The following is a 144,179-nucleotide window of genomic DNA, read 5'->3' as shown; positions in this document are numbered from 1 at the left end:
AAAACTGCTTGATCCAAATACTGCTTTGTCTAATAAGGTTCAGGATTTAGACTGCATGCTTACTTTTTATTTTCGTTGGTAGCGATCTCTGACCTTTTGTGCCTACCACTTAAAATCTATCTTTCTGTAGTTAATGAATGTATTTTATATTTTACCTAAAACACTGTGTTTTGGTTGAGGCAAGATCTCCTCCTCCGCTGTCAGAGCCCAAGGAGGGGGATACATGTCTGGGGACCAGGATAGTGCCAAAGCCACCTATCTACCCCGATCCCGTCGGCTCTGGCCCCGAACCTCTGCTGAGGATCTATACAAGGGCGATGGCTCTTGGTGCCGTTATCTTGGCAACCGGCGGTGGCATTCGGCAGATCAGTGATGGTATCCTGGTGATCAACATCTTACACTTAGCGAATGATGCCATTCTGTTGAGCAGTAATGTGAGAGAGTAGACTGATGTGTTGGGGACCATCAACATATTCACGGTGAACTGTACTGGTGGTCTGGTGACCGGGCTCCAGGGACCAGCGTCTCGACCCTCTGGAGGGGTGCCAGGAACTTGGAGAGCGGCTTGGGTGCTCCCAGCAGCGAGGCTCTGGAGACTGCTGTCATGCCTCTGCGGGTCTGCGCCAGCCCACTGTTGATCGTCGCTTCGAATCTGAGAAATGCTGCCTGGAATCCGGGGACCGATGCCAGGAACTCTGGCAGGCAAGCCAACCCACGTCCATGGGCTGGTGATGCTGCTCAGGTGAGCACTGATGGGACACCCCCTATGGCAAAGAGTGGTGCCACACTGATGGGGACTGTTGGAAGGCTCCCAAAGCAGGTTTACCCCTCGAACAGGGAACGTCCATAACTAGCATGGGAGGCACTGGCAGGGACAGAAGGCCTCCGGCGTGGACGGCACTGATAGGTGTCGAGTGCCTCTGCCACTTCCCAGGGTGATGGGTGGGTCTTGGAGTGGGCTCAACCACTCAGTGGGAGTTGGAACCTGACCTCCGTCCGGAGGGGAGGAGCTGCCCCTCGCGGGTCTTTGCTCTCCTCCGGCCCTCTCCTTCTCTTTATGGGACGTACGTCCCCTCCCGGCATTTCTTTGCTTTTTAGCCGGTACCAGGGCATGCTCTGCACCAAAGCCGCGGCGCTAGGAGCAGAGTCTGATGTGGTCGGCTCTGGGGCCGGTGTAAGTACCGACTCCATAAGGAGCGCTCGGAGATGAACGTCCCGCTCCTTTTTGGTCCATGGTCTGAAGCTCTTGCAAATGTGACACTTGTCGCTAATGTGGGTTTCCCCTAAGCACTTCAAACAGCTTATATGGAGATCTCTGACTGGCATGGGTTTCTTGCAACAGTCACAAGGTTTGAAGCCCGGGGACTGGGGCATGCCCGGTCCCTAGGCTAAGTCCCATTTGGGACTAACAAACACTAAGGGAACTATAAAACTAACAAATTTCTAACAACTATATACAGCAAGTTCTCAACTGTGCCTAGTTGTGAGGAGTAAGCTTCCCGAGGCAAGGAGACGTTTCAGCACCGTCACTGGTGGTAAGAAGGAACTGAGGGTGCAGGGAAGCCGACGGCAGCCCTTATATCAGTGCATATGCGCACCATTCCAGAGGGCACCAGAGCTGGTCCTTTACGGATACCACTGAGAGAAAAACTTCCAGCACTGGTGCATGTGGCGAGCATACACACGTACAACGGAATGGATATGAGCAAGCAGTCGAAGATGATGATTTTTTTTTTTTTTTTCATAGAGAAGTGGAATTCTCAGTATGGTTTGCATTGAATAACTTCTCATTGTGATCATGGTTTCCAATAAAATGGAGGTTTACTAAGTTTCCAAATTATTATAAAGGAAAACAAAGAAGCAGTCTTGCAGGATGAATTCAAAAAGAAATTCACATGTTAGAAAGTGAGCTGGCAAAATATGCAAGTTGCTATTTGATACTGTCAGACAGATATCACATCATCCATTTTAAAAAGACAAGCTTGTCCCCAAAAATACTGTCAATGTCACTCTTAATAGATATTAAGGGCTTTTCAAAGGAGATTTATAATAGACCTAAATTTTCAGAAGTGCCTATTGATTTTGCATGTTTCAATTTTTGGGTGCTTATCTTCAGAGACTTGAAAGAAGCCTGATTTTTCAGAGGGTGACTGCTCAGCACTTGTGAAATCTAGAGTGCTTCAAGTTAGACATAAAAAAAATGGAGGCACCCAAACCATTAGTCACTTTTGGAAGTTCAGGCCTACAGAATTTTTGGACTGGAGAAGTTCCAGCAAGGCAAAGAAAGCTTGCATTCTGAAATAACATGCAGGGTTGGTAAAGTTATAAAACAAAGAAATGGAAGAGCTAGGAAATCTCTTATGAAGACATCTCATTGAGGAAAGACTGCACAGACAGAACATAACTCGCAGTTTCAATTCTGAAACAGTCCAAGTTTGAGTCCTCTAAACACAGTTGTCAAGACAAGCAAAGGATAGAAATAAATTCTGAAGTAATAGTAAGATGTGTGATTGGACCCCACTTCTGGGATGCCACCCGATGTATTGGGATTTCACGGAGCCCACCTGCTCCACTAGTCTGGTCTCCCTTTCCCCCTGTCTTGCTGAATCAGGCTCTCTGGCCTCTTGCAGCACACACACAGAGGCAGGGAGCACCAGCTGTAGAATCACACAGAGTCTTCAAACAGCTCTGTATGGGAAATTGCCCAGCACGCAAGTGCAGCTTCCCTCTGGAAAGTACACCCAAGATAATATTGTCTTGCACTGTATAGAAAGTTCTGAACAGTGCAAGCTCATTAAAATTCGCCCTATCCCTCAATGTGAAGGCAGAAATGCACAGCTTCTTCCCCCTCTCCCTGATATGGATTGCACAAACTGGTTATGTTATAAACAAGAAATAAGTTTATTAACTACAAAAGACAGATTTTAAGTGATTATAAGGAATAGCAAACAGAACAAAGCAGATTACTAAGCAAATAAAACAAAACATGCAAAACAAGCTTGATTCACTAAAGAAACAGGTTACAAAATGTAATTTCTCACTCTAAATGTTGAATTAGGCAGGATGCAGTTTCTGTAGCTCAGAGTTCCAGTTATTTCTCTTTACAGACTAGACTCCTCTGTCTCAGTCTGGACTCAGCCCTTGCTTTTCCCACTGCTCGGTTCCTTTTTCTCTTCAGGTACTTTCAGCAGTCTTTCTTCTTGGGCAGGAAGGCAATGGAGAAGAGTCCTGTTTGCCTTACTTTCCAGCCTTAAATAAGATTTAAATAAGGCAGGATTCTTTTGTTTCCAAGTCTTGACCTCCCCCTCCTTTTAGTGGGAAAATTACTAGAAGTCCAAGATAGTATTTAGTACCAGGTGACAGGACCACCTGACCTAGTAGTGTCACAGCTACATCTCAGGAAGGAGATTAGTATCTTTAAAGTCTTATTGTTTCTTCTGAATGGCCCATAAAAGCTGATGACCTGTTGTCTGGTGGGGGTCTCCCAAATACATACACAGTTGTAATTGTTACATAGTCAATATTCCTAACTTTGGATACAGAAATTATACATGCATACAAATTGGATAATCACATTCAGTAAATCATAACCTTTCCAATGATACCTTACAAGACCCATCTTGCGTAAAATATATCTTAGGCCATATTCATATCATAACCATATTTCTATGAAGAATCTGGGGTGTAACATCACAAGATGTATACAGTACATTTCTTTTCGCCATTCTGTAAAGATTTATTGCAGTCACAAAAGTTTGGAAAAGTCTTAATGGCATATTTTGACACATCGGGTTTCCAAAGCACCCCAAAGGTTAAATTGTGATGAGTGGAAAAATAGCTTATGAGTTTAAAAAAGTAATTTCTTAGCTCTAGTCTACACTACAAATATCGGTATAACTCCGTCATTCAGGGGTGTGGATTTTCCCGCTCCCAGTATAAACAGCGCTATGTCAGCCAAAAAATATGCGCCATTGGGTTAGAGAGGCCTACAGTAGGGGATAGTTCAGTTTGGGGTGTGTGCTGGCGCTCCCAAAAGTGGTTGCCTCTGCCTGTTTGGAAGGATGGGGTCTTTGCATAATCCCACAGGAAATCAAACTGCTATTGGAAGAAAACAGCAAAAGTAGAGAAGGTAAGGATTGGGGCCTGTGGACTAACAGCTCATCTACACTGTAATTCATACCGTGTTGGGTAAGCTATTTACAACATGGTTACCCTGCCCTAAGGCAGATAAAGCATAGTTGTGCCTTGCAGTGTATATTACACCAAATTATACTTTAATCATGTCCCTGAACTATGCAACAGCCTTGGATTCTTACAGGTTACAGCAGAGTTCTCGAACACCATTAAAACAGTGCAGTCTTGTCAGCACTGCAACTCTAACCTATGTGGTAAGAAAACAAACATATTGCCATAGTGTTTACCATGTTGTAATTATGTTCATTTCATAGAGTAACTGGATCACACAACACTGCAAGAATTACAGTGTAGATGGACATAAGAGTACCTTTGAGCAACATGAAGATACAAAGTAGTTCTCCTACAGCACTGAAGTCTGGGTTTGGATTGTCATGCCTGCTTAAGAGATACTGGATGCATTTTTAAATACCTTTTGTTTAATTAAAGGATTCAGATTGTAGATGCAGAAAGGAGGAACACAAGTTACATAACAGTAACAGAAAAAGTTTTTGTTTCATGAAATAAAAAATAAGGATCATTAATTTTTAAATCAACATGGAAAGCAATGCCTCTCAGGGTGAAAACAACAATAAGATCACTAGTGATTAACTGAGGCACACACACATTCACACAATAATATCAGTTCTTATATAGTCCTTTTCATTCATATCTATTCTTTTCTATCTAGGTATTTGTACAGCTCTGGTCACTGTCGTATATGAGGACCTCACCATTATTAATGGATTTCATCCTCACAACAACTCTGAGATAAGGAAGTATTGTCCCCATTCTAAAGATGGGAAACTGAGGCACAGGTCAGATTAAGGCCCTGATCCTCTAAGGCTGTGGTTGGCAACCTGTGGCCCGTCACGGTAATCCGCTGGCAGGTCACGAGACAGTTTGTTTACATTGGCCTCCGCTTCCCGCAACTCCCATTGACCGGGAACAGCGAACTGCAGCCACTGGGAGCTGCGGACAGCCGTGCCTGCGGACGGTCAATGTAAACAAACTGTCTCATGGCCCGCCAGCAGGTCGCAGGTTGCCCACCACTGCTCTAAGGTATTTAGTTGCCTAATTCCCACTGGAGGATCTGGGCCTAAGTGATTTGTCCAAAGTCATGCAGAAAGTCTGTGGCAAAGCTAAAGAATGAACCCAAGTCTCCTGAGTCCAGTTCTAGACACTAAACCAGTATTTCTCAACTGGTGGGTTGTGACCCTCCCACCCCGGGCAACAACAATTTTATGACAGTCTAAAGCAAAGAAAATCTCTCTCCCCCACTCCCTGTTATGTGAACCTTATCCCTCAAGGTCATGTATTCTCGGACACTCTCTTGAAACACACATACAAATAAATTACATAGGCTTATCATGGGTAGGATTATGATCCCTATGGATAGAATTATGATTCTCAAAGCACTTCACTAACGAAGGCAAAATTCATTATCCTAATTTTGCAGCTGGGGAAACTGAGGTGTGGTGAACTGAAGTGAGTTACCCAAAATCACAGAGCATGTAGTGACACAAAGGGTAAGGCTGTTGCTTGGCAATCCTATGGTCCTGGATTTGACACACATTGTACCTGATTTAGATAAGCTCATAGAGGATAGGTCCATCAGTGGCTATTAGCCAAGATGGTCAGGAACACAACCCCATCCTCTGGGTGTCCCTAAGCCTATGACTGACTGATGCTGGGACTGGACAACAGGGGATGGATTACTTAATGATTGTCCTCTTCAGTTAATTCTCTTTGAAGCTTCTGGCACTGGCCACTGTTGGAAGACAGGATATTGGGCTAGATGGACCATTGGTCTGACCCAGTATGGCCGTTCTTATGTGAGTGGCACTACCAAAAACAGAACTTGGATCTCCTGACTCCCAGTCAAGTGCCCTAACCAGTGGGGCCGCTCTATCTTCTTGACTCAAAGGACAGCAGTAGCCACAGATGTGATCAATTGGTGAGATGTTGGTCAGAGGCTCCGACATACAAAAGTAAAGTCTGAATTTGTGCTGTCTAACTAAGGGGTACATCTGAAATTGTAGAGAAGGCTGTTGGTGACAAGGGGTACATAAAGTTCAGCCCCAATGGGATCAACTAATCATAAAATATGGCCTCAGCTGCACTTTACTCTGCCTCAAGAACAAAAACAGAGCAGATGACAGGAAGGTTTTATTGCTAGATTTTTTTTGGGGGGGAGGGGCAAAGTGACAGATTATTTTAACATTAACTCCAGGGTAATGAAGTTTTCTGCCAGGAAATATTGAAGTTAGTAATCAATCCTGATTTATGCTGGCTGAAGGTATGATCCACCGTCTTCAGTTTTGGTCACCCCATCTCAAAAGGATATAGAAGAAATACAAAAGATCCTGAGAAGGGTATTGAAAATGATTAGAGGCATAAAAAGATTTCACTGTGGGAAAGATTAAAAAGACTAGAACTATTTAGTTTAGTTGGGGAATGAATTAGGAGGTAACAAGGTAAAGGAATATAAAATAACAAATTGTACAGAGAAGGTAAATTGGCTGATTCTATATATCCTCCTACAGAATACAAGTACAAGAGGAAGCTCAGTGTGATTAGGAGGCAATATATTAAAATTTGATAAAGTGTATAATTAACCTCTAGAACTCACCATCACCATTAATGAGTCAAAGAGCTTAGCATGATTTTTTGAAGTTGTTATTTATATGACTAGCAAAAATATCACATGCTTACACTAGCTAGGTTAAACATTTATAAGAGCTATTAACCCTCTTGCTTCAAGACCTTAGTCAATTACTCAATGCTCTGGCTTGGAAAGAAATTTCACCCACAGGCATGGTATTACGTAATTGCTCACATTGATGGTTTTACACCTTCCTCTGAAGATTCTGATGCTGGCCACTGTGGTAAAGAGGATACTGCATTAGATGGACTGGAGGGCAATCACTGTTCCCTGTTCAGGAGCTTTAAGAAACAAACCAAGGAGATTTGAGTTCCATAATAAACTTAATTTAAGAAACAAAATATCACTTCCCTCCTTTTGTCTGTCACATTCAGTTGCTGTAGCTTTTCTTAAATTAGGATTGTAGATTCAGAGCAGGGATTGCTTCTTCCTATGTGTTTGCACAATGCCCTAGCACAATGGGACCCAACACTGACTGAGGCCGTTAGATACTACCACAATACAAATGATAAATAAATGAAAATATTAGACCTGATTCTGAGGGGGAGTTAAGGAGGTGGGGCAGTGCAAGTGATTGGAGAAGGCTTCCGGGAACACTGCAGTCTCCATCTCTTATAATGGTCCCATTAGAGGCCATCATAATTTAGAACAGCCTTCAGGCTTCTATGATGAATGCAGGGGAAGTGGCTCAATACACAGACAGCCCCAAATTGCAGAGTACATAGGTGTCTCATATCCGTGTTACATGAAGAGCTCACTCCCTGCAGCCAAGGAACAAGGGCAATGTTCTCTGACTGATACATTAACTTAAATAAACTCTTTGGATAAACTTCCAGTTAGAATTCATTGTGGGTGATTCTTATACCAAGCGCGGTTCACAAACACACGCTCTCATCTCACATGAGCTGTCCCCTATCTAAGTGTAACCAATACTGTGACACAAGCTGGAAGGACCGATGTATCCCACAAATTTTAAATTTATGCTTTTTTTTTTTAAAAAAAAATGGGATGGATATTTCTTTTGAATGAGTTTGTGTAATAACTAGTTGTTCTCTTCTTTTACCGAATAAGGAAGATCACCTAAGAAAAGCACATTGGCTTCATTTCCTGGAAGCAGGAAAGGATTTTTGCTTTCAATTACTCTGATTCAACAACCATAGAGACAAACTGATTCCCAGGAATTTCAGTTATTTACTTTAAACCATGTTCTATTTCTTCTACTGATTAGTATTAAATTTGCCTGAATAACACTTGATTGATTAGATGCAAGTCATATATTAGAGAGTAGGTATAAATTGCTTGATTTACAATGTTAAGAACTCACTCTTCTCTCAAGCTGCAGCCAGTTCCCTTCAAGTGTGTTGCTCAGAATAGCACCAGTAAAGATGGTAACTGTTTTGGGCATCAGTATTCTTCCAACAACCCTTTCAGATGTTTCAAGAGTTAGTGCTGAAATTAGGGAGAAAAGTGGAAGGTATGTATTTCACCTTTTCTCTGCTGTCTTTTCTCTGTTTGTTTCCCCCTATCTGACAAGGGTGAAGAGCATGGGTCAACTTTCCCACTTCTAATCCACTCCAAATTTTAGCACTGATTATACCCATTGGCTTTGGATTTGGTGGGTCTAATGATCACTATGAAAGAGGCAGTGAGGAGCTGATGTGGTTGGGGACTCACGTTATGAAGGAGGATGGGGTTGGTTATTTAGGAGTAGAGAAGGGTAGGGTTATGCTGTCCATCACTGAGGAGGAAGTACAATAGCTAATCAATATGGTATAATGGAAAATAGATCTCCTCAAATAAACATTTGATATTGTTTCTTGGTGAGATCACAAGTTAGGCTGATAAAGGTAACTAACTGGGTTGCCATAATATACGTAAAGTTTTGTAAGGCATTTTGTGACAGATATAGCCATTTCCTGCAATATCCTTGAAAAACTATGATTTCAGGGTGGTCAGTTGAGACATAAAACCTGAGGGGGATTGGGGAAGGGAACACACCTCACCTCTCCCTAAGAGGGTGTGAGCACAGGGACTGACCTGAAATGTTCTCATTAAACTGTATTTTGGTATAATCACTGGAATTGTTTACCAGCTGAACAAATGTATGATATTTGAATTAATAAGTAGTAACAGCAGATGTTCTGTCTAGCAGTGGGGTGCCAGGAGGTCCTTGCGGTATTTGTCATATACCCCTGCTTTGTTCTTTTATGAAAGGGGGAGCAATGTGACAGATTGAAAATTTCCTGTAATATCCTTGAAAAGCTTTAATGAATTGAGTTGAAGTAACTTTGGGGTCCATTATACTAAATGCAACATTTATGTATTATTGTGGGCTGGTATTGTATGCAACATCTCTAGGGAGGAGATGTGACGTAAGGCCTGGATGACCAAAGGACTACATTGAACAATATGCCAGAAAAGAATGGACTATTGGGACAATATGTGTGAAATGGATTTCATGGGAAATACCCAGGGAGAGATTAATGCAAATTCTCCACCTCTGGTTATGCAACAACCCAGCCTTTTACACTCTGAGAAGTGAGTCTTTGTCTGCTGATCACCTGTTACTCGAGGCCAAGATCAAAGGCCCAAGCTATATAAAGATAAAATTGAACTATTTATGGTGGTTCTGGTTCTAAATCTGAGACAGTCATGAACTTGAAACCATGGGGAAAACTCAGTTGAGGGTTTTGAAGGACTGACATCGACCAAAGCCCAGGGTTGCAGTTGGGGTGACCCCTGGTAAACTTTTTAGCATGTGTGTAGGTTCTTTTATTTTTTTTTAATAGGTTTTCTCTATAATGCTTTCACCTTAAGAATACATGCACTTGCTTATAGAGAGTTGTCTCATAACTAAAAACTTCATGCCATCATGCTGTCCATGGCCTTCGAAGAGAAAGAAAAGCGCAGATGCTGGCCTGGTTAGGCAGTCTGGCTTGCTGGGAATATTATAGTGTTGGCAGGGAATTTGTGCAGCCTGAAGAAGCTGGTCAGGAGGGAAAGAGATGCGGGTTTCTACTTAAGAGAGAAGACGCACTATACAAAATCATTGTGGCCCATGCTAACTGATAGACTGCCAAAAAGTAATTGTAAATGGGGAATCATCATCCTATGGGGATGTTTCTAGAGGGTCTCACAGGGAGCTGCTCTTGCCCCAATGTTATTCTATAGCTTTGTCAATAATCTGGAGAAAAATCTTTGATGGTAAAATTTGCAGATGACACAAAAATTGCAGAAGTGGTAAATAATGATGGTGACTGGTCAGTTAGACACCAACCTGGATTGCTTGCTAAGGTGGGCTCATTTGAACAACCTGCTTTTTAATTCAGCCATATGCAAGGTCATACGTTGAGGAACAAAGAATTGGGTCACACTTACGAGATGGGAGATAGTATCCTGGAATGCAGTGACAATGAAAAGGACTTGTGGGTAATTGCAGACAATCAATTGAACAGGAGCTCCCCTTGCAATTCTATAGTTGAGGGCTAATGTGATCTTTGGTTATATAAGCAGGGGAATATCAAGTACGAGTAGGCAGGTGGTGTTACCACTGTATACCACCTTAATGAGACCATTAATGGAATACTGTGTGCAGTTTGGTGCACACATTTCAAAAAGAATGTTGAAATACTCGAAAGGGTTCAGAAAAAGAGTTACAAGAATGGTTCCAGGTCTGGAAAATGCATTACACTGAAAGACTAAAGAAGTTCAGTCTATTTAGTTTATCCAAAAGAAAACTAAGAGCTGACTTGATCACAATCTACAAGTATCTCCAGGGGGGAAGAGATTTCTTTTTTTGTGATTCATTTTCATAAAGAAACAGACAATGAAAGGCACAAAATGGTAAATGACTTACAGCTCGTTTGTTTCCAAATACATGTGCTTCACAGGAGCTCCAACAGAATTATGCAATTTTACAACCTGTCAAAACTGCAGGACCACACAGTACTATTACATAGACAATGCTAGGATGGGGGTAACAGTAATAAAAGAGAAGACATATCTAGGTAGGGAGAGGAGGAAAAAAGAGAAGGGATTAAGAGAAATGGAGGTCTAGCATTTTTTCAGCCATCTCAACTTTTTTTATCCAAATATATCTCAAAATGGGTCCAAATTTCTTCAAATTCATTTAATTGCACTCTACGGTTAAAAGCTATTATTTCCCTGGCTTCTCCCTCAGTCAGGTCCAAGTACCACGCTACTCTAGGCATAAGCCTACTCTTCCATTTTTGTAAAATCATGTGTTGATAGTGGATGGCTATTTAATCTACAGCAGATGACCTAACAAGAGGTCATGTTTGGAAGCTGGAACTAGAGAAATTCAATCTAGAAATAAGGTGCAAATTTTTAACAGTCAGCGTAATTAACCATTGGAACAACTTACCTAGGGATGTGGTGGAGTCTCTGTCACTTGAAGTCTTTGCATCCAGTCTTGATTTTTTTCTAAAAACATGCAATAGCTCAAACAGGAGTTACGGGCCTGCTGCAAAAATTTATGGGTGAGGTTCTGTGGCTTGCAAATAAAAGACAAACTAGATGATTATAATGATCCCTTCTGGCCTTAAAAATCTATGAATCTGTTTAGGAGGAGTGAATGGCCTGACTGTGATATAGGAGGAGGGAAGGATCAGGGTGCTCTGGCTCTGACAGAGGAGGCAGTGGGGTAGTTATTTGCTAGGAGGGAAGGGGTGTCCTGACTGTTAGAGAGGAGGGAGGGGTAGGAGTACTGGTACAGAGGAGGGAGCAGTGCATTGCCCACAGAGGAGGTAATGGACTGTGCTATCTGTACCCTTGCCCAACGGGGGAGCCCCCTCTGCCAAGTCCTGGTGCTGTGGGCTGGGAGGGGAGGCCCTAGGACTTCCCCCAGCCCCAAGCAGGGGATCAGCGGGGAGAGGGGCTGCAGTCCAGATGCAGGGTCTCTCCACGGGGAGTGGGGCCGCAGGGGTCCACAGGAATGTACAGCACCTCCCCCTGTGCTCTCTAGGCTAGGCCCTGCCTTGGCACGGGGGGTGGGGGGGGGGAGTTGGGGGGAACAGGAGGGCAGATGCTTCCTATGCTGGCTACAGCCCCACAAACCTGCCTGCAGCTGGCTCTGCCCTCTGCAAGCTATGCCTGAGGGTCACCCTGAGCCCTTCATTCTTCTCTGTCTCAGGACATGTGCCCTACTGGAGAGGGATCCTTTCCCTGAGCCCCCTATCTGGTTGCACCCTGGTGGAGTAGGGTGTTCTAACTGTTTAGATGGGGGTGGGGTTCTCTGGTTGTTACAGAGATGGGAGGCTGAGTGGGGGGTGGGGTAGGATTCTTTGGTTAGTATAGGGGGTGTGTGGGTGGGATGGTTGTGGGGAGGGGTGGAGTGTTCTGGTTGTAACAGAGGAGGGAGTGGGTAGGTTGGTTGGGGAGAGGGTGCTCTGGTTGTAACAGGAGGGGTTGTGGGGGTAGAGTGCTCTGGCTGTTACCAAGGAAGGGGGTGGGTTGGTGGGGAGTAGGGTGCTCTGGCTGTTACAGAGGGGATGAGTTGGTTGGGGTGGGCGGTGCTCTGGCTGTTATGGGGGGGATGAGTTGGTTGAGAGAGGAGGGGACAGGTGGGATGGTTGGAGGAGGGGTGAGTGCCCTGACTGTTACAGAGGAGGGGATATGAGGATAGGGTGCTCTGGCTGTTAGAGGAGAGGGGTTGGTTGGTTGGTTGTGGTAGGGTGCTCTGGCTGCAACAAAGGGGTGGGGGTGCTCTGGTTGCTACAGGAGAGGGGTGGGTTGGTTGGTTGTGGTAGGGTGCTCCGGCTGCTACAGAAGGGTGGGGGTGCTCTGGCTGTTATAGGAGGGGGTGGCTGGGTTGGTTGTGGTAGGGTGCTCTGGCTGTTAGAGGAGAGGGGTGGGTTGGTTGGTTGGTTGGTTGGGGTAGGGAGCTCTGGCTGTTAGAGGAGAGGGGTGGGTTGGTTGGTTGGTTGGTTGGGGTAGGGAGCTCTGGCTGTTAGAGGAGAGGGGTGGGTTGGTTGGTTGGTTGGTTGGGGTAGGGAGCTCTGGCTGTTAGAGGAGAGGGGTGGGTTGGTTGGGGTAGGGAGCTCTGATTGTTACAGACAGGCGTGGGGAGGGGGGGGGGGTCATTCCTGAGAGCCCTGGGTTTGGCGCTCGTTGTGTCTCGCGGGTACCTGCCTGCGGGGAGAGGGGGCAGGACAAGGGGTGACAAAGGCTTTTCTCCAGTCCCGCCGCCGGCCGGTTGCCGCCCGCAGAAGCGCCGCCGGCTCCGCCCAGCGCCCGAAGCCCCCCAGCAGGCGGACCCCAGCGAGCTTCTCTTTCCCTTCGCCCTTTCCCGCAGCGGGAGCCTGTGCCACGGACCGGGGGCGAGCGGGGAGCCGGTGCCGCCTGGCCGGTGTAACACAGCACACCGGCACAGCGCCCCCCTCCCTGCCAGGGAGGCAGACGGGAGCACATGGCAACGGCAGGGAGCAGCCGCTGAAGTGAGGCAGCCCTAGCGTGGCTCTTGCCTAGACTCACTTTGCTTCCCAGCGCCCGGACTGCACGCGGCGGCCAGCCCGGGCTCCGCGCTCGGCCGCGGGGCATTTAGCGGGGAGCCAGGGGCAGGCTCCGGAGATCCCGGGAGCGCGTCTCTCCGGCGGAGCCGGCGGTTTGCACCCCGCGCCGGGAAGAACAGACCCGCGCTGGCTTCCCCCTGGACACGCAAACGGAGCGCGCAACCCGCCTAGCCCAGCGCTGCTCCCCGCCCGCTGCTGGGGGATGGCCCAGAGCCCAGCTCCATGGGCATCCAGACTCCCCGGCCAGCCAGCCATGGACATCAACGCGTCGTCCGCCCCGGCGGGGGGCAACGCCACCTCGGAGCTGGGGGGCGGCGCCTGGAGGAGCCGGGAGCCCTTCTCCATCTTCAGCATCCTCATCCTCACCCTGCTGGTCCTCCTGACCATCGCCACCTTCCTCTGGAACCTGCTGGTGCTGGTGACCATCCTGCGGGTCAAGACCTTCCACCGGGTGCCCCACAACTTGGTGGCCTCCACCGCCGTGTCCGACGTGCTGGTGGCGGCGCTGGTCATGCCCCTGAGCCTGGTGAAGGAGCTGTCGGCCGGGCGGCGCTGGCGGCTGGGCCGGGCGCTGTGCCACGTGTGGATCTCCTTCGACGTGCTGTGCTGCACGGCCAGCATCTGGAACGTGACGGCCATCGCCCTGGACCGCTACTGGTCCATCACCCGCCACCTGGAGTACACCCTGCGCGCCCGCCGCCGCATCTCCAACGTCATGATCGGCCTCACCTGGGCGCTCTCCGCCGTCATCTCCCTGGCGCCCCTCTCCGGCTGGGGCGAGACCTACAGCCCGGCGCAGCAGCGCTGCCAGGTCAGCCAGGAGCCCTCCTACACCGTCTTCTCCACCTGCGGCGCCTTCTACCTGCCGCTCTGCGTCGTGCTCTTCGTCTACTGGAAGATCTACAAGGCGGCCCGGTTCCGGATCGGCGGGCGCCGGAGGAACGCGGTCCTGCCGCTGCCGGAGAGGGGCCAGGTAAAGAGCCGCGGCGGGCGGGCACTGCGCCGCTGGGCTGCACGGGGAGGGGTGCGAGGAAGGGGGGGTAGGCACAGTTGGGCTGCACGGGCAGCAGGCAGGCACAGCTGGGCTGTATGGGGAGGGGTGCGAGGAAGGGGGGCAGGCACAGCTGGGTTGCATGGGGAGCGGGGGTAGGCACAGCTGGGCTGCACGGGGACGGGCGGGGGGAAGGGGACAGGCGGGCACAGCTGGGCTGCTGGGGAGGGGCGGAAGGAAGGGGGGCAGGGAGGCACAGCTGAGCTGCACGATGAAGAGGGGCAGGTGGGCACAGTTGGGCTGCACGAGGAGGGGGGCAGGGAAGCATAACTGGACTGACAGTCTGCAATGACTATCTAAACTAAAGTCATCTATCTATCTAAACAAACTCCTCTTCCATTCCCCTTGTGCTTCTGATCTGAAATGCAACACCCTTTAACTGAATTCTGCCTTCATGCCCAAGTATAGAGGAATAATCTAGTCACGCACATGTGTTTCTCTTAGACTTAGAGTGTATATAAATATAAACAGATCCTAAAGTGAAGATGGTAACCTTTTAAACAGTGGCTAATAATCGACCAGCAATGGACCATTTACCACTATTAAGGGATAAAAGTTATTCCCATTTTTCTCATTTGCTTTTGTTTCAGTGTTCTTAAATGTGTGTGTATATGTGTGTGTGTATATGAAATGAAAGTAATATATATGTAGATTAGATAATAATTGCAATATCATGCATGGCCCATTTAAAAAGTCCTAAATATGAATCCAGTGTTCCTGGGTTTCTCTTTCAAGAAAATTGTTCAGATAAAGATAGAAATAGAGCTGTACAGTATGTGCTGTTAGGGTATGTGTTTAATCTGTACACACTCTGTTGTATGTCTCTCACCGTCCACATACATAATTTGTTCACTCCTTTCATTTTATTTTATTTTAAAAAAGTATATACTTAAAATTATGGAATCAAGCAGAACACAAAAGAGAAAAATGGGAATATAATACTTATTCCACAATACTAGTAAATGATCCATTTATCATGTAATTACTGCCAGCTGTTTAAAAAGTTCATATTCTCTCCTTTAAGTTATCCCAAACGTTGATCCTGGTCCTGAAAACACCTACTTGGTTAGTATTGATTTCAATACTACTCATGTAAGTAAGAACTATTCTCCTGAGGAAGAGTTTGCAGGATTAGGAGCCTTGAGGTCCATTAAAACATGGGCCTCTAAGAGCCCAGTTCTGTCCCCTTACTCACAGTAATACCATACTGCACCAATAAGCCCAAATAATTTCAGTGGGGCTGCCTGTGCAGTGAGGTACTGCTCAACATGACAGAGACAAAGGGAAGTGGACTGAGTTCTAAATTAATTCATCTATGTTCATATCTACTTTCCTCTCTTTCTACAATCACTCAGTTTCCTGATACACACACGTACGTCCTCCTCCCTACTCTGTTCTGAAACTACAGAATAATTCCTGATGGTTTGTTTTCCCCCTTCCTGACCAAGTATTTTCACAATATATATATATATATATTTTTAAAAGTTGATCTAACCAAATGCGGACTGACTGAATGTTACAAAATAAGTATGGTGAGGTGCTCAGCACTGTCTCCTCCACTGGGCCTGGCCCTGTCAAACCTCACTCATATACAAGCAGTAGAGCCAGTGGAAAGACTTAAACAAAACTTTTTTCCATTTGTCAAAACCAAAATCTTTGGATGGAAATTTCTTTTGAAGATTTCTTGGGTCCCAGTGGGGAGAGAGCAGCCTACCCGGAACAGCCAGTAAGCTGGTGGTTAGGGCACTCCTCTGGGATGTGAGAGACCATCCTGGATCCACCCTATCCCAGGTGAGTACTCTAATCACAGGGCTACTGGCTATTCTGGGGTGGGTGGGTTGATAGTTCTCTTGTGAAAATTTTTGAAAGGTCTCGTTTTCATTCGGCATCAAAACAAAAACAAATTTCAAAACCTTGAATGTTTGGTGGAATGGAATTGTTTTCTGGCCTGTCCTAGAAATAGTTGCATTGACTTCAACTTCAGATTGAAGTCAGTGGTACATATCATGTTACAATGGACACGTGTGAAGGTTTGCATTCACTCTAGTGAGTAGTGACAGCATCAGCAGCTTGTAAGAGGCACTTGGCACCTCACAGGACTGGGACCTTATGTCTTAAAATAAAGAGATGCATATGGTTTAAATTGGCTTATAGACGAAACAATCATTCCAGAGCTATCGCCCGCACTAAGTCAGAAAATGTGTTAGAAAAGATGAGTGCCTCAAGCCTTTGGAAATGCATTCCTCCCCTCCCACCCTTTTGCACCAGATTTCCTGCCAAGTTTACTTCTCTAATTACAAATATGACAAATACGTTGCTTGGGATTTATCTACAACCTTCCCAAAGACAAAAACCAAACTGAATACGTACAATGCATTTGCTCTCCCACAGACACTCATGCAGTAGAAAACTTTATGGGCTATTGTTTTGGAAAACTAATTTAATTGAGACAATACTGCTAAGATTCTGCAACTCTCTCATCTTTTTCAGTAATTTAAACAAAATTAATTCCTGGGTTTTTGTTTGTTTGTTTTTAAATATACGTTGAATCCGTGATAGTATGGTAGATAGTGAGGACTTTACACTGTGGCTGAAAAAAATTAAGCTTCATTTGCAGGTTTAAAAAGCACCATCCTAATCCCCAGGGAAATCTTTACCACCTGGTGGAAGAGCTAAACGCCTGAGGCAATGCTCTGAGCACTTATTGCTCTAGAGACTTGGTAGGCAAAGAAGACTGCTCAGGAAAAAGGAAGAAAAATCATGGGGGTTTGGGGTTTTTTTTTTTTTTTTTTTTGCATAGTTTATTCCTGATGTAAGAGATCGTGATGCACTCATAAAAAGCTTGGTCCTGGTCACACTGAAGTCAATGGGAGTTTTTCCATTGGCTTCAGTAGGAGCAGGATCAAGTCCAAAATACCACTGGAAAAATACCAGATTGTGGAGAGTTTAGGGAAAAACAAAGGGGATGTAGATCTGAGCCTTCTTCCCAAAACATCACTGTCATTCCACAGGAAGAGCTGAAATGCCTAGATTTTTTTTTTTTAAGTTTGCATAAAATTGGGATATAGCAGAGAATTTGTCAAAGTGGAACACAAGAAAATAGGGATCAGCATTTCTGGAATAAGGGGCGTGTCTCTTTCCCCCCCTTTAGTCAGGTGATCCAGCTATTCCTTCTTGCTCTTTCCATGTCCAGGTCCAATTGATGGTAGTTTTGTGGTTGAAGCATGTCTTGACTCTGTCTCCCTTTTCTTGCGTCCACTAACGCTCCTGTTTTCTGTCTTTTCTCCATTTCTCTTTTCACTTCTATCCCTCATTTCATGTTCTTCTTCCCCTTCCCAGTCTCCTCTTACCCCCACCCTGCGACATCCAGCCTCACTCATTAACTCCTTCTGTACACCCCTGGCCGCTCTGTCCCCCAGCATTTCTAACATTCAGTGCTGTAATGCAGCAGTTCTAATGACTAACACTAGAAATGCTATCAGCAATAGACGTCAAAGGCGGGTAGTGCTTCTCAAACTGAAGATGAGTAGTGATAGTGATGCCTGTGGAGAGAGCGTGCCATGTTGTGCCAGGAGGATTACATATTGTGACACTGGATTAGAACTGCCTGCCACGGGTGCAACCCACACCTTGAATCCCTGGTAGCCTAGTTGGCATTTTTCTAGCAACTGAGATTAAGGAGGAACAGATTTGAAGCCACAGGAGTTAAATGCCATCAAAATTGCCTGAAGAAACTGATGCTCCAGATGGAAGAATTATTATAATTATACCTTCCTTCTGTATAGTGCCTTTCAGCCACCAGAACCAGACCCCAAGGTGCTTTACAAACTGTCAGTGTGCATATAATTATATATAGGATAAGGATAATTGTCTCCAGGCTGAGACTTGGCATATCTAGGGCCAATTCCTATGCTTAGTTACAATGGTGTAAATCCAGAATAACTCATCTGATCTGAGTGTAGTTAATCCAGTGTAATTGTGAGCAGAATTTTGACTAAAATCTGAACCAAGGAGTTTTAAAAAACACTATTAAATGGTTTTGTGGGTTTTTAAGAGGAAGGAAAATGAAATGTCTGAGACCCTTCTGTTATGTAATGAAGAATATGCAAAAATTCAGGGTTTTCTTTTTCTTTTTTTAAACACACAGATACTTATTTCTTATTTCCCACTGAAACCAATGGGAGTTTTGCCTGTGCAAGGACTGCAGAATCAGTCCCTGAAATTATGCTGGTCCTTTTAGATATAATTTCTTTTATAACAACCAAAGACTTGATTCTCTAACCCTTACTCATATGACTGGTCCTTTATTTACATGATTAGTCTTATGGTTCTTGTCACACAGAGCCACACTCTGACGCTCGCTTTTTCACAGTGAGCAATACCTTATCTTTGGGAAGAGGCCTGTTGAAATAAATGAGATTACTCTCAGAGCCAGATACTATTAAGAGTGCCATTGAAATCAGTGGGACTTCTTGTAAAGTAACGTATTGCTCAGGGTGAGCAAGAATGGCAGAATCTGGCCCATAAGGATTAGTTACTTGCATGAGAAAATGTTGCAGGATCAGGCCCCAAGTTAAGCATGAAGAGCTAGACACAAGGGCCCAGATCTTCAAAGGCATTTAGGAGTCTAACTTTATTGATTTTAATGGGAGTTGGGTGACTATCTTTCAGGATCTCGGCCAGCTTCTGTTAATACTATTTTTTATAATGTACATATAAAGCTTACATCTTTGTACACTGATCCAAAGCTCAAAAGGTTAATGAGTGTCTTTCCATTGACATCAATGGGCTTTGGATCAGGCCTTGCATTCTTGCATTCAGAGCTCTCGACTTTACTGAGTTATGCAGCATATTCCGCTTTGTAGCTGGTTCAGCCTCCCTGTATGACATAATCCGGCAGGGCGGTGCGGGTCTTCCTCTTGGAGCTGCTCTGGGTCCTCTCCCCTCTCTTCTCCTCCCCACTCTGAGCTTGAATAATCCTTTTGCAAGTAGTTCCATTGACTGCAATCATTTTGGGCTCCACTAATTCTACTTTTTGCCAGTGTCCCCAGCAATTTAAACCTGGGGGAGGATTCCTTTAGTGTAAGGTAGCTCTGAAGCTGCTCTGGGAACTGGGATGGCACAGAATCCGCTCCAGAATTGGAGATGGGGTTGCAAACGGGATGTAGGGTTTTATCTACTTTCCATTGACATCACTTCAATGGGAGTTGGATCAGACCCTTAAGAAGGAATATAACAATTGTTAGGGCTGAAAGGAACTAAAACATTGTTTTGGCCTGCACCCCCACCCAGGCATTGCAGAAACTGTGGGAGATATAACATCTCCCTGATCTGTTTGCAGAGGCGATGCTCCATGTCTGGATCTTCTCCCTTCAGCCATCTGTGACACCCAGGATCTCCTTACACTGCAATAATCACCTTGTGGCAATTTACTTTGGCTTTAAAACCTCTGTGCTCATGAGGTAGCATAGAGGAGCCTCAACACAGCCAAGGCTCAGGGCCAACATTTTGTTGTATCAAGCGTAAGAATGGAGCTGCCTAGGAAAATGCCCCAGGCCAGCTAGAAATCAGCTGGAAGGTATCAAGTATGTAAGGTGATAAGAGTTAGAATGATGGAAATCATTCTGGGAAGTTATCTTCCACTTTTCATGCAACTCCGTTAGGCCCCAGTTGAGAAAAGCACTTGCTTAACTTCCATGTTCAAGCACTTTGCTGAATCAGGGCCTTAATTTTCTTTTTGAGAGAATGTTAAATATTCATAGAAGGCCTATAAGTGCAAATTGCATGTGAGAGATCTCTGATTCTTAAAGAACCTTTTGGTGATTTGATGATATTATGGAGCAATATATTCCTCTCTGCTCACCTCAGGCTCATTTGAAGATGAATCTGTTGAAAAGCTGTTGAGCTAAACTGGGGCAAATCACATTTAAATACCTCCAGTCTGCTGGAGTTCATGCAACAGTACAGAACATTCCTCAGAAACGTGGACCTTTCAGACACATCGCAGCCACTGAATAAGACACAATGTCATTGTTTGCAGAAGCAATAGGCTGCAATTTGTACTTTTGTTATTTAATATTCATATTGGAAGAACAGTGCTCAGAGACCCCAAAGCAGCATTGGCGCCCAAAAAAATTCATTGGTGAACCATGAACAGTAGCCATGGGAAGTATAAATTATTTAAATCCAAAGAAATATTAGAATAATTAAGCCTAAATCAATGGGATCTGGATCAGGCTCCAGATGCATACTGCATTAGCAGCAAAGCATCTGAAGTATTTAAACAGTGGGTGAAAGCATCCTTTCTCCCTCCACAGAATCTTGGGGAAGCAGGGAAATAATCAATTTTGGATGTGTTTCACCAGCTGTGTGCTTCCCAGAGAAAGAGATGATTCATGCGAAGTGTGAAGAGTGCATTTATTCCCATATAGACAAACATTTAAAACCTTGATTTGTGGAATGAAATTGATTACGGCAAACTATTTTAAAAAGTGCCCCAGCCTGTGGCTGTGTCTCGAACTGGATGGATGTTCTAGCAGGTAATCAAAAATGATGGAAACTACTAACTGTGCTTAAAACTGAGCAAACCAACCTGGAAAAAAAACACTGATCTACTAGCCTTAATGTGACTTGTGACACAGACCAAAACAGCCAGGGAATTCAGTGTGAACACTTGGTTCTTCCTTAGTACTCGGGCCTCTTTTATTTATGCTGACAAATATTTCTGCTGCTCTCAATGCTTTATCTCTGCTGCATTACTCCAGCAGGTTATACTGCCCTCCTCCCCAGTCGTACGACAGTGAACTGGCTTCTGCCTCTGGCATACACACAAGGGCCTGATTCTTTTTTGCCCTACATCTTGTGTAATGAAGTATGCCTGTGCAAAGTGGGTGTAAAAGGCCACCTGTCATGCAGTGGCTGGCCCCTTTAAGAGAAAGGGGGGAGGGATAGCTCAGTGGTTTGAGCATTGGCCTGCTAAACCCAGGGTTGTGAGTTCAATCCTTGAGGGGGCCATTTGGGGATTTAGTTGGGGATTGATCCTGCTTTGAGCAGGGGATTGGACTAGATGATCTCCTGAGGTCCCTTCCAACCCTAATGATTCTATGATCCTTCTATGAAATTGGGCATAGCCCCAGCTGATGTGGTGAGTCCAGGGATCAAGTGATAGCTTGAAGATTGCCTGAGGCTAGACCCACAAAGGTGACTGTAGGCATTACAGTGTCTTATGCTGAGGCAAAGCAAAATCCATAGCCCTGAGTTAGGTGCCTAAGAAAGGGATTCCCAGAAACCAGCAAGCTGAGAGGGGCAAACCTTGGGCTGCCCCTCAAAGGTAGTAAGGACCCCAATTCTACTCAGGATTCATCACTGTGACCCCTCTCCTGGATTTAGGCACCTAAACTAGGTCGATCATGTCTCAGGGAGGGCGAGGGTCCATCCTACCCAATTCTATCCAACAGCAGTTAGGCCAATCTCCTGAAACATGGGAGACCTGTTTGCAAATCCCTATTCCGACTGATCTGGAGTGGGGCCTTGAACCCAGATCTCCCATAGCCTAGGTGAGTGCCCTCACTGTCAGGGTATTGGGTATTCTGTGGTTGGTGTGTCTCCATCTCTGCTGTGGCAGTGTGTATAAATAACTTTTTCATTGGGCTAGAGCGAGAGAACGTGAGCAACTCGCTGTAGCCCAGTTATTAGGACACCCCTGGGATGTGGTAGCATGAGGTTCAAATCCCTGCTCGAAGCAATGTAAATGACCACACAAGGTGGTGGAGTATCAGTGCCAGAGTTTCTGCATGCCTCATCCTATCCACAGTTTCTACACTCCACATACAAAGCTTCCAGAAACCTTAACTGTAGTCTGGGAAAGAAAATGCCATGAACTGATGGACAGCTGATCTCTGGCTCTACCTCACAAGGAAAGTTTAAGTATAGTAAACAAGCAATAGATTCCCTCATCCATCTCTTCCTAACAAGCATGCGGAAGTAGTAATTGTCCAATGTCTGTCACTAATTTGCATTCGCATAATGTGTTTTGAGCCCTTTTTTGCAGACCATGATTAAAGATATGCAGAGCTAGCCCTCCTGCAGGCAAATTATGTGACCCCTGCTACAGGAGTGCCATCCTATTTACATTTTTGGAACAAATGTGATGCATTTCATTTTCCTCTACTCCTTCCCCAGCAGCCCTAATCACCTGGCTCTTACATTCTGCAGTCATGTCTCACGTCTCTGGGTGAAGATAGGGATATCCATCTTGATGAGTGATAGTTTAGCATTTGCCAACATTTCAGTCTCTTGGCTGCTACTGTCCTCATATTAAACAGAGGGTCAATCGCTATTATAAAGTTTACACACACAGGAGGAATATGTATGTAGAACACATAGCTAATTTCTGAACGAGGGGCCATCTCCTGAGAGAGGTGACAAGTCCTCACAACTCCTATTAAATTTTCACTTCTATGGGAGTTTTTTAGGGGCTCAGGCCCTAAACTGTGTGTGTTTTATTGTGCTGTCCTCAATCGTATTGCCTAGCAGAGCCGAAAACGTACTGACGCTTTAATTGTGACAGAAAAGTCACAGAGGTGTATTTTCTATGGGTAAAAGCTGGACCCATGCTGCATGATAGTAAGGCACGCATTAATTCTCACTGTCACACAAACCAATCTGCATTCCCTCTGCAAGTGAAACCATTCCTCACCCTTCCAAACAGCTCTTGGTGTTTCTTTTGTCTCTCTTTTTCACCTGCTCTAGAACCGCTGAAGTTTCTACACACCTTGTGGAACTGCTGAGGGGTAGAGGGCATGGATTGAAGGGGTCTTGAATTGGTGTCTCCCACTAAACAAAATTGATATAGTTTGTGAGGTTGGGAGTAGAGCTGGTTGGAAAATAGTTCTTTTCCCCCTGGGTGAAGTCAACTTTGAAAACCGAAATGCTTTAATTCAAAATTGTGGTGCTTCATGGGAGTTGTAGTTGGGGTGCATTATGCTCCCATTCTCCTCTATGGGCTGGGCTCTCTGGCCAGACTACTTGTCCCATGACGCACCATTTCCTCCCCTCTTGGTGTGGGGAGAGGGTGCATGATAGGAGTCCCTGGACGTGATGCACAATGGGAAATGTAGTCCCACCTGAGAGCCCATAGAGGAGAATTGAAGCATAAGACACTTTAACAACAATTCAGATGAGGCACCACAATGACATCTTGAATAAAAATATTTCAGTTTTGTGTTGAAAATCAAACCCCCTCCAGTTTTTAGGCATTTGGGTTTTTGATAAAATATTGAAATTTTCCACAGAAAGCAGACATTTTTCTTGTAAAAATCAAAACCCCAAATTTCCAACAAAAAAGAAGTTTGATGGAAAATTTTTCCACTGGCTGTAATGGGGAGTATTGTCTTCTCCCCTTTCCCACCTGTGCCCAACCGACCATTGGGTGGTCTGGCAAGAATGCAGTCTAAGGGGCTCATGGTCTCTGAAAGTCCCTCCCCTTGCTTGACGGATAACCAAGAGAAGATGGCTCCCTCCCAGATCTGAGGGACACAATAATCATTGGCAGTATTATCTTCCACTCTGCCTCTGAGTAGCTGGGCTGATTTGAGTGGCCCTAGTTGTAGAAGCCATAGGTCCCCCTCACCAGTGGGTTACAATAACACTTGTGCAACTACCTCAAAAGCATTGATTGGCCCATCAGATATACACAGCAGCTTCATGGCATGAAATCCAGCAGGGATCCATTCCACAGATACTCCAAAGACAGGCTTTTCTCTTTGTTACACTGAGAGAGTCCCGTTTTGTGACCGTACATCCAAGTGTCTACTGTATCTTTGTAACCCATGGTTACAGCACTCTCCCTCATATCAATACACTGATGAAAAGAAACAGAAAAAAAACAAACAGCTTCCAGAATTCTTGGTCCATTGTTATTTATTTATTTATTTATTATTAAACTACTTCAATCTTCTTTTCTTATAACAAACCAAACAAATTCTAGGTGCCAACCTATCCACAGAACAAGTGCCAAAGTACTATGCATCAAAAGAGAGGAAAGACCAGTATACCCGTGCTCCTCCGTAGCACTTACCTTTCCAACATGATTAGAAGCCCAGTAATTTTAGCACTTCATGGCATTTTCTTTTAGCATGCAAGGACTGGTGCCTGGGACATTTGTTGTAAGTGCACAGATGTTATGCTGTCATTTAAGAAATAATAATAATTTGACTCAAACAAACTGTTTTGGTAAGAATCCATGTTTGCTTTTGTTTTTAGGTGAAAGAAGCTTCCCATGAACCACAGATGGTGTTTACAGCTCGCCACGCGACTATCACTTTCCAGACAGATGGAGAAACATGGAGGGAACAGAAAGAGAAAAAAGCAGCTCTGATGGTTGGCATTTTAATTGGAGTTTTTGTACTTTGCTGGATACCTTTCTTTATCACAGAATTAATAAGCCCCCTCTGTTCCTGCAACATTCCACCGGTCTGGAAAAGCATCTTTCTCTGGCTTGGCTACTCCAATTCTTTCTTTAATCCTCTTATTTATACAGCATTTAACAAAAATTACAACAATGCCTTCAAAACCCTTTTTGTAAGGCAGAGATAAAAGAGGGATGGTTACATTACCATGTACTACACTGACTTAGTAGAGGAAATATGTGCCTGTGAAATGTCTGATTGTAAAGAGCAGCCCCTATCTTAAGAGATTTTGCAGCAGTGGAGAACTACACTGAACACCTGTTTGTTGGGTCATAAACCTACTTACCTTGTACAGTCTCCCATTGAAATGCATGTACACTGAGCTGTACTGAAGAAAGACGATGCTAGAAGACTGAAGGGGTGAATGTTTCCCTTCTCTAGGATTTGAATCGATTTGTGCTAAATTCTGGAAGAAGTTAATTAAAAACATCTAGCATCACACTAATCCAATCTAACCAGACTAACCCTATCCAGCCAACTATTGCTGCCAGGTAGTAGAATCTTCTTAATGGGCACAGGCATCAATGGAAACTCTGCCACTTAAGCAATAGCTCTGAGTGATTGGTGCACGGCCCTGCTGCTAGTTTAATTTTAGGAATGTCGGGGGGGGGGAAGACAAATGCACTTTGATATCATTTTTGGTAATATTTGAATAAAATAAATTGGACTAAGTTAAGCAGCCCTACTAGAGCAAGAATGCAGCCTGAGGTGAACCAAGGGCACAGCACTCGTGCTAGCAAGCATTGGTCCACTTCTATAAATTATAATTAAAGGTGAACCCTGAGTTAACTGAAACTGAAGGTCAATTATGTCCCTTTAGGTTACAGGAGTGGAGTTTTAGGGCCAGATCCCCAATTGGTGTAAATCTGCACCATTCTCATTGAAGACTTAACTTTCATAGAATTAAAACTGGAATGGGGTGCTCTGCTTTTCAGGGAATGTACAGAACTAGAGATTTGACCTCTCTTTTATACACCACTCTTTGGGAAGGTCAGAGGAAACATTGCCCAAGCTCACAGCTCAACACTGGGCGAGTTCAGCCAGAGTGGTTATAGGGGTATTGTAGTCATCTCAACCCCATGCAGGCCATGGGCAGCTAGGATACCACTGTACTCCACCCTAGTCCAGCACAGAACTTCAGAGGGACTTATATACGCCCCTCTTGAACGTGACGGAAGCACACACTCCTCAGTGGAAGACTGGTGTTTCATGAAGTTCTGGGATAGCGGCTCTGGCTTGCAACACCAAACTCAGAGCATACTAGGCAGGTCCAGGGAGAGACCTCAGGACGCTAACTAGAATCCAAGTATAAACAAACCTCCAGCCGAATGCTTTCCTTGTTCTCTGTAGTACTTTTAAAATCTCTTTGCTGCCATAACCACTTAGGAGTTAACTTTAAGCATTAGAAGAGAAAGGAAGACACGTCTCTTGTGGCCTTTCTGCTCTAGCTGATATTTAGATCTAAAGTAGGTGGGAAGAGAAGCAGAAGAATTATGCACAAGGACCACGGATGGGAGTTGAAGAGCATAAGTCCACCAACATTCTTCCCTTTCCTCTTGTGATGCCTTGGGTTAGTTATGGTCTGCTGGCCCATCAATTTAAATGCGAGGAGCTATTAATAGAACATTTTCAGGCCACACTGCGGCTCTAAGTCTGCTGACTTTCAAGGCATACTGGAAAGTTTCTCTTTTTTTACAGATTTTCTCCCCAAAGAGTGTGGGAATTTTTGGTAAGAAATTGAGATTCCGCTTTCTGCCAAGAGTGGGGGGAAAAGGGAGCTAGATCCTCAATTCTTCAGTTGGTGTTGTGCCACTACACAGAGCCATGTAACTGATGTATTTTTTTAATTGTACATGCACTGATAGTTTTCTGATCAACACATTTTGTAAATTAAAAAAACCAACAATAATGAAACTCTCTCTTTGTGATCATTTGCACTCTGACAGCTCCTACGAAAGGGAATTACTGGATTCTCTAATTAAAAGTCAAATATTTACACAAGGCATGTTGTTTAAAGAAAGAGCCTAATAAGTGATAGTTCACATGAGTATTTCCTTCCCTCCTTCATTTAAAGGTGACAATCTTTAGGCTCCATTATCTACTTTTCCTCATGAGCTGTAGTTGGTATCTACAAGGAAGAAAGGATTGGAGACAGTTTTTAAGTGTTAGAGCAAAGGGCCAGGAGCCTGTCATGTAGGTTCTATTCCTTGCTCTGAAAGCAACTTTCTTATGACCTGAGACAGCCACCTAACTTTTCTGTGCCTCAGTTTTCCAGCTTATTGAACTGATATAATTATATCAGGAGTATTGGGAGGCTTGAAAGGGCTGCACTGTACTATACAAATCCAGAGTTGTTTTTATATAATGGTAGTGGCCTAGGGACCTTATCTGAGACTGGGACCCCATTTTGATGGGTGCTGTACATATACAGAAGAGACAGTCCCTGCCCAGAAGAGCTTGCAATCTATATAGATAAAATTGACAAAGTCGGAGAAAGGGATTATTAATCCCATTTTACAGATGGCAATTGAGGCACAGATGGACTAAGGGCCAGATTTTAAAAGATATCTAGGCACTCAAGGATGCAGATAGGTGCCTAATAGGTGCTTTTGAAAATCTTATCTCCATCTTTAGATGCCAAAATACCTTTTAAAAATCTAGCCCTAAGCAATTTGCCCAGACTCACACAGGAAGTCTGTGGTGGTGCAGGGACTTGACGCTTCTGCTCTCACTTGCACCAGATTTACATTGGTGTATAACTCAGTGTAGTTCTTTTTGCTTTGTACTGTTGCGAGATCAGAATCATGTACTATAGATAGAGGAATTGTCTTAGTGCTGTGCTACCATTTAAAAAAAAGCTCTATTATAAAAAAAGTCTGGTACTAGCGTTATATGCCTGTGTTTAGAAGGACAACAGCACATGTCCGGATTTGGAGAACAGATGTTAAAACTTTTTAATTCATTTATTAAATCAGCCATCCAATAGAATCTGAGCTGAGAGCAAAGGGGATGTGTTATATGGGGCTTATGTTAACATATATGTTATATATGACATAGCCCTGCTTCTCACCATCAGTTTTATAGATTTTTAAAGCCCTCATCTTCAGTTGACTTCCTGCAGAATACAGGCCACAGAGTTTCACCCAGTAATTCAGGCACTGAGCCCATAACATGGTAGAATAGAGTATCATTAGAGAACCCTTTAGTCTTGATTTAAAGATTCCAACTGGTGGCTAATTTACCCCATCTCTTGGTGATCTGTTCCAGTTATTAGTTACCCAAATTTGCATTTTTATTTCAATTGAAAGAAAAGGGAGAAGACGATGATGAAGCATGCAATGGGTTCTCCTCTCCTCCACTTCAAGTGTTGCATAGAATTCACATAAATTACTACTGTGTTGTTACCCTTAGCTCCAGGATGGATTAACGAATGTTTAGCAGCACAGCTCCCAGCATGTACATCTAAAGAGGTTAAAACAGCTACTCTAAAGCAGTGGTTCCCAAACTTTAACAACCTGTGAACCCCTTTTACTAAAATGTCAAGTCTCACAAACCCCCTCCTAAAAATGAGTATTTCCAGGGATTTTCTCCTTTACCTGAATATAAATTATAAAAGCATTGATCTTGGAAATATAAAATTTGTTATGTCTTGCTTATTACACATGCTATTATTTATCATTACAGTATTTTCATTACATTATGAAAATGGCAACACTCTTCCAAGATTTCACTTTCGTAGCTTGTATCACTTTGAATAAGCCTGTTATAAGACAAATCAGGCAAACTGTTCTCCTACAGCAACGCATATATTAGTGGGCCAAACTAATTAGATTTACTGAATTGTGAATTAAACCCCTAGAGGAATCTACTAGTATACAATAGATTTGCTAGAAATCTTTTAAGTCTTACTTCACAATCCAGAGGCAGGTTTTTATTTTTTAAACTGTTGAATTAATCTTCAGCATGAATGATGGGGCAAAGTGTTAAGAAATTGGCTCCACAATTCCCAGCAGCTAGTTTAAGATTTCTCTCTCTCTCCCTCCCCCCCCCCCATGGGCTTGTACTTTTGAGAATGGAATTTTTAATTGACTTTTCCTGATGACAAAATGTGGACCCAAAGTTTAGATAGGAAATATTTTACAAAGTAGAAATTGATTCTCATTGTGTGTTCATTACAATTCTCGTTTGTATTTCTATATACATTTCCCTTGCCATCATCCATTTTGGATGTACAAAAAAATCAAACAACATAGGGGAACAGGCATACTGGTCCAAAGGTCCATTTAGCCCAGCATCCTGCCTCTGACATAGCCAGAAAAAGATCTAGGAGCTCAGCAGATGTGAGATAATCTACCTCCACATAGGGGCAGATTTTACTCATCAGGGTTAACCACTTGGAAGATCTAATTCAGACTTGCATTTTGCAGAACTGCTTCTTGTAGCTTGCAACAGTCTTATGTAATCTGATTTTGAGTTTTGAAGTAATGGTTCCATTTCCCATGGGAGTCTGCTTGACTGTTCAATTGATCTTTCGGTTCAGACCTTTTCAAACTTTGCCTTCCTTAGCTTCAAACCATTGCTCCTTTTCCTACAGTTTCCAGAGACTAAAAATATTTCATTCCTTCATTTATTTTGTAACCTCTGAGGTATTTATAGACTGATCACATCTCCCCAGATCTTCTCTTTTAAAGCCTATAATTTACCTCCCTTACTCTCACCACTCCTCTTATCAGTTTCGTTGTCCTTTGTACATTGTCTGACTTCCCTATTATCTTCCTCAACCCTGGATCCAATACTGCTGCTGTTTAGTCCACCATCTTGCCATGACAGTCCAAAGAGGATTTCCCTTACATAAGTAAAGGACACACACTATGTATGTAGTAATAAAACAACAGAGGGTCATGTGGCACCTTTAAGACTAACAGAAGTATTGGGGCATAAGCTTTCGTGGGTGAATGCCCACTTCATCAGACGCAAGCCCTTGTCTTGCATCTGATGAAGTGGGCATTCACCCACGAAAGCTTATGCTCCAATACTTCTGTTAGTCTTAAAGGTGCCACAGGACCCTCTGTTGCTTTTTACAGATTCAGACTAACACGGCTACCCCTCGAATAATAAAACAGTAACTTTTGAGATTAGATTGGGACAAAAATGTCTTTAATTAACCTAGACAAACAGGGGAATGTACATCTGATACCTTACCACTACAATTCCACCACTGGACAGTAGATGGAGTATGTAACCCTGCACCTGGCCTCCCCACTACACTGGTGACATTTAGTCACAGGTGTATGCCCTTACTGAACTGGTTATTCCCACCTGATGTAATAATTATGGGCCTGATCTCCGCCACTGAAGTCAGAATTTTTCAATTAGATTGTGTGCCCATTCCAGAAAGGTGAGGATCAACTCAATTTCTATGAAATCATTGGGAGCAAAGGGCACTCAGCCCTATGGCCATGCTCATCCTGGCATGCACTGAAACAGTTCATTCTTCTCATTGAGTAGAAAATGCAAACATGCAATGAGAGCCTCTGCAATTACAGATTGCTGTCATGGGAATTTAAGCTGGGGGTAACAAAATTTCAAGTACTCCCCAAATCGTTGCACACACACAAAACTGAAGAGTTCTATATGTCAGCACTTCATTAGCTTAAGCAGGTCCCAATACCCAGCCTACTGCCCAGTGCTTTCTTGATTTACTTTTCCTTATTCCATCGATGAAATAGTAATACATCATTGTGTAAAGTGATTTTAACATTTTAATTTCTAGCGCAGGCAAGGTCTAAATTGAAATTCATTGTTTCAAAGGAAACTGTCAACCATTTATTTATGACCCTTTCTTGTTTGAAGAAACCACTTAGAAGACTATTTCATTACTGACTTTGCCCTTCAGTTTGGCAAATGAGCTGTTGCTTTCAAGGAAGGTGAAAATAATGTGGCTGTTTTTAAACATTCTCTCCAATTTATATAACACCGCATAATACCACAGCATCTTCAGTCACAAATCTTTACGCACCTGCGTAGCTCCAGGGTGTAAGAGTTGGCAGGATCAAGGCCTTAGGTTACACGTTTGCATCGTTCGGCAGCACAGCATTTAGAAGTGTGTGTTCCTTCAGAACCAGCGAGTGAGCACACAGTGGCCTGACCCTTATTAGTCTGTCCTATGCTGAATGCAAGAAGAAACCAAGGCTGGCAACCAAAAGTGCTTTCAAGTGCTCATGTTCTGGTCCCTTTATGGGTCCATCATGGCCCCCAGCATCAGAGAAGCCTCAGGATTTCTCTAACAAATGCTCTACTTTGCCCATTGGGAAGCAAAGAATAGTTGGAACCACACCTCCCTTCCCTTCCCCACCCTCCAACATCAGGGGCTGAGAGCAGGGCTAGCGTATGGCAGCTCTGGCATCTCTACTTTAGAGAAAGCTGCTCAACATCGAGGTTATTCCCAAGGGTCCGTTTCTGCTCTCTTGAATGGCTCTTTTTGCAATGGGACTGTTCAGTTCAACAAAAACAACACTTTACTCACAGGTCTACAGGCTGGGAACTTGTTGCTTTGTTCAACTGGATCCCACAGAAAGCATGTGTGTGTGTGTTGGGGCGAGGGGGATGGGAACTCCCACTTACAAAACAAGAAGGGAGGAGCATGGCTTCATCCCATAATACTCAGGGTAACCCAGTTAACCTTATCATGACCACTTTACTACACCTTTACACTGCTAGATCAGAGTCTTTTCCAATATGTTTATACGTTCTTCAAAAAGAGGCCCTTGCCAGAATAATGGATTCCATTTTTTATTTTTTTTACAAAAAGCTCATGATTTATTTAGGAAGTTTTAACAGATTTTTCAAATCTTTGTCTGAAAACTGGTTCTGCTGCTGAGCTTTCTGATTGATCAGATCTTTAATGTTCATCTGTTAAGATTCTTATGCCATTAAGAATAACGTAGAAGACATTGATTTACTGTGTATACACTTTCAAGATGGACTGATAGACCCATTCAGGAGCCTGTTGATGGGCCAATATGTGGTATTGAACATAGTATCCTATGGTTTGAAAGAGCTTAAAACAATTTACCAGACAGAATTTCCATGACCTTGGTACACATAAGCTTCCACTTCTCACCCCAAGTTACAGAGATTTCTCACTTTAAATGCAGTGCAGCGGCCATAGGTTCCAAGGTCAAATCCTGCTACTGACTTCAGTGGGAGTTGGATCAGGCCTTCTATGGTGATGCCTTTATAAGTATTCCTTTCAGTGATACAGATACACAATTCTGCATCTGATGATCACGAAAGGCAATCTACCCTGATATGGGCCTTTTTTACATATACTGTGGAGTTTTATTGTTTTTACAAATTCCATAGAGAGGAAAAAAACTCAAAACAAAACACAAAGATGGCAGCTCAGGTGGTTAATGTGCAGAAGTGGCACATTGGAATAATATATACCCATCAGTATGTGAGATATTAAGAATAAACATTTATACAAGTCAGTGAATGCTGTTATGCATTCTTAATCAAAAATCTATTAAGGCTTCTAAAGAAGAGACACTTAAAATATAACAGCTGCAGATCATTGAGTTCCAAACATTTTTATTTCACATTCACCTGCCATAGACAGTAATTTAATAGCACTGTTGTCCATGTTACTGAACACAATGAAGAACTTGGGTTTTTTAGCAAAAGAGGATGTGTTGTACATTAGCAAGTCTAGTCCAAACAACTTGCTGTTGTGTACAAGCTGTCCGAACTATAAAATACTGTATGCAGATGTTCTATAAAAATTCACAAGGGGGTTCAACAAGTTTTCTAAATTTTCAGGGCCAAATCCTTCTGATGTAAATTAGCAGAGCTTCATTGACTGCAAAGGAGCTACACCCGTTTACACCAGCAGAAGATCTGGGGCTTAACTTTCCAAATTGCAGCTGACAGAGAATTTGTGTTGACAGATGTATTTTTCAACCCAACCAGTGATACTTGAAGATCTTAGTGATTAAAATCTAATTTGTCTGGAACTAGTTAATAGCAATCCCCCTCTAGACAATGCTGAAGTTTCAAAAGAAAGTGGTATACAACAGCTACACTTGCTGTAATAAAAATATAGAAGTCTATAATCTTACACTAGAGAATTATGCAAGTTAAGATTCCATTTGCTTGAGTCTTAACCACCAGGCTTCACATTTCTTATTGTCTGAAATCTTATCTATGGCTAAAATGTAAAACTGAAGTAAAATCTGGCTTCTTAGCAGGTGAAAAAAAGTGAAAACAAATTTTATCTGTTTCACTTTTGGCTAAATTTATCAAATCACTGCTTATTTACTACACTCTCTCTTCATGGTGTCTGGATTTATTTTTTCGAGTATGTTACAAAATTACAATACATATATATATTGTCCTGAAGTTAGAACTAGTGCAGTATTAAATCCGAAGTACAAAATAATCCTATCTTCTTCATTGTGAAAAACAAATAAATAAAATTAGACAACATTCCTAATTTACTATAATGCATTAACTCTTTACTGTGTAATGGAGGGGATCAAGAATAAACAGCCACTGGACAAAGTAATGTAGAACAGACTACAGATTGAAAAATAAAGACTTATATAGCAATATACATGTATCTAGGCATTGCAGTTATCACTGTTACCACAGAAAGTATTCAATTTATGGACCGAACAATCAATTCTAAAATTCACTGGCTAGAGGAGTTCCTCAGGAAGAACTGGCTTTCAGCTTGGATAGCAGCATTTCATTCTTACGGCACTCCTGTTGATAAAAGTAAATAGATTTTTAAAGGTTAACTATAATAGTTATGGTACCTATATTCACATCATCAAGACAAAGCCTTCTATGTTGTGAGAGCTGACGAGAAGGAATGCAAAAGGAATCTCCATTTGTCTCTTTAGGGCAACTTTATGGCTCTTTTGTGCTCCTTTGATGACAAAAAAAGGTGATAACATGGGTCAGGGTGGAACCCAACGTATGGTTGTGAAGTGACTAAGTGACAGTGACATCATCTAACTAGTGATTTAAGCCTTCTTACTTTAGTGACAAAAATGATTTTACTAGTTTTCGTGCCTACTCTGCAATCCATGGCAACGCAGAGTGAGCTGGAGTTTTTTTGATTCATGAAATCATCAACGGAATTGTTATCTTGGTTCCAATGGCAGGATCATTATTACAGGCGATGATGCACAAGGCAGAAAGAATCTAGCTTTATGGTCAGTCCCAAATTGGGTTTATGTTGCTGGTAGTTATGAAATCCATCTTCTTCCTTATAAACTGAACTAATTTGAAATGAAGGTCATTGATTCCTGATCTGGAATCCTGCAATGCTATTTGGCACAGTCTATTTTCAGAGAACTACTACAGCAAGGTCAAGAATTATGAACATGTTTTCTGTTCCCAATAAGGTTACCATCATCTTCCAGGAGACAAAACAGGAGACATGCCATGGTGTGGAAATTCCCTCAGAAGACAACTGATAAGGAGGGATTTTTTCACTCTCCACCGAAGCTTAATTGCTAGAGAGGATGGGAACTCCTACCATAGTCATAAAGTGGCTAAGCAGCTTGTCAGTCTCCCAAAGATATGTGATGCAAGGCAGGGGAAAATAACCCAGCAAACCACGACAGATTAGAGAAAGCAGCCTTTTCTAACATGCAAACCCCAAAGATCTTTTGCACGGCAGTGCTATTTTGGCATTCGCTCTCAAAGAGACAATTAACAGAAGCACTGGGAAGGCTAAATCAATGAAATATTAACAGTACTTTTGCAATGTTTAGATGACAAGACTGTGCATTTCCTCTATTATTTTACTAGAGAAAAAATATACACAGTGCAGACAGTATCACACAATTTAAGAACCTCTACATAAATTGCAGTATCAGAACCTCTACAAAAACCTACTACTCTTCCCCTCTTTTCTTCAAAAGACTGATTCTCCTGCCACAAAAGGCTATATGTTAACAATATCCCTATTCTATTAATTTAATAACTGCCACCAGGAAACACGGAACAGACTTGTGCCCTTCATACAAAGCCAGCTCCTTGTACACACCTTCATCACCTCCATGCTGCACTAATTAGAGTCCCTTTCATGGGTTTCCAAAAAAGATTCCATTAGACAACTGCAATCTATTCAAAAGCTTTGATATCAGTCCATAATTAAAATGTCTTGTACTGTTACCTGAATGGTTAAAGAATTGCTTAGTATTTGAAATACACCCCAACCCATCCACTGTATTATAGATAATCCTTATCAACTATGAAAGAAATCCCCAAGTCCAAGAACATTTAGGTCAGGATGCCCTATCTTTGTCAACTATGAAACACTGAACATATCTGGTACAGATGATCCTGGCATGTCCCACTGCCAAAACGTTATGTAAACTGAGAAATCATAAATTATGACATGCAAGAGAATGCAAATTTAAATGCTGAATTGCCTCACCTTCAGTTTTCATAAATTACAATTTCCACGTTAATTCCATTATAGAGAAATCACATTCACTGGTCTACAGTAGCTTCCATGCAAGGATCTCAAAGTACAACAGCTCAGTGGATTAGCTAAATAGTATACCCCTTTTACAGAAGGGTTAAGTGCTGGAGTAAACCTATACTTTAGTCCACTGTCAGCGCTACATGGAAGACTCACTAATCTTCTTCCTCAAACGTGCCATGCCTGCCAGCATCCATTCCTGTGTATCTGCCAAGTATTTCCAGCATATCATCCAGGATCAGCACCCAAAGAATTTACAATCAATACATAGGATGAGACAACAATCTACACATAGAATGATACAATAATAGATGGATAAAAGAAATATCTTTTTCTATGGATGAAGACAAGACAAATAGTGAAGCAATCCTCATTATTTTAAGGAACAGGTGTTGTTACTGTATGTTAAAAACAAACCCTTAACTGAGCCACTATGACATGCACATGTCTAAAAAAAAAAAGTAGACCATTAAAACTTAACTCTTCATGATGGGATTTTCAAAAAGTAAGTTGTCCTAATTCTGCTCCCATTGAAGTCAATGGTAAAAACACCACTGACTTCAAGGGGAGCAGATTAGGCCAACGAGTGCTTCTGAAAATCTCACTACCTCCAACTAATGAGGAAGACTGCCTTTAATTTACAAGCAAATCAGGCCTGATCTAATAACTAATCAAAATATTTTAAATTGGAAACCAATTTGCATCCCTGTACCAGGGTTCTTCTCAATGAGATTTTAATGAGCTGAATAATAAACTTTTTTAAAAAAAATCACAGTTTATAGGCCAATGAAAGATCTTTAGCTCCACCCCTACTGCGGGAGTTCCAGTAATAAAGACCAGTTCTCTACAAAAATAGGAAGTGAATTGTAAAGATGACTGGGGGTTTCCTGAGAGCTTAACCCTCTCCTTTGGTTTGACTCAAGACGTAGATAACCTAAAGGAGGCTTGTGAAAGTTATCTGACGAGAAAGTGTTTCTTGGCAAGCCAACACATCTAGACAATTGCCTGTTAACAATTGGAATATTTGTGATCCATCTCAAAGTGACCACCTTTCAGCAGGATGGCTTTTAAGATTATTCTTAAACCCACCAGTTGTTTTACTGGCTCAAATTCTCTCTACCCAATACAAACAAAAATGCTCTTACCTCTTTAAATTCTTTCACCGTTTTAAAGTAGAGCCTCTGTTTCTCTAGCAGTTCCAGGTATTCATCATTTAACTGGTCTCTTCGCATTTTGTTTTCTTGTTTCTTCTTTTCTATCTGTTTTTAATGTGCACAAAGAATGAAAGATCATGTACTGTAAGAACCAGAAACATCAAATACATTTCCAAGTAGACATTAGAGAAAGATGCTTAACAAGACACACATAATGGACTCGGCTGATTCTTTCAATGCAACAAATATTTAGGCCTAGATCTTGCAAAGACTTACTTTGAGTCAATGGAATTACTTACAGTGGACATGTTGAGCATGCATATGTCTTTGTGAGATCAGGACCTTATTTACGGACTAGCATTCAAATATGGCAGACAATTTATTGACATTAAAATTACAGGTGATAAGAACACTCAAAATATTTTTACAACAAAAAGTTATTGATGCAGTAGCGAATGCTTGATTTGGCATCTAAGGTGGTTGTCTCCATCAGCTATTAACTTTGGAAAATCATACACTAATCTGGCAAATTTAGTAGAAAAATTCAATTACTCTCAATCTAAGGGTCAGGAACAAAAAGTTTTAGGTAAGTACTCTGACATTTTTAATGCAAGTATTTTATTACTTGATGCTTTCTGTCTCCAGCCAATGACTCCAGATGGTGTGTTGTAAGTAAAAAATGAACTCGCATTTAAAAATATAATATTCTTCATGTTCCAGATATAGCCTGTATATTTTATTTCTATCTTGTCTGTTCCTGTGGGAGACACTGGGGCTGATTCTCCACTGCCTTATGTAGTCATATACTCCTGTTCAAAGAGGGTATGCTGTGCTGTCATTCTGATTTGGGAGCAGCTTGCACAGAGGTAAGGGATCACACAAGATTCCAGGCAGTGGAGAACTGGGCCTATAAATGGAGAATACCCATTTAGAGAGATTCATCACAGAGGCACTTTCTACTGCTATAAAACCTTAATGTGAGCTGTTTGGGAAGCACCTGCAATTTGTGCTATTGTTATTCCAAACCAAGAACCAGGATGCTCTCTGAAGAGAGACCCTATCAAACACACCGGTAATTCATATTGAAAAGCTGCACTCTGAGTTCCCAGCCCCTAAGGCAGAGTGAAGAGGATCAGTGCTAGTGGCTTGGCACTTGGTATACATAAACAAGAGCAGACAGGCTCTGCTGGGAGTGCTACTGGAGGGAGACAAAACGCTCCTCCTGCCTTTAGCACAATGGAGCAGTCTGCTGCTTGTCTTCTGAAGTACATCTCTTAGCAAAGAGAAGGGCAAAGAATATTCAGTCAAGTGAAAAACCCTGCTGCATTGACTATGTCTATCCCTCTCCTGCTCAAATCCCCCATAACCTTCCTCAATCTTGCCAGCAAGGACTTGCACTCCCCTCATCAAACCTTGAACACTTAATGTAAAATAATTTTAAAATTTTATTTATTTCATTTATTAACGAAAACAATGAGAAACTAATATGATATGAACAAAGTTAAACCTCCATCATCCCTCCTTTGCCTAATACCTCTCCTTGTGGCTGATCATGTCAAATCTAAACTTGACTCTTCAGGATAGGGACTGTACTTGTAGGGTCTCATGACGATAACCCTAAGGCATTACATACAAATGCTCATTAACAAATATGTACTAATGCATGGTCTGTATAGCAAGCACATTTTTGGTGATCAACAAAGAAATAACAGGTGAGATTTTCATTTACTTTAAGGCCCCTTTAAAACTGCTCTTGGCAATGTAAAGACTCCTTAAAATAGGAATAAGATTATATTTATACCCATTTTAAGGCACCTGTATCTGTTAGTGTCAGCAAGAATCAGGCCCAACACATTTAAGTTAAGAACCTTTTATTTCAAGGTAGAGGTGGGGAAAATCTAAGTTAAGTCTCTTGGGAAAGACTGACTGTGGATGAAGTGGTGAAAAAGTTCAGGGGGCAGGAAAATCTGCTGAAACTGGTTTGAGAGAGAGAGAGAACACGAACACACCTTTCCATGTGAAGAGAAAGAGAGGGTGAACACCCTTCCACGTGCAGCTAATCTGCCTGTTCAAAGGAGTAAGGCAAGAAGCTTCTGCTAGGTGAGGGATCAATATAAAAACCAAGAGGTGCAGAATATTAGTATTTGATACCAGTGTTTTGCCATCTCAGAACCACTTTAGTCTGAATTAATTCTTGTTCAAAGAGATGTTTGTAATCGATCTACAGGCTTGCTAATCCTCGGAACACCCACACAGTTATTTTATTCTAGAGAAGGCCATTCAGCATGACAATCTGTAATGGAGTCATGAGCTTAAGACCCAATGCCGCTCTTGAGCGCACACACTAACATCCTAAAGCAAAACACCATTCTAAAGATATAATCCCCTTTGCAGAGGATGGATGAGAAGCACCTATTGCTGCTAAATTCTTTCACGCTTTTTAAAATATGCAGAATAAGAAGTACCCGGCGAAAATCGTTTCTAGATTGCTAGCCCTACATGAATCCTTCTGATGAATGGGAGAAAGTGCACAGGCATTTCTGATGGCTCTTAATTCCAGAAGGTTGATATGCAGTACAGCTTCCATGGGGGACCATTTACCCTGAACTCTGAGGCTGTTTAGATGGGCTTCCCATCTTATCAGAGAGGCATCTGTTATCAGTGCTGGTGGGGGTGGTGTGAATGGGATCCCTGCACAGACACTGGATGGGTCTTTCCACCATTCCAGGGAATGTTTGACCTGGAGGGTATCCACAATGGCTTGTTTAGCCTGTCCTTGTTTGGCACGTAAACTGAGCTGAGCCATGTCTGTAGACACCTCATGTGTCATTGGGCGTGAGATGTCACAAACGTGCATGCTGCCATGTGCCCAAGAAGCTAAAGGCAATTTCTGGCTGATGTTTGTGGGCTGTCCTGAACTGTCTCTATGATACTGGTCAGGGTGTTGAATCTGTACATCAGGAGGAATGCTCTCACTTGCACTGCATCGAGTTCAACTTGAAACACTGTACTGGAGTTAAGGTCGATTTCTGGATATTGAGTTGTAGACCCAGTTGCACAAATATGCGCATAGTCCTTTGGGTGGCGTGTAGGGCAACTCTGAAGGAACGAACTTTGAGAAGGCATTCTCCAGATATGGGTAAATAATGCTACTTAATGTTCGCAGATGTGCTACTACTACGGAAAGAACTTTAGAAAATATTGTGGGTGCAGATGAGAAACGGAATGGAAGTATTCTATACTGGTAGTGGTCCTGCCCAAAAGTATTTTGGAGGAATCTTCTGTGGAATGGTAGGATTGAGATGTGGAGGAAGGCATCCTGTAGGTCAAGGGCCGAGAACCAATCTCCCTGATCTAAGGATGGAATAATTGCTGCTAGTGTTATCATCCTGAATCTTTGCACCTGTTTAGTGCTCTTTGATCTAATATGGGTCTCCTACCTCCTTGTCTTTTGGGGATCAGGAAATATTTGGAATAAAAGTCTCTGCCTCTGAGGTGAACAGGGACTGGTTCTATCCCCCCTAGGCACAGCAGGTGATTTATTTCCTGACATAACAGTCTCTCATGAGAAAGGTCCCTGAAAAGGAATGGGGAGAGAGGGAACTGAAGTGGATAAAGTAACCCTTGGAAATTATCTCCAAGACTCATTTGTCAGAAGTGATGCTTTCCCAATTGCGGAGAAAGAGCTAGGCGACACCCCAAGGGATGTGGAAAGTCTGTGTGTTGCAGCCGTTGTTGTAAGGAGTGGTTGCTTGGGGCCTCAACCAAGGCGTCAAAACTGGTGTTTTGAGGTCAAGGGCTGAGATGTTGAAAATTAGGAGACTGACAGTTTCTGCTTTTGCATCTTAAGTCTCTTTCATTGTGGCTCGTAGTATCGCTGTGGTGGGAGGAACTGGCGTGGTCGAGATCTGTAAGATGGTTGCGAACTAAATTTTCTTTTCTGCCCCGGCGTGTAGATTCCTAGAGAGCAGAGTGTGGCTCTGGAATCCTTTCGAGTGTGAAGTGATGCATCAGTCTTCGGAGCCCTGGTACTGAATAGCGGGGACTACTGTCTTCACAATCATAAGGTCCCTAGAAAAGCGAAATTCCTGCGGTACCATCATTGTGATCGGTATCATCAGAGGTTGTCAGTGCTGATTTGTCAGTACCGACAATCTTTTATGGGACGCATGGTCTGAAGGGAGTTGGTTTGAGCCGGTCGGTGCTGAGGACTTCTCCGTCAGTATCAGTAAGGTCTCTGCTCTCATCTTTAGCAGCAGTGCCGCTTCTTCAGAGCCTGTGCCCTTCAGATCTTTAGGCCCTGAGGCAGAACTTGTCTTCTTAATACAGTGTTTTGGAGCTGCCGGTGCCGAGGTGACCAGTTGCGCCAGGGATCTCCTCTGGCTGGTCAGGAGGTCAGTTTGAGGGCTTGCAGCTCTCTTTTTGGAGGCTTTGTGAGGGGAGTCGAAAAGTTTTCTATCAGCTCTGCCTCCCTACAAGTTGAAGGCTCCAGGGGATGATCTCCGCCATGGAGAGGATTCAGGACTGGAGTTGGATGCTGGTTTAAAAGCACCCTCTATGAGGAGGAGTTTCAACTTTAACTCCGGGTTCATTCGGGATCTAACCTTCAATTGCTGGCAGAAGGTGCACTTCCGCGGGATGTGAGCCTCTCTGAGGCACCAGATGCAGCAGGAGTGTCTGTCCGTAACCGGTATTGCCTCCCTACAGGACAGGCATAGTTTAAACCAGAAGAGCTGGGCAAAAAAAAAGTGGGGAGAGAACAGGGAGAAAGAAAGCCATGGGGGGGGGGGGGAGAGGGGGAATGGAGGGGACTTAAAAGAGAAGCTCTAGAAATGCTACAAAAATAAATGGAAACTCTATAAGAAGCTATAAAACTAAACACTATAAATTATAATGAAAATGAGGTAAGCAAACTGGACTGCTACTCGCTCCATCTCAAGCCAAGGGCGGTTGAGAAGGAACTAATAAATAAATAAATAAAATAAATAAATAAACTAAGTGTGGTTTGCCCATGCAAAGCTAGACAGCTTCGAGGCAGAGCGAGCGCATGTGCGTGACAAATGGACACTGCTACCTAAAATCTTCAATCAGCGGCGCAGGGGCACAGATACACCTATACTGGAGTACCCATAGGGACACTACTCGAAGAGCCTGAAAATTCCCACACTTGGTCAGCAGGAGGGCATGGAGGAGTTGAAGGTGGGGAGACCGGCCTGCCAAGCCATCTCCAGGGGCAATGACCCTTTACCATGCCCAATATCGATCAATGCCTACAGTGGCAGTGAAGATTGGCCGTTGTTCTGTACCCACTAAACTATTATTTGAACAATAAGCCATTTTTGTCTCTCTCCCCAGACAATTTCAGTTCTCACAGCTGGAAGGGACTATTGTGATCCTCTGGTCTTCCCTCCTGCATATTGCAGACCACAGAACATCACCCACCCATTCCTTAATAGGTCCATAACCTCTGGCTGAGTTACCGAAGTCCTCAAATCATGATTTGAAGACTTCAAGTTACAGAGAATCCATCATTTACTCCAGTTTAAACCATACTCTCACAGAACCCTCCATGTTTGCTTTTTTCCATTAGACATCTGATGGGTAGGAGGCAGCCCCATGGGGACCTAAGGAGAAAGAATGAGTTCTCTCAGGGCCTTATTCTACTCACAATGGCTTCAATGGCAACACTACCTCTGTCTTCAGTGCAGCAGGACTGAGACCTCACAGCCTTCTCTCACACAGCAGTTGCAGATGCTGTATTGTCAACAACCAATGATAGTCATTGGACTCTACATCTTTTTTTCTGGATAAGTAAATGGCTGAACTTTTGTTTTCTTAAGTGGAATCAAACAGGAGAGCAGTGGGGGCTTGCCTGGTCTTAGAGGCCAGGGGTCAATTCATAATAGATGAAGGAAGGAATACAAGAGATATCAACAAGGCTCCTCTTCCCTTACTCCCCCACAAAATCCCTTTGATTTTCTCAGCTGTCACCAATTAAACAATTTGTGGAGTAGCAGAAGGGGAGGAAGAAGAACAACTTTGAACAATTGTTGACATTTTTGGAGTTTGCTGGGGTTGTTGCTGCAGCAATTAAGTGTCATTAAAGAGTCTGTCAGCCTTCCAGAACAAATAGGCATAATTACTGCCATCTTCATGAGTAAAAAATATGCTGCTCTGAAATATTTCCATAATCTCAATAAGTGCCTCAAAATTAAATGATCTCAATGGGCTTGCTAACGGAAAATCGACCAAAGCAAATAACCAACTTCACTACTGTTTATGCCATGCAGAATTTGTCCATTCTATTCAAAAACAACTGCCCAAACAATTAGAGACAATTCACTGCAAATTTTAAAGTACTGAAACATCTATTTCCTCCAGGACAGTGGCTAATAATAAATTCTCCATTTTTACAGAAGAGCTTCATGCTAAACTGAATTCCATTGTATCCCTGTTCTCTATACATAGGTTTCATCATATTAATATCTGGAAGTCCTTGTATGGCTATTTATCCCAATAACAAAGAAACAGCATGAAGAGTCTGTAACTCTCAATATGTGACTTCTGGTCTAGTGTCTTCCCTGATACTCTGTCATGCTTGAGATTTCAAATGAAATAAAGAATATAATTATAAAAATCCTAATGTCACACATGATTCTTAGTGCTTAAGAATAGGGAATCTCAGTGGGTTCATCCACTAGGACCGGTTGACATGGTGTCATTAGCTAGGCTAAGACTCACAAGTGTTATAACATTATTTGGGGGAATCAAGAATACTTTTTTAGGTGAAAGGAATAAAGCAAAGAAAGTAAAATAAAAAAACCAAAGACATCCAAATGGCAATAATTACATTATATTTACAAAGGAACAAGCAACTTCAAAACCTATTCGGGACCATCCTCCAGTGCACAAGACTGCCTATGGTCTCTTCAATTTCAGCTTTGCTACTGCTGCCACTGAAGAACAGCCTTAAAGGGACTGGAGAAATGTGCATGACAGCAGCCCATTGAGGGCCAGACCCCACTGCCATGGACACCAAAGGCCAAACTCCCAACTTCAGTGGTGTTGAATCAGGCTATGAATCCCTATGACTGATCCATATTGTAATACCAGAATCTAACTCAAATGCTGCAACCTGTCTGGAGTGAGAGACGTGCTGGTATAGACGCAGTTCTGGTCTATTCACTAAAATTTTAGTTACAGGCTCTTATTAGGGAAGAGTACAAAACAGAAGTGATGAGACTTGTCAGGTGTTTAATTAGTTTACATCTCATCACACCAATTTTTTTAACCATCCAGGCTTGTCTGAAATAATTCCAAGCTTCTGCCAAAGAAAACGAGAAGGGACAGTCTAACCTTCATTCGATTCTGTTTAATTCCTTCTACAATCTGTTCCATCTGCCGCAGAAACTGCTCACGAGCACCAGAAGAGGCCATTGCTCTGGAAGAAAAATGGATACTGATTGAGAGGGGAGGGAGTTGGACAAAAAAATGTAGAATTTCCTCTACAATTTTTATCTATCCTGCATGTAGAACTTTCAAAATAGACCTAAGCAATATGAATATTTGGGCTTAAAAACTACAAGTGTTCTTTCTGCAGAGTGTAAAGGGATAAAAAGCAGATTCAGACAATCCAAGATAAAAGATAAAGGGACAGATCATCAGCTGGTGTAAACTGTCAGAGGTCCACTGGGATATATCGCCAACTCTATTAGATCACCCAGTTCATCTCCCTGCCTTGTGCAGGATTGTTCCCTTTGCTAGTGTTTTGTGCAGTGATAATAGCTATTGATGGACCAAAAGCATGGTTTCAAAGTGTTTAAAAAGAGTAGCTTATGTGAAAAGCAGGAATAGATTAGAGGACTGGCATGTCAGTAAGAACTTTAAGCAGAGTTTTGTTTTAGTGGTTATAATTTACATTTTTGATTTAATAATTATTTTGGTGTAAAGTACAACAAATGTTATTCTATTCCATGCTTAACTATAAAACTGTGGTAATTTTAAAGATAAAGTGGTTATCTAAGTATAAACTGCCCAAGTGAACCGTCAAGAGTATAACTTCCCATTGACTAGAGAGTACTACAACGGAGATCTCATCACTGAACACAGCAGATCTCTGTACTGTAGTGGAATGTAGCCAATATATTTAGTTAGTTTGTTACAATTAACAAATTAAAAATGTTTCTGTTATAGTTGGGGTGGTTGCTTGTCATGGAAAGAAAATGGTCAGTGTCGATACAAGGCTTTATCAGGATGACAAAAGCAAATGGTACAAATTCATAGGAAAATTTAAAAAGTCATGATTGCATTATGATGAGCAAAATCTGTCATGCACTAAAATATCAAGCTATTTAATAACAGAATAATAGTTCAGAACTATTTAACATCCTAGTTTCTCTCCCATTCTTCACTGGACAAAGATAGAAGTACATTTGTAAAAACTCACGTTGGAATATTGCTCAACAGGCTGTAAAGGCCAAGGGTGAAACCCTGGCCACACTGAAGTCAATGGCCAAGATTTCACTCCGAGACTTCTGTGATCCAACCATCACTTTTTAAAAAGAGGTTTATCATAGCAACTCTGGGCTATGACAAACATATGCCTAAGTTATAGTTAAGAAACGTGTGGAGTCTGTAGTTATTTTCATATAACACAAGCCCAACTTGACAAATATGTCAAACAAGGTTTTTAAAAGTGCCAGTAAGTTAGAAGTATGAAAAAAGTGTTATCTGAGTAATTTTAGCATAATTTAACACAGTACAATACCAAGAGCAAAGTATTAACATGTACATTCCACATGTGTTCGTAAGTAATTATATTACTTCATTTGTGCCAAGCTATAACATGTGGCTATCAAAAATTACAAAACATGTACTGGATCTTACTCAGAACTGGCCATTAAATTTCAGAAAGTATAAAGTTTAAATAAGAATCAAAGTTTTGCAAGAATTTTTGAACAATTTCCACCCCGATTTTGCCAACCAACTATAGCTGTATGAGTAAATACCAAGAGCTAATGACTCAAGTTACTTACTGCTGGAAATTATCATGAATTGAGTTCAGCAAGTTAACCTGGTGAAGACAAAAACACATAGTTGAAAATGTACATCCTCCTCTCCACCAACATAGATTTTCAGTTACTTTAAAATGTGATTCAGCTCAGAAAAAAAGTCAACTGCATAAAAATACCATCTTCTTGTTTTGCAGAGCATTACACGAGGCTGTCTGCATGTACTGAGAGAGCTACAATCCGCTTACGTTAGCAACAAAAAACAGTTTTACTGCTTTTCACTCCTGTTAACTAGTGCAGGGTTAAGGGCCTGTTTATTTAGAAAAATCTGCACTGGTGGAGAAGCTGCACCAATGTAAAGCAGAGCTTACATCATAAATGCAGCACATCTATGTTATAGCTTAACTATATTGATATAACGACACTAGTGAAAATTCTGCTATATAGGCAGACTTCCCAAACCAAACCACAAATGTCAATGAGGGTTGAATGTATAATACAATTAAGGTGAACAGGTGTAGTAAGGGGCATCATGTGGCCTGCAGAACTTATATCACTGAAAATAATGGGATACATGACAGGACCCTGCTTGACTCATGGAGGCCAAACTGTGTTTGCAGGCCTTGAAGTGGAACAAACATCTTTAGTAGTAAACTAGGCACATTCAACAAGCAAACCATTAAATATGGGATTCCACAATGCAGTTTTCAGAGCAGACCACACTTTTCCAAAGGGCCTGAATGAAAACACTGAATTCAAAAGATCTGTTAAAAAATTCGTTTCCTTGTGGAAAAAACTTCACTTGGACATGCAAACCAGGCAACTGGTTGGCACAAATGACACTTTAGACACTAACTTTCAATCAGAGTTAGGCATCCATGATTTGTGCCTTTGAAAACTTCCTCCGTAATTACTTGCTTTATTAATACACATTTAAAGGCCCTTTGCAAGCTTGTACCTATCAGCATATGGAACGACTCTTTCATACAAAATGAAAACTGAGACTTGTTGGGAATCTTATTATTCTCTCCAACACATTTAGAGAAAAAGAAAATCAGAGGAATGGTTGATGGGATGCTTTATCATAGCTTTGAATAGTTCAAATTAGTCTCCAGTGAACACGTAGTGAGGTTTTCCAAGATACGATTTTGCCTTTTGACGAAGAATGTTTGAAAATGTGCCATCTGTACTGCAAGAATCCAATTCTGCAAATAATACTATACTTAGTGTTTACTTATGTGCATATTCCCAATGGTACAGCGATAAGCACACTGCATGTTAGAGTTTGTCGAATCAAGCCCCAACCCTAACAGATTTAAATCAATGATTTCAAAGAGTATTATTAGCATGCAGAAATCCGGTTCTTACTACTTAGAGGTTAAGAATACTACTAGAGGTCAGAAATTTTTTGACAAAATTTTTGTTTTGACCAACGGATGTTTTCTGACCAAAAAAACCCCAAAACAAACAACCCCCCCCCCAAAACAAACACACCAAACACAAAAACAACAACAACTTTCTGCAAGAATATGCCAGTTTCAACAAAACTTTTGTTGGGAAATGTTTCTCAGGTCCAGGATAGAATTTCTGGTCAAAACCAGACCAAGAGACCACCCTAAAATAGCAAATAGCCTGGCGGTTAGGGCAGTCACCTGGGATGTGGGAGATGCCGGTTCAAATCTCCCACATGAATGCCTTAATAACCAGGCTATTGAGAAAGAGAGAGAGAGAGAGAGAGAGAGAGATTCTGTGTGTGTCTCTTTTTTTGTTGAAAAACTTCAAAATGTCTCATTTTTCTCCTAGTGTAGAACAGGAGAAAAAAAGCCATTTCCCACCCAATTCTACTTCATTTTCATTGTGTAAATTTTCTCCCTCTCTGATACAGTAACTAAAATAGTATATTCTATCCAACTTTGGAAAAAAGCTAAAAAGTCCACCTCTGCTTACTTCTATCAATACTAACGAACAGGACATTCTTAAGGATGGGCGATGTTGTTACATAACTTACATTAATGTATCCTGCAAAATATCTAGCAAATGAAAAAGCAGTATTTTGTGACCATGTCAAAAAGCTATAGGGTAACATTTCATATCTACAAAGTCAGTGGAAAAATATGACAATTTGAAAGTGGGTTCCCAACAGTCACAGAATTTTAAAGTAATGCTATGCAAATTTTGTAAAAATCAACTGTATGGGCATAGATACCTTTGATGTCACAATTCCATCCCAGCAATGAATTATTCCATTACTATTCTGAAATCACTCTATACACAGAATACTTCAAGGTTTTTTGTTTTATTTTTTGTAATAAGAAATACCTTCCAAAGAATCTTAAGAAAACCAAGACCCAAAAGGGTAAAGGGACATTTGGTTTATATCGGGGTGGCCAACCTGTGGCTCCGGAGCCGCATGCGGCTCTTTGGAAGTCAATATGTGTCTCCTTGCATAGGTGCCAACTCTGGGGCTGGAGCTACAGGCGTAAACTTTTCAATGTGCCAGGGGTGCTCACTGCTCAACCCCCGGCTCTGCCCCAGCTCCTGACCCCACTCCACCCCTTCTCCCAAGGCTCCTGCTCCTTCCCCCGAGCCTGCCGTGCCCTCGCTCTTCCCCCTTCCCCCCCAGAGCCTCCTGCACACAGTGAAACAGCTGATTGTGGTGGGCAGGAGGCATGGGGAGGGAGGGGGAGGCACTGATGGCGGGGCTGCTCTTTGGCAATGTACATTGGTAAATTCTGGCTCCTTCTCAGGCTCAGGTTGGCCACCCCTGGTTTATATGATACTAATACAAAATATTTGTTCATTGAAGCCTTTTTTCTGAAGTAAAATCAACAAGAAAACTGAAACCATATTGTACATTCTTGACATCCAAAACCACGCAGACATCTCTTGAGATTAGCATAATCCATTGGAAACCCTTGATGTATGTTATGGCTGCCTTTTTAAATTGCATTCGTAAGTATACAGTTAGGTAAAAATAAAACTCTTCTCACAGTTTGTACTTAAATAAGTATTGAGTTACTTTGGGCAAAACTACTCCAGGTTTCTTTTCAATATATTTACAAAAGAAAAGAGACTATTAGCATTGATATACATTATTTAACAATCAAGCACTTCTGGTCTAAAATCTGTCACCTCTGTCTTTAATAGGTTCATTTCTATTTCAGAAGCAATCAGTGAAAAGAGATTAGTTTGTACGCCTGTACCCTCAGTAAATGTTATAAAAATCTGCAGTAAAGTCTAATCCACAGAAGACATTAAAGCAATATCATGAGTTCCATAGTTGCTACTTAATGTGCCATGCAAAATAAAGAATATGTGATCTGCAAACTGTCTGTTCATTTAGAATAGTGCACAACACAATAATCATTCAGGCAAATAAAATGGATATAATGCAAACAGATAAAACAAGGCATTTGGTAATATCTTTCTAGAATTTATTAAATATTTATAGCCCAGCATTCATTACTGGTGTAATATTATTTCTCTCTCTCCCCCGACCCCCTTTACACAGATTAAATCTCTAAGAGTTGGCACTAGTCTTATAATTCTCATATCATGGGATCTATGTTCAGATGTTTTGCCGATAAATTCCACATGTAACATATAAACACAGATTTAAGTGTAAACCAGAATATATACAGCTGACTCAATTCTTTGTCTAGAAAAATTCAGCATCAGATCTCACCAGGAGATAATTTTTAAAAGCTTTTGAGGAAGACAAAACCTTAGTGACAATTTTATCAGACCAAGAGATAAGCTATATCTATGCTGCAGTGATAATTTTGTCTTGCTGATCTTATATAAATGACATATTGAATACATTTGAGAAAAACTGAAAAATATTGAATGATAAATGCACTGTAGATATCCTCCATAAAATGACATTCCTAGTTCATGTCCTAATTATCAATACAGGTAAGTTAGAAAACAGCAGGATGTCCTATTTTGATGATTATTGGCCTAATTAAAAAAAAAAATACATTCTCAGCTGTATTGCTTGGTTCAGCACAGTATTTAAGCATACTTCCTTATGTGCTTTGCTGAACTGGAACTTCACAGAAGTTATCCCAATGTCAGAATCTAAGCTACATTTGCATTACAATAGTAATGTGCCATAGGCAGGGCATACCTCAGTACTGCAGCCATCTCTTAAACAAAGGTAAATGTGTAGAGTCTTAATTCATTATAGCACCATCAGAAGGTCGTTTTGGTGGCTTTCCCCACACTGACTGAAACAAAGAACTTCAGTAAATCTGTGTAAAGCCCAGTCTTGCAGGATTGCCAGTTCAAGGAAGTGTTGATAATGCTGAATGAACTTTGCATATAGCAAAATCCTGGCCCTACTGAAGTCAATTAGTTTTGCTATTGACTTCAACAGAATGATGATTTCACTTCTGAACTTTGGATGCTTATCAGAAACCAAATTTCCAAACCTTTAGACACTTATCCATTACTAACTGATAACTCATTCTTTCCTACTGAGTAACTTTCCAGGGCTGTCATGGGCAGGTCTTAGGTCACTGTACACTAACTAAAGGAACTGTGAAAGGATGAAACAGGTCTTGCATTTTGGAAAATGTTACATGCATAATATCTGAGTTCTTGATATCTTCATATATCTGGTTTTTTTTTCAGATTATTTTCATGGCAAGAGACTGCCAGAATCAACTGTTTCCTCAAAGGGAAATTGAATTCCTGATTCTCTCAGCTGATTCAAATACCCATATCTAGTATATTTGTCAGAATCTACTATTCAGGAAAAAGATGATGGATTTTTAGATTGCAGCTCTCTATGCCACCCCTACTCTTAGAGGGCAGAGACTGTGCTTACTTAATGGTACTGTATAGGTACCATCTAGTACTCAAAGCAATTAATGGCTGCCTTTGTAAAGGTGTTTAAACAATGTTCTGTTCTTGTTTCATTAAAATGCAATGAGAAGCATGCAGTGTCAGACTCTACTTTTACCAACTAATGCAATTCTTGTTGTGCTATCATGTATTTTACTGAAGAAATGTATATTTTCATCTCACCATAACATTATTAGAACTGTTTACAAAAACCCATGTGAACTGTTAAAACAATCTTTACTGATTAAGGTGTTGTTCTATTTATCGATGTAGGATTCATGACACCAAAGCATCTTCTGTTACTTAATAGTAACCAATAAAGCATTGCTGATGTTTTACAAACTTTGAAATGCCAGTAAATCCTTTATTATGAAAAACAGTCATGTGGAGTCAAGATCTTTATCAGAAATGTATTTGCTGCTCCTGCTTATTCCTCCAGTCCTCACTGAAGTCTAGTCTATCCGTAACATTACAGAAGGGTAAAATTCATTGTTGGCGTTAAGTCCACTGACTTCAATTGTGTGTTACCCCAGAGAGGAATTTGGCTCTAACTTCTGGATGGGGGAAGGAGGAGAAATAGGCAGTAGGAGCAGAAGAACTCTTTAATGAAGAGCCTGTTTTCATGATAAGTAAGGGCTTGGTCCTGCCCCCTTGAAGTCAATGAAGGTTCTGTCACTGAATTCAAGGGGAACAGAATCAGACCCTAAAAACCTGACCCTGCTGCCATTGATGTTAATTTACTTTGGTAACTGAAGTCACTGGCTGTAGCATTGGCCCCTAAACTAATGCAGACACTGGATAGCTAACCCTCAGGCTAATCTGATTTTGTGAAGCCAAAATTTAAGTGGTGTGTGTCAGAATACTAATTTTATTCACCTTTTGAGCCTAAATTGAATAATTCTGATATCTATTTCTGGTGTTGGCCCTTCTATTAAAACAATACACACATATACACACAAAATACACAAGCAGAAATTTTCCTAAACAGAATTAAACCAAACAAACCAAACAAAGATTTCCACAAACATTCTGTAAACAGAGTTTTAGATCCAAGTCAATTTCTTCTCAGTTCTGACCTTTTGAGATAATTACCCGTACCTTGCATAGACAAGACCAAGTCCAGTGTCTATCACACAGAAACTCAGCAATATCCTATTTTCCTATCATGGGTTAAACATTTAAAAACACGTTCTTACCTCTTTTTCCAAATATACCTTCTTATCATCCAATGTATTATAGAGAGTAAAGAACTGCTTGGTTTCTTTGTGAGTTGCTGACACTAAAAACAAAAGAACAACAACAGAGCAATGAAAGAGCATACGAGGCACTGCCCCCTCCAATATGTTAGGGGAGATTTATTATTGTTTACATAACCTAATATTAATAAAAATGTTTTCATGAAATTTTAAAATCCTCAGTGCAACAGTCTTTCTGCATTTCAGTATTCCCATACAGTGCTAACAACCCAAAGACTCTTGTATCATGGGATTTCATGAGAATCAGAGTGCAGAACTGAACAGTCTTTTTTATAATCTTCTCAAAAAAGAGTTGGGAGGAGTTGGAATTAATGCCAGTGCTGAAGGGGTACAGCATTCAGCCTGATTAGCTGTTTTAAGAAGACAAAGAACTTGTCTACATGGGGAAGTTAATGTGCAGTAAGTTAGGATGTGAATTTAAGACACACTACCTACTCCACACTAATTCCCTGTATGCACTCTTACTGTGCATGAAGCAAACCCTCTGACCATTTAGTGCACTTCACAGCTTAATTCCCCGAAGATTCCATCCACAACGATCATGCTCCAGCCCAGGTTTGAACATATTGTGTACTATAGAATGATATGCATTCTGAAAATTCAGGTTTTGGTCTCAAATTGTGCACCCAAAATTAGTGGATACTTCTGACCTTAATATCTCTGTGCCTCAGCACCCATCCGTAAAACGTAAAATGGGGATAATACCCTTCTCATTTCACAAGGGTGTTGTGAAAATAAATTAATGAATATTTGTCAAGCTCTCAGATACCACAAAGATGAGCACCCTAGAAAATCCCATAAGGAAATTAATAGTCTCTGTCTATGGAGCAGGATTTGAATAGTGTGCAGCAATTAGGTCTTGAACAATGAAGCGAAAACAAAATATTGAATAGCTGCTAACTAAACGAGAGTTGTCCATTCTGTGCACTGAATGAGGCTGGGTTGCTGTGCAAGTAAGTGAGCATGTAATTAAAGACTATTACACTGCATATGCACAAGGGAGCCAATTAAAATTGCACTGGCAACCTTAATTCCAGCATTTCCTAACTTTTGAGTTCTTGACAAAGCAACCTTAATGTTCTTTTAAAATAGTTTGTGTGTGTGTGTAACATTATATACTCTGTGTATATGTCTGACTATGCACTGTTCACAGCTGTACATACAACACACACACAAAGTACATATAGTATATACATACCAACAGATGCATAGTATGCGTTCCTCCTTTCCTGACATCATGATTACAGGAATAAATTTAGAAGCATATAAACAGAATGGTCAATTTGCATGCCCAATTTTATTATCTGGGGGCACACGCACTTCTAAAAATTTGGGCCATAATAGCTGAATTACAGATTGGTAGGGAAGAAATTGAGAGAGAAGGCTCACACTCTTCTTCTGCCTAGGTATCGCAGCACATTTGTAAAACCTGACAATTTTCTGTTTCAACTCCTCTAACCTGCAGCAATAAATGGGACATGAGATGTTTAAGAGAGCCAGCCTTATCTACGGATTTCTTGACATTGTTTGGGTCAGAACCACATACTTATAAAGAAAACACACACACGTCATACAAAAATGGTAAACCAACGTTAACTGTGATTAATAAAACATGAGTCAGATGTAGAGACTTTCCCTGTAAACGGTGGATTAAGGGCTTTCTAAACACTAATCATTGATCCAAGAGACTGAACCTACTGCAAACAAAAGAACAATTACTCCAGAGATCTCGTGCATCAAGTTTCAGCCTCAAGGGAATTTTTATAGCCAGTTTATAAAACCTTGAAAAGAGGGGTATACAATGTGAATGTCCAATGACCCTTATATAGAGCAGAATTAGCAGGTGCTGTTGTCATGCACCATAAGCCTATAATGTGATAACGCTCCTTCCACTGGTTAGCCTTCAGGAGTACATTTCTGTTTGATATACGTACCCTGACCATAAAGTTCGATAAATCTCTTCTGATACTGAGTTAACTCCGCTCTGCTGGGTACCTCATCAATCTTGCGTTGTAAAATAGCTATCTCTCTATTTCTTCGGGCCTGAGTGAAAGGAAGGGAGAAAAAAAGGCCCAGCTCTCATTTTAAATGGATAAAAGATAGCAAGATTTAGAAATAACCTGGTAAATAAGCTAATAAAAAAATACCTGCACAAAGGAGAGTTAATATATCCGGTAAGTTTTGTTAAGCCTCAAGATTTATTTCACAACATTAATTATAAAGGTACTTGCTTACACTTACAAATGTTGAAGAAATTTACAGAAATACATTTAAGCGCTTAGCTAAGAAAACTTCAAAAATTCTGTCCTAGTAAGTCTGCCCAAAAACAAACAAACAAAAATCACTTTGTACTCACCAGTAATAGTCTGATCTTCTGAAGCTTATCTTTTTCAGTTTTGTATTGCTGGTCTATAATCTTATTAGGTTCCTAAAATTTGAGAAACCAAAGATAATCTCTGATTAACAGGCAAATCAACAGAATTTAAGCATTGTCTTAAAAAAAAAAAAGAGAGGCTTTTGGTCAGCAATTATAAAAAAATACAGATTGGATTCTTTATTTTGTTCACCTTTAAGGATATCCAAAATATTGCCAACATTTTTATATTATTTTAAGGCGAGTGGGTCAACGAAGCTGAATGAAAAACAAAATTTAAGTTCTGAATGTCATTTACACTACATAAATAATTGCATTTTACACTAGCTTTTAGGCCTTTGAGATATATATATATATTTTAGATTGCTAAGTAGCCTTTTCACTGAGAACAACACCTCCAAAGAGACAACCGCTAAGTACAGTAACATGCAGTTAACACATAAAAGTTGTAAATCAGATTATGTTCTCAGTTACCACAAGTGTAAAACTAGAGTAACTCCACTGACATCAATACATTTGTGATCAAGGATTTCTATGAGACTACTCATCTGTGTTAAGTGAAGCACATGCATTATTCTATACAGGATGGGGGCCCCAAGTTATCACCATCTTCCTTTGATTCTCCCATTGTGTTGTCCTTAAGTTTCTGTTCATCTTTCAGCTTTGTAGGCCAGGGACGATCTAGGGCCTGTATGGTGCCAAGTGCACAAGTAGGCACTTAAGCAGTGATCACCACCATCACCACAGTAATAGTGACCATGACACCAATAATCATAACAATAATGATAGCTACATCAATCAATCATATCTAGGTGCAGTTCACCCGCTGGGACAGGGCCTGTACAAGATTCCCCCATGCCATGTTAGCCCTATATTATCCATGCATAAGAGCCCCTTTATTCTCCCTCCCTCGTCTCACTCCACCCTAGTGCTCACACAGCACCAGTTGCTGCAAACCACACACAAGGGTTTGTTCAGGCTTTGGGTGGGGGGCAGACAGGTGGAAGTTTTGTTCTTAAACTGTTTCAAATCCTAAAATGACTAGTTAAAAAGCATTTCTGTTCTGTTCATTTTTAATATCTTCTGCAATATTGAGGTACAGCACACGCACCAGGCATTTAAGATCATTCTGTTCTCATCTCCTTAAACCATTTACTTTAACTTCATTGAATAAGTGACGTTACAGAGAGAAATTTGGTGCAGGGCTGGTATTTGTTCTGCATTTCCCTGCTTTTGTGGATTTCCAAATCAGATCTTTCATGTGAAACTTTAACCTAGACATCTGAAGTTTCAATTCCTCTCCATGCATGTTGTGTTCCGGAGGTGGGGGATAAAGTTACGCGAGCTGCCACCCACTCGATTCTGGAAGAAGTGTATAAAGGCCGCTCTAGTCATCTCAAGGTATACAAAGTAACTAAACCTGAGCCTCCACTTTTCTCCACTATAACTCCTTGCCCTCCTATTAGCAAAGATTAGGGTGACCATATGTCCCAATTTTATAGGGACAGTCCTTATTTTTGGGTCTTTTTCTTATATAGGCTCCTATTATTTCCCACCCCCATCCCGATTTTTCACATTTGCTGTCTGGTCACCCCAGCAAAGATGCATGGTAGCAAAGTTTCACAGTGACTGCTACTTGTTAAACTAATAAGTGTTTCACTGTAATCTCATGCTCCATTGTTTGTTGTATACACCTGTTTATTATTTTTTTACTTATATTTGCTCCTTGTGGTGGGACTATCTTTTTTCATTATGCGTGTACAGCAGCTAGTTTGATTGGGGACACTAGGTACCTCAATATCTATCTATCTATATATTTGCTTTTAATGTTTGCTAGTTAGCAAGAGTGCTGAGGCTATTCCTGAACCCTAGTAACCTGCATGATAGTCAATCTGTTATGCACGGTTAGTGGCTGTATGTTTCAAATTCCAATTGGTGGTGGATTTTTTTTTTTAATACAACACAGGTATAAAAAGGAAGAAAATTACCCAATGAATATTTTTAAATACTAATGAAAAATCAGCCTTTTGACATTTGCTGTTTACCTTTTCTTCCCCATTTTCCTCTGCTTCGGCTTTCAAACTCTCAATATTTTGCTGTAGGCGTGCCATCTCTTCCTTTAAAAGCAACAAAAACATTATAGTTACCTTCTCAAGAAAAAAAAAGAAAAAAGAAAAAAAAAGCCCAAATCTGCATTTTAATAACTTCTGCATTAGATAGTACTCCATGATGTACATGTATTGGGAACATTAAATAGCATTCTGCGCTAAAGGGAGAAGGAGGCGAATGTTCTTCATTATGTTAAACTGCATGCCTTGTTTTTCCAAGTAGAAATAGCCACATTTCTTTCTTGTGGAATATATACTTTGGATGCATCTTAAGCAACTAACACATAATATGGAAAGCAGGACTAGAGAAATGTAGGAATGTTAAAATACCAGCACCCTGACACTGGTCTGCCGTGTAGACACCACCACCACAACTGCACCCAAGACAAGTTAAAGGCTGCAAAATTATTTCCATTATAACCCTCTGTTTTCACAACTTTTCAAATTATTTATCTTTGGGGCTAAAATGTTCCATGCTTAGTCTCTGCTGAGGGATGACATTTCTTCTTTTTCATTATGTTTAAACAAAACCTCTTCAGCTGTTGTTGAAATAGGAACTAGAGAAGGAAAACAATTCTCTCTGATCTTTATCATATTTCCAGGGTGTGCATCACCACAGCAGCGAACCGAGCAGAAAACACATTAATTATGCACTGAAATTGAAACATACTCTGAAAGTAGTAAGGCTTGATCTTGGGCTTCTCTCTTCTGGTGGGTTTTCCAAAGCCAGTAGCCCTTGACCAAGAAGTAGGTCCTGGGCACTGTTAGCTGCACTGTCCAAGAGGAGACCAAGCTGTCTCAGTGAATAAGATAGAAGGGTATCTAATGTAGCTAGGCCCAACACTGAATAGGCTTTTCAGTGGTGTTATTTGTAGCATGGTTCATGGAGTAAGACAATATGTAACCGTGCATCAACATACTGATGACACTATTACCTACATTTAGAAATGATCCTTCCAAGAGGCCTCTTCTGTACTACGCAAGCTGAATGACATGTAACACAAGACAGAACCTTGAGGGATGCCACAGTTTAGATACAAATGAATAGGTGGTTGATTTTGTGTCCTTGCAAAGGGTGTCTAAAGACCAATGGCGAGCACTTCTGGCTAATCCAGAGCTGGACCTGCAGGGTTGTCCAGCCTAGTTTCAGAGATAGGTTAGATGACAGATCTAGGTGATTCTCCACAATTCTGTCATGGACCGGGTTGGCATTATTCAAAATGGATCTGACATTACCAGTAAATACCAATAAACAAACCTAGTACAGGGCAGGTGGAGGTGGGCAATTACATTTACCAATTTTTTATCAATCTTCATGTAACAAGATAGGGAGACAGAGAGAGACACTTACCCTGCAATGAGCTCTGAACTCTTGCTCTTGACTTTTGAGATTTTCATTCATAGCCACCAGTGCTCGTAGGTTCTGCAATATGCTAAATTAGAAGACACAGCAAACTACATTAATTCTTTCAGTTTCTAAATTTACACACAAGAAAAATTAAGCTATTAGAACAAGGTTAATTTTAAACAAGTTTTCCTGCCACTGAGCTAAACCAAACAAACACAAATATCATTATGGTGCCATGGAAAATAATTAAGATTTGGTACTGCACAGATTATAATGCTTTCATGATGCTTCCCTCCAGTCCTCAGTTACCTATAAAAAGTTCTTGGAGCGCCTCCCATCGAATATATAGTGTAGTTTTTTCAAGACATGGGCTTTAAGTAGGGGGGGAAATGGATAGGGAGGCTTTATCCTCTTGTCAAATCAGCTTTGGGCCCCTCTGGTTGCAGTACATATCTAAACTTCTCCAATAAAGGAAGAGTTTCATTTTTAATTGCTGATTATGGTCATGTTGGGTGAAATTTTAAAGGCTCAAGTAGGAGTTTCTAACTTCTACTAACTTTCAATTGGAGCTGGGGTCTTAACTTCTATTTATGCCTTTGAAAAAATCTCCCCCTTGTGGCACTCTAAATGGTAACTTATCCTACATCTTCTTGACTTCTGAAATTCCAGGTTGTCCCAGAGAACATGAGCCATTTATTTATTAAAAGGTAAAGAGTATTAAAGATAAAATAAACAAGCCAACCACATTTAAAACAAATCAAGCAATTGGAAATTTAATAGTTTGTGATACCCAACTCATTCTGCTGTTCATTCAGGAATTGTATTCTTCATTTAAGATTATGAGATTTGTTTGACATTCTAAAACTGGCTATTGTCAATTAACTATGCTGACATTTTGCAGAACAAAAAAACAATACAGAATTTAAGTCCACTGTAGTAATAATTTGGGTGCTTTTCTTTTTGTCTAATTAACTGTAAAACTGCTTGTGACATTCTATACCTTGGAGGAGCATCTTGTAACCCCCATATTCCTCATCTGTATATAATTGTGATATTGCATATAAAGCAGGCCATGTAAGGTATCAGGGGAAAGGTTATGATCTGCTGAAAGGCATTCTTCTATCCATATATGTATACCATTAATGCATATGAAGTTATGAATCATGTGGTATGGTTGTCACTAAAACATGCTGTAAGTTGGGGAATCAGCCAGATAAGGAGGTGTTAGTACCGTTATACAAGGCACTGGTGAGACCTCATCTGGAATACTGTGTGCAGTTCTGGTCTCCCATGTTTAAGAAGGATGAATTCAAACTGGAACAGGTACAGAGAAGGGCTACTAGGATGATCCGAGGAATGGAAAACCTGTCTTATGAAAGGAGATTCAAAGAGCTTGGCTTGTTTAGCCTAACCAAAAGAAGGCTGAGGGGAGATATGATTGCTTTTTATAAATATATCAGAGGGATAAATATCAGGGAGGGAGAGGAATTATTTAAGCTTAGTACCAATGTGGACACAAGAACAAATGGATATAAACTGGACATTAGGAAGTTTAGACTTGAAATTAGACGAAGGTTTCTAACCATTAGAGGAGTGAAGTTCTGGAACAGCTTTCCAAGGGGAGTAGTGGGGGCAAAAGACATATCTGGCTTCAAGACTAAGCTTGATAAGTTTATGGAGGGGATGGTATGATGGGATAGCCTAATTTTGGCAATTAATTTATCTTTGATTATTAGCAGGTAAATATGCCCAATGGTCTGTGATGGGATGTTAGATGGGGTGGGATCTGAGTTACTACAGAGAATTCTTTCCTGGGTGCTGGCTGGTGAGTCTTGGCCACATGCTCAGGGTTTAACTGATCGCCATATTTGGGGTCGGGAAGGAATTTTCCTCCAGGGCAGATTGGCAGAGGCCCTGGAGGTTTTTCACCTTCCTCTGCAGCGTGGGGCACGGGTCACTTGCTGGAGGATTCTCTGCACCTTGAGGTCTTTAAACCATGATTTGAGAACTTCAATAACTCAGGCATAGGTTAGGGGTTTGTTACAGGAATGGGTGGGTGAGATTCTGTGGCCTGCGTTGTGCAGGTCAAATTAGATGATCATAATGGTCCCTTCTGACCTTAAAGTCTATGAGTCTATGAGATATTAGCTCCCCAGAGGCAACAGCAAGGAAAGTAACCAACATACAACCCATCAACAGCTATTGTCCAGCAAGGGAGCTACAATTCAATGACTCGCCTGCATGAGGCCACACCAGGGAAATTGCTCAACTTTGCCTGAAGATTCAGCAATGCCCACCAGACATGCCTGGACTTGTGTTCCCCAAGCACATGGGACAGAGTATAAAACAGAACACAGGGGCCCCATGCTTGGCCTTTCTCCTACCCCCACCTATGCTGCAAGCAACCAAGACATTCAGAAAAAGACTGAAGACTCCAGAGGAGGCTGGCCTAGATTTACAGGACAAACTTGTATATTACGGACCGCAATATCCAGTGGGGTGAGAAAAACTGCTTAATCTAGATGTTACCCAGTCTAAGAGGGTTTTATTTTCTTTTGGTAACTAACTCTGACTTTTTGCCTATCACTTATAATCACTTAAATCTATCTTTTGTAGTCAATAAATTTGTTTAACTGTTTATCTTTACCAGTGAATTTGCCTAAAGTGTGTGGCAAAACTGCTCAGGTTTGCAAAAGCTAGTGTATATCCACTTTCCATTGATGAAGTGGTGAACCGATTAATAAATTTGCACTGCTCGTCTTGAGCAGTGCAAGATGGTATATTCCTGAGGTACAGTGCTGGGAGGATTTGGCTCTGATGGCTTTCTCTGTGGGATTCATGAGTGGCTCTGGGAGCATTCATGCAATCTAGCTGGGTGTAGGCCTCCACATGCGGTTGTGCTGAGTGCTAACAGCACCTGGAGTGGTTTGCTGCTGGTCACTAGCATGGCACTGTGAGAGACAGCCCAGGCTGGAGAGAGATAAGGGGGCACAGCGGTCCCACAGTCCCAGGCTGCACCCCGAGGGTCCAGTCACACTGCTGTCCACTAAACTGAAAACAGACTCCTCACAGCCATATATGAATTATACATTTAGGCTGAATGCTACATTGCCAAAGCCAGCAGTTTTCAATGATCATAAGTCACATAAATGAAGAAAATATACCTAGAATCTGCTTGGGATTCCACCGTTTCTAAGGCTGCCAGCTCCTTGTCCAATTTATCACTGTAACTCTTAACCTAAGGGATGCAATTAATAAAACATGTAAATACATTTGCACACAGAATGATTCATGTTTCTCTGCCTTCCCACACAATGAAGCCAAGGAGATGAGCTTTCTCCGAATAAAAGCTTTAGAGAATTCCCTAGAATCTTTGGCTCTATTTCTTAGCCATCATTAACAAGTAAGATTTCTTTCCAAGGTTAGCAGAATTCCCTTACCAGGTATGAGTACTGCAAACATGACGAATTTACTGACCATTACACTTGCCCTCTACCTTGCCCTCCCAAATCAATACGTAGAATCCCTGTTCCACAGCAAGATGGATAAATGAATTCTACATTGCACAAGACTGTACCAAATGCTCCTGTCTCTCTTAATTCAGGAACCTATCTACATACGAGCAGAACTGTCATATTTCATTTTTTTCAGGGCTGTATGAGTCAGTCATAAAAACCTTGCCTTGGAACAAAATGTGAAAGGTCAACAGATCATGTTGTTTAAAAAAAATCTTATCTAAAATTAAAATCAGATTGGGGTTGTAGAAAAGAAATATTCTAACTGACTGATTCAAGACTTCTGTGCTCTTTCTTCTTCCAATGAACTTTTGTAGCCCGCCATCTAAGCATAAAACTGTGATTCAGACTATATACCTACACAGGGGAATCGGAATCTGCCTCACACACCTATATGGGCTGCCTGGACCTCCAGTGCAGGGACACAGGACTAAGCAGAGCTAATAATGTGCTTACTCCCTCCCTGCAGTGTGTGGACATGGAGGAGCAGAGGAATGGGGGGAGTCTTTACTACACTTCCTGTTCTTATTGATCCAAGAAGTTGAACCAGTGTGGGGGAGTTGTACTTCGCTGCTAGTAGAGGCCAGCAGTAAACTACTATCCCCAGGTAGCAAAGAGGAAGGAGGGAGATGTATGACCACTGGTACAAACTATACTGATCAGCTTAAAGCTCAGAAGGGAGCCAAGGCTTTAGCTCAATCAAGCTGAGCACAGACTGAAGTACAACAGCTTGGTCTGGACTAGAGCACTGGAAGGTATTAATTAGAATGGACTAATTAACAAAAACGTACACGTCCCAGCTTTTATATTTAACCTGGAGAAGGCCTCAGAGAGGTCTCTCTGACTCACACCACCTCCCAGGGCTACTCGTGAGTGGTGCAGTTTATTTGCTACCCCTTGTGCGTGTGCAGAGTTGTGCTTCAAGACAACAATCTAGTCGTAAATGTGCTACATTCTTGTACAGTGATGAGAGACACAAAGGGACTGGATGTTAAATATTAAAGATTTTCTGCTGTTAATATGAATTTTACATGCATGGTTTATGGACAGATTCCCCCATATTGTGTAATTTTACAATACAGTTCTATTTCTCATGGGAACAGAAACTGAAGAGGAAAAAAATTATGTTTACATTACCTTTATTCCTATATGTTTTAGCAACATAGATGGGCTTACAAACTATAAATAAAGATCACTTTGTCCCTGCTAAGGTGGCGAAAGCCCCAAGACCAAGGAAACCTATAAAGATGATGAACTAGGGATGGATTCTCCATGGCATTGGCAGGGATTCATGCACGACATGTGGTGCAGTTTCATCAAAGAACAGCTTGAGTAGAGACGAACCTTAAAGGTGAACCACAAAGCTTTTGTTAAAAGTAAACTCATAAGATTCCAAGATGCAGTTTTATGGACAGACAGTGGAATTATCTTCTGCTGCAGCAAGTGTTCAGGCTTTCTTTGAGAATACAACTGCTCAGATTCAGATGCTAATGGCTGCACTGTTGGCACCAGATCCATGAATAAGAAATTGAAAGTGCCAAATACCTCTGATTGAGTTCTGTCCATTTCCACTCACTGAGGTTCTACAGGTGCTGGGAGGTGTTGAGTCTGTTGGTGGTGATCACTACTGGCACTCTAAGGGCGGGTGAGTATTCCAGTGCCCCTCAAACCTGAGATTAGGCACTACCGGAATACTACTATCATAAAGACCCAGCATGCCACCAATGATTGTAGCAAGAGCTGAATACTAGGAAGTCTTGAAAATAAAACTTGAACTTGAAAACATGCAAACTGTTAAACAAAAGGACACAAGTGCACTTAGAGATTCTGTACCCCATGAGTGGCAAAAAAAGAAGGAACACAAACTGACACATCGAATCACACAAGTGACATATCTAGTTCAATAACCTGTTTCTGGCTATATATTCCAAACCCTTAGCTAAAACTGTAATCTCTTCTACTGAAATGAACCCCATTAGCTTTGATACTACAGTCACAGGTGGTATAGAAAACCTCATTACTCTGATATCATGACAGAGACCTTCAATTAGTTCACTACAATGATCCAAGACTTCAAAATAAAACTAAGTTTCCTAACATTTTAAACGTAAACATACTTTAAAGTCAGAATGAACTACATGTAGAAAGGTTCAGGAAAGACATTAAAAAAACTTTACAGTTAACATCTAATCACATTTTTACTGTGTTTCCATGGCATCACAGACTCTTTCTTTCTTTGTTCCCTACATTTAATATGGTGTTGCAATTACATTTCTGTTCATTTCCTTGGTAACCTGATGTTGATATGTATGGATTTATATACAAAATGAATAGGCTCTTTATATTACAGCAAATTTATACCAGATTATGAAACCAACGCTACAGATCCAAATGCCAACTGTTAAATATTGACCATTTCTAAAACTGCACTGCATGTCAATCTTAAAAATCAGATAGATCATCCTGTACTTTGCTGCTTTTGTTCTTCTGATTTAATGGCCTTCTACAGAGATTTTCCGACAACAGTTCTCTTTCCTCTCCCTACTAGCGAATCTAACTTTCACAGAAGATGTCAAATGGGTACGTCTACCGTGCACACGAAGCCTGGGCACTAACTCAGGTCTGAGTCCAAGCCCCCCTTTATGTCCACACAGAAGTCACCCAGATTCAGGTCAGTAATACTCAGAACCAGGTTTTCGGACCCTGCTACTAAGGTGGGTCGGAGCCCAAGTCCTACTGAGATTCAGGACCAAACACTGTTACTTTGCAAGGTGGATGTAGCACAAGCTGCATACCCAAATCAGAAGGTCTGCGTAGTGCAGCATGAACATGTCAGCATGGCTGAGACACCTTGGTCCACCAATTGTAAACCTAAGTTTACAATTCAGTATGCTCAAGCACGGGCTTGGATTCAGAGTCCCACAGACCTGGGCTTAGTGTGCAGTGCAGACATACCCACTGACTGTCGTGGAGGGAGGAGTCCCTACGGACGAGATTATGAGTACTTATATATGCATAGCATCTTCTGTCCTGAAAGGACACAATATTTCATATACTATCTCTCTCTCTCTCTCTCTTTATATGAAAAAGCATTGAAAAGCAGTAATCCCAAGGGTGAAAGGTGAAATCCAATTAGCCCATACGTGAAGGGGAGTACGGTCAGTGCCCTGGGGCCAGCCATTTATCATACAAAACACACTATGGGATCTTTAATGACCACACAGAACAGACAAGACCTCTGTTTTAGGGATCCTATCCAAAACACCTATGCCCAGTAAACGACATGGTATTTACAGAGCTGTCCTGAGGACGATGACACCACCATTTTACGGCAGCTTTCAAAATTTGTTTTTGTTCCACATGGGAATGAAACCGAAGCCTTTTGAATGTAGGTTTTTGAGAGATGAAAGCCTCAGGTTACCAGAGAGCCCCTGAATCAAGAAAACTGTCCCAACGAAAACTTCATCAAAACGTTCTGGATTCAACAAAACAGCATATTTTGACAAAATGAAATTTAATTGAAAATGTTCTGACCAGCTCTAGTACAGTGAAACCTCGCTATAACGCGATGATTGGGGTCCAAAAAATTCGATCGCGATAAATGCAGGGTCGCGGTATAGCGAGGTTTACCATTTCAAGCCGGTCAGTTTCAAGCTGGTCAATTTCTCTTGGGCAGAAAACGACTTGCGTTTGCGAACTGCCCATAACAATAACTGAAAGGGTGCAGCTCCAGCAGTGGGGGCTCTCAGCCATGCAGCGAGAGAAGGAAACACTTGGGGAGAGCAGGGGAGACGTGCAAGGGGCAGAGGAAGAGTGAGGAGCAGCTGGGGAGAAGAATGGCTCTTCTCGCCAAAAGGAGAAGCGGGGGTATGGGGGGGAAGAGGCAGTGGGGAAGGCACATTCCATTTTTTGTTTTTCTTCGGCGGCACTCCAGCCTCTTTTTTTTCTTTTTTGCGCTTCCGCGGCGCTCCGGCCGCTTTTTTTTTTTTTTTGCTCTTCAGCGGCGCTCTGGCCGTTTTTTTCTCTCTTTTTTTTTTGCGCTTCCACGGCGCTCCGTTATATATCCAAATTCGCGTTATGGCGGGGCGCGTTATAGCGGGGTTTCCCTGTATTTAGATTAAACAGCATTGGATTAAGTGCCTAGCTAAACCAGCATGGTACTGTACTAGCAGTTCTATCAAATCTAAGTATTCCAAATCCAATGCACTGGTTGCAGAACCACCCCGCAAAAATACCAGTTTTCCTCTCCACCAACATGCTTCAATGCTGCTGGGGAAGGATCATCTCTATGGTAACAGTTAATTTCTCTACCCATTTAATTCTTAGTCTTACTGCTGAGTTAGTCATTGCGGATGGGGACGTGGCTACCCATTTATTTGGAATGCATGTCAAATTGGATATCAAACAGCTATCAGACGGAAACAATCTTTAGTCTGGACCAAACTGGGCTAAAATTCAAAATGATGACCAAGAGATGAAAGATTCTGTATATTCTATTACTAATCCAGAGAGGCAGCTAGCTCAGCAAAATTCATTTTTTAAAAAAAATACATGTTTATTTTTGATGGAATTGAGAGGAGATTACAATCTCACCTGAATTTATGACCATCCACTGTTTTATCTCCCCAAAATCATGCAGAGAACCAACAGACTGGCATCAGCAAATTAGCTACACCCACAGTTTCAATAGAATGAGAGGAGTTCGTTTCATGAGCCACAACTCCAGTAGTTTCTGTACATTCTGCCTATATCCTGGTCCCACTTCACACTCAACCAGAAGTACTCTCCTCAGTGTCCCAAATATGATCAGAAAAATAATCCCCTTTATACTATTCGGACTCTCTGATTTGATTTTCAAAACATTTCTCAGTGGGAGCAGAGTTAGGCCAATGCTGAAAGCTTTTCAAAATCCCACCCTTCGTGTATATTTTGTCTATGCAGCAATAAAAGAAAGTGGGGATCTAGCTGGGCAGTACCAGTTTCAAAGAAATACTTGTGTCTGTCTAATATTACATGTTAATGTCATAAAACAAAGGATGAGAAAAGTAGTGTTACAGTTTGATATTATTACCACTACCGTCACACAGGCATACACTCTAAATTTGTTCTTTTCATCCTTCTATATGCATGATACGTTCCCTGAAGAGGGAAGCAGAAGAAATGTTACATTTTACAAAGGGGGAAGAAAGAAAGATTACCTCAGTTAATGTCTTCTTTGCTTCACTACAGGCTGCTTGCAGGTCAGCACATTTAGCTTGCAACTAGTATCAAAGAAAAAGAAGAGTCTGATTCCACATTCACACTAATTACACCTGTAACGGAGAATGGCAATATTTGAGCTATTGAGTTATTTATTACATTGAGGTTCACAATGGCTGTCTTCTACACAATAGGAAAGCTGTCAGAATCACAGTCTTTCCCTGTCAGATTCTTAGTCTACATTCTGTTACATGAATTTTGGCTGAAAAATTCAACAAACGTGTCAGACATTTACTGATGAACTCTCCAGACGCATTAGCCTTAAAACAAACAGTTGTCAATGGACTGGTGACTTGCGGGATGGAATCTTTGTGCTGTGGAACTCCAAAGAGGTTTTAACAATAATCTAGACCAGTTACCTTAAATTTCATAGCTAGACTGGAATGAGGGTCATGTTAACAAGCTACCTCTACTCTTCCAGACAATTTGGTACATTTGGGAGACACTGTGTTGTACATTATTGTTCTGATCATTGTCACTGATCTCTTCAAGTAACAGTCAGGAGGAAAGAAGATTTTAGCAGCAGCAGGGTATTTACTTAATATGCATCAACCTATTATGTCTTTATTAACAGTAAACATATGACAAAAGTCTAAGATGACAGCAGCGAGGAAAACTCTACTGACTATTTCACCTTGTCACACAGAATTTACAAGCTCCCCTGATAACATATGAAACAATAGAGATCTATAGTACTTTACAGGTAAATAATAAGAAGGTCCTTGCCTTTAGGCCCAGTTTTTCGAGGAATTCAGGTGCCTAATTCCCACTGATTTCAATGGGAGTTAGGTGCTCAAATACCTTTAAAAAAATCTATTCCATAAAATCTCTGTTTACACATAACTCTACAAATAGTGACAGCAGGAATGGAATTGGGGTCAGAAGACGGGAGGACAAATGATGCAACAAAAAGATCACAGTTGGTTAGTTATTGATGAATCTAAAGAATTTTGCTCTCTTTTTCTCTCTCTAGAGTTTGGTTTGCTGCTCAAATTAAAGTTGTGGATCTAAACACTCCATTAACTCAACTCGTAATTTTTGCAAGACTTCATATAGAATTTATAATATTAGCAAAGTCTTTCATGGTGTTCCTGAGGAGTCAGAATTAAGAGTTCCAAAAACTCCAAAAATTAGAATTTAACCTTTAATCCTGTTTGCCAGTTCTCACTAAGGATTAACATATAAAACAAATTTACATATTTTTTAAACCAAGCAGTTTTGAACTATGAACCAAGCTTATTGCAGTATTGGGACCTAAGACTTCAAAACGTGAAACCTAAAAGCCATCTCTCAAAAACACTGCAACCAATTAACTTTAAAGCCTCTTCCCACTCAAACTTCCCAAGTCAAAACAAAATTCTCCTCTGGCCAGAGGTGGTAAAAAATTTAAGAAAAGAGCTTTACTGTAAAGTTAAAAAAGGGGCTATATTTGGGATTATAAGGAAACTTACAAACTAGAGAGTCAATAGTATTACTCCAGACTATGCAAAAGCGTAACATTAGGGATATAAAGTTCTGCAAAGTGGCATTACTCGTTTCACAAACACATTTTCATATTTTTTAAAATTGTTTTTCCTCTTCCTTGTTGTTGTTTGTGTAGGTCTTTCACACAACAAAGGGAACTGACAGGGGAATAGCTCAGAAACGAAAGTAAAGGGAGAAAAGACAACACATTTAATATACACCAGATAAAAGAACTATTTCTGTACTACTGGTCCAATGCTCACACTAGCGTTTAGTACTGTGGAAGAAATGGACCATCTGTTCCAGTAGGATTCTTCTGAATATCGTGCTCACGCTTATTGGCACAGGAGCAAGTGACAGACACACGTTTAACACTTAAACATTTAATTAACAAACAAAAAAAACACTTTTTTAAAGGGCAGGAGGAGGAAGGAGAAAAATACAGAGCCAGACTCTACTGCTTTCCAGTCCATGTGCCACTGGAGCAGCACAGGGGCTGCAAAGCTACCAAATCTGTCCAGCTGAGAATTCCCTAAACACAGGGTGTGCTCAGCTGACAAAGATCCAGCACCTGTGGCAGCTTCCCCTCTGCTCAGCTATACCTAGTAGAGAGAGGACAGAGAAGCAGCAGGGCTAGAGCACAGTGTGCTCCAGCAGTCACATAGTGTCTTGGGCCAGTGTCAGCAGAAGTAGATTAGAGAAATCCCAAGACCATTTCAATTTATGCTGGAGCACATGACTCGTCCTTTCCCCTCACCCCCACAAAAATCAGCTTGAGATGATCCTCTCTCCTAATCCACAGGCAAGGGCAAGGGGTCTGGTGTGCTGATCTCTCTCTGTCTTTGAAACTGCAGCTCTCCTTATCTCTCTTCATTTTGCATGTATGTAAGTGGAAGCAAGTGTCCCACATGCTGATACGTTCATGTATGTACAACACACTGTGGCACGATCAAATAACTTTAGCACATGATTGGCAGCAAGGATCCATTGAGTTCTAATACTGGAGGACACATATTCCCTCCATGCCTGAGGACAAGAACACCTCTCTGCCTCACTTCCTTCTGCCTTACCCTGGGTCTCCAAAATGAGGTCATTTATTTACTTGCTTCATGAGGATTGGTTGTTTGTAAGGCACACTGAAGAATATGCATTACATACACACTGTTGATCGCAGTCATGATTTTTGGTGTATTTCTTAAAGCCCCATCTGGGATCAAGAGATTGCTTGAGAATCTCAGTTTTAATTTAAAGAAAAATAAAAGAGGAAGTTTCTAGCTCTCATAATTTTGGAGAAAAACATGAAGTGAGTGTATCCTGATGGCAATTTTTTTTTTTTTTTTTTTGGTTAAGAGGTTATGATTTTTAAGCCAATCTCATGATTTTTTGGGCCTTACTTTTGAATTTTGAGCACTGGAGGTTAGTAATACTATATTCATGCTACTTATTATTGATATAGCACCCACATTTTGCTACACGTTTTAAAAGCATTTCATCTGTTTGGTTTTTCCTACTTTGAGAGTAAAGTGCAGACAAAGTTAATGGCTTTTTCATATGGAGATATACCTATCTCATAGAGCTGGAAGGGACCCTGAAAGGTCATTGAATCCAGCCCCCTGCCTTCATTAGTAGCAGGACCAAGTACTGATTTTGCCCCGGATCCCTAAGTGGCCCCCTCAAGGATTGAACTCACAACCCTGGGTTTAGCGGGCCAATGCTCAAACCACTGAGCTATCCCTCCCCCTGCTACAATATGAATTATACACACAGACAAAACCCACATACCACACACACACTTGATCCATTAAATGTTAGAATAGCATAAGAATATCCAGGAAGTATGATGAAAATAAGTGATAGGACTTTTATAGTGGAGATACAGTGCTAGTTTTAAATAAACTGGGATATCTATTAAAGTGCTAACAGTTTATGACAGATGGGCTAGGCTAGAAGGCAATAAAGATATGGAACTGCATTAGCTTTGACAGAAAAAGAAATTAATCCAGTTCTGTGTGTTCCTTTATAAGATCCAATCTAACATTTACTAGCATTTTTAATTAGCTGTCATATTAAAGTTTTCTAAGTAAAATAACCCAACTTTCTTTACAAAAATTTGTAAGTTGCCAAAAAGCTTCAATCTAACTTTTTTTGGTTGGGAAGGGGAAAGTAGGAAGCAGGAAAAATATTTTATTTATTTATTTATTTAAAAACGTAAATTTAATTTAAGATAAATTTAATTAATACTTCAAATTGTCAATGCATACATATACGTATGTATGGGTTTCATCCCATAACTTAGTCCTAACCTTGTGTTCGTTTAATGTTAGATTCAGATAACTGAGCTATGTTCAAAAAACTATGCTCCATTGATAACTTTACCATAGATTTACCCATTAAAATGCTGAACCCCCTCTACAAAAGTCTTCAAGATGTATAGCAAGCAACCATGAGATTTTATTGAGCCAGACTGTGGATGACCCTTACGCTGGTGTACAGATGTGGGCTGGGAAGAATAGACACATGAGAAGCTGAGCATTCACCAAGCATCTCTGAATGACCATTACAACTATTACTTGAATATAGTGGTTATCACCATTTCAACACCACACTCCAACAGCGGAGGTGGAGAAAAAAGAACTAGAAAGTATTTCTGTTAGAGGTTTTCAATTTAGATATGAAAGGAACTTTTGTATGCAGCATCACATTCACAACGGTATCCTATTCTTTAACCTAATAGTCGCATAATTGTCTTAGTAAAAAATGTGCAAGCAAGACATTAAAAGATACTTAACTAATGTTCAGCATGACAAGTTACTGGTACAGAGTGTAGTTTTCAAATATTTTCTGAATGGCAAAAGCATTGTGGTCAAATACATTTACCGACGCTTTTTCTTTGTTACCCACACAAGCCTACCTCTTCCAAAAGTTTGGTTTTCTGCGAGATTTGCTTGTTTAGTGATGCCACTTTCCTTCGGTGCTGCTGGGCAGCTCCGAGTCTTTCTGGACGCTCCTCAGAAGAAAGCTCAGATTGCTGAAAATAAATAAAAAACAACAAAAACAACAGAGGGTTGAATTGCACATAGCCAGTATTTGCTGTACAGGGACATGGGAACACAGGAACAGACACAGTGGATAGGAATTATGGTCCACCTAGTCCAGTATTCTGTCTCTAAGAGTAACCAACATCAGCTACCTCATAGGAAAGTGTAAGAACCCCACAGCAAGCAGATGTGGGGTAATTTACTCCCACTACGCTGGCTTCATCATTGCATGTGGCTTCCACTGAGGTCAGCAGGCAACTGTACAGATGAACTGTATAATGGATGCAGGGATGTGCATATATTTTGGAGTGCATATATGTTAAGAGTTGGAAGAAAGTGGATTAAGTCTTCTTGAAAAGCCCTTCTAAAACACTACAGTATTCTATAGTAATGAGCTAAAATAATACAGCTTAATACAAGAGATGTTAACATTTACACTATACTGTAAAGGGATGAGCTGTTACAGCAGTACAACTGTTCTTAACAGCAGTTCAAGGGTGGTGTGGCTGAAACAAAAGTTGCTAAAAAAGATGCAGGAAAAAAGAAAATGGGAAAAATTTTCAAACAGCTCTCACCAAAAAACCACTGTTAGGAATGGGATAGTTTCCCAATGTAGTCTGGCTTTATGCACCCTATTTTGAAGCAGACATGGTCCCAAAGCCTCAGTGTCTGATCTTGAACATGAACAAACTCAAGCTTTAGGGTGTTCTGATTTGGAATATTGGTTCAGGCTTATCCCTATACTGAAACCACATCCTCGATCAGTTAATTTTCTTCTCAAAGCCTCTCCATTCCTGTGAACCTAGAGCCTTCGTTATTTACTCAATTGAGACTGCATTTCCAATAGTCTTCTATAGAGATAATGACTACAGCAACTTGGATCCAGATTCCTGCTGCCTATAGACTAAGGGATAGATTGACTGAAAAATTCTTTACCAGCAGTAATATTTATAATGGGAGAGTATATCTACAATAGACCAAGAGGAGTTTTTCAAAGGCAAAAAATGGCAATTAGGCACCTCACTGAGTGTTATGTATCTAATGACCATTGGTGCCTTTGAAAATCTCCCCTTATCTATTTGTCATTTCATCATGACAAAGATTTTTAATTGCTTCATCTACTTCAGGCTCCCTTTTCATTCCAATCAACTTTTGACATATCAGCAAAAAAACCCACATTCCACTCATTTAGGTGCTAATTTATGAAGTCTGTCAAAGGCATGAGGACTCTATCATAGACCATTCCCAATAATAACCTTATTTTGGTAGCTACTGAAATATATATAGGTAAAATATTATTGGGAGAACTCCATACTCTTTTGACATCTACTTGCTTCCGAGATCTGCTCTTGACAGATCACATAGACAAGTCTTTGTTAACAGCTTAATTTTAGACAAAGTAGAGATGGAAGTTCCCCCCCCCCCTTTTTTCTTTTCTAAAGGCCATATTTCTACATAGTTTAGACAGAAAAGCAGTTTTGTGACTGGATATATTTATGTCTCTTTTGAAAGAAGAGATTATTAATCTCAGGCATCTCATTCCAACAACTCATACTTAAAGGCATATATCGTACATTTCTTCTATATGAGAAAATGCTGTGAAACAACGAAAGACGAGTACAGTTCAACACAACACTGTTTTTTCAGTTAGTTGGGCCAAAAACATTCCCTTGCCAACTGTACGTGTAATGCATTCCAAAATACCGTTTTAATTTCTATGCAGAATGAAAGACAAATGGACAAGTAATGCATGAGGAAAAGTTACATCAACAAATAGTCAGATTAAACTTTGGAAGAGTATTATGATCCATGAAATGCAATGAATAGTTCAAGCATCGTGATTAAGACCTCAACTCAGCAAGGCATTTAAGCACATTCATAAGCTCCAATGACTTCTTCTATATCAATATATTGAATTTAATGGGGTTGCTTGACTGAGCTGGAGCCTAAGATCTGAGGACTGCGATAAGAAGTGCAGATGTCACACAGTTAATGACTAACAAAACATTTTTTTAAAATATCACTATTAAATTGAAATACAAACCAGAACCTGCAGAGGAACAACTGAAAAATCCTAGGCATTTTCCCTAGATACTAAAAATATCAACTATATTTAAAAACTACATGATTTTCCTGAGGTAAAGAGTAGATCTATACTGCTAGGGAAAGAATTATTGTCCGAATTTATTTAATCAGAAGGAACTTTGTTCAGATTTCTTTAATGTGACATAACTCCTACAAGACTAAATATGGAAGGCAAATGTTTTTCTCTCACCCTACTTTCTATGGGCTCTGTGAACTTAAGTTGCAAACTCTCATGGACAATAAGTATGGTAATACCTAATTTTCTGGGCACAAGCCAAAAATCGGCTATCATTTGTAAACCATTTGTAAACCCCAGAAACTCCAACAGGGATTAGGGTCTCAGGGTACTAGATGCAGTGCAAGCACAGAGTCCATAGAAAGCAGGATGAGAGAACATTTGCCTCCCATATTTACTCTTGTAGGAGTTTTGTCTCATTAAAGAAATCTGAACAAAGTTGCTTCTGCTTAAGGAAATTAGGGCAATAATTCTTAACTATAAATAGGGGGGTCTGAATCTCACATGATAAGCAGCTGAATCAACTGATTGAATACAATATTACTGTATTATAAAAGTGTATCGAGTAAGGTCTTATGAAAGCCTGAGAGACACTGGTGATTAATAGCCTTGTGAAATGTATGCATTAACACTATATGAGAAATTATGGATACTCACTGGATTATGCTTTGAAGTCTCTGACTAACCATAGACAAAAACAGAAGCTACCCACCTGTTTCCAATGTAAATTAAAGATTACGAATCAAAATAATGGAGGCCCCATTTGCACACAAGTCAGAAAGGGGATGGGAAGTCCCCTGGAAGGGAAAAACAGCAGGAAGACTTCCTGACTCTTCTAACAAAGACAATGAACTATAGGGTGACATAAGGGGGAGGAGGGGAGGCGCAAAAAGACATTTGAGTTATCCATCACTTGGGGAATTAAAGGGGCCAGAGCTCTTTAAAAATATTTTTAAAAATTCACAAATTTGGATCCTTCAACCACGGGGATTGAAGTCTCTGGGAACTAAGTTTAGAGAACCTGCTTAGGCAAAAGACTAACTTGCTGAAAATAAGTTCTAGTCTTGGAAGGATATTTTACTTTTGTTTGCTTATAATCCTTTCTATCTTTTCCCCTTATACTTGGTATCACTTAATCCTATGTCCTTTTGTTAAATAAACTTGTTTTACTTTAATATAAACCATTTCAGGGCTGTGCCTGAAATCAGAGTTATTGTTAACCCCACTTAGACAGTATACTGCAACTCGTTAATTTATCTAAAGGAAATTTGGGATTCTGAGGTTGTTGGGGTCACTCTGCAAAAAGTAACTGGGCAGTGGAAGTCAGGGTGTGACCTACAGTAACTCCTCACTGAACGTTGTAGTTCTGTTCCTGAAAAATGCGACTAAGTGAAATGATGTTAAGCGAATCCAATTTCCCCATAAGAATGAATGTAAATGTGGGGGTTAGGTTCCAGGGAATTTTTTTTTTGGCCATACAGTACAGTACTATAGTTGGGAGGTGCCCCCGCCTTACCCCACAGGCACAGCCCAGTGGCACTGGAGACAATGAGGCAGGCAAGGAGGCTGAAGGTTAGGAGAAGTACGTTATGCAGCAGCAGCGGCAGCAGCTTCCCCTACTATGCAAGCACCAGGGGCAGGGGGCTCAACCCTCGGCCTGCCCTCGCCACCCCTTCCCCCAAGCCCATACCCTTAACCCACCTCTTCCCCTTTTACTCCACACACTGTGTCCTTGCTCCTCCCCCTCCCTCCTGCCCATGACAATCAGCTGGCTTGCAGCGTTCAGGAGGCAGGAAGGAGGAGCGAGGAAACGGCGTGCAGGCTCCCCCTCCCTCCTGAACACTGCAAGCCAGCGAGGTGCACCGCATCCTCGCTCCTCTCCCCTCCCTCCAGCCCACAGCAATCAGCTGGCTTGCGATGTTCAGGGGGCAGGAGGGAGGGGGAAGGAGCGAGGACTCGGCATGCAGGCTCCTCCCTCCCCTACCTCCCGCCCGCAGCAATCAGCTGGTTTGCAGCGTTCGGAAGACAGGGGGAGCAAGGACTAGGCATGCAGGCTCCTCTCCCCTGCCCTCCTGAACGCTGCAAGCCAGCTGATTGCCGCGGGCAAGAGGCGGGGGGGGAGGAGGGGGAAGGCGCTAATCCACGGGGTCTGCCGGCATTATAGCAAAGCACTGCACAACTTTAAATGGGGCATGTTCTGTAATTGAGCAGGGACATAAGATCGAAACAACGTTAAGCGAGAGGACGTTAAGTGGGGAGTTACTGTACATGCTTGTATGCTGGTTGTTGGTGTCAGGGCTGCATGCCGCAGCAACATAGCATCGAAGGCACCCAGAACTACAGGGCAGGTGGTAACACAACCTCTTACCGGTCTGGGTTGAACCCAAAGAGTCATAGCGCACCACTACCATCTTCCCAGTCTTGCCACCTTTTCCCCCTGCATAGGATTTCACCAAGTGTCATTGCTGCTTCTCCCACAACTTACTAGAAATCCAACTTTCCTGTCCTGACAGCACTTGCTTGAAGCCCTGGTCATCTGTAATCTTTGTGTCTTAGCTGGACATGCCAAATGATCAGTAAAATGTTTATTTATAAATAAAAGTTTCATTCTACTCAATGGGGGTCTCATACTGAATAGGATTGCATTTTTTGTGTGAAAAATAAAAACAAATTTAGGTAACCATGCCTGTAAAAACTAATTTGAAGCTATAAAGTTTGCTGTGGTTTCATCTAACTAGACTAAAATTAGGAAACGATGAACAGAGACATTATTTGACTTGATAAACATACCAATTATAAAGCAGTTTATCACATTTTACATAAAACTTGTGTATAACTCAGATTATGTTACATTTTATGATGGTGACAGCCTAATATAAAAAAACCCCAAACCTATAATCTGTTGTTTGTCTCTAAATTACCAAAAATGAACGGTTCTGAATAAGATATTTACAATCAAATTGTATAAGCTTTGTTCTACAGACACTGACTTAATAAAACATTTCTCATCTAAGAACTAAGGAAAAATATGTGGTTGGCATCAGTCACATTGATTCCCAGTTTTAAGATTTCAAAGAAACAGATTTATTGAGTTCCTCAACTCGGCTGTTTCAATTTATGGCTTATTCCTGTTCAATATACATTTATAACCACTTTTTTAGCTTTCAGTTTTAGCATCTTGTTTATGTTGATCTATTCAGGCTTTTGATATTTTGCCAGCATGTGATTTGTGCAAGATTAGACTTTTATCAATTCTACACAACCATAATTCATTACCACTTTAGACAGAGCCCTTAATTTATTCCTCTATAGAATCTGCAATATTCATAAAGCCAGTAACTATCAATGTTACTCTTTCATGCAGCCTTCAGTTAGGATGCATATATGAATAATGCTCAGTGAAAATCTAGACTGTAGCTTTTGTGCACCTGAATACAAATAGCTGAAGCTGAACTTCATTTTAACCAATGACTTTGCGGTAGCAACACCAGTTTTGACTATAATCCCCTTTAGTGGCTCAGCTGCAGAACACCAATGACCATTTATGACAGTGCAGTTACCAGAGAGAACATTGTTCTGCTGAATATCCTCTCTCCGTTAATTATCAGAATCTCTTCAGTCTTTTAAAGTAAGATACTGCGTGCTGTGGCATTTACTTTACCAGCTGAAGTCTAAAGCTAAATCAAGCTAAAAAATTTTTATTTGATTTTAGTATCAAAAACTGAGCAGCACTGTGAGTTCAATCCACAATTTATTCATTCTGTCCAGATTCTCTTTTTCCTTGGTGAATTAAGTGACTTTGAAAGGTTATGGGGGTTGTTAACCCCAGGAGCTAAAGACCCCTTCCCAAAAGAAGACATGCAGCACAAGAAGCAACAGTACAAATTTCCCAAAACTGCATTACCAAATGGAGTCAAACCTTACCCATAAGGACCATTCCTAAATAGTTCAGCCATATAATCAGATAATGGAGAGATGAAAGAAACCAATTATGGGCCATCAAGTCCATTCCGCCCCCCGGTCGCTCAAGTACAGTATTATTCCCTATGGTCAACACTCAAAACTGAACAAGAGGACCAGGTGGTACAGACAAATTATATTACAGAACAGAATCTATTAGTGTCTTGGCTATTGCTTGAAACCAAGTCCAATGTGAAAGGTACCTTATAAAGCAACTTATTAAAAACACTAGCTTTCTAGTGGGTTCAAACAACACCCAAGGCACTCTAACCTACTCTATATCAGTATTAAATATTACAGACATTTATCAAACACTAGAAAATAGTCCACTCTCCGGAGAGGAGTAGCACATAACAGATGAAGACTTGAACTTTCATTTTAGATTGCCAGAGAAAAAACTTTGTTCTTAAAACATACAATTAAAGTGTGCTAGTCTTGCTAGATCACCCACATGACATGTAACCTTCACATACTGCCATTTAGTTTAATTATGTAGGAAGCACTGGATCAATGAATTGCTAGAAAATGGAAGCTACATTTCCCCCCTACCCCTTTCTTTTTTGGCTCTCCAGCATAGCATAGCAAGAACTCTCAAAATATTTTTGGTGGATCATTTACCATTCTGTTCCAAGTTGACTTTCGTTTGTTTACTTTCTTTAAGTGAGAGCTCACAGTTAGAAACAATAACTTACAGACTTAAAACCACAATGAAAACTTCAATTAAAAGAAGCCTTCTGGTCAACAAGGGAACTAAATCCATTTGCCTAATAGGTTGGTTTACAATTATTGCCTGAAGATGTATCAATCAGTAAGTAGGTTTATGCCACAGAAAAAGCAGCAAGCATGGTCTTGTCTCAAGAAGAAACTCAAGATGGAGGGCAATATAGCAGCAACTAATTGTACTGAATTCTATCTGTATTGCACCAGTATCAATATTGTGTTTGGGAAGCAATGGATGCATTTGCTCTCATTAATCTAGTTTCTGCTGTTTGCAATATACCATGTTGATGACAACATTGTAAATATCTTCTGTACATTTAGTTCATGACAAATTTGATACCCCTCCCCACCAAAAAAGTTGATCAAGAAGGCAGTAAATCAAAAAGCCTTTATAAAATTAAGAACTTGGTATGAGTGTTATGTGGGTTTTTGATTCAAGAACATTTTGTTGCACTAGATGCAAAAGGACTAAATTGAACAAAACTGGCAAACATCAGTGAGACGTATGAGTCCAACTTATATGCTGGGCCAAGAAAGCAGTGCCTGAGGAGGGCAGGCAATCCTGCAGTTTCTGCCCTGCCCAGAGTTTCGACAGGGACAGTAGACTGAATGTGTCACATGGCTCCAAAGGAGAGCTGTTTGATAACAGAAACCTTTGTAGGCACCCCTGAATCCCTGTTAGTTCTGGCTGACTAAGCCATGCTCCTGGGGCATCAGTACTCCCAGTTAGATGTTGTGTCAAACTCTTATGTTTGTCCCTTGGAGAGTGGAGATATGTCCAGTTTGCACCATAGGAATGTGGGTGCCAAAGGTTTTAATGACCCTGTATCTATTAAAACAGAGCTAGCAACAAAATGGGTGAAACATGCTCTAGATCAGGGGTCGGCAACGTTTGGCACGTGGCTCGCACATCCCTCGCCCGCGCCGCTTCCCGCCGCCCCCCATTGGCCCGGGACGGCGAACCGCGGCCAGTGGGGGCCGCGATCGGCCGAACCTGCCGTGTCAGCAGGTAAATAAACTGGCCCGGCCTGCCAGGGTGCTTACCCTGGCGAGCCGCGTGCCAAACATTGCCAACCCCTGCTCTAGATGGTCCCTGTATACTGACAGGCTATTGGATTATTTCAGAGGGAATTCAGAGTTCTGTATCCCACATATTGTCAATCATTAATTTTTTTCCTAGTTCTAGGATAAACTGGCACCAGTCTTTAGCCATCAAAACATGCTTTCTTCCTCCCACTTCATCTGGAAGCCATTAGGTATCAAATACGCACTGGGGATATACATAGCTAACCTGCAAGAAAAAAGTTTCAGTTTGGAAGTTATGAAGAATTCAGAAGGCCATCAACAACTGGTTCCTCCCACCCACCCCAGTAGGGAAGAGTAACAAATAAAAAAAATCAAGATGACTATTGCTCCCCAGTTTAATTATATCCTGAGCACACTCCCAACTGAATTTTTGTACTTACACATTTTTAAATTCTCTGGCTCTCTTCCTTTGGAAGTTGTCACCGGGCCTCAGTGGGTCACAGCTGAGAATACCAAATTCAGGACAAACTGCTGAGAAATAGGGTAGACTCACCCCAAACTGGAGGCTATTCTAGCATGGGATTACACCAACCAAAAAACAAAAGTAAACTTCTCTCTTTTCTAACAGGAAGTCAAAGATGCAGTCTCCTTAGGCATTGCAGCCCTTGTCTCACTGCCCAGACACTGGACTCTATGATGAGTAGTTACTGAAAGCCAATTTAATCAAATATAGGGTCCGTCTAACCTTAAGAGATGTACAGTCCTGGCTATGTGGCTGATAACTCAGATCTTATTCAATAATCATGCTGAGGCCAATCCTTTAGTAATTAGAAACTAACAGTTTAATATTAAGAGAAAGAATAAAAGAATATATAATGGTTAATAGATAATTGCAAAGTTCTTATATGAAGACTGTAGCAGTGATGGTATAAACGGCTAGCTTATAAAGTCTCTCTGGTAACTTCCAAAAGATTGGAAGTTCCTCAGTCCATAGTTCAATATGCTCCTTTTAGTAGTAAATCCATAGTCCAGAGAACTAGGGCATGAAAGAGGCAAAATGGAAATTGCAGGGGGGTCTTTTATATCCTTTGCCACATGCCTGGAAATTTACTGTCTCAAAAACAAATCTCCCAACCTAGTTTGTGGAAAGTTACTGGCATAAGATGGAGTCCAGGGTCACATGAGCCTATCACATGTCCTTATATGGATTGATGACTCACAGGGGGTAGCCAGTGGCCCCTTGGAGGCTGAGGCATCTGCAGGAAGAGTTAGCTGGTCAGAATGAGTTTCTTCTATGGCTCACTGTGTGTGAGAGTTAAGTGTCTTTGGCCATTAACGCAAAGCTATCTAGTCTTGATGTAAATCTTATCTGCTGGGTGTTACCAAGGAATACAACATGTATAAGATACAAGTCCGTGGCCAATATTCATAACTTTAGATACAGAGATGATACATGGATTTAACCAGGATAATCATATTTGATAGACTAACTTTTCCATTGACACCTTACATGTACATTGTACAAAATTGTAATAATTGTTTATGCTGGGTAGATTATTACTCTTTATATCATCGTGATGAGGATAGGAAATTAGGTTTTGTTTCAGAGTTACTAGTAAAGTTTCATGGCAGTGTTTCAAGGTTGGCCAAAACATACTTAATATCTAATATTCTTAATATTTTGAAAGGAACACGTTTCTCAAAATAAAACTGTCCTATGGAACATGACTAGACAAATAGATGACCAGGTGGTAAAGACCAAGGAAGTGAGTACTAAAAGACAGAATATTTACATAAGAACAGTCATACTGGGTCAGACCAAAGGTCCATCTTGCCCAGTATCCTGTCTTCCGACAGTGGCCAATGCCAGATTCCCCAGAGGGAATGAACGGAACAGGTAATCATCAAGTGATCCATGCCCTGTCGCCCATTCCCAGCTTCTGGCAAGCAGAGGCTAGGGACACCATCCCTGGCTAACAGCCATTGATGGACCTATCCTCCATGAATTTATCTAGTTCTTTTTTGAACCCTGTTATAGTCTTGGCCTTCACAACATTCTCTGGCAAAGAGTTCCAAAGGTTGACCATGTGTTGTGTGAAGAAATACTTCCTTTTGTTTGTTTTAAACCTGCTGCCTATTAATTTCATTTGGTGATCCTCTACTTCTTGTTATGAGAAGGAGTAAATAACACTTCCTTATTTACTTTCTTCACACCAGTCATGATTTTATAGACCTCAATCATATCCCCCCTTAGTTGTCTCTTTTCCAAGCTGAAGAGTCCCAGTTTTATTACACTCTCCTCATACGGAAGTCATTCCATACCCCTAATCATTTTTGTTGCCCTTTTCTGAACCTTTTCCAATTCCGATATATCCTTTTTTTAGATGAGACAACCACATCTGCACGCAGTATTCAAGATCCTCTCCTACACAAGTCTAAGATTTTGGAGTTAAACCTAGCTGGAAATCTAGTGCCTCGGGCTATATCTATTCAGTTGTCAAGAGTTTTTTCATAAAGGCACCACTCTCTTTTCTGCCTACATCTGCCAAGACAAGCTGGTGAAGTTCTCATTAACCCTTAACTTTATGAAAAGATTCTTAAAATTCTGTTTTATTGCCAGATAAGGCAGTGTCCAAAATTTGGTAACTTACATTAACATTAAGAGAAGGCAGCATCCTAGAAGCTTATTTTTTAATATTCAGTGGGGCTGAGTACCTGTAGATGCCCACCAACTTCACCTAGGAGCTGGAGATGCTCAGCACTTAGGGAAGATCAGGCCACTGCAGAACTGACCCACTTACATTGTCTATTTCTATACTATTTTTACAAATCTATTTAAGTTGATTCACACCCCTTGTCTGGCAGAGCTTTATACAAAATATACGCCACCTTGACAACTTTGGTCTTCAAATACTTTCTCCTGAGTTATGGTCCTCTCAAAATGGACAGCATAATGGCTTACATACATTGTCTTTTCAGCCCTTATCTTTAAAAGACACTTGACTTTTCTATGCAAAATTCAGGGTAATCGGCTCATCTTCTAATGAAAATTTAGAAGATCCACTGTTTTTAAAATAATAATTGTAAATTATGGTTTTGCTTTGACTGCAGTGTTGGGAGTCCTAGTACAGTTCAAACACTAAGGATAGATGCCAACAGAATGAGATATGGTAAACAATGCCTATCACCACAAGCATCAATTTACCTTTTAGCCCAAATATTGCTAATACTGCACAGACAGGTATGATTTATAAAGTAATACAATCAATACAATCTTGGTAAAACACAAAATTCTAGCACTGTCAAAAGTTTCCTGTGGTCATTTATTCTAAGCAACATTGCATAATAAACCTTTGCCTTTTAAGCTAGGATACTTAATTTCTTCCTTATTGTCTCTCCTGTCTGATTATCTTTTGCCCTTGATTACACGATGCATCAGGAGACAATGTTCTGTTTCTCTTGAAGTCCTATTTTTGTTCTCTGTCTAAAATTCAAGCTGTTAAATAATTGGCAACTCATCACCTTGCAAGAACTCTAGAAATCAAAGGGGCATAAGCAATACTGTTGCAATTTAATAGTCCCTGTGGAAATAATTTTCAAAATACAAATGAAGGGAGAAAAATCACTTGTAAACAAAACCATGTAACAATTTCAGCTGAGATTCTTTACTACAAGGAAGGTAGACTTTGGTAGTTTTCTTATTGGATATTATTTTTTTCTCTATAACTAACATACATTTTTAAAGGATATTATTAAACAGGCATGTTTTAAGTAAATTGTTAAAATGCTTTTCAGCATGCAGTATCAGTTCCCTTACTAAAATATTTACTCAGCACACTCTAATGGTCTGTGTTTCACAAGTCACGACCTGTTGACTTTGTTGTTTTTTGAATAGGGAAAATATTCACAAGGCATTTTTTAAATAAGAATCCTTCGGAAGAATCATGTGTGTTATGCATACACTGTAAAAAGCATGTAAATTCAAAAAACCTAGAGACCATGCTGGGATCAGGATTTGTTCCTGAGTGTGTAGTGGAAATAAACAACTGCATAGCCAGCTCTCAAAGAAGGATGAAGAAAAACAATTGCTGCAACCCATTTGGCCTTCAATGGTATTGTTATCTGCAGGGCAAAAAAAAAGCCGCGATCGCAATCTGCGGTGGCAATTCAGCGGGAGGGTCCTTCGCTCCAAGCGGGAGCGAGGGACTGTCTGCCGAATTGCCGCCGAATACCTGGACGTGCCGCCCCTCTCCGGAGTGGCCGTCCCAAGCACCTGCTTGGTAAGCTGGTGCGTGGAGCCGGCCCTGGTTATCTGCGTTGATTTCTCCTGGTAATTAAGGGAAATTCTACTTTGTTTTATTTGCAGCTGTAACTGCCTTTATTGCTCCATGCAACAGTCTGATTCCTGAGAAAGAAACTCAGTCTTAGGCTACGTCTTCACTACCCGCCTGAATCGGCGGGTAGAAATCAATCTCTTGGGGATCGAATTATCGCGTCTCGTCGGGACGCGACAATCGATCCCCGAATCAACACTTGTACTCCACCAGCGTAGGTAGGAGTAGGCGCTGTCGACGGGGGAGCTGCGGAGGTCGATTTGCCGCCATCCTCACAGCGGGGTAAGTCGGCTCGGATACGTCGAATTCAGCTACGCTATTCGCATAGCTGAATTTGCGTATCTTAAATCGACCCCCCCCCCCCGTAGTGAAGACGTAGCCTTAATGTTTTCCACACTAAGGCCCTGATCCAGAACAGTACGTGCTTAAATCCCATCAACTTCCAGGGGGAATAAGCACATGCTTGTGCTTAAGTAACCTTTCTGAACTGGGATGCTTTCCTGAATCAGGGCAGATCAAAAGCTGTACTGCTCGCCATACACTTTCAGCAGGCTGTATGTACAAGGACTTCAGTTGCAAATTGTCATGGACAATAAGGATGGTAATGCCTAATTTTCTGGGCACCAAAATAAAAATTTGGTATCATTTGTAATATCATAACACCCAGAAATCCCAACTCAGATTAAGGTCTCAGTGTGCTAGGTGCAGTATAAGCACATAATAATAGCCTCCAGAGAGCTTGTCCTTCTACCCAACAGCTATCCAACTGAAGTAATACCCAGGGCAACTTGAAAGCTATTCTGTATTTCACATATTCTGCAGACAATTTCCTCACCCTAAATTAGTTCAATGCGTACACAATTTTATACTTTTAGAAACTGGAATTCGATTTAATCTCTAATTTCTATTTCTTTCAAAGACAATTTAAGAAAAAGGAAGCATGTATAACCTATGCATTAACAAAAGCTGACTGGGGGAAAAAATCACTTTATATATGAATGAAAAAATAGCAAAACATTAAAATATGTTTACAATATGTCATTCATTATTGAGTTTGGGTGAGTTACTAAAGTGTTCATGTGACTGTAAAGTAAACTAGTATCAAAAGGAAAGGAGTGGAGGAAGGGAGAGAGAAGCAGAGAGAGAAATGGATAAGTATGGATGTCTAAGAAGAGAGGTGAGGTAAAAATGATGTTCTAAAGACTAAGTAACTTGATCACTGATTTCTAAGAGGTAATGTAAATGGATATCTGTTTTTAACACAGTGATATTTTACACACACGTCCTAGAAGATGATATAACTCCTTACTCTACTACAGTGATACTCAGACTGCGGCTCGCGAGCCTTAAGTGGCTCTTTAATGTGTCTCCTGTGGCTCTTTGCAGCACATGATATTAAAACACTGTGATTTAATTATTAACCAATCTAAGTTATTAACCAATCAGGATGCTTTTACTACGTTATTAACCACTTATGTTATCAACTTGCACTAAGTTATTAACGTATTTGCTGTGAGAATAAACATATATATATTTTAAAAAAATATATTTCCTCTGTCATACTGTTTAAATATGACTAATACTATAGTAAATGAAACAATGAATTCATGCTACTATGGCTCTTTTGGGTAATGCTGATCATTAATTTGGATCCTGAACCAATGAGGTCTGAGTATCACTACTCTACTGTTTAAAAAGGAAGTTTGTGTTTGATATAACTGAATTGTGATCCCCAGTTTTTACGGTGATCAGCAACATAGATATACTTATAAATAAACTGATATGCAAGAGTTTAGAAAGTCTACTGACAGATGATCATTAATGAATAATAAAATGTATTGTTATGAATTGTGTAAATCTTAAAGGAATTAAAAGAGCTTGCACATTCTTCCCTGGTTTTATTCCCTTTTATTTATTACACACAAGTTTCATTATTTCCTCCCCACCCCTGCCTCCACACCAGCTGTCCAATCACAAAAGGTTTTCTTTATTCACAAGTATTCAGGCTCTGGCCTGAACCCTACACCTTGATTGTCATCAGCCACTAATACTTTCCAATCCACAAACACCCCTTGTTACCTCTTGGCTCCTTCCCCATCAGACTTCACACTTCATTTGGAGCATTCTCTCCAAAAAGCCATCTCTCTGTAGTTTCCCAGTGATTATTCAATATTTGTCCCACTACCTCAAACAATACATGTAGCAACTGAGTGGCATGAAGGGGACACATCATCAACTTTTTACTATCCTGTGTATGTCCCACTCCATGCAGATGTAGGACCAATGCATTCTCACTCCTGCATCCCCTCTCTACATCTTTTGTGACTGTACCATTGCCCCAAATGGATTTGTTATGAAAATACTGGGACTGGCCTTTTTTGCATTACAGTACTTGAAGCTTGAACAAAAAAAATCCAGTTAAAAAACACACATTATGTTTGTAAAATACAGTAAGTAAATAATGAGCAAGAATCCATTGTAACTTGAAACCTAAGAATCCCAGAAAAAAAATCTGCTACTTATAGATTTTATGAACCTGTCTCCCCTTTTTCAAAGAAAAAGGATTTTGTATGGGAAAGAGGATAGAAATGGAGGCAATGAGTCCTCTCCTTCGTAATGAGGTACTTTCTCTTTCACACAGCTATATTACTACTGTAAACCCTCCAAGGGTAGAAGAAACAGAATTGAATTATTAGGCTGAGTAGTTTCTTAGGGAGGAAAAAAGCAAAGAATTCACACACTGCTTCTCTGTAGGAAATTCAGGCTTAGCAGCAGTTAGGTATCTTTGTTCCTATAGCCAACAGTTGGAGAACACTCCGGATATGCCCCATGTGGGTGGAAAATAATTATGAAAATAAGCTGAATGGTTTCTATCAGAAGAAAATAATAAAACCCTGAGTGGTACAAAATATGCAATTCTGTCATCAAAATATATGCACAATGAATCTTGCTCTTAAAGCTCTGGAAAATGAATGGACTGCAGATAGACTTTCTGGAACATATTTCTATAGAGAGGAAACTGAGGCAGTGAATGGCATCTATCTTCCCTGTGACTGGTGCATACTCTAACACCTCAATATTAGTGGCCAATATGCACACACTTTTGGAGGATGAATCCAAAGAGAATCAATGCAGCATACAGTTCTATAAACGGTGCCTTTATTTGACTTAGAGTTTGCCAACCTTTGTTGTGATAACCACAGCTGCTGTTTTGGTACATTGAAGCTGTTAGTAAACAGGGTAGGAAAGAGCAGCCCTCGTGCTGCTCTAAATTTCAGCCAAGTATTGACTCTGCAAACAGCAGCATCAGTATCAGGAGACAACAGAAATCTCAACACAATGAGCCTGATTCACCACTGTGCGACTCTAGTTTTACACCAGTATAACTACACTGAAAAAAAATCAATGAGGATACACTGGTGAATCAGCTGTCAATGAGTCAATTTGCAAACTGTGCCCCAGGTACTAAGGATTCTGCAGTTCTCCTTATATTTCAGTCTAGTATTCAAATGTATCTCTATACTTAGAAAGGATTTTGATCTATCTTTCTGTAAACTTCATGATGTCCAAGCTTCAGTCTTTTTTTTGATGCAACTGTGGAAATACTGGGTGCGCATGATAAAATGATCACAGTTTCAACTGGTGCTACCTGTACTCAGAACACTATAGACCTGATGGCTTATTTTGGTTTCACACAGACAGTTGTAATGGATTTAAAGGAAGCTGTTCCCGATGTGCAGTTTTGACGTATAAAACAAAGATATAAAAAGAACATGAAAGAAGAGTTCACTGGGGTCAAAGCCCTAAGGTCCTGAAAGAAAATAAATTGGGGAAACTGTGGCCAATATTCACTTGTGACTGCCTTATGTTTCATTCAGCTTAATTGGACCACACCTAATACTATGAGTTAAAATCCTTAAAGATTAAAACAATCAAGAGAAAAATTTATTTTGTATAAAAGTCCTATCAACTTCAAGGAAAAACATATTGGGCATGATTGTGTAACTCAGGCTACCAGAGTGTCACCTTCTCCTCTAGTGGAGAGACCACACAGAGATACGAGTCAGCTACTGACTCCCAACTATGGCAGCTAGGGTGAAATCCTGCACCATCCTACAACTCTCAGACTTTCATGAAACCAGGATTTCATACTGGTACTTCAGCTTAAGTAGTAGAGGCTGATGTTTTCATATCCAGAGCTGCCCAAGTTCAGTCCGTACAGATGCCATCTTTAAATCAGATATAGCAACTCTGAGTTATATAAGAGGGGGAGAAATTACCATATAGACTCATTCATAAGCCGAATATTTTTGGTAAAAAAAAAAAAAAAAAAAAAGCCTCAAAGAGCAGGGGTCGGCTTATAAATGGGTCTATACCAAAATTTGATGATTTTAAACTCTATGGAATCATTGAATTGAATATCTAATACATTGTTGTTTTGTTTACCTGGAGCGTTCACAGGCATGGAGCCCCTCAGCTCCCTGTGGACGTGGTTCGCCGCTCCCAGCCAATGGGAGCTGCGGGAAGTGGCGCCGCTTCCCACAGCTCCCATTGTCTGGGAGTGGCAAACCGTGGCCACTGGGAGCTGAGGAGCCCCATGCCTGTGAACACTCCAGGTAAACGAAAGTCCCAACCCGCCAGCGGCTTACCCTGACGGACAGGGAGCCAAAGTTTTCCAACCCCTGAAATATAGGGTCGGCTTATGAAAGGGTCATACAGTTTTTGCTATTTTTACCTATCCATTTTGGGGGGTTGACTTATAAACGAACAGGCTAATGAACGAGTATATACGGTAAAAGCATGATTACCCACCACAAAAGCATATCCCACTACCAGCATTCATGATCATTTTGTCCTTGTTGACAACTACTTGTAAGCCTCAGAGCTGCTCTAACTTAAGTTGGCTGCAACAGCCCTCAAGAGTTTGTTATCCCAGATGAGGCTTACCAAAAGCATGAGCACTCTTGCCATGCTGCCTCCCCTAGGCTGAAAAGCACATACCTAGGTGCCATTACATGACCTTCAGGGTAACAAGTCCCTTGCAGGAGAAACCAAGCTCTTAGTTTCTCTCTCAATTTTACAGTTGCGAATATGAATGGATGCAATCTCAGGTCCTTGTTTGCCAGAGAACATGTAGCTTAGGTCACGGTTTCTTTTAGTAGTGAGAAGAAAGCCTTCAGAAAAGCACGAGTTTTGCATCATGCACTAAAGATGGCTGTAGCTCAGTCTGATCTCCAGTAGCAGCATGTCCTATAACTGAAGGAGCAGGGATCTGAAAAGCGAGAATTAAATCCCTTTAGCAGGACTCTTCTCTCCTGCGAAATCCTGCAAGTGGTCAGCCGGCAGCATATCATAAATAAGTGTGTCCAAAGGACATTTGAAACAAACTACCAAGAGAAGTGGTGGATTCTCCACTTATTGAAATCTTCAAATCACGACTGGTTGCCTTTCTGGAAAATATGCTTTAGTCAAGCACTGGTTACTGGGTTCAATACAGGAAAAATAACTAGATGAAAGATGATGTAATGATCTCTTCCATCCTTAATCAAATGAATATATGAATCTTTGTCCCTAGCCAATAGGAAATCAGGCATCAGAAGGAGGAACACCATCCCCGTGCCTTATCTGGGTTGGAGCCCCACACTGTAAGGAGATTAACACATAGTAAGGTAGTAATGTACACTACCATTGGCCCACTGTCACTTTTATAGCAACTGTAGTTTAGGAAGGAGCAACTGAAAAGATTGTTTACATGAGCTGATTGATCCATTCGGTGCTCAGGAAGTTGTGTGTGCTTTAGGATAGATGGTAGACACAGGCTTGGAAGGATTACATTTTTATTGGTAAATGTCATTATACACCGATTTCACACACATACCCAACCCACCCCACACACAAATATTTCCATCAATAACTTAAATTTACAGATCGAGTAAAAAAATGCTGCTTGAAACCTTATTATTTAATTATGGATACTTACTTTGAAAATTTTGGCATGTTGACAATTGGTGTTTTAAAGGTTATAATGCTAACTTTTTGAATCTCAATATCTACTGTCAACTATTGTTTGTCACACCCCTCAATTTCTTACAACTGAGAAAATTTAAATAAATAAAATCTATTAAAATGCTTAAAAATAAACATTGATATTAAATCTAATTCTGCCAAGCCTATAGCTAGACCTTCTTACGGGCAGTTTAGACTCTCTCAAAGGAGTGGCCCTAATTATTCCCAAGTGTTTTTCACTAATCAGAGGGGCAATGGTTTCAGTTGTAAATGCTAACAGATTGCCACCACAGCTTTCAGAGCCTGCAGGTGAGAGACTGACCCATCCAGCTTAGCTTTGGCTGATGGCAGTACTATTATCTCCTCCTCTCTGGTACTGTGTCCATTGAGCTGGAAAAAATAGTTTAACTCATGGTTTCATGAGACGGGGAATTTGAGTCAGAAATCATGCTAGGAAGTGGTGCTCTATGAGCTGCCACCGTAGTTTGTCAAGTAGGGTGTTCAAACAAGGTCCACAGCTCTTTAAATTTCCTCCCCCGCATGGGTCCCAGAGAGCTTGAATTCAGTGACTTTTAGAGCAAGGTTTATCTCATTTCTAGGCTTTCACAAGTGATGGTACGGTTTTTAGTTTGTCTCAGAGCTTATCCAGAAAAAGGCAGTTGTGTCTGATTAGCTGGCCCACTACCATGAAAGTTCTGCAAGACTGTGGAAGCTTTGGTGAATGACTTCTTAGAATCTCCAACTAGTCCAGCCTTTGCAAATTCCTTCTGCTGATGACTGGATTCAGATAGGGACTTTGGCCATGATTGCCACAATCTACTGTCCCCTTTTCATTCATTGAACATCATTTATGATGCAGGGTGAACTAAGATCATGAAAGGCAGTGAGAGCGCAGCTAATGGCTTTGGATAGCAGATAGTGGTCATGTCCAACTAGCTGCAATCTGGTATTTAATCACTGACCTCAGGGGAAGGGAGTTCTAGAAGCCTGTCATACATTTGCACTCATACTGGACAGCATCAGAGCCAAGAAAGACTGTTTTATTTAAAATCTTATACTTGGCTCCAACTTGACAAAGATCATAATTTATTTTCTCCAAAGAGGAGGAACAACCAGAGGTACAATCTGACGGAGTACCCACAGTAAGTGCATCCTCATTAGAGCTTCTCATGAAGGTTAAGAGCTGAAAAGTTCTCTTTTCCCTTAAGAGCTTTTGTTGTACATGAGTAGCAGCTGTGGTTAAGAAAGTTAGCATAATTCCATTTTTTGTCCACACAAACGGTATTGATTCTGAGAGCTACTGAGCACTTACAAATCCTATCTAACGTTCTTGAAAACAAGGTACTGGGAATTAGAGAATAGTTTTGTCAAATATAAATCTGGTGTGCACAGAGAAGTTTAAAGACTGAGATGTTACTAGGTTACTAGGGCTGCAGGGGCAGAACTTTGTTCTTTGGCATAACTAAAACCCATCCTTTGGGACTAAATGTCCATATACATGCATTTTCAGTGGAGGGGTCCCTTAGATTTCATTTTTTCAGGACGTCTTCATTATCTCTTCAGGACTATAAAGGGCACAGGATTTGACACAAGGCTTTTTTTTACTTGCTATTTGAATACACGAGTGCAAGAAGCTAGGAGGGTTTAAAAATGTAATTTGTCGGTTTTGTTGGGACTCTGCATGAATTTAATGTTGATAAAAAAAGTGCCAGATCAACAGCTCTATAGACAGAAATAATCTATTTGTCCACAACTAGTTGCAGCATAGCTAGTGGCAATGAAAGATTACTCCCAACATGATGGCCTCACTCCTCCCCACACATTTCATGTTTCCACCCTGACTCAAAGGGACAAAATCACAGGCTGAGATGTATGTTTGTGCCCAGTTTCCTTTTGGAATTAGCCTGAGACCTACATACAACTCATTACATGCAGACTGTTGAATGACCAGTTTGAATTGATGTTAAATTGTAACCTCTTCACAACAGGTAGGTCATCTTCAAATCAGCACTTAACACACTCTTTGGACCATACAAATAAACAACAAATCAGTTTTTGTTCACAGTCAATAGGAGCCAATGCACTACAAGTGGAAAACTTTGTATTCTATTTAGGGCTGTCAATTAATCGTAGTTAACTCACACGATTATCTTAAAAAAATTAATCATGATTAATCAGTTAATTGCACAGTTAAACAATAGAATACCAATTGAAATTTATTAAATGTTTTTCTACATTTTCAAATATATTGATTTCAATTACAACATAGAATACAAAGTGTACACTGCTCACTTTATATTTTTTATTACAAATATTTGCACTGTAAAAATGGGATAAAAAAGAAACAGTATTTTTCAATTCACCTCTTTATCATTAAAGTGTAACTTACAAAATGTAGATTTTTTTGTTACATAACTGCACTCAAACAAAACAATGCAAAACTTTAGAGCCTACAAGTCCACTCAGTCCTACTTCTTGTTCAGCCAATCGATGCAACAAACAAGTTTGTTTACATTTACTGGAAATAAAACGTTAACTCACTTATTTACAATGTCACTAGAAAGTGAAGTTTGCACGGGACTTTCGTGGCTGGCATTGCAAGGTATTTACATGCCAGATATGCTAAATATTCATATGCCCCTTCATGCTTCGGCCACCATTCCAGAGAACATGCTTCCATGTTGATAAGGCTCGTTTTAAAAAAAATAAAAATAAAAATAAAAAAAAAAAAGCATTAATTAAATTTGTGACTGAACTCCTTTGGGGGAGAATTGTACGTCTCCGGCTCAGTTTTACCCACATTCTGCCATATATTTCAGGTTATAGTAGTTTCGGATGATGACTCAGCACGTTGTTCATTTTAAGAACACTTTCGCAGCAGATTCGAAAAAAGCAAAGAAGGTACCAATGTGAGATTCATACAGATAACTACAGCACTCGACCCAAAGTTTAAGAATCTGAAGTGCCTTCCAAAATCTGAGAGGGATGAGGTGCGGAACATGCGTTCAGAAGTCTTAAAAGAGCAACAGTCCAGTGCAGAAACTACAAAACTTGAACCACCAAAAAAGAAAATCAACCTTCTGCAGGTGGCATCTGACTCAGATGATGAAAATGAACATGCATCGGTCTGCACTGCCTTGGACTGTTATCAAGCAGAACCCGTCATCAGCATGGACACATGTCCTCTGAAATGATGGTTGACGCATGAAGGGACATATAAATCTTTACATGCCAAATGCACTAAATATCTTGCGATGCCAGCTACAATAGTGCCATGCGAACGCCTGTTCTCACTTTCAGGTGACAATATAAACAAGAAGCGGGCAGCATTATCTCCTGCAAATGTAAACAAGCTTGTTTGTCTGAGCTATTAGCTGAACAGGAAATAGGACTGAGTGAACTTCTGGGCTCTTAAGTTTTACATTGTTTTGGTTTTGAGTGCCGTTATTTTTTGTACATAATTCTACATTTGTAAGTTCAACATTCATGATAAAAGTGATTGCACTATGGTACTTGTATTAGGCGAATTGAAAAATACGATTTCTTTTGTTTCTTTACAGTGCAAATATTTGTAATCAAAAATAAATATAAAGTGAAATACTGTACACTTTGTATTCTGTGTTGTAATTAAAATCAAGATATTTGAAAATGTAGAAAACATCCAAAATATTTAAATAAACGGTATTCTATTGTTTAACAGTGTGATTAATTGAGATTAATTTTTTTAATCGCACGAGTAATCACGATTAATTTTTTTAATAGATTGACAGCCCTAATTCTATTATTGATCCTTGATGGATGAGGCAGCACGCAGAGATGCGTGGCCGTACGTCCGCCTAGGAGCTGAGGGATGTTGCCGCTTCCGGGGAGACACGGAGCCAGGTAGGGAGCCTGCCAGCCCCGCCAATCACCCCCTGCGGCACGCCCCCAAAGCAGATAACCTCCCCAGCACTCCCCCGGGCCGCCCTCATCCCCAAGATTTAGTACAAGTCATGGACAGGTCACGGGCCGTGAATTTTTGTTGACTGCCCGTGACCTGTCCATGACTTTTTACTAAAAATACCCGTGACTAAAACATAGCCTTACAAATAACCCATTCGTAATAAACTAAATCAAGTGAAGCATTCAAGACAGGTTCAATCAGAAGAACTCTAACAGTAGTGCTGTTGTGTTTTGCACTTTCACTACAGTTCGATATAATCTGTGATAATTTTATCCTAAAGCTTTTCATACACAGGAAGGCAATGTTAGTACATTGCATTTCTTCTTGCCTTCATACATTTCAGGTTCCAGTATTTAAAAAACCCAAACCAAAACAAAAAACACATACACAGTCTTTCAGTGACATAGTTATTAATCACACTGAGCGATTAATATGCTTATTTTATGTTATTCCAACTGAATTTATATGGTGCACGTTAGCTTCTAATAGAAGATTGTAGACATGGACACATTTTTACCCACGCAAGCCTTGACCAATATTCTGACTTAACAACTCTCTCACCGTGTAATCACTTTGCAGGCAGCAGTCAGTGCTGGCACTGGTAAGAACAATCCCCTTTATGTATTTTTTTAAAAGAGGTATTTTTGACACTACATGCATCCAATTCTTTTAGTTCTGTCACTTGTATAATTATCCTTCCTTGTTAAGAAACAGCAAAGAAGCTTTCCTAATGCAAACAATACTTCTGTGTATTGAAGTGGGCACCATCTGGCATACTCACATTAGAGGAATCTCTCACACCTTAGTAAGAGCAAACCTAATTTGGTACAAACAGCCCTTAAAAAAGATGGTGGAAAAACATATGCTTCATAGCAACATTCTGTCAAGATTTTAAAAAGGGAGGCTCCCCCAACCTTGTGATAAACCCACTCTTTCAGGAGAGGTGCGGGACTGCAGAATCCAGTCATTTAACTTCTTAAAGAAAAACACCATCTTATAGCAATGGAAGGAGGCAACCCTGCATGGCAAATAAACTTATAAGTCTAACTTCACTGGGAATGTGCAGCAAGTATATTGAGAGTACACGACCTGTATTCTTTGAAACAGTGGGAGGAATTCAAAGTTAAGAAGGGTAGAGGGAGGCATTGTAGATGCAACCACCTTTTGAAATTATTATTGAACACCTATCTCTTGGCACAATATGGTACATGTGAAAGCAAAAACAGTTCTCAAAATCTCTTTCTGGGCTTTTGGACACGTCACACCTGGCAAGAATGAACAAGATTAACAAAGCTGGGGAAGAACAGCAACTCCATCAAGGGCAGGGATGTCACTGCCAATTACCCTTTAATTTGGGATTTAAATAGAGGTTTCTGGAAATTGGGAAGTTGTTAATACTTCAATGAGCTGTGTTTGATAATACCCTCAACTTCCTCTTCTATTACACACACACGAGGAAGGATCCTGTTCTGTAATATCTAGTAAATTCAATTTTACATGTGATACATTTTGGTCTGACTTGAATCAGTTCTTATTTTCTAGATTATTAATCATCGTTCTACTGTAATAGTCAAGGTCCTGCTGCCTTCTTTCAGAACAGAAGAAATGTAACATTGAAATATGACCCTATGGCTTCTGTTCTTCCATTCCTTTATAATAGAGAAAGGCAGGGAATTTGCCATAGCCTCTGTTGAGTTATAGGGTTTATCTCATAAGTGGGAAAGCGCCATACCTCATAAGTGTCAACGAAAAGGAAGAAATATGAGAAGACTATTGGACATAAGAACGACCTATAACTCATATCTGGCAGTGATGTATTATACGTATTAATTGCTCGAAGAGCCAGATTTTCTTTTCACAGTACTGTAAAAAACAATCCCAGTAGAATACAATAAATTGAGCTAACAAACAAAACTAATTGCCTTGATTAATGAAGCAGCAAGGATTTGGTTTTGACAATGCTAGTTACTAAATCAGCACCCAGTCATATGACTGGTAATGGGGGCCCAATGAGAGTAATGTCCCAGTTCCACAAACACTTACGCTTGCTTATCTTTACTCACATAAGCAGTCCCACTGAAGCCCAGGGGACTACTTGTGTGCTTAAAGCCAACCAGGTAAGCAGGTATCAGCAGGATCAGGGCCTTTGTTCCATGGCTGTTCTCAGTCACAGAACAGGGTGCTGATTCAGGCCCCATCTCGGCAAAGAACTTAAGGACATGCTTAAGCTCATCCCTATTCAGGAAAGCTATGAAGCACATAATTCGCATTGACTTCCAAGTTCCAACAAGACCTAAGCACGTGCTTAAATGCTTTCCTGCTTAGGGATATTTTCCTGAATCGTGTCTTCACTATTTAGCACTGTCATAAATGCTGCTTTAGAGAAGCCACTGCAAACTAATTGCCTTATCGGGGCCTAAATGATCAAATATGATTTGATAAAATGTAACCAGAAAAGAACATACCTTTTCAGCATACTCCGACACTATCTGCTTGATCTCATCAGATTGGAGTCCAACAATCTGACCTACTGTGCTAGCTGTTAACCTGCCCTGCAATTAAATCAAGAAGCATTTATTGAAGCTTTGGGACAATCTGTAGTAATAAATTGTAGGTTTGATTGTAAAGCACCTCCCCCGGAACTATATAAATACAATACTATTTTAATGTAATCAAATCTGTTTATAAAAGAATGAAGCATGTAATGAAGTTCATCTTCCGCAGAACTCAGTAAACAAATGAAGCTTCTTACATGCCCTCCAGGAAGAAATGTAACTACTGAGGCTTCCTTCATAGCGCCAATAATTCAACTAAATTTGAAGTCACCTTTGCAGACTGTCAAAGTGCTTTAGCTCTTGGGCAATACATATTTTTGCATTGTGCATGCAAAAGCATTCTGTAACAGGAATCAATTTGGATCAACAACTTTTGAGCCAAATTATTGCCACGTAGGTGTGTGAAATAGTGTTCCTCCTAAATCATGTGTTTAGGGAAGCCAAATCTCTCTCCTAAGGTGAAGAATTCAAGGAGGCATCTGATCACAAAGCAAGTCTGTCATGTCCACCATTTGTCAAATGAATTTCTGTCCATTTGGTACATCAGAAAATGTGAAAGGTATCAAGATTTTCAAAATATTACAGAGAATGTTTACTATGTTTATTGATACATCCGGAATCACTATGCAATTGCAGGGAAAGGATAATAATGCAAACAAGCAACATTTAGATGTTATGTTATATCAAAGATATCAAATCTTAGATGTGATGTGTTGAATGCAATGAAATGCACACAATATTTTTTCCAGTAAGAGGAATACCCTATCAGATCCCTACCTTAGCTCTGTAAAGTAAAAGTGTGAGAAAGTCTAGGTTACACAAAGGCTTCATATGTTTAAATGCCATTTCAAGGGCCGTTGCATTGTAGTATGTTTATTTATGCAATTATTTCTGCAGAAACCACTTAAGCAGCACTAGAATTATGCAAAAGCCACAATCATTATTTTAGGGTGAAGGATTTTAAGTCAGAAGTCTTATGAAAAGTACTGTCTCATGCTCAATCATCTTTCCCTGTATCCATTTTTAATACATAATTTCAGTACCTCATGCCGACTTACAACTGTTAACCATATTAAAGGAACAATGACAGCTTTCAAAGCCAATGGCAGATATAGAGAGGAAATTCAGGGGCACAAGTAATTTAAGTGTTGTTAACCGTGTTGAACTGATTTATTATACAGCAAAAAAACCAGACTCCTGGGATTGGAGAACTCTATTATTTTAATCTCTGTAACTACACAACAGTCCTTTTATCTGACTAGCAAAGTCTCAATGCACTTTGGGCCCAACCCAAATCCCAATAAAGTCAATGGGATTCTCTCTGCTGATAAATTTAGTTTGAATTCTGATGGCTAAGATATATCAATGCACATAAATGTTGAAATTGTTGTTTTGCTTTAAGTATTGCTTACCTCTTCTGTTGCCATTGCAGCCATTCCAGTCATCAGTGTTTTAATGCGAAGCTAATGAGAAAAGAAAGATAAGAGAGAACATATGTGAACAAAACAATTAGCATTATTGGCCTTTAAATACTTAGCATACTTCTGTTCTATGAGAGTTCTCATCAGCCAATCAATCCAATTTGCATTCTATTTTAATGCTCCTAACAGAAGAGTAAACTTAATGTTACTGAGGCAGTTGCTAAAATTAGTCCACCCAGAAAGTTCTCTGATTACAGTAAAGACTCAGTTCATGTGGCGCCTATGACACTCAGCTCCCATCATTGTCAATGGGAGATGAGGCCACTGAGCTACTCCTTTCCCAAAACGGCATTAACAGGATCAGGTCCTAAATACGAATGGCTCCATGGTTGCAAAACAAAATGTTGGCCAGGTTTTTACATGGAAAATCCTAAGTGAACATTTACTTTTTGTGCATCTGTTTATTATCCCATATTTCCCTATCTGAAAGGAACTCATTGCTCAGCTAAGCTATTGAACTTTTCCTCTTGTAGAGAGGGAAGAGAACATGCTGTGCTTTTTACACTGTCCCCAAGCTATTAATATCTAATCCCTCTGTGTGTGTGTGTGTGTATGCGTGTATATATGTATAGCACACCTCTTCAGCAGCTTGAAGGTCATCATCATCATAGGCATCAGCCTTTCCTGACGCTGCAAGTCCTTGAGGTAGTACCATTTTTTTGTCTTCAGCCTATTTAAGGAAAATAAATATACCACATAGCTACATGATAAGATAATACCAGCAGTCAAAGGGTTATGAACGTAAAACAAGGAAGAAACTGTAATTCAGTTTTATATTTAAATAACTGAAATATATTGTTATATACTGCCTAGTATCCAAGTTCAGGCCCTGCCCAAGCAAGTGTAACTCACTTTGAGTTTAATGGGAATCCAGCCTGTGTAAGACTGATGGCTATTTAGTCCCCACATCTCTGTGTATGGTATAGCAGGTCAAATATAAGAAAGCAGCATTTTTTACAAGTGTATTTTAAGTTTCAGAGTAGCAGCCGTGTTAGTCTGTATCCGCAAAAATAACAGGAGTACTTGTGGCACCTTAGAGACTAACAAATTTATTAGAGCATAAGCTTTCGTGGTTATGCATCCGAAGAAGTGGGTTGTAGCCCACGAAAGCTTATGCTCTAATAAATTTGTTAGTCTCTAAGGTGCCACAAGTACTCCTGTTATTTTTAAGTGTATTTTAATATACATAAAGTCTAAATCTAGATCAAAGTAGTGGTTTAAAATCTGTGCACCTGAAAACACATTTTAAATATAAAGATATAAACCTATGTGGGGGACTGTCCACTTTCAGAAGAATTAATTCTGTTAAGGTAAGTAGCATTCCCCAGAGATTTATACTGTATTTCTTGACACCACGTCATCACTCTGCCCAAACATTTAAGTCCCCTCTCTTGTAGTGGCTTAATTCAGATGACAAATGGCGACACTCTGACATATTGGCTAACAAAGCCAATAGGACTTTGTGAAGGGACATGGTCATATTTTATGGACTGCACTTCAGTCATAGCTGCAGATTGGTTTATTTTTTACCCACAGCCACACAGTTAGAAATATCTTCTTTTATATTACTTGAATATTACATTTATAAGTTAAATGTTGGTGTGCTGCTGGTTCTTCACATACCCTACCGCTAACCATATTATGCTTTCCTACCAACCTGCAACAGGATATGCTCACAATTTGATGCATTATCTATATCAATAAGAACATCTTGTTACTGAAACAAAGTAATATTGTGCTGCAGCATGTTCTATTTCTATGGGTGTATTAAATTATAAAATTTTTAGGGCTGTCAAACGATTTAAAAAAGTATTTGTGATTAATCGCACTGTTAAGCAATAAAATACCATAAATATTTATGGATGTTTTCTGTATTTTCCAATATTTTCCTACTTCTTGTTCAGCCAATTGCTCAGACAAACAAGTTTGTTTACATTTGCAGATAATGCTGCCCACTTCTTGTTTACAATGTCTCCTGAAAGTGAGAACAGGGGCTCGCATGGCACTGTTGTAGCCGGTGTCGCAGGATATTTACATGCCAGATGCACTAAAGATTCATATGTTCCTTCATGCTTCAAGCACCATTCCAGAGGGCATGCATCCATGCTGATGATGGGTTCTGCTTGATAACTATCCAAACAGTGCGGACAGACGCATGTTCATTTTCATCATCTGAGTCAGATGCCACCAGCAGAAAGTTGATTTTCTTTTTTGGTGGTTCAGGTTATGTAGTTTCCACATCGGAGGGTTGCTCTTCTAAGCCTTCTGAAAGCATGCTCCACGCCTTGTCCCTCTCGGATTTTGGAAGGCACTTCAGATTCTTAAACCTTGGGTCGAGTGCTATAGCTATCTTTAGAAATCTCACATTGGTACCTTCTTTGCGTTTTGTCAAATCTGCAGTGAAAGTTTTCTTAAAATGAATGGCATGTGTGAATCATCATCTGAGACTACTATAACATGAAATACATGGCAGAATGCGGGTAAAACAGAGCCGGAGACATACAATTCTCCCCCAAGGAGTTCAGTCACAAATTTAATTAACGCATTTTTTTTTTAAAACGAGCGTCATCAGCATGCAAGCACGTCCTCTGTTATGGTGGCCGAAGCATGAAGGGGCATATGAATGTATAGCATATCTGGCACATAAATACCTTGCAATGCTGGCTACAAAAGTCCCGTGCATACGCCTGGTCTCACTTTCAGGTGACATTGTAAATAAGACGCAGGCAGCATTATCTCCCATAAATGTAAACAGACTTGTTTGTTTTAGCAATTGGCTGAACAAGAAGTAAGATTGAGTAGAGTTGTAGGCTCTAAAGTTTTGCATTGTTTTGTTTTTGAGTGCAGTTATGTAACCAAAAAAAAAATAAAAATCTACATTTTGTAAATTGCACTTTCACAATAAAGAGATCACACTACAGTACTTGTATGAGGTGAACTGAAAAATCCTATTTCGTTTATCATTTTTACAGTGCAAATATTTGTAATAAAAATAATAATAAAGTGAGCACTCTACACTTCGTATTCTGTGTTGTAATTGAAATCAATATATTTGAAAACTTAGAAAAACGTTCAAAAATATTAAATAAATTTCAATTGGTATTCCATTGTTTAACAATGCGATTAAAACTGCAATTAATCATAATACATTTTTTAATCGGTTACTTTTTTTTTTAGTTAATCGCGTCAGTGAACTGCGATTAAATTGACAGCCCTAAAAATTTGATATGCACAGTACCAGTAAGAGCATTATTTCATCGAAAACAAAAACAAAGCATGGTCACATTAGCTATAATAAGGGACAATCCTACAATGTTTTGTTCATGGCACAGCATAATACATTTGTATCACAGCATATGATCCTTTGCGTGATCATTGCTTGAAAACATTTTTATCTAATCAAATGACTTTTAGCAGTCTGTTATTGGATTTGTGTCAAACAGATTGTTTGTGAAAGCAGCCTGACATGACCTTTTAAGGGGTATTTTCAATGTTGGGAGATAATTTAAAAAAAGAGGTAGAAATCAATTATATCTTTCATGGGCTGCAGAGCTTTAGTTTCATTTAGCAATTAAAAAAAAAAAAAAAAGCAACAAAACACACACGCCTGCTGACTTCATAGCCTTCCTTCAAGATTTTCCAGAATTGAGGTTTCTTTAGAAGAGAAAAAATACGATTCCTTCCCCCTTGACCACACTGTTTCTTAATTTATATCAGTAATCAATATTACCCCTTACCTTCTCCATTTTGCCTGCTTGTCTGCTAAATCCATACCTCCTAAAATACACATGAAAGAAGTCAAAGAAATGTGTTGCTGGAACAACCAACATTCTCAATTTCATAAATACACTTGTATTAATTTTCTGTACCTAAGAAATGCACTAAGAGGTAAATTCTGTAACACAAGAAAAAAAGCCAGCTTTGGGTTAGTTACTGAATGCCCCAATAAAATAGACTTTATGGCATATTTTCAATTTAATTTTCATTTCCCCACCAATCTTTCTATACTGTAATTCCATAGAGCTGCAATCAACATTCTATAGTGCTCATGTCTGGAGAGCAACATGCTCTTACTTAGGGAAGGCTTAAGCGTTGGTGGAGGAAAGTAAAGCTTAGCAGTTATTTATATATGCCTGATTCAGGAAAGCGCTTAAGTTCCACTAAAGTCAATGAATGGGACTCGTGCAATGCTTAAACGCTTCTCTGAATTGCAATTTTTTTCCTATATCAAGGCCTTAAATCCTCACAGCGCTAAATACATACACACAAATGGGCTTTTGGTTTAATTTTTTCTCAAAGAAAAGCTTATCCCCCCGCTAACCCACATTTTTAAACAGAGTGTATTTTGTTATTATGCACAACTTTTCACAAGTAACCAAATGGTATTAGGTCAGAAATGAGTAACCAAACTCAGCATTATAAAGACCCACAAAAAAAATAAAAAATAAAAAAATATATATACACACAAGTATGAAAGGACAAGCTTGACATTCCTGGAAAAATTATTTGGAGATAAAAGACTGTTTAAAGTGGTGTTTGCTGTAGAAGGAGTTTCTAACATCTTATGAATAAAAGTAGTAAAAGTTTAAACAAAGGCTCTCAGTGGGAAACAACCCTGATATCACTAACTGCCCACTTATCTCCTTCAACCTTTGTACCTTCAGGGTCAAATTCAGCCTTTGATTATGCCAACACAACTCCCAGCCTTAAGAACCTGATCTACACTAGAAAGTTGTACCACTTTAACTATGCTGGTAGAGTTAAAGCAGTACAATCCTCCTCTTCTGGATGAAGTTATATCAGTTTAAAGGTGCTTTATACTGGCATAGCTATTCCCATATGGGAAGGGGAATTAGCTATAAAAGTCATCTACATAATTGCATCCACACCAGGGGTTATACCAGTATAACTACTTCAGCAATAAATATAGAAATAAATCACACTCCTAACAGGTACAGTTACACTGGTACAAAACTTATGCATATACCATGCCTTATAGCAGTGGTCCCCAACGCGATGCCCGCGGGCGCCATGGCACCCACTGGGGCATTTATGTGCACCCGCCTAGTGCCCGGCAGGGGAGAGAAGCCGCGGCCCCACGCCCGATGGGGACAGAGAACTCAGGCTGCAGGCGCAGTGTTCTCTGTTCCCGGCAGGTGCGGGGCCCGCCTAGTGCCCAGCGGGGGAGAGAAGCCGGGGCCCCGCGTCTGCTGGGGACAGAGTACTCTGGGGCTGCGGGCACCGGTGTTCTCTGTCCTCGCGGCTTCTCTCTGGATTCATATATTATGCAATATTAAATACACCTCTACCTCGATATAACGCTGTCCTCAGGAGCCAAAAAAATCTTATTGTGTTATAGGTGAAATCACGTTATATTGAACTTGCTTTGATCCACCGGAGTGCGCAGCCCCGCCCCCCCCGGAGCACTGCTTTACCGCATTATATCCGAATTCGTGTTATATCGGGTCGCGTTATATCGAGGTAGCAGTGTATGATGTTTTTCGTATTATTTAATGTACAAATACAAAATAAGCTTTGAAAAATTGTTGGCGCCCGCCACACTCTTCTGAAAACATGAATGTGCTACTGGCCACAAAAAGGTTGGGGATCACTACCTTATAGAATATACTGTACTACAAACGGATGCATTAGAACCTTTGCCCCCAAATTAATTTGTGATATGTAAATAAGGGGTGGTGATATAAGCACTGAGCCAAACCCCACAGAACTCAACAGAAAGATTTCACTGGGCTTCGGATTAGGGTTTTGGCCAACCTATGAGCTTTAAACACAGAAAGACTAGCAGAAGAAAAGACAAGTGAGAATATGGCAGCAGATATTCAGTGTCTATAGCCATATTATGCCACATGCCATAACTGTATATAGTAATGCCCATCTGTTTCTCCAGGCATTTGGAAGGAATGGAGTTGAAGGCTAAATGGGCTTTATAATTACTATGTCTGCAGTGAAGGAGTCTTAGGGCTAGTCTACATGATAGATGTTGTCCTGTTTCAAACAGGATTACATTAACATGTACTAAGGAACTTTTAGTGTGCATCAGCAGGGTCCACATGGGCCACTTAGTGTGCAAGATGCTGGTGTGAACTAGAATTTACACCCAAATTACTTTGGACTAAGGTATTGTGTAGAGACGGCCTGATTCAATTACTGTACTATGTCTGATATGTATTTGTTGAAATGGGATCAATGGTCCATTCCAATACTATTATGGCAGTTAAAACATTTAAGGTTACCACTTACACCTTTGTGGAATGTGTCTCATTCTTAAGTACAGCTGCTTATTTTATTTTAATTTACATCATCCTACATTATACCTAATAATACCAGTCTAAACTTTAATGTTTGCCCCTTTGCTAGCACTTAAGCTTTTGTCGTCATCCTTAGTCTATTAAACTTTGATTTCTGCTTCCCATTTTCCTCAACAACTTTTACTATACATTTAATCTTTCTCCTCTCTCTGATTACCACCACTTTTGGCTGGCAGGTTCAATGCAGACCTATGATCACACAAACTTTTTCTTCTCTGATCAAATGCAATGCAGTTTACGCCAGAGTTTCAGATCTCTTCTGTAATCATAATTCTGTACATATCACGTTCTCATTTGTTGCTTATTGTGCCGTATCAAAAATGGTTCTCTCCAGTCAGGCTCTCCCATAACATATTCCTGTTGTTATAATATGTTATGCAAGATATCCATACTTAATCCACTACAATTCTGCAATATTCCTAGTTTTCGCCAAGTTCCCTTCACTGTTTATAAATCAGCCTAAATTTCCTCAGTTCCTAACAGCATGCTACACATACTGTAATAATTAAGGGGGCTAATATCAGCTCAAACGATCAATCTAACAAATTTCCAGTCATGCCCACTACCCTGCAAACTGCATGCCTCTAGTCTCCTTTAATTTCCTACTGAAGCTCCTTGAATTTGTAAATGAGCTCTTTAACAAACCTTGTATTTTAAGCATATTTTGTTTCATGAGTTCTCATTAATTCATGACTGAATCTAACAAAAACCTCATTTCCACTACAAGACCTTTTAATCCTTCAATGCCTGTCCATCCCTATTTTTATTTGCTCTCTCTGTACTTGCCCTTTCCTCTAAAGTCCTAGTTTAAACCTCCTTATGCTGCAGCTTTATCTGTTCTTTCCACCAGTTTGGTTCCTCTTTCCTCAGGTGTAGAGGAAACGTGCCTCCAAATGTTCTGCAACATTTAAGCCAAAATCATTACTGATGATCCACAAAATGAAAATTTCCTTGGTTTTACTCCATCTTTCAAGCTGCCCATTCAGATTCTTAAATGTAGTGGGCCTGGAAGAGCACCAAAACCTTCCTATAAAAAAAAAAAAAAAAAAAATCTACCCAGAATTTTATGTTCCTGAAATTTTTACTCTCGCCTGCTGGGGTCCAATCTGCTGATCTAAACCAGAACTATCTCAGGATTTAAATGGGCAGTCCTAACAACGGGGGGGAGGGGAAGAATCTACTAGCACACAAGTCAAAATCATTCCCAGCAGAGTGCCACCAACCGGTGCAGAAACTAGTATTTCATTAAAAAAAAAAGTCTAGCTTAGATCATTGCAAAGAATATTTTCCAACAGTAAATTGTTGAGTGTAGCAGAGACAGATGTTTAATGGAATGCAATGGAGCCACTCCCAACTGTAACATTATATTTTTCTTTATAAAAGTAAAAACAAAATTCATTATGAAATGGTTACAAGTCACAAGTAATTAAAAACTAATTCTAATTAATTCCACCCAAAAACTAAACAAAAAAATTGCCCTTTTAAAATACAAAGTTTTCCAAATGAACAAAAACTTCAGGGAGAAGCCAGCAATTTTATTCATTCAAGAAGGTATTTTTAAAAATGGTAGATTCATGGGAATATTTCAATTAGGAATGGGCAAAATTCTGCAGCCTTTGGACAAACTCCCACTGACTTGTTGTTTCAAAGCATATTGCAAGATTTCTCAACACGGTAGCTAAGGAACATTTACTCATTTTCCGTCACAAATGTGCAGCTGTGTCATTTCAAGATTATGGCGCACAGTTTTTGTAAATGTTAGATTCGTTACAGAATTATTAGCTACTGTATACAGGAACTCCTCACTTAACATTGTAGTTATGTTCCTGAAAAATGCGACTTTAAGCAAAACTATATTAAGTGAATCCAATTTCCCCATAAGAATTAATGTAAATGAGGGGGTTAGGTTCCAGGGAAATTTTTTTCACCAGACAAAAGACTATATATAAACACACAGTATAAGTTTGAAACAAACAATTTAATACTGGTACACAGTGATGATGATTGTGAAGCTTCGTTGAGGTGGAGGAGTCAGAGGGTGGGATATTTCCCAGGGAATGCCTTACTGCTAAATGAACTAGCAATTGACTGAGCCCTCAAAGGTTAAACTCTCACAACACTCTACAAGGCAGCAGGAAAGGAGGGAGGGCAGACAGAGACACACCCTGTGTGTGAGAGGAAAAAATGCGCATTTCCCCTTTAAGTAGCTGATCCCAGGCTTAAGTACACTGCCTTGTTAATTAAATCAGCTTGCTGAGACCTGAGACAGCAGCTACTGCCTAGAAGCTCTCTCCCTCATCGTGTGTCCCCCCTGCTCTATGGAAGATGGGATAAGTGGGGTGCAGGAGCAGGGGGGAGGGGGAGACACCCTAACATTAGCCCCCCTCTTCCCCCCTCCCCCAGTACAGCAAGCAGGAGTCTATGGGAGCAGCTGCAAGGCAGAAGGCAGGAGCAGCACATGGCAGTGGGGGGAGGGACAGCTGCTGCACAGGGAACTTAGGGGAGTGGGGAGCTGATAGGGGGGCTGCTGGTCCACCCTGGGTCCAACCACCCACCAGCTAGCTGCAACGGGCTGCTCTTCCTGCAAGCAGTGGACAAAACAGGTGGCTGCCAAAGACATTAGAAGGGAGCATTTCACAACTTTAAACGAGCATGTTCCCTAATTGATCAGCAACTTAACATCGAAACAACGTTAACCGGGACGACTTTAAGTGAGGAGTTCCTGTATACAACAGGCATCTTATTTCTTGAAGCACTAGAGATTGTGATGATAGAGTAGTGTTCTGAACAGATCCAGAGATCCCATTAGAACTACTTACACTCAATGGCAAATACACTTATTTTTCCGCGCTAATATTTAAAATATCTATATTGAAATCCATTGAAAAATAATGTTCTTTGGTTAGCTTATGTATAGCATTCAAAGGAGCAAGCATGTGTGCTGAGTGAAAGGAGAGTCTTTTCTCATTCATATTTGCATTCCAAATATACCTCAATAGTTCTGTTAAGAACATACTGCAGATTTTATTCCACTCTTATTGTCAATGGGCAGGAAAGAAAATGTTAGTTAGTCCATGCTGCCATCGCCAAATACACAGAGAATGAGAGGAAACGTTATAAAGCATGCTCCAACTCAGGGCACCGTTGCTGCCTTAAAATAAAAGTCAAAAGGAACAAAAAGGAAAATACTCACTGTAAAGAGTCAGTAAATCTAAGGTGGGGAGAAGGGATGAAAAAAAGATACAAAAAAGGAAGGGAAAAAAAGATATAAAACTCAATACTAGCTGAAGAACTTAGAAAGAGATCACAGTGGAAAAGTCATCTAGTAAGGGAGGCTTAAGTATTACTAAGCTAAGAAAAAGAAAATATTAGAAATAGAAGTTGGAAACAAAGTATATTAGTAACTCCAGTTCCTTCTTCCCAAATACTGAACATGTTTTCCCCCATTTATCTCATAAGAAACTGGAAAGATTTCAAAAGGCAACAGATATTTGCAAATATTTAATTTCAATTAGCTGTGTCTCTTCATCTGGAAGTTCGTTCGCATAGCACAGGCAGCATCAGTGCTATAGCTACAATTCAGTCTCCTGAGGTATTAACCACATCCTCACCATTTCAAAACAAAACGATAACCCCACTGCACTTCAATCCCCTTTCTTTCAGACTTCCAGAAATCACTTCCTGAAAGGCAACATTGGTTAAAAATCACAGCTGAAAGTCTCAACCCAGAAGTGTCAGGAATCTAGACCAATTTTTTTTTACGTGCAGAGATCAACCATGTACAATAAACTATCATTATTTATATGGTAGTGGTACTAACAGACCTCACTCAGGGTCTGAATTTCCACTGTGTTAGGCACTGTACATATCAACAAGACAGCCCTTGCTCCAAAGTGTTTATAGTTTAAGTAAACTTAAAATGTGAAACCTAACATCTCTTTAAACCTGAGCAGTCTGCATGAAAATAAAAGGGTTCCAAACAAAAACCTAGGTTGCTAGGCTTATACAATATAAAGCATTTGAACCACATCAGGATAAGTGAACAGTTAACACTGATGAGACCCACTTACCTGCCATATTCCAAAAGTGTGGCGTGAACCTTAGACTCCTCATCTAGCAGCTCTTCTGCTCCATCCTGACGTTTGTATTTTCTCTGGGGTTTATAAACCTCCTGCAAGATAGTAAACGAATTCAGAAATTGTCAAGAACTTCTCCTAAATAAATGATTTTATTTTCTAAATGGATAATGACCAATCCCACGTTCAACAGCCCACCTCCTCCATCCACGCTGCTTTGAATTCTGTTTCCGCAGTTAGGTTTGTACACTCTGACCAAGTTAGACCTAAAAGGCTTTGTAGAGCACCTCTTTTCTTTCTCCCTCTTCTTTCTTTTTTCTAATATTACACATGAATATTTCACAAAAGGCATAATTTATTCAATTTGCCATTTTAAGCACATTTGAAAAGATGGCCAAAACCAACAAAACAGATGCCTCTTTAAATGAAAAAACCTATAATTAAACAGACAGCTTTAGTGATTGGGAATTATGTCTTAATTGGATAATTAAATTTAATTACTATCTACTTAATTACTGCTCCTTTAGCCAGTCACACAGGAGGGAAAAACAGATTCTATTATATTTTAAGGGGAAAAGCATGCAGGAAAAAAAATTCCCAGCATTCTATCAACCAAAATTAATCAATGCCATATCGTAGCTAAGTTAAAGAATGTTCAATACAATTAAATACTAGTTGGAGAGAAGTGCAGTAAATACAGTAGAATCTCAAAGTTACAAACAACAGAGTTATGAACTGACCAGTCAACCACACACCACATTTGGAACCTGAAGTATGCAATCAGCAGCAGCAGCGACAAATAAAAGCAAATACTGTACAGTACAGCACTGTGTTAAACTACTAAAAAAATAAAGGGAAAGTTTAAAAAAGATTTAACGAGGAAAGGAAACTGTTTCTGTGCTTGTTTAATATAAATTAATAGGGTTAAAAGCAGCATTTTTCTTCTGCATGGTAAAGTTTCAAAGCTGTATTAAGTCAACGTTCAGTTGTAAACGTTTGAAAGAAACGTAACGTTTTGTTCAGAGTTACGAACAACCTCCATTCCCAAGGTGTCCATAACTGAGGTTCTACTGTACCATGCAGGATCACTAAGGCCACATCTATAAAGTTCTGTAGCAGTGTAACTATTGGGTGGGGTGATTTTTTTAAATGATATTGTTATACCTGTACAACCCCTAGCATGGATGTAGTTATGTCAATATGAAGATGCCTTATACCAGAATAGCTTATTCTCCTTCCCGTGTGGGAACAGCTATACTGATATAAGCTACACTGTGGGGCTATACCACTTAAACTATATTCGTATAATGAAGCAGTACAACTTTTATGTATAACAAAGACCTAAGAGTACTTCAGGGAAGTAACAAAAGAACTACTGGATCCAGGATATGAAGGACTTTTAATGGGGTTATTTTTGTCATTTGGTGCGAGGGAGAGGCAAATACATGAGACATTCTGTAACTGGAACAATAGTTTTTAAAAAGTGATTTATAAAAGGATAAATCTCTATAAAACATTAAAAATGAAGATCCACAAATACTACTGGCAGTGAAAATACTGGAAAAACAGATCAAAAGATGTGTTGTCAACTCTTCTGATTTTACTGCCAGGTTTGTAACATTTGGTGTTTTTCTTAAAGCCCCAGCTATCAGAGTCAGTTGACTAAGTGCGAGTCAGCTCTCTTTCTCTCAAAAATGCACATTTCTAGCCCTAGCCCTCATGGTTACAGAGAAACTTGAAAACATGAACCTTAAAGGTTCCAAGACCAGAAAGGTAATACCCCACCCCATTTTTTAAAAATGTCACAAATTTTAAGCCAATCTCATGTTTTGGAGGGGCTTGATTCATGAGGTTTGAATGCTTGGGGCTGTTAATGCAACAAAACGTTAAACACAGGGAAAAGCAAGCCTAGTATTTTTCATACTTAACCAATATCAGGAAAACTAGTGGACATGGCATTTTATCACGTGGGATGATAGTTCCAAAGATTTTAGAAAGCCAGAAGAGACGATAGTGATCTTCTAGTCTGACCTCCAGTGTAACACAGACCAAGATTTTCACCCAGCAACTCTTGCATCAAGCCCATAACTTCTTGATAAAGTAAAACACATCTTTAGAAATTCTGATTTATAAAGACTTCAAGTGAGCAAAAATCAACCAAGTCTCTTAGTAAGTTGCCAATTGCTCTCACTTTTATCTACCTTATTTCTAGTCTGCATTTGTCTAGCTTCTCCTTCCAGTCACTGGATCTGGACTTTGAGAGCTTTCTACTATCAGATGTCTCTCTATGCTAAGGAATGGAATTCATCATAGCAATTACAGCATGCACAAATACACCATAAATGTTAGTCTTAGCATCAGATAATTGTGTAGATGAACGTAAAACTACTTACTGAGAATCTCAATTCACAGCACATTCATCTTTCATCAGTAGCAGCTCTAGTTCCAGTCAGTATTACTAATTCTTAATATTCCCTTTGCCAGCCTTCAGTCCTGGCCAGAACCATAAATTTCATTTCATATTCCCCTGGAGTACAGCAGGTAGGTCTTTAGTCCACAGTTTTAATAATTAATCCAGATGACCGAATAATCTTTTCACATTTATTTGATCCTCTTTTAGAGAAGATGATCTCTTCCCACAAATTCCAGTGCAAAGCGATGTAAGGATGCCCTGCAAAGGTGACTTTTCCCCAGTACTTAATTATGTAGTATGAAGGTTTAGGAGGGTTTCTTCCCTGCAAGAAAAGTTATTCTGCTCATTTTCTGCATTAGAAATTCAAGTTGTCTGGCCTGCAAGATTCCACGGCCTTGTCTCCATAAGACACCTACCAGCAACACTGATGGCAGCAACAGTCGAGGCTGTAGTGAAGACAGAGCACAGGTATTTTTTTTCCGCTGTGCTGTTTAATGCTACTTTGAGCAGGGGGAAAAAAACAAGAGTGATAGACCCCCAAACTCTGAAGTTGCACAGATGGAAAATTACAGGTCCCAATTTTCTTTAGTCTTATCTACACTGGGAATGCACCTCCATTCCAACTACCTAAATAGCTTAGCGTAGACCAGGAAGCTACAGTTTGCTCTGGTGGGAATTACTACTGTAAGCTTCGCTTTTGTGGCTCTCCTTGTCTATACCAAGAGGCAGTTACATACTTGGCCACTAATGGCTGGAAGCAGGACAATTTCCAGTATAAACAAGGCAATACTGTAGACTCAGCCTACAATAACTGGAGAATCAATTAAATGTCTTAAGCAGCAGGATGATGAAACCCAACAACTGACAGAGGGAAAAGGTTTTTAAACCAGTCTGCTTAAGATGCTTGTAAGCTGCCAACATTCCTCACCAGCCTCGAGAATTATCAAGCATGCCTAAATCAGTCTTTAGCCCTTGTCTCCAATAACAACCAATAAACTCGCAAAAGGAAAAACTTCCAACAGGGTCTCTCTATCCAGCCACAACTTACAGGCTTCTCACCTGGAGTCTCCTTTCTCCAGTGACCACTACAGGAAACTGTCCCTTCCTCTGCAACCTCCCTTCCGCCCCACCCCCTTCCTGCAACTCTTTACAGGGAACACTTGTCCTATTCTCAGCTGGACCCAGGCCTCGGGCCCTTAGAGGGGCAGGCTATCCAGTAGCAATGCTGTTTGTTAACACCTGTTTAATCACCAACTGACAGTTTGCACAGGAAGTTTCTGTTAAAGATTTAACACACTCCTTAAAAATCAGGGAGGACAAGAGCGGATATTTCCAAGGTTAAAAAACTGATTTTTTAATTTGTTTTATAAAGAGGGGAGAGGGTGAAAACCACCTTTCAAGCGTTTATATATCATAATGGAGCAAAAAAGGCAAGTCCAATTTTAAAAGAAATAATTTCATAGGCCATCTTTAGAAGCTGTTCTACAGAAGGAGTGTTGTGAAGAAGGCACAGGATGGTAATTTATGCAGTAAGGAACATGCTGATGTATGAGGCAAGCAACTCAGGAGCTATAAAGTACATTTTTAAAGGGTTATAATTCCATAGTAGCAACACTAGTTTTAGTTGAGGAAGCATCTTCTACTATAAAGTTCCTATTTTCAAGCACTGATAACTTGTTAAAAAAAACTTACCTTTGGGATTAGTTTTTCAATGACTGCTCTTAGCTGAAAAGAGAGTTTTTTGACCAATTTGGTAAAATTCCACTTAGACCTCTGAGTTCAGTATAATAAAATAGTGTTTTTCAGATATTGAGAAGTATACCAGGCATTATTTCTGTACATGGAATATTCCCAAATGGCTTATGTTAAAAGATCTCCATACTTGACATGTACTTAATACTTATATTCTCTTCTCAGTTTCACTGGTGCAAACTCTCTATCATCCATGGAATTCCAATACTATAACTAAGAAGAATTTGGCCCAGAAGTCTCAATCAAATGCTTTTGATGCGTCTGAAAAGAAGTGTAGAAATACCAAAGTTGTGTGTCTGAAAGGAGATGAAAAAATCTCCTACACTACATTTTTAATCAAGTATAAAGGTGCAGAGCTCATTACATTATTAAAGATTTAAAAATGGGTCTTACAGCAATAATGAATTTCATATACATTGAGGTATAAAATTTAACAGTGCACTACAAAATATTGCAAATGTGTAAACAGATCCAGTTAACACAGGAACCATAACCTGAAATTTCTTACTTGTGTGTCAAATTAGCATAGGGGTTTTTATTAATTTTTTAAAGCTGTAACTTCATTTCTTTACTTCCCATTATTCATTCTACTCTTAGTCCCAGTCCTGCAAATGGCACTCATGTTCTTAAAGTTTGCAGGATTGGGGCCATAGAATCTTGAAAACTGGCCTAATTCAAGTGTCGTGTAAGTAGGTGCCACTTCACTGACTTCCACTGACAGAGCAACACTGATTTGCGTCAATCTGAATTTGACTCAACATGTCTATGCCTGCTAATTTTCCTGCCCTTCTCCTTATGCCCAATGCTAAATTTCCCTCACCTTTTTCCCTTAAGCACAAGCCAACACACTATTTACATCATTGTCTGTCATCAATGGAGACAGCACAGTAATGGGATTAGGGTTTGTTAACTAATTTGATCCAAGTGTCCATCTTGCAGAGGGCTTTGCCCCAGCAAAGAATATCAGTATGTATAAAACACAGTTGTTACCAGTTGCTACTCTGAAAACGGTTGTTACCAGCACTTAAAGTTTCTTGACAGACAAATGGGTATGTTATAAACTAGATGCTATTGCCCTCTGGAGCAAGTTTTCAAGGAAGTCTAGTTTGGGGCTCAAACTATTTGATAGGGTCCCTTTAAGACTGCTACTGTCTAAAACAAGTAACTCAGGTCAGCTGAGGCCTGGTAAAATGATTAATCCTGGAGTGACCATACTGCCTAGGAGAGAGAGTAAATGTGTGGGAGGGAGAAATGAGTAACCACTGTTCAGCTGTTACAGCAAGAAATGAAGAGGATCTGGGATTCAAATACATAGGCAGACTTGGGCTGAGCCAGTTGTGCATTGTGCAGCCTCAAACAAGTCACTTGATCTCACACACAACTATTGGGGTAAGAGCAGATGCACAATGAAAACCAGACTCTGTTCTGTAAGCTGAGTTCTAAAGAAACACATTGCAAAAACAGACCCAAAGAACAAACTAGAAGAAAACAGGGAGTTCCCACTCCCCACCCAGATTATAAAGTGGCTTGTGGTATAAGAGAACACAGGGGGCCAGATTCTGGCTCAGTTACACCAGTGTAAATCCAGCATAACTCAAAGCCAATGGACCTATTCCAAATTTACTCCTGTGTAACAGAGAGCAAAGTTTGTCCCAGTAAGTGAAAGACAATGACAGAAGCTATACGTTACTGCTATCAACCCCCTTTAAACAGTTATTTAATATACAGTCACAGGGCCACATTTTGGTGGATTACTGTATAGAAGTCCCACATCCCTTAACCCAAACAGTTTACAATGTATGAACTGGAAGGACATAAGCAGTAATGTATGCATGGTATTTTAAGAAGTGCTATGTAAATGAAGTAATATACATTCAGGATAATTTGCAATCGCAAAACTGCATATTTGTGCTGTTACAACAGTTGGAAGGCACTATGACCAAAACAGGGCATTAGCAAACTAAATCAAACTAAGCAACATTCCCTCCTTTCTTAAGGCTTGGCTACACTTGCGAGTTACAGCACAATAAAGGAGCCCCGGGCGCCCTAGCTCATGACCCATCCACACTGGCAAGGCATGTAAAGCGCTCTGACTCCGCGGCTACAGCGCTGCTGGTACTCCACCGCGGCGAGTGAAATAATGCCACAGCGCCAGCGTGGATGAGGTGTTGTATTACTGTGCTCTGTATTTAATAATCCCCTTAAGTCAAGTGGCCACTCTTGCCATTGTTTTGTAATCACTGCAGGAATGCAGATATACCCTTTGAAAGCTCCATTTCTGACAGCCGGAATGTTTATCTGCTCCGAGACAAAGCAACCATTACTGTGGAATGCTGAATGTGTGAGAGAGAGGTGGGGGGGGGGGTCTGTTGCTGTCTGAACTTACAAGACAGCATGCTGACAGGCTCTCAGCCCCCAAAAACCCACTCTCTCCCCCCCCACATACACACAACACACTCCCTGTCACTCTCCACTCCACCCCACCCCCACCTCATTTGAAAAGTACGTTGCAGCCACTTGCATGCTGGGATAGCTACCACAATGCACTACTCTCTGTGGCCGTTGCAAGAGCTGCTAATGTGGCCACGCCAGTGTGCTTCCAGCTGTCAGAGTGGAAAGATTGTAGCGCTTTCCCTACTGCGTTCTATGAAGGCTGGTTTAACTCAAAGCGCTCTAAATCTGCAAGTGTAGCCATGCCCATAATCTTTTAGAGATGCAGGAGCAGACCTTGACACTTTGAATATAAGAAAAAAAAAATCAGCCTGCCGCAAAGAGCTCAGTTTAACTGTTCCGGTTGTCTAGAAAAGTGTGTCTTTTCAGAGTTGGCTCTATTCAAGGAAATGCAGTTGAAGCTGATCTCACCTAACCTTGGTTTCTGAAATGAGGAGATTTTTCACAGGAACCAACAGGAACTGCAGAGGTGCAAATGGAAGTTTGCAGAGTCTTGAGAATCTCCATTATAAAAAGTTACCTCCTACAGGAGTAGGCTGTACGCACTTCAGCAGCTACAAACTAACCTTGGTTTCGAATGCACTCAAATCTAACCTGATACCATGAATTGCATTTAGTCTCTAAAATGGGGAAACCTCAAGCAGCACTTTGCAAGCCAAACTGGCTTAACTCCATGGTGCTGTTTATGACAAACTCACTCACACACACACACAAAATCAAACCCTCTGAAAAATATCTTTCAGAATTAGGTGAGGTAACAAAAATCCTTTTTTAAAACAGAATCTAGTGCTATGATCTAGTCCTTAATCCTAATACACTATTTACAGTTTTGCCAGCATATTTACAAGATCTAGAAGTAATATCCATACTTTCCAAATCTGTCAGGTCAGACATAAAACCAAAGCCCTGGAACATTTCCAATCACTAAAGAACCCATGTCTCTTTTTATTAATACAGGGAAGGTATCCCAGTGCCCTGGCCAATTTCATTTCTGGCAGCTCTGTTTTGCCTCCCCTATGCAGTATCAATTGGATACAGCACTCTTCATGACATGCTGTCCTAAATGGTTGTTTTACATCACTTGTGCTCTGTTCAACAACTACTGCTTTTCACACCCCAGGAGGCTGCATTTCAGTAAGGGATAATGGGAGCCCTGTGTAGAGCACATATAGCCTTTTTTCAACTTGTAAAGCATTTCTGCATCTGCTAAGATCAAAAGTACGTTTTTAAAAGGACGAAACCACACCAAACTTAACATCTAGCAGCTTCTGCATTACATCATATTAAGAGCAGGGTGGATAAAAATCAATAATTTTTTTTATTTAAATCCAATTTTTTTATAAAATGCTTTTTGAGGGGAAAAAAGCAATCTAAAGATAGTTTTAATTAAGATACATTATAGCTCAAAGATCTCATCATGGAATAGGGGTTATACATTTTAATTCTATAGTATGAGAATATATTCATGTAATGTTTAAGAAAGTTTTGTAAATGAGTTCCAATAGTTCATGGATTAGGGACCCAATTTTATGGGGTTCCAGGGGCTTCTGTATAGATTATTTAGGTCAATCTTTCTATCTACCCAATGGGACTCAGTGCTCAGTCTAGAAGATACCATCAGAGATGCTTAGTTTTGCAGTTCTCAAATTGTGGATTTGTCTCTCCAGAGATAACATGCTTGTTAACCGCAAAAATGTTTTAAAATAAATAATATATAGAGGTGAAAAATAACAGACCTCAACCCTATTGTCCCTCTGCAAATTTGTGTACACAGAGTCAATCCCTTACCTCTCTCTAAAAGTGAAAAATTTCAAAAAGTTCAATAAATAGAAGAATAGATCTGGACAAGAAGAAGAAGTCTGGAGATAAATGTGAGGAGGGAGGAACAGGCAGTAGAAATAAAAGCAGCATATTCCAGAAGTCTTGAGGTCTGAGTGTAGCCTTCATTGATTTGAGATCATACCATTCTCTCACTGGGGGGGGGAAACCTATAATGGCAGCAGGCTGTAAGAGACCCAGTTTGGGAATATTTTAATGAAGTTCCTCTACCTGTGGGTAAGACAGGCATGTGTGCAAAATGCAAACAATGCAACAAAGAAATGCAAGGCCTGGTTGCCCGAATGAAACAACATCATGAGAAGCGTTCCTTCTCAGGAAGAAGCTGCGTTGAAGATGATGAAAGGAACATGTCTGAACATGCAGGATTTTCAGGTTGGTTAACTTTTTTATTTCATACTTCTTAAGGACTGCCTGTCTTCCTTCTGGATTATTCTTGAATTCTCATGTTTGAGCAAAAAATATAGTTGTTACTCTATGGTACTATCATTTTAGATGCAGTTGTGATAAAAAAATAAATAGCTGAAATAGGCAGATCTTCCTTTTACAATTTCACCTTTAAAGTAGTGGGGTACTGAATGTCAGTGAATGCAATGAGTAATAATAAATGAGCAGTATGGTAATAATTAAATAACTGCATTGACTTATTTTGTTTAGGAGAATCCATCCTCAACATACAGGATTCTGAAGACTATCCACCTTCAAGATCACCATCGTTTTCTATAGTTTCAGAGTTATCTGCCAATGATAGTGTTTCAGTCACATCATGTATGTCACATAGCCACAGTATATCACCTGTAGCAAAAAAGAAAAAGAAAAAAACTCCATCATCCAGAAACAATCATAGATAAATTTGTGATAAGAACCTGCAGATTACAAAACGAGGTAATCGATGAAAAAATTGCCCGGTTTGTTTATGCAACAAACTCTCCTTTCCATATGATTGAGAACCCACACTTCATTAACATGGTTCAGTCATTAAGACCAGGATACAGTCCACCCAACAGAGCAGATGTCGCAGGCAAATTACTGGATAAAGTGTATGAAAGAGAACTTGAGCAGTGTGGAAAAGGTCTAGAAGGGGAAATTGTTAACCTGAGTCTTGATGGGTGTAGCAATGTCCACAGTGATCCTATTGTATGAGCTTGTGTGACAACAGAAGAAGGGAATGTCTTCCTACGGAAACAATTGATACATCAGGAAATGCACACACAGCAGAATACTTACAAGTAGCAGCAGTGAAAGCTATAACAACTGTGAAAAAATTTCAAATATCTAGTATGCAGCTTGATCACAGACAATGCTGCAAATGGATTCAAGATGAGAAGAAATTATTTAGAAGAGAGTCCCAAGCTAATAACATACAGTTGCAGTGCTCATTTGATGCACCTCCTAGCCAACGACTTCAGTGTTCCAGAAATAAAGGCTAATGTTGATGAAATTGCAAAATACTTCCATAACCACTTTGCAGCAGCTGCTCTGAAAAAAGTGGGAGGAACCAAGCTAACTCTCCCACAAGACGTGCGATGGAACTCAGTAGTGGACTGTTTTGAGCACTATATCAAGAACTGGCCTAATCTGATGACAGTTTGTGAACAAAATCGTGAAAAAATAGATGGCATTGTCGCAGCCAAAGTTCTCAACATTGAGCTTAAAAGAAATGTTGAACACGTGCTGAGTACCCTGAAGCCTATTTCTGTAGCCTTGAACAAAATGGAGGGAAACAGCTGTTTTATTGCTGACACTGTTGAAATCTGGAAGGAATTGAGTGAGATCTTAAAAAGAGAAATATGCAATGACAGAATTAAATTACAAACATTAAAAAAAATGAATGGGACAAGCACTATCTCCAGCTCATTTTCTTGAAAAGATTCTCAATACTCGGTACCAGGTCAAACCTTAACTGCTGAAGAAGAGGAGTTGGCTATGACATGGACATCTAGCACTCATCCTTCCATAATGCCAACTATAATAAACTTCAGAGCTAAGGGTGAACCATTCAAGAAAGAAATATTTGCTGATGATGTTTTAAAGAAAGTCACACCAGTGAACTGGAGGAAGTCACTTAAGCACTTGGATTCAGAGACTGTTGAAGTGATAATCTCACTTTTAACAGCAGTAGCTTCTTCTGCTGGTGTAGAAAGAATATTTTCTTCCTTTGGACTGATTCACTCCAAATTGAGAAATCGTTTGGGACCTGAAGAAGCAGGAAAGCTTGTTCTTCTTTTCCAGATTATGAACAAACAGGAAAACGAAGGTGAAGACGACTGTTAGCTGCAGAAGTCAATATTTTAAGTTTCTCATGTTGACCTGGCTGAGACAGTCGATTTAATTTTTGTTTTTTTGTTTTTTAAATATTTCATTTAACCATTTTAATTAAAAACAATTTTAACAAAAACAAACCGGATTTTAAAAAACTTGAACATTTAACTCAATTCAAAATTTCATATGCTTGTTTTGTTAAAATATTATGTGTTTGTTGTTGAAGAAAAAAATCCAGAATACATAACATTGTTGTTTTAGTTAAATAAAACAATTTAAATGTCTGTCTGGTGATGTTCTCCTCCTAATATGGCATGGCAAGAAAATCCTCCAAATATTAATGATTAACTTGTTGAACTGGAGATAGTTCACCTCCCAATGACTTCATAAATATCTACTTCAATTACCTTTGGTAAATGAAATAACCAAACAATCATTCATGTTCTGATATAGCTGTAAAACTAATCTGTTTTTCAAAATAAATCACTTTAAAAATGTATAGTGTGTACCTTCTAAAAATGGAACCTACATCTATCTCCGAGTCGTGAAAAATGTGTGTTAAGGTTATAACAACCAACAAGAATGCACTTTTATGTAGAAATCCATGATTTGAGACTTCCTGACTAGCGATTTAAATCAAATCCACCCTGATTAAGAGAACAAAACTCCAGACCTATTAAACAAAAGAACAAACAAAAATCATCTATCAATATAGAACAGGGGCATCTGAGCTGCTCGTTATGACATTCTACACTTTTCTCCTGACACACTGTCAAAACAGTAACCCTTTTACAGATACACTGACAAAGAACATTGGTGTTCCCAGAATCTGCTCTCTAGCTTTGCTCACTAAGTATCATGAAAATACGTCAGAGCCTCCTCTTTCCCCCCTCTTGTTTTTAAGTGTTTTGATGAGTTTTGGCAGCTTTACAGCAGGAAACACTTTTTTTATTAAAGCCACTGGGTATCAATGCAAGTGCCATAGAAGCCATTTAAATTCATGACAGTTGTCCAAATGCAGCAGAAGTTGTCCTTTAAGATTTTTAACTGGCTTACATACATACATATATATATATATATATATATACACACACACACACATATACATATACATATATATATATATAAAAAAAGAGAGCTGAAGTAAAAATGTAAAGTAGCCATCTCCCAATGCAACTGTATTCCAATTCCCCTGCCACCCACCTAACCACTATGTCTCCTGCTTTAACATTAAGAGATTGCAAAAATTACTTGGGTATTACTTAATGCAGCCAGATGTCCTTGTTTTAGTGCCAAAAAGTGTTGAAATGTCATTATTTAGATCTCAAGATGAGAGGTTATAGCTCAGAAATCCACTTTACAGCTATACCTCACAGGAAAAATATACATAATAAAAACATAGTCAGGGTCTAATCTCAAAACAACAGTATTTTACATAGGGGAGAGAAGGAAGGGAGAAATGTGTAGACAGGACCAGAATAGTACACCTCTACCCCGATATAACGCTGTCCTCGGGAGCCAATAAATCTTACCGCGTTATAGGTGAAACCATGTTATATCGAACTTGCTTTGATCCGCAGAGTGCGCAGCCCTGCCCCCCCCCCGAGCACTGCTTTACTGCGTTGTATTCGTGTTATAACGGGTCGCATTATATCGGGGCAGAGGTGTATGTGTTTTAAACTTTATCCCCTGGTTTAAACAAAGCAGATACTGAGGTTCAAAGAACAGCCATTGTTCATAGTCTAGAGCTACCTTCCATACTGGTAAGAATGCTAAAAATCAACATTCTCCTATTTAATTCTCAACAATTTACCATAGCAACCTCAGCACATCACACAACATCAGTACAAAAAGCATCCATGGCCCATGAAACCTTTCTTTCACTACACCCATACCAGCACGAAACCCTTTTTCACCTGACAGTTCTCTTCACATATCTGAGAGTTAGAAATACACACACACACACACACACACAGTCATAGCATCTACACATACAAAATAACTACAAGTTCTACTGCAAAGGGCCCCCGAGCTCTTCAAAGCCTCCCCTTCTTCCAATATCTCCCACCCCCAACCACATAAACACATCTCTGCTGATACTTTCCAAGCTCACAAAGACTACACAAAGACTTGGGGTCTTCCTGATCTCTGGTGGTAAGGAGTTCCACACTCTAGGACTTTCCACTGAGCGCGCTCTGCCCATGATACCCAGAAATTTCACCCTGGAGAAAAGGGGGGGAAGGGCAGATGTAGTGGCCTTGTTAATCACAGCTGCCATGGAGGGCAGTAGAAGGAGAGGCGGTCACTGAGATGGGTCCAAGCGAAGGGATTTGGGAATCAAGAGCAGCATCTCAGGCTGGGTCTGGAACTGTAGAGGTAGTCAGTGCAGACTGTGAAGTACCAGTATGATGTACTCTCTCCATCTAAGTTCATTCCATTTAAGGGGCAGAGCAGCCCATTGTAGCGCCATGTGGCCCATACAGTTAGCCCCAGGTAAGCATATTGCAGGAGTCTAGTCTAAGAGTGACTAAAGCATTGATCAGCCTACTTCGGCTCAGAGATTATGGGGCTTCGAATTTTGGAAGAAGGCATTTCTATATACTGTGGTTCTTTAGGTGTCCAAAAGCAGCAATTACTTCAATAGGACCATAACTGCCTTGACTCTCAGACAAGGACTTTCAAACACTAAGTCTAACAATGTGTTGGAAGAGTCCTAGACAGAGCAGGTGAAAAAGAAGAGAGCTCTCTGAACCATCTATGTCAGACATGGTCAGTTCTCGACAACAGAAAAAAACAAATAGAGACCTGTAAAAATAAAGAGGCCTTTCAGGATCACTGTCACAGGTGGCAAGAAGCAGAGGAAAAGGCATGCCTGGAAATCCTAGCGGAAAACAGCACTGTATACCTAGTCCTTATAAAATATCTAGATTGCAACTCTTTCTACAATGCACTTAATACTACACAATGATAAGAGCAACAGAAAACTAAGATATAAAATGAGCCCCAGGGCTTCAGATCAGCTACTATGTAAATTAGAGCCTCAGGAGTGGGTAGATTTTCTAGCTCATTTTATACATGGAATTGAAATGATATTTCGAATAATTATGAGATGACTGATATATGCTGCATTATTTTAAGATTAAACATAAAAAAGTGTTTACTTTAGAACAATCTGAAGTCTATTTTTTCTTCTAGTTGCAGCTCAGTTTGATCTACTCTGATTAAAAATTATGCAAATTTAAAGAGAAGAAATATGGAGCTGAGGGTCAAGTGCACAGAATAAATTCTTAATGGCTCTTACCTGGTGATCTGAGGTTTTGTTAAATATCACCAAGGTTTTTTTGTTTGAAGTTCTCCCTACACAGAGATACAGCATTATAAATTCTAATGCCAAAGTAAACTCGTGGTTTCTTTCCTCAGAAGGATTTCTGCTAGGTATTCAGCATTATGGACCCACAACTCCTATAAATCAGTATTGTCTTATGTTCTACTAGTAAGAATCCATACTGCATGCTGAACATGCATGTTGTACTATGCAATCCATGGGGACATTATCAGCGCCAAATTGATTTCTATATCACAATTTCCTGCTCGCTTTGAAAAGGAAGGGGCCTGTGTATTTCAGATTAGTGTTAGCTTTGAGAAGGAGGGTTTTTGCACAAATGCACAAACTGCTTCCTACCGTGGCTGACTAGAAAAGACACTATGCAAGAAAATGTTATGGTGGAATCAACATTAAAGATGATACACAGAGAGCAGCCTTTGTGTCTCTCTCCTGTGTGTGACTGGAGCTGGTACAAAATTAATCCACCTCCAATCCAGAGGTAGACAATCCCTAATATTCTTTTAATGCCTTATTCTGAGCTGGTGTGGAACCTATACCGCCAGTATTCAGCAGATGTGGTGGCAGTTCTCCCTACTTGAGAATACCATGGGCCTGTCCAAACTCATGTCAATAAAGTGAAGATGCACTATCATTTAACTCTAAAAATTAAAGCGCTGCAGTTATCTATAATCTAGTGGAGAAGAGCTTGCAGATTCTACATTGTAAGAAAGTATCCACTCCTTTGTCACCACAAAACAAACAAATATATTTACTCACTGCATATTTAGCCCTGGGTGACCTCAAATCCCAGAGCGTCCAGCACTTTCCCAGAGTTAGTGCTGCATGTCCTGCCTGCTGTCCAACCAGATCAAGACTGGGGACTTCGTGGATCAGTGTCCCAGAACAGGAAACCTACCTAACCTCTGGGATTTCAAAGCAACATCCAAGGTAAAGCTTGTGGAAACATGAAGGTTTTTTCCTTAGAGAATAGTTTGAAATCCAAAGTCCACCCATGTTTGAGCCAAGACTGTGATTTCAACATTCCCAGTAAGAGAATTAAACTTTCCGTGTGCAATCTGACCACCAGTTGGGTAGCATAAGCCTTGGGAAAGCTAAGAAAGTCAGCAAATGCTGATGGGTAGTCAACAAGTGCAGGTCAGGTACCAGAGGTGGTCTGATGTATTTATACTGGGTAAACGGTATTGGTGGGGGCTGGGAGCAGGAGAGGAAAGAAACACAACAAGGCAAGCCAAGTCTTCCTTTTGAGAAGATGCTCAAGTTGAGATGCTTCAGCACTTCATTTGTGTCTTTTCTAAAGCAATTAACAAGATCATAAGCTTCCTTAACATGTTTAACATGTGTCCATGATATCTGTAGGAAGATTCATCCTGGAACAAAGATGGGGGGAAAAGGTAATACAGGCCATTTATATTAAAAAAACATTTGTCCAACTATATTTTTTTTATAATTGTTTCAGCAATTATAAAACATGGTTGACTAAGACCCGTTCCTCCTTCTGGTCTTGAATATTTTTAGATAAGAAGTTAGTCTTCCAACTTATTCAAGTTAGTGTGAGAAAGTGGAGAACCAATACAAGGTCTAACAATCTACATAAATAAGGCTTGGCAGAATTTGATTTTTGTTTTTTTTTTATAATTTTGATAGATATCAATGGTTTTTTTTATGCTTTAAGATTTTTATTGATTTAAATTTTCAGAGTTGCAGGATATGATGGGAGGTCAAACAATAATTATGTAACGATAGTACATGTTGAGAGTCAAAAGTTAAAGCTTTACAACTGTTGACGGTTGTGTTTTAACATCACATCAAAAACCACAAAATAAATATCCTTAAATCAAACTATTAAGTTCTAAAGCAGCATTTTTCTTACTTTGTCTATTTGTAAGTTTCTATCATCATCGATGGAAATATTTTTTTCGTCTGTTTGTGTGTACTGGGTGAAGTCAACGTTTATTGATATTTGCCAATAAAAATCTATTCCTTCCAAGCCTTTATATTAGGAATACCCAGCCTCTGGAGAAAAGGGGGATGACTTGGATTTGCCGCTTTCCACAAACCAGCATTCCCTGAAATCTTCAAAAAACAGAGATGCATGGTCAAGTTCCATCCTGCCTGTGAAGTCTGCAGACTGAGAAGCAGAAGTAGGACAAAGTGTGCATCACCACCACTAGGTTGCTGCCATCACATCAAGGTCTATGACCACTGAGGACATTCCAAGTTTCTGGGGCAAAAGGCCCACATTCTGGAATCCCAGTTGCTGGGATTTCAGTTCAGGCAGGAATCTAGTCTTCAGTCTGAATGGGGAGGGGGAAAGGAATGGAATCTGTTGGGATGGAGGATCCTGAACTTGATGTACTATGTAGATGTATGGCAATGAAATCAAGATAGTGTGAGTGGGAACCCTGTTCTGTGGATCAACCTCATGAGGGGTGTTCTGTTGATCTTCTGTGGATAAATTAGGATGACCAGAAGGGAGAAAAGTATAAAGGGATGATGTATGGCTGTTATTTCACCTGAACATAGGCATTCATGGCAGGGACTATGTCAATCCAGCTGTGACTCTGTTGCTGATGGGCATATACAAAAGCAGGAAGCTTCGCTGAGGAGACTGAACAGAAGGCAATGTAGCCACTAAAACCCAGCTGCTTCATCAGCATCAATCCAGTTTTTTTAAGATCATCACTTCTTTGTACTGGTGACCAAAATCATACATCCAGCATTATGATTTCACTGAAGAAACAAGAGCAAACTATGGCTGAGATTGGACAAAATCTTCTAATGATAAATATCTTTAACTTCAAACAACTTTGAAAAACAGGTGAAAGTTCAATGGATTTAGAGGGGGAAGTGATGTGTGACACATTAGGAGTTTGCCTCTCAGCATGACAGCACCTCTTTAATTTACCTGATGCGGCTGATAAACAAGAAGATTGCATTCCTTATGCAACAGAAGCAATGTTATCAGAGTATGCAAATGGAAAAGGGCAAACCTAGAATGGGAAGATAAGTTAATTTCCAGCTTCACATGAAATATGGACTATTGGAGTGAAGTTACTCAAAGGGTCACCATAACAACAGCTAGTAGTTCAAAGAAAGATGTAATTAACATTTTTAACAGGGAGGGTAATTAACCATGGAACAGACTGTCAAGGGAAGTGATACATTGACCACCACTTTGAGACTCTTAATATAGATTGGATCGCTTCCTAAAATATATGTTCTAGTTTCACCACTTATTTGCCTCAAAAATGTTGACTTATGTAGCACGGAAGAATAATTCCCATCAATGCAGCAGGAATTACTGTGTGAAGTTCTTTGGTCTGTTTTATTCAGGCAGTCAACTAGATGATCATAGTGGCCTTAAAATCTACAGACAAGAATTTCAAGGCTGTCATTTTGGGGGGCATCAATTTCTGGGTACCCAGCTCCACCCACATTAATGGGGAATATCCCTCTGACCCCCCAGAGGGCAGGTACTTCCCATTTTCTGAAGACCAGGCCTCTCTGCGGGGTTTATTTGAATACCCCAAAATTGAGACCACCAAAATCACTAGTCACTTTTCAAAAATTTGGCCTTTGAATGTACAGAGAGCATCAAGGACAAGTGTAGCAAACTACTGACGTTGAAAGTAAATGGATAGTCAGATTAGAGATACAAATTGTTCAGCAAACAAGAGCAATGCTATCTAGACATTTTAATTCAGGTAAGACAGAATGACAATTAAAGTACACATGATATACTAATCCTTGGTGGCATTATCTGATTCATAACATTATTTGCAACAACATGGTTTCTGATAGCAGCAGCTTCTTTTTCAGTTTTGACATTTGAAGGGTTAGAAGCTATACGTTTAAAGAAGGAGAAAAATAAAATACTACCAACTCTCAAGAGTTTGAATGCCTTGAGGAAAACACATTGCCAAGTAGGCATAACTTGCAAGGAGTGCTCATATTTTGGTTGTTAGTTATAGCAAGTAGTTACAATGAAAACAAGTTTTGAGATTTAAATTCATTTAAATACATTTAATTTCCAGGGCTTGATTCCATTTTAATTCATTTTAAGGGTAAATTATTCCTGTTTCTGACAGTTTCAAATGAATGTTTTAGTCTCCTAGAGTTTTAATGATGTATGTGTCATCTTGTGACTTTTGTTTGATGGCATGGAAAGAGACACTCCCTGCAGTGGCAACTGACGTGCTTTATGCCGGCGGTGCATTATACACCTAAAGGTTTCTAATGGGAAATGTTGGCATCTATGACCCTTTCTGAGAACGAGATCTGACATGCAGCACCTAATTGGGACCTCCTCATGAGAAAACCCAGTAGCAGTTGCATTAATTAGAATTAAATATCACATTTCATTACTCACAAAAAGGTCTTTAAACATTTAAGTTCTGAAGCTTGATCATAAAAGCTCAATATAGTGTACTTACAAAGATATTGGTAACTGTTTTGATAGCCTTCTCTTTCCTTTGCATAAACTCGTCATCCTGCAAGACAATTAATTGACACAATTAAAAACCAAAAAAATTAAGCTTAAGCCTCAACACTACTAATGCATTTAGCAAGCAGACTTGTCAACTGATTCCTAAATGAGCTGCTCAATTATTCAGTTAAGTACACTTAACTCTACAATTGCATCAACAGTCTGTCTGTTCTCTGTTCGTACAGCACTGCTACAATAGGGTCCTACCCAAGACTGGGGATCCTTGGTGAAATCGCAAGGCAAATTAACATGGACTTGTTGCAGAGGAAAGTAAGTGTTTCAGTGTACAGTAACTCCTCACTTAACGTTGTAGTTATGTTCCTGAAAAATGCAACTAAGTGAAACGATGTTAAACGAATGCAATTTTCCCATAAAATTTAATGCAAATGCAGGGGATTATGTTCCAAGGAAATTTGGGTGGGGGGGACAGACAAAAGGCGTTATATACTGTACAGTACTGTACTGTGGTTTGGAAGTGCCCCTGGCTTACCCCACACAGGCACAGCCAACTGCAGGCAAGAATGCTAGGAAGCACCTTCGCAGCAGCAGCTTCCCCGGAGAAGAACAGGTGCCGACTTTGCCGGGGGATGCTCCAGGCCCGCCTCTTTCTGTCCCCGCTCCATTCTAGGCCCACCTCTTCCCACCCCCACTCCACCTCCTCTCCGGAGCAGCAGCATCCCCGCTCCTCTCCCCTCCTCCCCCCACCAAAGTCCTAAGCGCCGCCAAACAGCTGTTTGGCATTGCTTAGGACTTTCTGGGAGCGAGGGGGAGGAGTGGAGATGCAGCACTTCCCTGCTCCTCTCCCTCCCTCCCAGAAAGTCCTAGGTGCCGCGAAACAGCTGTTTGGCAGTGGGGGAAGCACTGGGAGGGAGAGGGAGGAGGTGGAGAAGAGGAACTTGTGCAATGCTCCCTTGTAAAGTCACTGCTCTTCTACAGAATCTTACAAGCAGTGGACAGAGCAGGCAGCCAAACAACGTTATAAGGGAGCATTTTGCACAACTTTAAATGAGCATGTTCCCTAATTGAGCAGCGACGTAACTTTGAAACAACGTTAAGAGGGAGGACGTTAAGTGAGGCGTTACTGTAATGGTTACTTAGATTTCAGTTTGGGAAGGAGGGTTGTCAGCATTATTATTTCCATTTTAATGAGGATACTGAGGCAGAGAGAGGCTCAATGACTTGCCCAATGTCACATAGGAAGTCTGTATCTGTAACAGAGCGGGGAACTGAAACCAGTTGCAGCCTATCACCCTAGCCACTGGGCCATCCTTCCTCTCACAATTCTGTATTCAAAATACAGCTGTTTTAGGAAGTGGATCTATTATTATAGTTTAGACATTTGAGATTTTTAATCTCTCTTTTATTACCACTCATCCAGCATTATCAAAGGAACCTATGGGGTTTAGGAGTCCAACTCTGAATGAACATCAATGGGATTTGTGCACCTAACTCCCTTAGTGGCATTTGAAAATTTCAGACATATGCCAGTCTGTGTCAGCAATCTCACTGGTTAACCAAACCAGTTAACAACTGAAATAGCAACTGCACCTCCCCAAAATGGAAAAGGAGGTCTAACTCTAGATGTCCATAATATTCCTAGCACAAATGGTCTATGGAAAGACAACACAACAGTAACCTCAGACAACCAATTAAAATGAGCAGGTGAAAGATGTAACTAAATGTTTGTAAACTCATACTTCCTTAAAGACAGTGCAATTGAATACCACAATTTCATAACAAGTTCAGCTGAAGAGTGGGGGGAAGATTGGCAAGAGGTTATAAAGTTTTCAGTTACATATTCAGAGGTAGTTTCACAACCTCAAGGAAATAAAAAGGGATTGCACAGCAAATCAGCCCATCACACTAGAATTCTACTCCATACAGTTTAAGCAAAAGTAGTCTGTTATGCAACTGTAAACTCCTTAGTATTTCATTTCTATAAGCCGTTGTGAAGATAACTAATGTACTGAGAGAACTAGTCCCAATGGATTGGTTCAGAAAAGGACATATTACATATCTCAACCTCCAGGCTAATATGACTAGCATTATCAGAGATATTTTGCCCAGAGCTGTTGCAACTGTAACAATTTGATATTGTCACTTTCTGGGCTGAAACAGTGGCTCTAAGCAAAAGCTGGTAATATCATACTTATGAACTATTTGGGGTTAGCAAGAATTCATCTCCCCCGATATACGCGGATGGACCTTCAATTTGGATTCTGGTGTTTACTTGCTTTTCTAACAGTAATCTTCATAGTTAGACCCATCCAGTTATAGACTAAAAATCATGGCCAGATCCTCAGCTAAGGTAAATCAGCACAGTATTATCAACTTCAATGCAGTTACACGGATTTACAGCAGCTGAGGAGACAGCCCCATGTGTGTACAGACATATTCTGAGAGAAAACAAAAAGATTTAGCTAGGTCTTACCTCTGGTAGACTACGAGTTTTCTGAAACTGGGATATGGAATAGGAGCGGATATAGTCTCCCATTTCTTCTCTAGTTTCTATTGCACGTTTCACCAGCCACTAAAGAGAACATTGATACTATTATGCAACAACTTATTTCTAAGTATTTTGTATGTGAAAAAAATCAAATATTTCAAAACTCAAAGTTTTTATGGATGTGTGACACCTCAGTGATTAACTCCATAAATAGCTCAATAACATTAGCTATTTTATTATCTTCATCTTCTCTATTTTTGTACATATTAAAAACTCAACAGAGTCATAAACTAAGTAACATTCATACTGTGTCTGTAACCCAGGCCTTCCCACACCCCATAGACTCATAGACTTTAAGGCTAGAAGGGACCATCATGATCATCTATTCTGAGCTCCTGCACATCGCAGGCCACAGAACCTCAGTCACCCACTCCTATAATAGGCCCATAACCTCTGTCTGAGTCACTGAAGTCCTCAAATCTTGATTTAAAGACTTCAGGCTACAGAAAATTCTCCATTTACTCTAGCTCAAACCAGCAAGTGACCTGTGCCCCACACTACAGAGGAAGGTGGAACACCCCCACCCTCCCATCTCTGCAAATCTGATCTGGGAGAAAATTCCTTCCCAACCCCAAATATGGTGATCAGATAGACCCTGATATGTGGGCAAGACCCACCTGGGAAAGAATTCTCTGTAGTAACAGAGCCTTTCCCATCCAGTGTCCCATTTCTGGCTGTTGGAAATATTTGCTAATAGTCATCACGTGCACTCCCTACAGACAAGCATGACTGAAGGAGTGGGGACAGAGTGAGTGCCCTGATCCTACATTGTGAACCACATGGGTCATTGACTTTAACAGGTCTCTGTGTAGGTGCAATAGTCCCCCAAAGTAAATCACAATGCAGAACCAGAGCCTTAGTTTGTAAGTTCCTTTAGGCAAGGACTGTGTCTTTCTAGGTTTTCTGAGTCACCTAGCACATTCTGAGCAACATTATTTGTATAACAACGCATTGCAGAACTAGATATATTCACATATGGTTTATCCCATATATTCATGTCTGCTATTTCACCAAGAACTTTTTTAATTCCCACTGTAAATTTATTCTCATGGATTTTCCAAATTAGTGACAATTACTGAAAAAATGTTGAGTTCCACATCAAAATCCCATTGCCTCTCTCGCCCAAGATAAAAAGCCAATTGTCAAAGTTGATTTCGGAAGAGCCAAGGAAGTCAATACAATTACTAGGAATATTCATTGGAATTTTGCCTGTATTGACTGATTTTTTAATTCAAATATTTAGATTTCACTCAATCTCAGTCCAAAAAGCAAAATATAAAATAAAACCTAAGAAAACTATGTGGGACAGTTTAACCACAAAGCATCAAGCTAGTGACTGGAATGTTTTAGCTTTTTCCCTTGCTGTTCATCTTTAAAGAATTTCTGAGCAGAAGCAGGCTGACTCTTCCCACCCCCCATTTTTAATTCTTTCCTTTCTTCTCTCTCTTTACACCCTCTAATCCCCACTTTAAAAAAACAACAACAACAACAACAAACTTGAGTGTTTTTTAATCTCATTTATACCCTGTGTTTTGAGCCACTTTCCTTGTAACTTATTTCATATATTTATTACACTTTGCAAGGAATATCTTACTGCACCAGGACCCTACATGGGCTCAAAAAAGAACCACTAGCAGATTCTAAAGCAAGATTTCTTCCAACTGGCAGAATACTGCATGCAGAATCCAGCCCAATGTTGCAGGTAATCCAGACAATTTTGTTCTTCATGTGGGTCAGAGTGTGCTTTAGAATTCCATTTTATATAAAGACATCCTGGTGTTTTAAAATATTTACCCTTAAAAAAAAGTTTTTAACCTCATATTTCATTCCAAAGCAGAACAAACTTGCAGAAGGTATAAAGTTCAGCAGTCACACAGGTATTAAAAGTCCTATGTAAGTATTAAGGCTTTTGCTTTGTTTAAAAAAAAAAAAAAGTGTGATGCACAACAAAGCTATTACCTGTACAACAGGGAATATGTGAATGAAATCCAGTCCCTGGATCTGATGAGGCTCCAAACGATGGGGGCACTTCATTTTTGGTAAGACAGACACAATTTTCTCTGTTAAGGCACTATTTTAAAAGAAAAATATCAAAGTGTAAACAATAAAATGGTTTAAATTTTAAAGAATGACATTTCCAAAATATGCAATGTTGTTGTAGCCATGTCGGTCCTAGGATACTAATTTCCAAATTACGTAGTAGTTTGAAAGTGCCCTCTATTGGATGAAACTGGATAACACAATCTGGAAAAAAAACCTCTTGTTTTATGAGCACAGTTGTGAAGTCGTATTTTTTAAAATTAATAAGCCTATTGCTTGTTTCTTAATTTCCATTATTCAACATCAAATTTAAAATATCTTAGGCTGATCAGATGCAGTGCACGCAAGATCGTGAGGGATATCTATTTTATACATATGTTTCTGTTACCATGCACATACATTTAACTGCTCAAAGAGAGAGAGACTAACTTTAAAACATAAAATATATAATTATCAAAGAAAGTTCAATTTCAGGATGAAAAATCTGGAACTTAAAACTGTCTGAGTGGATCTCTGCTGTTATTACTAATTAAGCGCCCTCTCCTACAAAAACCATGAAATAGCTAGAATATTGTAAAAGTGGAATATCTACCAAGAATGCTGCTTACATGTACAAAGTCCAATCAGCTGGAGTATATATAATCCAGTTTGCTGAGAAAAAAATGTCCTTCTGCAGCTCATAAAAGTGCTGTTAAAGTGAAAGGTAGCTTAACAGGGGGATAACTCTACTGGGGTTCAATCTTGCACCACTGAATTAACAGGAGTTTTGTCACGGATTTCAGAATAAAGCATTTTTTCCTGACCACAAAGAATTAAGTTGATATACAACGAATTGGTGCTCATGCTCAGGAAGTATCAATCTTTACAGACAACAACTTAAAAGAGTCACTGATGTGATATATTTTCCCCAAAGGAAAAAAAAATGAGTGTCCAGATACTGACATCAGTGGCAGAGACTATCATCCTAAAGAGCTGCTGATGTTTTGAAAGAAAATTGCCCAGAAGGATGGGAGAGAGTGGGATGGAAAAGAGAAAAGATCCAGAAACTGGGGATAGTGCCTGAAGAGCCAATGTTGATTCAAAGAGAAATAGTTGAATGCGAATTTTGTAATTCCTCTTATAGATGTCTCACCATGTGATGTAATTTCCACTATGTCAATGTGTTAATGAGATGCATTAGTGTTCTTTCTTTGTACAACCAAGAGTACATGCAATCCGTTTAAAATATTTTTGTCCCACAGAGGGACAAGAAATCATGTAACAAACATAACTGCGATGTTAATTTATGCTTCCATACTTATTTTGATTACATTTATAATAGAAGACCCAAGATTTTTATTATTAGAACATTGTCTACTAAGAGCTGGCAAAATGTGCACTGGACAACAACATCAACAGAATACTTGCTAATTAATCCCTATTAACACCACCCCAAGAGCTGCATGGAAACATTGAGAGAGACTACCAGTTTAAAAAAACAATATATTTTAAAAAAACAAATATCCTTATTTATACTACTAACACCTTAGATTATTAAACATCCAAATAGTATTGTTATAACAATTTCTGCTATTTTCTCACTGTTTACTTTTTGCATTTTCTTCAGCTAGAACAATTAAAACAGACTATAAAGTTTCACTTTGATTCTTGTAGACTAGCACAGTCCTTTATTTTTGGAGTTCCAAATATTCCACGGGAATGTTTAAATTCAAACTTCTCTGTATTAAATTTAAAAAAAAATCAACTAAAATGTTTTCATTAAAGTAACAGTATCAAGGGTGACTTTCTTTTTAAGGACACAACTGATTTTTTTGTCCTGCTATCGTTAAAACTAACATCCAAGATTTTTATGAGAGATAAGAGGAAAAAATACATTCATCTCTATTTTCTGTTTCTTTGTGCATTTAAGAGTACTTTGTGTATAGCTCATTTCCCCTGGTGATGTGGATGTCTCTCAAAGCAACAGGAGAGAAAAATAACTTTTTTTTTTTTTTTTAAAGTAACATGATTGTAAACATCACTGAAAATCAAGAGGGGAACACAGAGGCAGATATAGTAGCTAAAACTATATTCCACTTATCTGAAGTGGAAAAATGGGCTTTTAATGCAACTTGCCTGGCACTGTCCTTCCTTAGTTACTTCCTGCAAATTTTAATTGTGGTCTACAACAGTGGGGGCTGCGGGAAGCGACGCGGGCCGAGGGATGTGCTGGCCGCCCTTCCTGCAGCCCCCATTGGCCTGGAGCGGCGAACCGCGGCCAGTGGGAGCCGCGATTGGCCGAACCTGAGGACACAGCAGGTAAACAAACCGGCCCGGCCCGCCAGGAGCTTTCCCTGAACAAGCGGCGGACCGGCTTTGAGAACCGCTCATCTACAGGACCCCAGGTTTATCAAGAAACATACTGCACTTTAAAAATGTTGCATTGCCCTTCTAAGGAGAGCTGCCATGGACTAATTTTGCAACCTTCCATGATGCAAGGACTGGCTAGGTGGCAATCAAGCGCTGTCTCTAAAAGGTGGCAGCAGCAGGAAGAAGCCTCTTTGGGTTTCCACCCACCATGTGAATGCTCTCCATCCTCCCTTCCTCCACAGTTTGGGGTACTTGTGAGCGACTTCCCTTTCACAAGGGTTTAGATCACAATGTTATGCTGTAGATTTTATTGGTTGATCCTTGCAATTCTAAGTTTGAGACCACAAAAGAGGACCAAAGGCGATTTACAGTGAAACTTGTCTTCCGCAACAGACAACTAATTAACATGCATCATCTTCCAAGAGACAGAGAACTGAATTATACTAAATACATGGGAGCCTTTGGGAAGTGGTCTCCTAAAACAGGAAATTTCTCAGTAAAACTGATCCCCTGTACAGGTTTCACATATATAAACATGATGGTGATTTGTATCAAATTTTTTACAATATGAAAAACCAAACCGTGGTTCCCACTTCATCAGCTTACATTTTCTGACCAATTGTAGAGTTTTCCTGAAACAATAGATCAACATCAATGTCAAAGCTGCAAGTAGTGATGCACCAGGTCATGCCACCAACTACCTAAAAATGAACAAAAATACGGTTATTTTCACTTTACATTTGAGAGGGGAAATTTTCAAACAAATATGATTTAAATCCAACCAATATGGCTTCACGTTTTTAGTCTCCTTTCCCACCTCCAATACAGCACGATTCAAATGCCATCTAATATCTCATCAAAATATAGTGAAGAGAAGAGAAATACAAGACCACCATTTGTGATGTTTCATTTTATTTTTTAAACTTGATTTCCTAGTTTTCTTGAGACATTGAGTTCTCTGACACGCAAGTAGATGAAAATCCAAGTACACTGTCAACCACGAAGAATGGAATAAAGCTTTTAAAAAAGTGATGAAGTGGCTGTTTTAGAGATTGTGAGCTATACAAACTCAATAAACAAGGATTGGAACATGTGTTCTCATTTACCTAATCCAAGTTTTTCCACTGCTATTCTTTTATTATTTGCATTAGAAGTAGCACACAAACCCCCCACAACATGCTAAGCACTATACAAACAGTGACAGAAAGCCCCTGACCTGAAGAGGTCTCTATCTTAGGCCCCAACCCTTCAAATATTTATGAACATGCTCAATTCAAAATACCAGAGCAGTCTCATTGATTTCAAAGGGTCTACTCACTCAAAGTTAACCATGTGTACATATTTGCAAAACCTAAATACACAACAGACAAAGAGGTAACAGGCACAGAGAAGTGAAGTGACTTACCCAAGCTCTCACAGCAGGTCAGTGGCAGAATCTAAATAGAACTCAGGTTTCCTGACTTTCAGTCCAGTACCCTTTCTACTACACCACACTGCCTCTCTAATATAAAACACTCAGCATAGTTATGAAATAATCCTTGTATACGAGAGTCTAGTTTGTTTCTCATACTTGACTGTCTAGTGTGACAGTCGGTAGAAGGGGGGGTATTTTTATTATAACAATATTTGTTAGTTAATCAAACAATTAACAAAAAGTCCTATAAAATATTCTATACCATAACAACCTACAGAATTTCACTACAAACACTTATGTATGTAAGTAACGCCACAGCAGGATCAGGATACAAGGCGCCAGTCCCACAACTGGACGTGTGTGAGTACCACTGAAGTGTTCATTTCCACAGATCCAGTTACAGAATCAGGGCCTTAGATAGTCTTCCTTAGGCATACTTATATTTGTGCTTGTAAAGTGCTGTGACTGCCTATGGCGCTATAAATATAATAGCTTGCAGTTTTAACAAGCAAAGGTTTATAGGACAGCACAACTATCCTATGTACAAGCAAACTATTGAAAGAAATGAAAGAGCCCATTTTCAAAGGCTCTGCCATAACTACAAGGGATGAATTTTCAAAGCAAGGTTCAGGGATTTATCATCAAGTCAAATGTTAAACCAACAAAGGTACCTCTCTAAGCATATACTCTGTACAGCATGACTTACTGACTGTCTTTGAGGATGAAGGTCCCTATAACTGCCTTTCCACGGAATTACCTAACCCTTCCCAAAAGATTTCCAGCAACAGTCCAAAAACAGCTTCACTAGATAAGTTGTTCCATTCTTTCATGAAACTCCACACCTGATAACTTCCTTAACCTTCTTTCAACTTGCCCCCATTACTCCTCATTTTCAGTATGAATAGTACCTTCTACAATGATCATACCACAACGCAAACAAGTTTTCATATTAAACAAATTTAGGTTCTTGTTTGTTTAGCCATGAAACTCTAGTTCCAGCTAAATTCCCCACACACCCACTTCAGAATTTTAGGCCCTGATTCTGCAAATAGTTATGTATGTGCTTAGCTTTATGCATGTGAATAGTCCCATTGAAGTCAACAGGACCACTCATATGAGTAACTGCAGAATTGGGTGCCTTCGTTCCCTGAGATAGGGACTCAGTTTTGCTCATATCTTCACTACATTAGTGGCACTATATAAATAATAAAAATAACTTGATTTGCTGCTGATCTCCCCTCCTCCTTACTACCTGGAACTATTAAGCTGAATTTGAAAACCATATTTAGTAAATACAGTAAACTATGTCTAATTAATAATCCTGAATTATAATCTCACCTTGTCAAAGGGTGATAACCCTTTGATTCTTGCCCTGAAATACCCAGCTGCCACCAGCAACTCCAAAATTTCAGTCAATTTGATGTTTTGTTCTTCATCTTCTCTGGTTTCAACCTAACAAACAAAGATACAATTAGCCCTAATTTTAAAATATTGTATTCACTCTACTCCTCCAACCACCCAACATTAGGACTCAAAATAAAATTTCCCAGTTTTTTTCTTAATATAGACCACGTGTATGTTAATAGAGAGATTCTCTCTCAGACACTTCCCTTCCATTTGCAATCTGATAACATCTTTATGGCAACTACAACAATTGCATACATGGAAATACATTAGGCAAGTATTTAATGTGTTTCGAAGTGGCTTTACCATGAAATGTTTTGTCCTGTTTGAGAAAACCCATGTATTATTTACCAATCACTCTTGCCCTTTTATTTCAATCAGTCTGCATCTCTTCTCTAAATGTGGTGTTTTCTCCCTCTTTTAAATAAACAATTCAGCCGTTGCATTTAAATTGAATCCATATCAGTTCCTGCTCTTCATTAGATCTCCCTGTCCTATCTGTTCTTAAAGTAAATCCAAACAATATGGGCACCAATTGCCACAGCACAGGTAACATACCTGTGATTCTGCAGTTTTCTGTCAACTCTGTAGGTCTTATACAATACTACATCTTAAATGTAATGTTTTCACAAAAATTTGTATGAAGATGGTAAGAGAAATGGTTGTGGGATTCAACTGTTTTCTTTAAACCAAACAAACCATTTTCAACAGTCCAGAGTAGGGCAATAGCAGCACTAATATCGAGCACTTATATAGCAGCACTACTATAGAGCACTTATATTAAGCTTTTTTTATTATTATTTCCAAAGCACTGTGCAAATATTAACTAATTAATTCACACAACACCCCTGTGTAATAAGTGTTGTTACCCCCATTTTACAGGTAGGAAATGTGGGGAAAGGAGAATTTCCATGACATTCCAAACCCTGGAAGAAGAATCAGCTGTAGAGCTAGGAATAGAATTCACACGTTCCTGGCTTCAGGCCTTATGCTCAATCGGCTAGAAACATCCTGTCTCTTTTAACTCAAGAATCAATGCAGGAAAAAGGAAGCAAGGCTGGGAAGTCGCTGCCTTTGCAGTATTAATAAAGTAAGACAATCCGCCAGACCAAAGTGTCTCCAGCTGTTTACGTTTGGTAGAAATGTAAGGGTCCAACCTCTTAATCTGGGAGTCTCCTGATATTTTACGTTGATGTGGGAGCTTTCTCACTCGGAAAGGAATCAGCACTCACACGTACAACACTGCTGAGATGAGCAGAGGGCTGCAGCCAGGGCGACAACCGCAACCCTCTAGCCCTTAGCCCCTCTGGCCCGGACCACCCCCTTCCCCCAGCCCCTCACCCCCAACTCCCCAGGATCTGGGCCTGATGCCAAAGCCCGTCACCGGGCAGGCCACGCCGGGGTCAGACCCTTCAGCAGGGGAAGCCGCCAGGCCTGGCAGCCACCGGCATAGGGGAGAGGCAGAGGCCGCCCCAGGAGGCTGTGACCGGCACATAGCGGCGGTCGGGGGCCGCCGGATGGGGCCCTGCGCCTGCTGACCGTAAGGACCCGGCCCCGCAGCCGGGCGCAAGGCGGGGGGCTGGGCCAGGGGTCTCGTTGCACCCCGGCTGCAGGAAGCCCAGGGAAGCGGCGCTTCCCCCGCGCTCCTGGGGGGGCGGCGAGGCCCGGGGAGCTGGGGCAGGGACGGAGGGAGTCAGTGCAAGCAAGGGGCAGCTCGGTGTCCCCGGACGGGCAGGCGGGGCCGTACCTCCTGCGGAGCCTGGTACCCGTGTCCCTTGGGGGCGCCCATCGCCCCCGCTCTCCAGCCTGCCTGCGCCGCGCGCCTGCCGCTGTCACCCGCGCTGCCCCCGCCCACCAACGGCCACGGGGGTGTCCCCCCCGCGCGCCCGGCTCCGCTACCTCCCCGCGCGTGCGCCCCCGCCCTCCGGGCGCGCAAGCACGTTCGAGCCGCGCCATTCGCTGCGAAAGGGGGCGGGCGCTGAAGGGTGACAGGCGGGTCATGTGACCGCTTGGAACACAGAGCGCCGGGGACTGGGGGTAGCCGCCTCCAGGTCTGCCCTTGGCTGTGGGTGCCCGCTGGTAGCAGGCAGGGGGTTAATTGTAGGGAGGGCCGGGGCAACCTCCCTGCCAGGCCAGGGCATTTGTCCTCAGCCCCCTTCGCGTGCATTAGCCCCCAGACTCCAGGGAATCCGGGATTTCCCTCCGCTTTGCGTTTCACTCGGGGTTGCGAGGCGGTTTAAAGGCATTTGTGGGCACGTGCGTAAGCCCTGCAAATGCATCTTTTGTAAACGCAACTACTTATCCCGATTTTTTCCCTCTCTATTGCAAAAGTTTCCCGCACCCCCTAAGGGTTTCTCACCGTTGCTGCTAGTGCTATGCAATAGTATTCAGAGCGAGTAATGTAGGCTTGTTAGTTACTAAACTATCAGTGGGAGTTTAAAAGCATGCCCCTAATTTTCTCCCCCAAATATAAGCGCCATGCTAGCAAATCCACTGCGCCTGGTAGATAAGGGGTTCTCAGGACAAATTATTTGGTGGCCTCAGAGTGTGGCCACCAACTCTTGCTAGTGGCTGCTCTCACACTTTTCCCTAAAATATTTCTTGATTAGCTTTAGGAAAAACAAATAAATATGCACAGATACACGTCCATTTATTTATTCCTAGCTAGTAAGTCTGTTGTGAAAAGTGATATTAATAAACGTACAAGTATCACTTTTCACAGCAGACTTACTCAGCCCTAGCAAACCTGGGGACAAATTAAGCCCTGGATGGGGTGTTGGGGGAAGCAGCGGGTGGCTGGAGCCTGATGCCCCCTGGCCGGGAAATGGGGCCCAAGGATGGAGTCTGAAGCCGCATGGCCGGACCCTAGGGCCCGGCCCTAGCAGCTGGAACCTGGTGCTGCAGCCCAAAGCCACACTGCCAGAGTCTGCCACCCTACCACCCCGGAGCTGCAGCCTAAAGCCTGAGCCCCACCGCCCCTGGGAAAGTGGGGAACTCACTGCTCCTCCAGTGTTGTGCCCCAGGTGTCCCCAGAGGCAGGCAGGGCCCAACCCCTGCTGGTGGCTCCAACAACCAACCCCAAGGCATTGGCAACAGGAAGGAGGAGGGGCCACTGCTGCTCCCCACTCCCCGCGCAGTCACACTACTCAGGAGGCTGTGGCTTCAAGAAAAGGCCCTGGTGGCCCCATGCAGCCACAGAAACGCTATATTAGATTCATTGCAGGTTGGGACTTCTGGCCCTGATGCAGCAAAGTACTTACTTAAGTCCAATCCTATTCAGCAAAGCACTTAAGCACATGCTTCAACCCCACTGAAGTTAACACAGGTTTAGGTGATTTTTTTAAAATAGGGATGGGGCTACTCGTGCTTAAATTTGCTTTTGAGCGCTATGCTGAATAAGAGCCTTAGGGTCTGATCCTGCAAACACTTATTCATAGAGTCCTGTGCGGATACAAAAATGTGGATCCTCCAGCCAGTAGCTATAAAAGTCCTCTTAGTAGCTGTTCTCTAATTGCTCTAGCAGTAAAGGGTTAAAAAGTCTCACTGCTATGCATAGGTAAAGGGAAGTAAGTGGGCACCTGGCCAAAAGAGCCAATGGGAAGGCTAGAACTTTTTAAAATTGAAACAAGATCCCCCTTTTGTCTGTCTGTGGTTGTTCTCTGGGGAGAGGCAGACAGGGCTGCAACTATGCTGTAAAAACAACCAGAAGTCCAGTGGCACCTTAAAGACTAACAGATTTATTTGGGCATAAGCTTTCGTGGGTAAAAAAACCCCACTTCTTCAGAAGTGCATCTTTCGTTGTTTTTGTGGATACAGACTAACACAGCTACCCCTCTGATACTTGGAATTATGCTGTAAGAAGCTTGGGGCCAGGTATGAAAAAGCATCGGTATCATACCTAGAAACTACTCATTTGAAACCCCAGATATGTAAGTAGATCAGGAAATGTCTAGGAAGACACAATTAGGTTTATCTCTTTTTATTTCTTTATGGCTTGTGGACTCCTCTGTGCTTGTAACCTTTAAGCTGGACCTCAAGAGAGCTATTCTTGATGCTTAATCCTTGTGGTTGTTTTTTTTAAAATCTAGCAAAAGCCTACGTTCCCAGATGTATTTTCTTCTTTTTTTTATTAATAAAATTTACCTTTTTTAAGAACAGAATTGGATTTTTGTGTCTTAAGAGGTTTGTGCACAGATTATTTAATTAGCTGGTGGCAACAGCTGATTTCCTTTTTTTTTTTCTTTCTCAGCTCTTCCTCAGAGGCGGGGTGAAAGGGCTTGAGGGTACCCCACAGGAAAGAATTTCCAAGTGCGCCTTCCTGGGTTCTCAAAGGGGTTTTGCACTTGGGTGATGGCAGTATCTACCAATCCAAGGTCAGAAAAAAGCTGTAACCTTGGGAGTTTAATACAAGCCTGGAGTGGCCAGTATTAATTTTTAGAATCCTTGCAGGCCCCCACCTTCTGCACTCGAAGTCCCAGAGTGGGGAATCGGCCTTGACAGCATCCATGATAATTAACTTGTATCTGACCCATGATCTGCACTCCACCTTCTATATGTATCCACATCCGCACCAGCACCCTATCTCACTGTAAGAGCCCTGTGCAGATACAGACATTTGGATCCGCATCTGATCCCCGGTTCGCAAAGATGGTAAAGAATACAGACGGAGATCAGATGCGGATCCAAATTGTTGTATCTGCTCAGATGTATATTTTCACCTTTTTAAATAACAGACCTGGGTTTAGACTTTACCTAGGTTCATCCTTTCCTTCACTCACTCATGTTTTAATTTCTTTGCAGATAATATTAACATTTATATATTGTTTGTCTGGCTCCAGTTCCGTATTCTGACACCAGTGTCACTCCTCCAGAGCACCTAGGGCCTTGAAGGTCGGCTTCTCAATGAAGGAGCATTGTGGAATTTTGGTTCATGCTGAAGAATGAAGGGGCATACAAATGTTTAGCATATCTGACACGTAAATACCTTGCAACGCTGGCTACAAAAGTGCCATGCAAACGCCTGTTCTCACTTTCAGGTGACATTGTAAACAAGAAGTGGGCATCATTATCTCCTGCAAATTTTAACCAAACTTGTTTATCTGAGCGATTGGCTGAATTAGGATTGAATGGACTTGTAGGCTCTAAAGTTTTACATGGTTTTATTTTTGAATGCAGTTTTTTTTTGTACATAATTCTACATTTGTAAGTTCAACTTTCATGATAAAGAGATTGCATTACAGTACTTGTATGAGGTGGATTGAAAAATACTATTTCTTTTGTTTTTTACAGTGCAAATATTTGTAATAAAAAATAAATACAAAGTGAGCACTGTACACTTTGTATTCTGTGTTGTAACTGAAATCAATATATTTGAAAATGTAGAAAACATCCAAAAATATTTAATAAATTTCAATTGCTATTCTATTGTTTAACAGTGCAATTAATCACAATTAATTTTTTTGAGGTAATTGCGTGAGTTAACTGCGATTAATTGACAGCCCTAAAATATCTAAATTGAGGTTGGCTTTACCTCATCCCTTCCCTGTAATCACTGGGGAAATCCTGGACAATGCTTCTTATAATTTTGATTCAAATGTTCTCTGAACTGTTGTAGGCCATTTTTTTGGAGACAATGGAACAGATTTTATGGTCTCCATGAATTGAAGGCCAAGTTTTATTATATTGGACATATCAAGGATTTTCTGTCTGTGATCCAAGCCTTTCCTTTGATTTTTGAAAAGCTTGGCATAATGTTCTTTTCAAAGACTCTCATATTCTCCAGAAGCAATTACTAAGAAAAACAAATTAACTTTCATCACGCTGTCTATTCAGACTTTGGAAATAAGGACAGATGCTGAACTGACAATTATTTGCAAATCAGAGTCAGTTAATTTCAGCATGAATTGAACCTGAGTATCGATGACAAATAAAATACATTACTTGCCTGAAAAGGTTCTTGTTTCACTATGACACTCCAGCCCATTCCATTAATGTTCAACACCAAACTAACTTGAGTTTAGTTGAGAATCAATGGAAGAGTTATCTAACTATTCTTATTAGTTAAGAAAATACTTTGTGGAATTTTGGTTCATGCAAAGGACTGCTTTTCACAAGGATCATGGGTTCTGATTTGTGGGAAGTAATTGGCTCACTTTGAAAGCTTTGTCAAGTCTTTTGACCTCAGTAAATCCAGCCAAAAATTGGGTACAAATTAGGAATAGGTGAACAGAGAAAGTTCCTTATCTGGATGTTAACCAGAGCTCCATGTATAATGTGACTAAACATGCATAAAAATTGCCCCATAATTTCTAGGTTTTTTTTTAACATTACCACATGATATTGGTCCAGAATCTAAGTTTTAATTTAATAAAATAAGTCAATACCCCACATGATTGTCACCTAGTCTAAGACTGGGCCATGATGTCTGAGGCTAGGTCTACACTACAGCGGGGGGGTCGACCTAAGATACGCAACTTCAGCTACGTGAATAGCGTAGCTGAAGTTGCGTATTTTAGGTCGACTTACCTGGCTGCGAGGACGGCGGCAAGTCGACCGCTGCCGCGCCGCCGTCGACTCCGCTGCCGCCTCTTGCCGCGGTGGATTTCCGGAGTCGACGGCAGAGCGATCAGGGATCGATTTTATCGCGTCTTCACTAGACGCGATAAGTCGATCCCCAATAGATCGATTGCTACCCGCCGATCCGGCGGGTAGTGAAGACGTGCCCTAGGTCTACAGACAGTATAAAACCGTTGCGCTGAAAGAGGTGTGAACTGCTCCTCTTCTTCTCAGTGGGTGATAACTGAGAGGCCGAATGATGTCAATTAAAACATCATCAACTATTTCACTGCTGATTATTTTAGCACAAATAGCCAGGTGATATGTTTGCTTATTATTGTTTAATGTAGTCATAGGTAGTGGGGAAGGCTGCAGGGGGAAAGATGGAACAGACAAGAATTCAACCATCTACTCCAACCTCCAAATTTGAAGTCACCTCTATCTTTGTCCAAAATGGAGGGAGAGAGGAGATGCATCTTTCCATCCCCAGCTTGTCTCCCATACCTCCTTTGGTGGCAAAAAGCCACAGCTGGCTTATCAAATGTCTGTAACCTAAGAGCTAGTGTGAAAGGCTCATAGTTTTTGATCCAGAGGTCCTGGTTCGATCCCTGTTGGTGACAACCCACCCAGGCACATTGCATTACAGGTGCTGGCCCATCCAGGGATTTGAGCTGGATGGCTCTCTGAAGCTTGGAACAACCTTCCCTCAGCTGGAAGGAGAAATACCCTGATGTGGTTCTGTCCCTGGCTTACTGTAAAAGAGAAGGCAGCTGTAAGTGATTGTTTGCTACCCAACTGGCTGAAAGGGAAGGCACCAGTGCCTAATTGGCTATTGCTGATTGGTTGAAAGAGAAGACAGGGAAGAGGGAGGGAGGGAGGAAGGCAGGCAGGCAGAAGTCGGGGGAGGGATAGCTCAGTGGTTTGAGCATTGGCCTGCTAAACCCAGGGTTGTGAGTTCAATCCTTGAGGGGGCCCTTTAGGGAATTGGGGTAAAAATCTGTCTGGGGATTGGTCCTGCTTTGAGCAGGGGGTTGGACTAGATGACCTCCTGAGGTCCCTTCCAACCCTAGTATTCTATGATTCTATAAGTCAGGGAAGAGGAACTAGGAAAGAGAGAGAAATTGAGAGCTTCCTTTCAGAACCTGCACTCGAGTGCTGCTGGAGGCAAGAGAGGAGCAGCTGAGGGCAAGCTCTTGATAGGATTGGGGGAGGCTTCTGGAGGCCTGCCTTGGGGATTCAGAGAGCATGGGCCTGAGTACCTGAAAGGAAAGAGATTAAGGTGTCATAGACTGTGAAGTAAGTGGTCTAACCTAATGGTCAGAGGAGTGGTGATCAGGCCTACTGGTCAGAGTCAGAGCTAGGAATCAAGCCAAGCATCAGAGCTGGAGTGGGGTGTAGAAACAAGGATCTGGAACAAGGCAGGCTCAGGAGTCAGTCAAGAAACAGGGTCTGATGTAGCAACCAGACAAGGATTCACGTAGTTGCTCATACAATTTCCCATGCCTCCTTCTGGCTTAAATAGTGAGCCAATCAGAGATGCTGGATATTTCCTTTAATCAGGAGCTTTGTGGGTGGTGTATAGGGTAAGCCAGTGGTTCTCAGACTTTTGTACTGGTGACCCCTTTCACATACCACGCCTCTGAGTGTGACCCCCCCCCTTATAAATGAAAAACACTTTTAATATATTTAACACCATTATAAATGCTGGAGGCAAAGTGGGGTTTGGGGTGGAGGCTGACAGCTCGCGACCCCCCATGTAATAACCTTGTGACCCCCTGAGGGGTCCAACCCCCAGTTTGAGAATCCCTGGGGTAAGGTAAGTTCCACCAGCCCCCACTCTGTGCTGGTACCTGTGAGCTGCCAGGTGGTGGCTGTCATCTGGGGACCCACAGACTTGGGTTTAAGCCCCTGATCCTTCACACCAGGGAGGGCTGAGCTGGTGTGTTAGGTGGGGAAACTGAAGCCAGATTTCAGAAGAGGGACTGTGAAAGAAAATTAGGCCTCAGAAAGGAGGGATAGTGTTCGGTGGAAGACCTGAGAAAAAATCTTTATCTGAAGCTGCAAAATGGT

At 40.6% G+C, this 144,179-nt stretch overlaps 2 protein-coding genes across 2 annotated transcripts; one reads left to right on the top strand and one right to left on the bottom strand.

Annotated features, from left to right (window-relative positions):
• Window positions 1–13,570: 13,570 nt before the first annotated feature.
• LOC135885868 (5-hydroxytryptamine receptor 5A-like) lies at window positions 13,571–25,015 on the top strand. Its single transcript, XM_065413776.1, has 2 exons — window positions 13,571–14,341; window positions 24,683–25,015. The coding sequence occupies exons 1-2, from the start codon at window positions 13,571–13,573 to the stop codon at window positions 25,013–25,015; spliced, it is 1,104 nt and encodes a 367-aa protein (XP_065269848.1).
• An 8,326-nt stretch (window positions 25,016–33,341) lies between these two features.
• Window positions 33,342–137,361, bottom strand: CCDC93 (coiled-coil domain containing 93). The gene is made up of 23 exons (XM_065413461.1): window positions 137,302–137,361; window positions 135,489–135,602; window positions 133,343–133,437; window positions 130,307–130,418; window positions 128,273–128,371; window positions 125,789–125,845; window positions 107,290–107,390; window positions 100,628–100,667; window positions 97,468–97,560; window positions 96,822–96,872; window positions 95,320–95,406; window positions 70,638–70,754; window positions 66,202–66,264; window positions 60,653–60,726; window positions 57,492–57,573; window positions 56,078–56,149; window positions 54,015–54,086; window positions 53,593–53,701; window positions 51,599–51,681; window positions 45,579–45,616; window positions 43,900–43,984; window positions 36,535–36,648; window positions 33,342–33,654 (listed from the first exon to the last, which is right to left on the bottom strand). Exons 1-23 carry the CDS (start codon window positions 137,341–137,343, stop codon window positions 33,601–33,603), a joined length of 1,854 nt encoding a protein of 617 aa, XP_065269533.1. The 5' UTR covers window positions 137,344–137,361; the 3' UTR covers window positions 33,342–33,600.
• Between the last annotated feature and the right edge of the window lie 6,818 nt (window positions 137,362–144,179).

This window comes from Emys orbicularis, chromosome 11 (assembly GCF_028017835.1).
Source record: "Emys orbicularis isolate rEmyOrb1 chromosome 11, rEmyOrb1.hap1, whole genome shotgun sequence".
NCBI classification, from domain to species: domain Eukaryota; kingdom Metazoa; phylum Chordata; order Testudines; family Emydidae; genus Emys; species Emys orbicularis.
The sequence above is the reverse complement of the archived record's forward strand: the minus strand, read 5'-3'. Positions and strand labels throughout refer to the sequence as shown.

Bases quoted from the DNA above. Each gene is read 5' to 3' on its own strand.
- LOC135885868 (XM_065413776.1), top strand. From the start codon at position 13,571: ATGGCCCAGAGCCCAGCTCCATGGGCATCCAGACTCCCCGGCCAGCCA. The intron at 14,342-24,682 runs GTAAAGAGCCGC...TTTTGTTTTTAG, and splicing joins CGCTGCCGGAGAGGGGCCAG to GTGAAAGAAGCTTCCCATGA.
- CCDC93 (XM_065413461.1), bottom strand. From the start codon at position 137,343: ATGGGCGCCCCCAAGGGACACGGGTACCAGGCTCCGCAGGAG. The intron at 96,873-97,467 runs GTGTGCTATACA...TTTTCTCATTAG, and splicing joins ACCTTCAAGCTGCTGAAGAG to CTTCGCATTAAAACACTGAT. The intron at 95,407-96,821 runs GTAAGCAATACT...ATTTAATTGCAG, and splicing joins CTGCAATGGCAACAGAAGAG to GGCAGGTTAACAGCTAGCAC.